General features: G+C 42.5%; 1 protein-coding gene and 1 long non-coding RNA gene across 2 annotated transcripts; one reads left to right on the top strand and one right to left on the bottom strand.

Annotated features, from left to right (window-relative positions):
• Window positions 1–23,365: 23,365 nt before the first annotated feature.
• Window positions 23,366–86,783, top strand: LOC310770359. Its single transcript, XR_014552108.1, has 3 exons — window positions 23,366–23,401; window positions 84,512–84,672; window positions 86,739–86,783. It is a non-coding gene; the product is annotated as an uncharacterized lncRNA (long non-coding RNA).
• MTNR1A (melatonin receptor 1A) lies at window positions 59,487–125,441 on the bottom strand. The gene is made up of 2 exons (XM_083630737.1): window positions 124,817–125,441; window positions 59,487–63,341 (listed from the first exon to the last, which is right to left on the bottom strand). Exons 1-2 carry the CDS (start codon window positions 124,998–125,000, stop codon window positions 62,473–62,475), a joined length of 1,053 nt encoding a protein of 350 aa, XP_083486863.1. The 5' UTR covers window positions 125,001–125,441; the 3' UTR covers window positions 59,487–62,472.
• Between the last annotated feature and the right edge of the window lie 18,738 nt (window positions 125,442–144,179).

The raw sequence follows: 144,179 nt of genomic DNA, 5'->3' as shown, positions 1-144,179 counted from the left end.
AGCTAATGGGGCCTCCTGCTGCCGCTGCTCAATTTCTGTTCTCATCCTGAAGCAAAGTTCTTAACCCAAGGTACTATTTCTGGGTTAGTGGAGTCTGTAACCTGAAGCGTCTGTAACCCGAGGTACCACTGTATAACCTTTGGTTCCATGCTAAAATATAGTCCACAGAAATGCAGCTCCCATTAGAACATGGCTGACGAAGCTGTAAAGGAGTGGACCTTGGCATCTCAAACCACAGTGGCATCCTGTGTGATGGCAAAATCCAACATGCACACCCCACCTTTCACCTTCCATTGCAGCACCTGCTGTGACACCCCAGAATCTCCATGCCCAGTGTGACTGAACTGGTCATTCTCCCCTAGATTCACCTTTGAAGTGTATCTGGGTAATATCACATCAGTTTGCCAGTGGGGAATCTTATAACAGAATGCTACCTCACAGAATAAAATCCCCTTGATAAAGAAAGCTAAATGTCAGGGAGAAGCAAGCTCATCTAGCTTTGCCTTCATTCTAGTTTTCTGCATGCAGGGATTTATTTTATTTTATGGTATGAATGATTCAGTTGCATGAGCCCACAGTTACAGCCCAAAGAGCCACAGCCTTAGGCTTCCTTTTTTTTTATTTTGGAGTAAATCTTTGAGACTGAAAAGAAGCAGAGATGAAAAGGCATAGGGTAGAGCCAAGAGTGAATAAACAGTTCGGTCTGAGGATGAAAGGGACAGGACAGGAAGCCTTCTAGTACCTTGTGCCCAAGGGCTCCCAGAAGCCTGGAGCCATCCCAGAGCCCAATGATATCCAGGGGCTACAGGCAGAAGCAGATTTAGAGAAGCACGACCAGGTTCAGTTGCACTGGGTGCCAAGCTTTGGGAGCGCCGCAGGGGATTCCACAACTATGATTTCGAATGGAGCATGAGAACTGGGTGTGTGCATGCTGAATTTTGGTATTGCACAGGGCACCACTGAAATTTGACACCCCAAGGTCCTCCTGGCATGAGAAGTAGAAGAGTGATAGAACATTTAGAACCTACAAATACTGAAAGCGCACAGAATTACCAAGGCTCAACAATGTATGCAACTGGGAGCATAAACTCCCTTATGATAATAATAATAATAATAATAATAATAATAATAATAATAATTTATTATTTATACCCCGCCCATCTGGCTGGGCCTCCCCAGCCACTCTGGGCGGCTTCCATAGAAACCAAAAATACAGTAAAATATCACACGTTAAAAACTTCCCTGAACAGGGCTGCCTTAAGATGTCTTCTGAATGTCAGGTAGTTGTTTATCGCTTTGACATCTGCTGGAAGGGCGTTCCACAGGGCGGGCGCCACTACCGAGAAGGCCCTCTGCCTGGTTCCCTGTAGCTTTGCTTCTCGCAATGAGGGAACCGCCAGAAGGCCCTCGGCGCTGGACCTCAGCGTCCGGGCAGAATGATGGGGGTGGAGACGCTCCTTCAGGTATACTGGACCGAGGCCGTTTAGGGCTTTAAAGGTCAGCACCAACACTTTGAATTGTGCTCGGAAACGTACTGGGAGCCAATGTAGGTCTTTCAAGACCGGTGTTATATGGTCTTGGCGGCCGCCCCCCAGTCACCAGCCTAGCTGCCGCATTCTGGATTAGTTGTAGTTTCCAAGTCACCTTCAAAGGTAGCCCCACGTAGAGTGCATTGCAGTAGTCCAAGCGGGAGATAACCAGAGCATGCACCACTCTGGCGAGACAGTCCGCGGGCAGATAGGGTCTCAGCCTACGTACCAGATGGAGCTGGTAAACAGCTGCCCTGGACACAGATTTGACCTGTGCCTCCATGGACAGCTGTGAGTCCAAAATGACTCCCAGGCTGCGCACCTGGTCCTTCAGGGGCACAGTTACCCCATTCAGGACCAGGGAATCCTCCACACCTGCCCGCCTCCTGTCCCCCCAAAACAGTACTTCTGTCTTGTCAAGATTCAACCTCAATCTGTTAGCCGCCATCCATCCTCCAACCATCTCCAGACACTCACACAGGACCTTCACCGCCTTCACTGGTTCTGATTTAAAAGAGAGGTAGAGCTGGGTATCATCCGCATACTGATGAACACCCAGCCCAAACCTCCTGATGATCTCTCCCAGCGGCTGCATGTAAATGTTGAAAAGCATGGGGGAGAGGACAGAACCCTGAGGCACCCCACAAGTGAGAGCCCAGGGGTCTGAACACTCATCCCCCACCACCACTTTCTGAACACGGCCCAGGAGGATGGAGCGGAACCACTGTATGACAGTGCCCCCAGCTCCCAGCCCCTCAAGACGGTCCAGAAGGATGTTATGGTTGATTGTATCAAAGGCCGCTGAGAGATCCAGCAGAACTAGGAAACAGCTCTCACCTTTGTCCCTAGCCCGCCGGAGATCATCAACCAGTGTGACCAAGGCAGTTTCAGTCCCATGATGAGGCCTGAATCCCGACTGGAAGGGATCCAAATGGTCCGCTTCTTCCAGGCGTGCCTGGAGTTGTTCGGCAACCGCTCGCTCAATCACCTTGCCCAAGAATGGAAGATTTGAGACTGGGCGATAGTTGGCCATCGTGGCCGCATCTAAAGATGGTTTTTTAAGAAACGGTTTAATAACCGCCTCTTTCAGCGGGTCTGGGAAGGCTCCCTCACGGAGGGAAGCATTCACCACCCCACGAAGCCCATCGCCAAGTCCTTCCCGGCTAGCTTTTATAAGCCAGGATGGGCAAGGATCCAGGAGACAGGTGGTTGGCTTCACTCGTCCAAGCAGCCTGTCCACATCCTCGGAGGTAACAGATTGAAACTGATCCCACTCAACTTGACTAGACAGAACTCTAGCACTCTCCCGCCCCGGCCCTGCTCCCACGGTGGAGTCTACTTCTTCCCGAATCTGAGCGATTTTATCTGCAAAAAACTTTGCAAAATCATTGCAGGAGAACATGTGGCCCGTACTGGGCCTTGATGTTGCAGGTGGTTCCACTAAATTGTGAACCACCTGAAAAAGTCTCCTGCTGCTGTTTTCTGCAGATGCAATAGAGGCGGCGAAGAAATTATTCTTCGCCGTCGCTATCGCCACTTGGTAGGCTCGACGTTGAGCTCTAACCTGTGTCCGGTCAGATTCGGAATGAGTTATCCGCCACCGGCGCTCTAGCCGTCTCAACGATTGTTTCATTGCCCTCAGATCCGTGGAAAACCATGGGGCTGTCCGGGCTCCATGCAATCGGAGAGGGCGCTTCGGAGCCAAACAGTCAATAGCCCTGGTTAACTCCACATTCCAGCGGGCCACCAGGGAATCAGCTGAAAGGCCATCAACATGGGATAAAGCATCCCCTACCACTCTCTGGAAACCATTTGGATCCATTAAGTGGCGGTGGCGGACCATCCGAATTGGTCCCACCTCCCTGCAGAGGGGATGGGTCGCAGAGAAGTCCAGTTGCACCAGGAAGTGATCTGACCATGGCACTTCTTTCATTTCGCTTTTACTTAGTGTCAGATCACCAACATCCATAGAGGTAAACACCAGGTCCAAGGCATAATAATAATAATAAATTTTATTTATATCCCGCCCTCCCCAGCCGAAGCTGGGCTCAGGGCGGCTAACAACAATCAAAATAATCCAACATTCTAAAAACATTCATTATAAAATTAATTAAAATCAAATTAAAATCAAATTTATGGCAACCATTAAGCAAAATTCTGTGCTGATTGCCAGAGGAGGGGGTCAGGCTGCGCCCTGACCAAAGGCCTGGTGGAACAGCTCTGTCTTGCAGGCCCTGCGGAAAGATGTCAGGTCCCGCAGGGCCCTAGTCTCTTGTGACAGAGCGTTCCACCAGATTGGAGCCGCGGCCGAGAAAGCCCTGGCTCTAGTTGAGGCCAGCCTAACCTCTCTGTGGCCTGGGATCTTCAGGATGTTTTTATTTGCAGACCATAAATTTCTCTGTGGGACATACCAGGAGAGGCGGTCCCGTAGGTACGAGGGTCCTAGGCCGTATAGGGCTTTAAAGGTTAAAACCAGCACCTTAAACCTGATCCTGTACTCCACCGGGAGCCAGTGCAGCTGGTATAGTACCGGATGAATATGATCTCGCAGCGAAGACCCCATAAGGAGTCTCGCCGCGGCATTCTGCACTCGCTGGAGTTTCTGGGTCAGTCTCAAGGGCAGCCCCACGTAGAGCGAGCTACAATAATCCAGTCTGGAGGTGACCGTCGCGTGGATCACAGTGGCTAGGTCAGGGCGAGAGAGATAAGGAGCCAACTGCTTAGCTTGGTGGAGATGAAAAAATGCCGCCTTTGTTATAGCTGTAATCTGCGCCTCCATAGAGAGGGAGGTATCGAAGATTACACCCAAACTCTTAATGGACGATGCTGGCACTAATTGCACCCCCGCAAGAGATGGGAGTTGCCCCCTCAATCCCATATCGCTCCGTCCCAGCCAGAGGACCTCTGTCTTCGAAGGATTTAACTTCAACCGGCTCCCATGTAACCATCCAGCCACAGCTTCCAGACATCTGGTCAGTGTGTCTGGGGCCGAGTCAGGATGGCCATCCATCAACAGATAGAGTTGGGTGTCATCGGCATACTGATGGCAACCCAGCCCAAAACTCCGGACAAGCTGGGCGAGGGGGCGCATAAAGATGTTAAAAAGCATCGGGGAGAGAATCGCACCCTAAGGCACTCCACACACCAAGGAGTGGCGCGATGACAATTCCCCCCCAAGCGCCACACTCTGTCCCCGACCAGAGAGAAACGAGCGCAGCCATTGGAGGACTGTGCCCTGGATCCCCACGTCGGCAAGGCGGTGGTCTAGGAGTTCGTGATCGACCATGTCGAAGGCTGCTGACAGGTCTAGAAGAATCAGCAGCCCCGACCCGCCTCGATCCAGCTGCCTGCGTAGATCATCTGTTAGGGCGACCAGAGCCGTCTTGGTCCCATGACCAGCGCGGAAGCTGGACTGGAATGGATCGAGAGCCGATGTTTCATCCAGAAACCTACCAAGCTGTTCAGCAACCGCTCTCTCAATCACCTTACCCAGGAATGGAAGATTCGAAACCAAGCGGTAATTGGATAGATCTAAAGGATCTAATGATGTTTTCTTTAAGAGCGGACACACCACTGCCTCCTTCAGTTCCCCTGGGAATATCCCGGTGCCAAGGAACAAATTGATGATATCACCCAGGGGGGCCCGCACCTCGTCTGGACACGCTCTAATCAGCCAAGACGGGCATGGGTCAAGAGGACAGGTGGTGGGCTTTCCAGCTCGGAGGAGTCTGTCCACATCGGCTGGGGATATCCAGTCAAAGTGGTCCAATACTGGACCCGAGCACAGTCAGGGGCCTCCAGTTCCTTTATTGTATCCAAATTGGCAGGGAGGTCATGGCGGAGCAACAGGACCTTCTCCGCAAAAAAGCTCGCAAATGCCTCACAGCTGTGTGTCAAATTGTTATTTAAATTTGGCTGTCCTTCAAGGGACGTTAAAGACCTAATTATACTAAATAATTGCGCCGGGCGAGAGCTAGCGGAGGCAATGGAGGCCGAGAAGTAGGACTTCTTAGCGGCCTTCACTGTCATCTCGTAGGTTTTCATAAAAACCCTATAAGATGTTCTTGAGGCTCCGTCACGGGCACCCTGCCATACTCGCTCTAGCCGTTTGAGGTCCCGCTTCATTTTCCGAAGCTCCTTGGTAAACCAGGGAGCCCGGTTTTTGCGGGGTCGCAGAGGGCGCCTAGGTGCGATCTCATTGATGGCTGCTAGGAGCTGGATATTCCAGCCCTCAACAAGCTCAGTCAATGAGTCGCCAGGGGGAGCAAGGTCCCGCAAGGCCTGATGGAATCTATCAGGGTCCATCAGCCTCTGCGGGCGAGCCCAAATTGGCTCGCCACCTAAGCAGGGTGGGGGTGGAAAATCAATCCTGGCTTTCAGAGCGTAGTGATCAGACCATTGCACCTTTATCGAAGGAGACATGATCACATCTATACCGGCGCCAAAGATCAAATCCAGCGTGTTGCCTGCTTGATGTGTGGGGACCGAAACAAACTGGGAGAGCCCTAGTGTCGCCATGGAAGACACCAGGTCCGCGGCTATGGCTTGGGCCAGACTTATTCAGGGACAGCCCCATGGAGGCCATGCTTTCCACGAAGTCCCGAGCGGCCCCTTGTAAGTTCGTGTCGGCATGGATGTTAAAATCCCCTAGGACGACCAAGCTAGGTGTCTCCAGGAGAACATCCGCCACGATCTGAAGCAGCTCGGGCAGGGAATCCTTGGTGCAGCGGGGAGGTCGGTACACCAAAAGGAATCCTGTACTGCCCCTATTGCCCAACTTCCAGAACATGCACTCGGAAAACTGGGTCTTCCCAATAGGACGCCTGGTACAAACTAATGACTTCCTAAAAATCACTGCAACCCCCCCTCCCTGCCCACATGACCTGGGTTGCTGTGCTTAAGAGAAACCTGGTGGACAAGCAGCGGCAAGGACAGGCCCATCTGCTTCATCCAACCAAGTCTCTGTTACACATGCCAGGTCAAGTCCTCCATCCATGATCAAGTCATGGATGGCAGTGGTCTTATGAATCATTGACCTGGCACTGCACAGCAGCACCTTCAGGTCATGTGGGTATCCCTTGCTGATTCTAGTATCCATCCGGTCAGGACCAGACTCGGAGGCAGGAATAGTCCTCAGACAACGACTAAACCTGCCCCCTCTGTAATGACATGGTCTAGTTTTAGCGTAACTCCTCCTCCTACCCGTGATCACTGAGATCGGTTGTCCCAGTGCATCCCCCCCTGTGGAACATGCCCCAGCCATTTTGTGGGCTGGGGCCCACTCCCCGGCAGCCCTAACCCCTCCCCCTAAGAACAAAATAACACCTTAAACAAACAAAACCAATAAAACAATACAAACAAAAAAATGTAAAAATTACAAAAACATCAAAATAAAAAAATAATTCCCCAAGCCCAACCAAACATCCATCCCACCCCCACCCCCCACATACAAAAAAATCCAAAAGAATTTTTTTAAAAACATTTTAAAAACACTCTGTGCCCCTCCGGCAGTAACAACTGTCCTAGTGAGGCCTGTCAGGCCCCGCCCTGGGCCAGGTGGTAAGTGGCAAGAGCAGGGCCCTCAGGCACTCACTCAGGGGAGTCCTCCCGGGCAGGAGGCAGCACGCAGTCCTTGTGAGGCTTCAGGCCCCGCCCCAGGCCAGATGGTAAGTGGCAAGAGCAGGGCCCTCAGGCACTCACTCAGGGGAGTCCTCCCGGGCAGCAGGCAGCACGCAGTCCTTGTGAGGCTTCAGGCCCCGCCCCAGGCCAGATGGTAAGTGGCAAGAGCAGGGCCCTCAGGCACTCACTCAGGGGAGTCCTCCCGGGCAGCAGGCAGCACGCAGTCCTTGTGAGGCTTCAGGCCCCGCCCCAGGCCAGATGGTAAGTGGCAAGAGCAGGGCCCTCAGGCACTCACTCAGGGGAGTCCTCCCGGGCAGCAGGCAGCACGCAGTCCTTGTGAGGCTTCAGGCCCCGCCCCAGGCCAGATGGTAAGTGGCAAGAGCAGGGCCCTCAGGCACTCACTCAGGGGAGTCTTCCTGGGCAGCAGGCAGCAAGCAGCACGCAGTCCTTGTGAGGCTTCAGGCCCCGCCCCAGGCTAGATGGTAAGTGGCAGGAAGGAGCAGGGCCCTCAGGCACTCACTCAGGGGAGTCCTCCCGGGCAGCAGGCAGCAAGCAGCACGCAGTCCTTGTGAGGCTTCAGGCCCTGCCCCAGGCCAGATGGTAAGTGGCAAGAGCAGGGCCCTCAAGCACTCACTCAGGGGAGTCTTCCAAATCTTAGGAGCCTTCTTCACCACATTTGCATTTATTTCCCTGAAAGAGTTTATTACCCTCTGAAGAACAAAAATGGAGGAAGCTCAATGGCTGAAAATGTAGGTATGTAATGTAAGAATAATGATATTATTTTCCCTTCCTTCAGTAGAAAGAAACTGATACATCACTAACAGTAATCTCTTAGTGCACATCATTTTAGTGATATGAGAAACCAACCAGATTTATTCTGCAAAAGACGTCTTTAAAGTTAATAGTTTTTCTTCCATATTACATTATGTTTCACAACACCTGCTAGCAGGATGAGAATAAAATGCTATCTGATTCAGCTTTTCCTTTTAAGTGTTTAAAGTCCTTTCTCCTGTAAATGCCATACCCCAAGCAACAATTTTGCCTTTTCTGTAAGCAAGCTGTAATGTCCAGTCACCTTGGAAACAGAAGTGAGAATAATTTGGTGTTTACTAGGGCTGTGAATGGACCTTCCAATCCACCTTGTGAACCTTGGTTCAGGGTGAGCCACTCTGTGCTGCCCGGGGGCCATAGTGTCCCAGATCTGTCCCCAAAACAATTTGGAGGTGACACTAAGGGGATGTTTTGGGGGTTCTGAACTATGAAAACCCCTTTTAAAAAGTTGGATGGTGCACAGCACTTCACAGGAACAGAGCCTCTCACTTAATAGCTGTTGAGGATTCAATCTTGTGTGGTGATAGCCTCTGCTCCTTCCTGAGCAGCTTCCCTGTCACGATTCTGTGCATTTAAGTGCTGTTGTTTTTAAAACAGAGCTTTACACCACAACAGGCATTATATCCCCAAAGTCACTATAGCCTTGCCAGGCAATCAGGCAACTGTGGCATCTTTGCTTTCTAAAGTAAGGGACATTAATGTAGAGTTAGCTTTGCCTAATTATTTGAATCAGAGGTCAAGCTGACACTGTGAAATGCATTGCTGGCATTTCATTTTCATTTGTTTCAGCTTTTTTGGCCTTTCAAGTAAAACCGCTGATTGCAAGGAGGATTAATTTAATCTCCATTATTAATAAACAAGTCAGACATGTCGTAAAGGCACCAAATGTGGTCCAATACAATGTCTGCCTTGTGTTCTGGTACAATAATTCAGAAAGAAGTACATGGGGGTGGAAGATGACCAGTGAGCAATTTTCTACAGTGCAGAGCCTTAATACCTTCTTGACATTAAAGAAACATCTATGGCTGTGGTATTGTAGGGAGAAAATAATAAAGGCGCTTTTTAAAGACACGTTTTCTGCATTTGACATTTGAAAATCCTTTTGAAATTCTGAGAGGTCCACAAGTGGGATGCTCATTTGAATCCCTGACTACAACAGGCATAAATGGCTTTGTTTTTGCCAGCTCTTGTGCTTTTCCCACTAAATCTTCATGACCAACAGTGAGGTAAATTCCTGTCTAGTGGTCAGTAAGAAATACAGTGGTCAGTGGGATTGTTTAACTTTCATAGGGTTTCTGAATTGGATGAATTGGGGGAAACAATTCATATTCAGAGGCTGAGCTCCTAAGTGGAGACAGTTGCTAGCTAATCCAAGCCCAAGCAGAGATAGTCAGAAGTGACAGATGTCAGATTCCAAAATGATCTCTCAGACCGTCTGTCTTGGCCGCTTGTCTCCTTCCAACAGGCAGAGAAGGGAGCGAGAAGATCTAATGGTTATAAACACTGTAGAATCAGCCAATTCCACCTCAAAAATAATAAGCTCTCACCAGCTGCTAAGCATGGTACTGTTTCTAAGATGTGCTTAAATTAGTTAATTAATTGCAAAAAGAATGCTCACTGCTCCACAGTGGAGTTTGATAGTTTTTCATATTATTTTAGAAGTTTTTGGAGTTCAAGTTAGTGGCACTCTCAAAAACAAAAGAAGTTGCCAATCTTCATGCGAGATTATAATGATGACTGGTCAGGGCAATCACTTGTGCTCTGGACCCTTTCCCTCTAGGCCAGGGGTCCCCAAACTAAGGCCCGTGGGCTGGATAAGGCCCGAGGGACTCATTTATCCGGCCTGCGGCAACCCCCACCGCCCACTGCCACCGCCCGCTCTTACCAGTGCTGTGCTGCACAGCTGCCCACTTCCAGGTTGGAGGAGCACCAGAAATAGCTTGTGCGCATGTGCAAGCGTTATTTGTGCATGTGCAAGTGTTATTTCCGGTGCACATCCAGGTTGGAGGAGGTCCATGCACATGTGCACAAACTATTTCCGGTGCTCCTCTGACCCGGAAGAGCACCAGAAATAGTGTGTGCGCATGGGCATGTACCCCCCTGCCCTCCAGCCCGCCACGCATTCAACGCTGGAGACACTGGCCCAAGGTGCGGTAAGTTTGCTGACCCCTGCTCTTGGCTGATAAAAATGAGCAGGGAGGGAATAGCTGGCTGGGCCAGGGAGGTGATTAATGTCTCTTTGTGAGAGGGGGTGGCCCCTGCCTGTTTGGAGGAGACACTCCTCAAAAAACTCCCCCTGTATTATTCAAAATATCTAAGTAATCACCTGCTAACTGGCAGTTTCCTCTGTTGAGTGGGTAGTTGTAAACCAGATGCAGAAGCTCTTAGAAGAAACTGATTTTCTAGATTCACTTCAGTCAGGATTTAGGCCCGATTTTGGCACAGAAACTACTCTGGCCACCCTGTATGATGACCTCTGTTGGGAGAGATAGGGGAAATGTGTCCTTGTTGATTCTCCTCAACTTCTCAGGAGCTTTGGGTACTATCAACCAGGGTATCCTTCTGGAGCAGCTGTCTCAGGGCTTTGCCACTCCTCCCTACTTGGAAGGTTGCTTCCAGAGGGTAATGCTTGGGGAGTGCTCTTCGGCCTCATGGAGCCTTCAGTGTGGGGTTCCACAGGATTCTGTTTTATGCCCTATGCTGTTTAACATCTACATGAAACTTCTGTGTGGGGTTATCCAGAGTTTTAGAGTATGTTGTCATCAATATGCTGCTGACACTCTACTTCTCCTTGATATCTGCAGGTGTGCAAGTGGATATACTGTATTGTCTTGCCTCAGTATTGGACTGGATGAGAGCCAACAAACTAAAGCTCAATCCAGGTAAGACTGGGGCACTATTAGTTGGTGGTTCCCTAGACTGCATGGAAGGGAGGTGGTTTGCTCTTGATGAGGTTACACTCCCTCTGAAGGAGTGCTTTAGAAGGAAAACAATCTGATTATTTCAAGGTCTGAAATATTGTACTGTTTCTTTCAGGATTGATAGGCTCACTCCATGGACCCAGTGCACCCACATACACCTAAGAAAAAGCTGGCTAGTAGTGTGCTGGACCAAACATTTTTGCAAGAATGTCAGAGGTAGGAAAATAGGTGGTCATTATGAATAGCATCCTAACACTACTAAGAAGGGGAAATGGGATAAATTGTAGTAAGGGATAAACTATTTCTCATCTGAGTTTTATATTATAATGTAATGGAGATTTGTTTTGTTCACTTGAGCATTCAAGGTGGGCAGTCAAACGATTCCTGTATCGTATAAAATCTTCCCTGCTTTGCTTCCATCTGAGTGTCAGATTAAAATGTCATTTTAATCTGTCTTGGGTTCATTTGTCCCTCCCTCTTTTTCTTTAATATATAAAAAGTCTGTGCAGTACCAAATAAAATGTCCCAATGCAACAATTTATTTAATTATGAAATTGATGATAAACTTCTCTCTTATCCTAATCAATGATCATCTTAGTTCGGCAAACCTATAAGCAGTATATTTTAGAAATTCTTCTGATGTGCTGGGAAAATGTGTGAAATAATAGAAGATAAGGAAAATGCTAAACTTTTAAGATGTCAAAAACAAAAGTAGAATGTAGCAAGTAGTTCTAACCATTTCAATCCTAAATCCTCTCCTAGAACTTAGAGCAAGGATAGTTAACATGGTCCCCCTCAGTTGTGGACTACAACTTCCATAAGCCTTAGCCAGTGTGATGTGAACTGTAGTGCACCTGATTAAAATTTCAGGTTCTTATATTTGTTGTTTTAATTCCTTATAATGCAGCACTAAATCCATATAGTCTCATGGAAAGGATACTGGCTTTAGGAATTCCATGTTCAATTCCAAGCCAGCTCATGGATTTTCCAGATCAGTAGTCTTCGTACAGTGGTTTTGCAACCTGCACTTGAGTTCTGATCTGACTTTGAGTCATCACAGATATCTTTTATTAAGCGGAGATGAAAAAAGCAGAAAGAGGGAAAGAGAAAGCTGAGCAAAGAAAAAGCAGACTGACAAAGAGAAAGAGTGGGAGAGAGGACGGGAGGGCATTCAAATAGGTCGAAACAATGTATATGGTAAACATTATAGGTTGGGAATGGAATTAAAGGTTGTTATGAAATCTGTACATGCTAAAGGCACCTGTATTTGAATGAATGAATGTAATCAAGCATGAATATCACATCAACATATGCTTCCTGGTGCCAATGGGGGCCATACATGTGGAGCCCACAAGGTTGCCCAGAAGAGAACATGGGTACTAAAAGGTTGCCTACCCCTACCCTATATAACCACAGGTTCAGCAGTACCATAGTTTTAAAGGAGAGAAGTGACATCATATTTGAAGGGCAGAAATGGGAATTGGGGCAGGAAAGTACCGTGGAGAAGAACTGAGTGAAATGAGATTTCTGGACTCATGGATAGGCTGCTAAATTCCCTATATCAAGCAGATGTGAAGTCATATGCATTATGACTGTTCCTTTGTCAGAGGACCCTAGCAGCATAAAGGAAGTGTGTGTGTGGAGGTGTAGACTAAGCTGTTGGACTATGCTTAAATGGCAAAACGGACTGGAAAGCTCAGGGACCAAGAAGACAAGAAATTCAAGAAAGATTGGGAAAACTTTACAATTTATTTAGGAGACCACTGTAAGCAGATGAAAACATTAGCAGGATTTTAATCTCACTTGTAATGTAACAAATACTATGGACAGATATAAAATATAGATTACAAAATAATATGCAGTTGAAACTGTTGACAATAGGACCCATGGAGGGGATGGTGGGGAAATATCAAGATTCAGAGTAATCTCTTTATATGGCTGCGCATTTGGTATGGTTATAAATTTATATTTGTAAAATCAAATAAAAATGATTTCAGAGAGAGAGAGAGAGAGAGAGAGAGAGAGAGAGAGAGAGAGAACCATCTTCTAGCGAACATGTCTTTGACTGAAGAAAGGTAGGCCAAGAAAATCCAAGTTACTCCCATTTGGTTATGAAAATATGCATATACGATGCAACACTTTAGGTTGGGGAAGAGTATATGTAAAGAAGGGTGGAGGCGTATTTTTCTATTTTGCAGTGACACATTCACAGCTGACAGGTTTTTCTCCCCACGGGCATCTACAGCTCGCATCTGTGTCTTCCACTCCCCAAGATATTTATGTAAAGCCATTAGAGAATAAACACAGTGTTGGTGTAGTGACATATGATGACTGTGGTATCCTTTAACTAACATGCTTCTGCTGGTTCCTGCATTTTGAAACTGGGATCTTAAGCCGGAGATGCACAAGTCCCTTGGAGTCAGGAGGCTCATTTATTCTTGATCTACCTTGATCCACAACTGAACTGCGGTGACCTCACCTCAAAATGGATATTGCAGTTTGGAAAGGTCTCAGAAAAGGGCAAGCGAAATTATCAAGGGGGTGGAGTGACGCCCTTATGAAAAGAAAGGTTGCAGTATTTGGGACGTCTTAGTTTACAGGGAAGACAAGTAAGAGGTGACACAATAGAAGTTTATAAAATTATGCATGGGGTGAAGAATGGGGATGGAGAACAGTTTCTCCTCCCTCTCTCATTACATTAGAACCTGTGGACATCCAATGTAGCTGAGTGTTGGAGGACTGAGGACAGATAAAATAAAGTCCTTCTTATGGAACTCACTCCCAGAAGATGCAGTATTTGCCACCAACTTGGATGGCCTTAAAAGAAAATTATGGAGGAGGAGGAGGAGGAGGAGGAGGAGGAGGAGGAGGAGGAGGAGGAGTTTGGATTTGATATCCCGCTTTATCACTACCTGAAGGAGTCTCAAAGCGGCTAATCTCCTTTCCCTTCCTCCCCCACAACAAACACTCTGTGAGGTGAGTGGGGCTGAGGGACTTCAGAGAAGTGTGACTAGCCCAAGGTCACCCAGCAGCTGCATGTGGAGGAGTGGAGATGCGAACCCAGTTCACCAGATTACAAGACAACCGCTCTTAACCACTACACCACACTGGCTCTCAGAAGGCCATTAGTGGCTACCCGCCATGATGGCTGTGCTCTGCCTCCACAGTTGGTGGCAGGAATGCTTCTGAATACCAGTTGCTGGACACCACAGGAGGGTGGGGGGGAGTTCTACTGTACCTGAATCCAATTTCTTACAGGCATCTGGTTGGCCATTGTGAGAACAGGATGATGGACTTGATGGGCCAGTGGCATGATGCAGAAGGCTCTTCTTATATTCTTACCTGCTGTGCATACTTCTGGCTGTGTGTGTGTGTGTGTGGCTGGATGTAGGTAAGATGTCTAGGACAGCATTCACTGTCAGGAGCTCATCCTACACTCGAGTAGGACCCTGGTAGAGACACATGCCTGACTGGCATGTTCTCTCCCTCCTGGTTGATCTTTCGGAAGCTTCAAAAGCTTTCTTCAGCCCAAACATCACAGTGACTGATGCCAACGGACATCGGCACACTTAGGGATCCGCAGAGTCTTTGCAGCTTGCGTAACAGACCTCAGCAACTCAGCATTTTGGCTAATCTACTTTATTTACATATAAACACACACGGAGCACTGCAACATGGCTCCCTCTCTCTCTAGCATCAGGCAGCAAAAAGAAAAAGGACAAAAGACAATAGTCCCACTTCACGGAACACAGTAGCACGAACATCCTGTCTCCGTCACTTCCCACTCTGTGGAGTCAAAACATACACCGTCATGTGATAGACAACAATCCTATGACTGCAATCACGGAGCAGGAATTCTAACATTCACATGGAACCATACTGCATCAAATCATTACAGTTTCCAAAGGGGCACAAGTTGTATGTTAAATGCAGCCTTTTGGCATTTTGGCATGCCACACTGAAAGTCAGAACGAAATGCGACACACAACTGCAGGTGACAAAACTGAGATAGCTGGTTTTGTAAAGGGGTGTGTGGAGTTCTTAAGAAAGAGGTTGCTTTGGAATGAGAAAACAATATTCTGAATTATTATTTTTGAAAATCAATAAAATTTAATTGGCAAAAATAAATAAATATGTGGAGTGCTGTTTAACCCTTTCACTCTCCAGCAACATTTCCACTTCAAAATGTGTATTTGTCTTTCAATGCTTCAGTCATTTAGCCCTACCTATGGGCAGTACAAGGGGAAAAAATGTCCAGAGTTTAAGCTTACCTGCCTAACAGGGCTGACAATTTATATGCACCCAAACAACTCAATTGCTTCTGCTGCATTTTCATGTACTATGGCCTAGCGCTGAATTATTAATATGCCATTATTTGTGAACTGCTCCTTTTCCAGTCTGTCGGTTACTGAAGCCCAGAAGCATCAACAAACAGCCAAAGGAATAGCAATCATAGGTGAAAGGTGGTGGCTGCAGAAAGAGATCTATGTCTGAAATTAAAGAAGGCCATAGGCTGTGCTTAGACTGGATTAGGATATCCAACAAGATAACTCCTAAATGGCACAGGCACCATGTGCATTATTACAAGATGCAAACTGATGGATTCAGAAGAATTTCCCCATACTAGTTTTGCATTCACAATCCCTAAAATGGATAAGATTCTCCATTTCATCCATAAACATGTATTAAAAATAAACTTGCTTATGAGTGTAGTTAAAGGACAAGAAGGGGTCATTAATCATTATTAAGTAGTAGTAAGAGTCATCGTTGTAGTCATTGTTGTCATAATAGTTCCTGTTTCTTGGTGTTCAAAGTGATTCATACAGTAGCCCTGTATGAGAGACCGGTATTAGCCTTGCATTATCAATATGGAGCTTGGGATCAGAAATATTAGCTTTGACTATTCAGTGCACTCATAGTCGAGCTGAGATCCGAAGCAAGGACTTTGCAGTGAGACTATCATGCAAGGAACATAAAAAGTTGCCATAGATATTCAGATGGATAAATAAGGATAGTGCTTTCTCAAAGAGTGTACCCCAATTTGTGCTCACACTAAATGCGATGGCATATTACATAGCATGCACACATACATACACTAGTTAGGAATGCTGGTGAATCCTAATGGAAACAGAAATTGTTGATCTTTGCTTATTTGTCCCGTGTCTGGAATGGAAATCAATCCAATAAATACGATCAGTTTTTGCTGTTGTTGCTGCATTTAGTCTGCAAATGATATGTAGTTGATTATGTCTCTCCTCCCACCCCATTTTATTGTGGTAGAATAATATAATGGCAACGTAAAATATGTAGATTATGGAATTTTACAATACTGGACAGTAAAGCAAGTTACATAGTTTTGTGCAGAAGGCAGGCTGCAGCAGAATGGGAACAGTGTTGCATATGAAGAATACTGGGTGAAAGGGGCATCAATGCATTCTTACAAACACATATGCACAGTGAACTTTTTTGATCTGCCCCTTGTTTCCCAGTGTTGGCTTGACTACTGACTTCTATAAAATCTAAGGAGTAGGTAGAACTTTCTCAAAGCCAAGATGATCTTAAATCTTCAGAGAAAAAATATGGGGTAACAGTTGCCTCTGTTTTTGTGCCCTTCAGGTAAGAAAAGTCCCATATATTTATTGTATTTCTTTAATCCGCCTTAATATCAGATTGCTCTACTTTTAAAACATCTCAATATGTTAATGTTTTGGACTACAATTCCCATGAGCCCCAAACAGAATATTCAATGGTCAGAGATTATAGGATTTGTCGTTTAAAAAATATGGAGAGTATCAGTTTGGGGAAGGTTGCTGCCCTACTTGAATCTTTAAGTACATCTGTTTCTTTATGTCTTTGTTTCTTTTAATTAGAAGAGTTGTATATACTGCTTTTTGCTTACAATAACAAAGAGACTTGTAAATGCTGAACTTGTATTATGAATTTTGCACTTCTGGGTTTTTGTTTTGTTTTTAGAGGAGGAAGAGGCTGCTACCACCAGGAATGATGAGCTGTGATCATTAGGAAGTGCTTTCATAAGCAGCTGTTAAATGTTCTAGAAAATGTGGCATGACACTTCGAAACTGGGTGGAGGTTTTTAAATGAAACTTCAGTGTTTATCGGAATAACGAAAGAGCTGCCAAAAAAGGTCTGAACTGAGAGAATAGTTTACTGACAGCTGATGTAATATCATGGGTGAGAGACTCTTATCTTTGTATAGTAGGTTGCTTTCTGCATAGACCCCTTTCTACCCTCCATCTAGGCAAGCAGATTTCAAGAACACATTGCTGCTGGGCAGAAGCATTCAAGGGAAGTACAAAGCAGGGCTACTGAGGATTGGCAATCTGAGGAGAGTAGGCATGACTGGGGGAGGTCCAAGGGCCAGGTAGAGAGACATAGAGGGACATTTGGCCATTGTTCCCCACCCATGCTTTAGATTGCTGTATAAATGCTAACTTATTCTACCTGTACCATGGGGCAAAACTGCACAGCTGTCCTTTCTTGTTTCCTCATGTAAAAGTGACTTTTAAAACCTTAGAATTAAAACTTAAGTTAATTCTTAGTTGGGTTTAGGCTCACCTTTTTCTTTTCTTTGAGAAAATGTAAAAATGTGAGTGGGGGGATTAGAATAGACATTTATGAAATATTCTGGGAGGAAAACATTAACTGATTAAGGCTGGAATTCTCCCCCTATATGTGTGTGTGTGTGTGTGTGTGTGTGTGTGTGTATGAGAAATCCCCAAGAAACACAATGAGACTATTTTCTGAGTAAAAAAGAATGAGATCCATCTGCCTGACAATTTTGTCTTCTCTTTTTATTTTCAGTGGCTGACTGTAAAGGCCAAATATCTGGCAGGCTTTCTCTGAAAAACCTCTAGATGAGTTTATGTAAGGCAGTTTTATCCCAGTGATTCACTCTGGCTGCCATGGGACATATCTGCAGTGTGTGCCAGACCTGCTAAAGCAACACAGATCAAGACAGCCTGTGTCTTTTGTCCTGAAAACCTAACTGAATGTGTGTGTGTGTGAGAGAGAGATGGGGGCAGGGACCAGCCCTATGAATGCATTATTTGCATGCAGAGCAATGGCAAGTTGTTGGGGAAGTGGCTGTAGGCTTTCAGCCCCACCCCAAATCACACATGCTTCCTTACTGCCTGTTGTCTGTAAGGAAACCTTCGCCTTCCTGCTCATGTGATAGGGCCTTCCTGCAGCTGTGACACTGATTGTCCCGATTGTGCTAAGTTCTTGCACAGAAGCAGGAGCTCAAATGCTGAGTTTTCCTTACAAACAACTGCATGCAACATACTGCTGTTCCAAGAAGCACATGTGATGTCAGGGATGAGGATAAAAGCATAACCCCACTCTATTCCCATGCCATTCTCATAGGTGCCAATGTTTAGGAGCTGAGGGTTCTTTGTCCCCCCCCATAAAATATTTGAGAGGGCTGCCCCCCCAAGTTGATGGGCATTGCCATTCAAATAGTGTGTGTACACCATGTCATGTGATTGATTATGTAGGGGGCTTATCTGCCCCCCAAGATTTTATTCAAGTTGGCACACTTGGCCATTCCCCTTGTACAGTGGTACCTCTAGTTATGAACTTAATTGGTTCCGTAGGTCCATCCTTAACCTGAAACTGTTTTTAACCTGAGGCACACTATTTCTGTTCTCATCCTGGGGCAAAGTTCTCAACTCGAGGTAACTCTTCCAGGTTATAACCTGAAGCGTTTGTAACCTGAAGCGTTTGTAACTCGAGGTACCACTGTATAGGAGAAATGCATGCATAGGAGTATCACTTGAAGACTGACAACTGAATCTGTGAGCTGCCTCTCCAATCCTGGCTTTGAGCAACGAGGTGAGACAACATGAAAACCTTTTCTGCACCAACTGTTGCACACGACAAGATTGTCACTTGAGGTTGGAGGCATCAAAGAATAAACGTGTATTTGAAAACTTACCCTTACACCCTGTTTGCATTCATTTATAGGCCTGCTGTGCTTTTATAATGAAGCATAATATCATGGCTGTCTTAGCACTGGCCGAGGCAATCTGAGAATGACTTGTTACCTGTGATGCAGCAGGGCTCAGAGCCAATTCAAAGCTAAAAGTGAAGGACCACTTATTAGAAAAGATCCCACAGCAGGGGCTTGTTAACAAGATAGATTTGGGGATGCTGAGGGGTTCAACATTAAGACTAACAACACCTCCACAGATGCTCTACTTGAGATGATCAATCAATTATTGCTTTGCTACATGAGAAAGCTGTTTCTATCCTTTTAATGAAATGCCAATGATAGCACTCAAAATACAATATCATAGGATCCATGTCAAGTTTCAAAAAGAAAATAGTGCTATCATGCTGGTTACAAAAAAGAGAAGAGCTGCTTAGCACAAAGAGAGAAGTTTATTCAAAAAGCAAAAATTGCCACCTAAACTTCTGTGCAACAAGTAAACTCTTTAAGCTTCGCATATGTGTTGTATGGAAGCGCCAGCACCATTGTTTGCTAGGGATTTGGAACAGTGAACAGGTGGCTAAATTCTATAAAGGGTTCCTAAATCCCAGCCATGATTGTAAGGGATAGGAAAAGCAGAGACCCATTGCATGACATTATTAGTTTTATATTGCTATAATCCACAATGGTATTTGGAGAGAGAAGAGAAGATGGAATATTCAGGTTGTATTTCATTGGGAACTTATGAGGCTTCCTGACTATTCAGAAGTAAGCCCACTGAGTTCAATGGGACTTACTCTGAGGTAGAGATGGGTGACTGTGTCATGCTTGGTTTCTCACTTTTCTAATCTTAAGTTCATTTCTCCACATTTCCACATCAGTTTGTGATTTGGTTTTAAAGCCCTCTTGACAATTCATCAGCATGTTAGAGTGAATTTCTCCTGATATACACATTCTTGCAGATTATTTCCCCCTTATATAATGCACTTTTATGGTATTTGTCTAATGTATGTCAAAAATATGGACACTTTAACCTACCACATGCATTTTCGTTCACATTACTTTGTTGAGAATTCCACTGCAAAATTCAGAGAATCGCAAATTTTGAAGAATGTCTATGTTTCAGCTCATGTATTGTTGCAGAAAGTGTGATTTATTTATTTTTGAATTAGATCGGTTTGCAAACTGAATTATATTTATTCTCCATCCCCACTCCTACATAACTGTGTATAGGCTATAACACACCTATTCAAGTTTAACTTCTATTGAACTGGATGGGGCTTACTTCCGAGTAGACTTGAAAATGATTGAACTGTAAATGGATAAGGAAGTTTGTCACCAGTGAGCAGACAGTTATCAGCCTGGCATTTTAAGGACTGAACCTATGTTTTCTCATCCTAAATCAGGCACCCCGAACCTTCGGCCCTCCCGATGTTTTAGACTACAATTCCCATCATCCCTGACCATTGGTCCTGTTAGCTAGGGATCATGGGAGTTGTAGGTGAAAACATCTGGAGGGCTGCAGGTTGGGCATGCCTGTCTTCAGATACTGAGGCAGCGATTAGAAAACTCTTTGTTGCATGGCTTTTTAAAATAAAATAAAAAACATAATTATACTCAGACCAGACCATTTCTGCTCCAAAACTAAGTACTTTCTCAATACAACATAAAATTATTTTGTTCCTTGAAAATAATAAGTAATCAAAAGAAGAAGAAAAACTCCTAGTTACTCATTAAATCCTCATTCTAATTATCACAAATAAAACAGATCTCTCTCATTATGTTTAAGATTGCATATTAGCCCAACCATCTGGTTCATGTGTTGTTAATCTGAAATCCTGTTGTTGTTCAGCAAGTTCCCAGGCATCACACAAAGAACCCACAAAACCACTGTAATATCATTCCACTCTGACCAAAATCTTCAAGGCTTTCTTGCAATGTAAACAGTCCATGACCTAACATGAACCCTGAGGCGGTTCCCACTAAAAATCCAAACGCTTCACAAACCCTGGAATACATGAAACCTTAATCCATATGGATATAATGCTTGCTATAATTCTGTAAACATCTAATTAAAATAATCCACTGTAACCAGGTTATCTGATCTGCTACCATGTTTAAGTATAGTGATTATTTGTGAGGGAAATTCAGATTCACATCTTCCCGCCTCCCTACTCAGTTGTCCATCACAGTAGGTAGACTTGGGCAAATGGAGGGGAGAACTTCATTTTCAATAAACTCAAATGATTTTCATTTTCAATAAACTCAAAAGAACAGGGATGAAGAACATATAACCCTTTGGATGTTGTTGGACCACAACTCCCATCATCCCTAACGACTGGATCTGGTGGCTAGTGCTATTAGGAGTGGATTCCAATAACCTCTGACGGGCTACATCTGTCCCTGCTGTAGAAGATTCATCCTAAATTTCATCTTACAGCTTTATTATTCTTCATTGTGAGGACACACACACACACTGGTTTGGGCTTGAACATCCAAACCCATAAGCCAAATGAGTCATATTGAAAGGGGTGTCTTCTGAAATGATCAGGACAGGTCATTTCAGAAGATAAAGCAGCATGAAAGATGCTGTTCACCAATTATTAAAAAAAACACACATTGAAATATTGTAATCCAATGTAGTGCTAAAACAAACATTCTCTCCACTTGTGTGACAGAATGACCGCTCCCCGTATTAACTGGAGGGCGGCTTTTGCATGGTCATGCACAGCAACCCCTTGGAGACTACTAGACCTCCAGCAAGGTAGCTGGCTTCACTGCCCCCCCCCCAAGCTGGATACCTGGAGGTTCCCACCTAGCCTCGTCAATTAGCCAATCCTGGCTGGGGGAGGGAGACATTGCCAAGGGAGTTGACCAGTGGAGGCGGATGGGGAGAGGAGAGGGTCCTGCTAGCAAAACTATGGAGTTGAATCTAGCCCACTGAGACCCCAAAAAAGAGAGTTATCTGGAAGCATTTTACCTTTGGCTGTTTAACCTATGAATAACATGTCACTTAATGATGAAAGGATCTGTTGATCACAGGGAAACCCCTTTGTATGGTGCTTTTATGATTAAATACTCTGCAAAACTCTTTGCATCCGATAAAATATTGTTCTCCCTGCTGCTCTGCCTTGTCAGTGATTATATATGACACAATATACTCATGATTCATTTAGCTGAGCATTCTCATTATTGTTGATGTATGTGTCATTCACTGACTTCCTTTCCCTAGATTACAACTGAGCCTTGCTTGAGTTTTTTTTTTTTTTTTTTTTGCCATATGGTGAGAGGAATGCATGGATTTCCTTCTCCCTGGTTCTTTTTCAAGGGAAACATCCACTAAATAATTTGGTTAGTCAGCACAAAAGCAAAAATGAGAAAGATGGGAGCAATCCATTAAGCACCTGCTGTTGGCCTCAAGGGTCAAGAAAGTACTTTGTGCCACATACAATGAGAAACCCCTGAGATATGTACAAGCTCCCTTCATCGGAAAGGACAGATAGCCATGTCTGTGTGGTATTTCAGATCATGGTTTTCTAAGCACAGCCACCGAAGTCCTGTGCAGTGCAATCTCAAACAGTTTTACTCGGGTAGGAAATCCCACTCCCTAGTATATGGGTTTAGAAATCCAGACTTTCAGTGTTGCTGCTGAACTTGTGTGGCTGCCACACAAGACTGTTTGCTGTATGTGAAGAATGGCCTCATGTGAAGAATGGCCTTCAATGTACCTTTGGAGCACCTGGCGTGGTCAGGTCACAGTCAGGATATTGGATTAGGTGTCACAGTCAGGATATTGGATTAGGTGAACTATTAGTCTAATTGGAAGAGCGGTTCATGTGAACTTTTTACAATAGCAACAATGGATTCCTAAAACATTTCCATTTGTCTGTCACAAAAACAGTCTCTATAAATAGGACTGACCTCACTGGAAAGTTAAAGACTGTAGGCCAAATGTTTTACTTGTGCTTATAGCCAACTGAGAATAGAACTAAATAGAATGAAGAACTGGAGCACTGTCATAAGATCAGGGATGAAATTAATGGAGAGAAAGGAATTTTGCGTTTTCATTGTTTAACATTATTGGTAATATGACTGTTCTTGTTGCAAATATTCTACTTTAGGGTTAGAATTTGTTCTAGGAAAATGATGGCTACCTACCATGGCAATTTTATTAAAAGCAAACGCTTGGTGTTCTTGATTAAATGAATAGATAGATGACTCTTTCGATAGATATAACAGTGCTATGGGGAAACCAATAAGGGTGTATGTAAGTAACTGTGATTATTATTATTTATTTAGTCAACTTACGGACTGCTTCCTGTTGCTGTTGTTGGCATTCATCTGTCTTGAGAGACAATGGAGTGTGCCTCTGGGAGGAAGTCAAAATGCTGTGTTAGCAGCACTGAAGTGACCCCTGCAGGGTGCAAGCTATATATAACAAATAACCAGCAGATAAAAGCACCAAAAATACTAAGAATAGTACAGAACAAACAGTAGTTCAGTCCAGCTGTGCAACCCAGCAATCAACAACCAGGAAATGCCTAGACAAAAAGGTACGTTTCCAGTATTTTAAACGCACTATAGATAGAGCCTCTCAAATTTGGGATGGGAGAAAACATTCCAGAGATCAGGTGCCACCATAGAAAAGGGTTTAAATTAATTTTTGAAGGCTTGTTTCAGCGCTGAAGTGCAATGTGTGCTGTGGGATAACAGTGTTATAAGAATTCTGTGCTGCTAATAGGGAGAACTGGAACAAGTGCTTCAGGCTGCAATCCCGTACACACTTTCGTAGCAGTATTTCCTATTGAACTGAATATGGCCTACGTCTCAAGAGACATGGATGAGATTGCACCCTCAGTGAGCTAAGAATAGGTGTAGTGTTTGTTGCTTTGTTACACACAGAGACGTGCAAAAGAAGTGAACTCAAGCAGCAATACCAATTGCAGCCATCTTGCGATCCTAACTGGTATTTAACTCCAAGAGCTTTCAAGGACACACAATATAAAGCCATTACTTGCAATAAATGTAAGACATCTCTCTCTTTTTAGTCAAGAGACCCACTGCAGAACAAGAAACTTGTGTTTGAACAGATGTGGTTTTAGATGTCTTTAGGCTGCAATTGACTATGTCTTTTATTTGTGTTAACAAAATCAAGCTTCAATTTACACCCTTGTTGCCATAAAGCACAGGTTGAAATTAGGGAGATGTTTGAGAGGTGAGAGTACCAGCAATGTTTCTTCAAAAGAAGATGGAGTTCTTAACTGTGGCGCAGTTAAGAACCACAGTTAAAAGCGGAACTAGGAGTGTTAAGTGGAATAAAGATTGAGAAAAAAATTAAATACTTTGGTGTATGGCTGATTGCTAAGAATCCCAATATATTCCAAGATAATTATGTCATAGTATGGAAAAAGGTTAGAAAGAACTTGAAAATATGGGGAAGGGTGAAATTATCACTACTGGGTAGAATGTCAGCCGTAAAGATGTGGCTTTCACCTATAGAAACAATTTCCCAGAAGAAATTGAACATGCAATAATATACAGAGACCTATTAGATTTTACAGAAAAATATGTAAAACTGAAAAAGTTTGATGATATTAGAAATTGGGTAACGAGCTGGTTGCATTACAACCACCTGAATGAAATGTTCACATGTGATAAAAAGTGTTGCTTTGATGAGCAAAGTTCTCAATTTGAAATCAAACTAATAAAAAATAGAGTAATAGTGATATCAAGGATGTATAAGTTATTGTTAGAATGGCAAACCAAAGATGAAATGGTTAAATCTACTGTGGTCCATTGGGCTAGGCATGTGGGACACAACATTAGAATCACTGGAAAAGTCGTGGAAATTCGGGTTGAAATTCACAGTATGTCATACCTTGAGGGGGAATTTTATGAAAATGATATATAGATGGTACCTAACACCAAGTAAGTTATCCAAACTGTATAAATCAACTTCAAATCTTTGTTGGAAATGTAAAGAAGTAGAAGACTCATGTTACAAATGAGTAACAAAGTAGCTAAGGACTTTTGGGAGTTGATTTATAATGAGTTGAAAAAGATATTTAAGGCAACTTTCCCAAAAAGACCAGAAGCATTTTTACTAGGGATAACTGAAGCAGAAATCCCCCCCAAACAGATGAATCTATTTCTTTACACAACCACGGCAGCACAAATATTATACGCACAAAAATGGTGTGTTGAGGTGGTACCTACCCAAGAAGAATGGCTGCTGAAATAGGATTTGAGTAAGAACATCAGGGTGGGTGATTTTTTGTATTTATTGTGAGATAAGGTAAAGGTATAGAATAGAGTAACTATAATATGCAACATAAATTGAAAATTTGAGGGAACAATGGAGGGGAGGGAGGAGAAGTTGTAGGTGGATTGATTGCTTGCTAAATTTGAAATGTTGTTGAACTGTTTATTTGTTGAAAAATTATAAATAAAATTATTTTTAAAATAAAAAAGAAGGTGGACTGTTACCCAGAACTGGCCCAAAATTATGTAGGACTGCAGCATACATGCTGTGTGCTCTCAAGCCACAAAGATGGTGGTCTGCATTGCAGGGGGTTAAACTAGATGACCCTGGTGGTCCCTCCCAACTTTACAATTTATGATTCTGTGATTCTAAGAGTGACCAGTTCTGTGGGCACTTGAGACTCATAGGGAAAACAGGCACTGTCCAGTCCCCAGTCTGAGTCAAGCAGAGAGAATACAGGACCTTGGACAGCTCCAAAGGGCTATGCAAAGGCAGCCACAACTTATCTTGTCTCTGTGGGCAGCTAGAGCTAACTGAAACCTTATGTAGGCTGGTCAGGACTGAAGTATGCTAGCCTCCCTGGAGAAGCTGGCTAGGTTCCTTGTTATTATTGTTATGAACTCACACCTCAGTTGAGGATATGAGTAATATAAGAATAGTATCTTCTTATAAATGTGAAGTAAGTCACCAATATACCAGCAGTGCTGGATCGATAGGAACTTCACAAGAAATGCAATCTTTGGTTGTAAATTATATTTCACTAAAATCGGGAAATGAAATAGATTTGAGTGTTCAATTATATGAAAATATTTATGAAAGCATGGGGTGAAGGGGAAGCACAGAACAGTGAGTCCTCCACCACATTTGAAGCCCAGCTCTTTCATAAGGTGGGTTTTCACTATAAATGCACACACACACACACACACACACACACACACACACAAACATACATATGTACGGCTGCACCCCTGCTCGCTCCACTAGCCAACTCCCCTGCCATCCCCAAATTAACCCTCTACAGCTTTCTCTTCCCACCCCATGCAACCACTAAACTCACTTTTCACCTTCCCAACCCCATTTTTGAAGCCACTTCTTTATTCTAATCTGCAGCCCCCTTTGCACCCATTTTTATCTTCATCCACATGCATCTTCCTTTTGTGCATCCCCTCTGCACACAAACAACCCCCATGGTAACCTCTTGCATCTTCCTACTCCCATACATTGTGTCTCCTCCATGCTGCTTTTTCTCTAATTTCTGCTGTTTTGCAACACCTCCGTTTTCTTATGTGTCCATCCCTGTTTTATTCAAACTTCTGCTGTCATTTAAAACTACACCTTTCCTCTGCTGTTGTGCAACCTGCCTTCTCTCTTGTTCCCCTCCCTCATCCTGACTTCATGCAAATCCAGGATTGCCATAAGGCACTATGACTTGATTGAATTGTATTAATTGTTTTGATTAATGTTGCTGTTTGCTTTATATGCTAATGTGGTTGATAGTATAGTGATTGCAATGTTTGTTGTTTTTTAAATGCTGTTCTGATTACTGTGAGCCACTCTGAGGTCAACATTTGTCATTGGAAAAGAAGGGTACAAATATTAAATCAACTCCAGTCCTCTAACTGGGGCTGCACTCTGACTTCATGCAAATCCAGGATTGTGATGTGCACTACTAATCCTCCAATAGAGGCTGCACAATGACGCCCTTACATTTTTATGTATATAAAGGTAAAATGTAGGTAAAGGGCCCCTGGATGGTTAAGTCCAGTCAAATTCAACTATGGGGTGCGGTGCTCATCTCTGCTTTCAGGCCGAGGGAGCTGATGTTTGTCCACAGACAGATTGGCAGGTTATGTGGCCAGCAGGACTAAACCGCTTCTGGCACAACGGAACACTGTGACGGAAGCCAGAATGCACGGAAACACCATTTACCTTCCCATCACAGCAGTACCTATTTATCTACTCACACTTGTATACTTTCGAACTGCTAGGTTGGCAGGAGCTGGGAAAAATCAGCGGGAGCTCACCCCATCGCGTGGATTCAAACCACCAACCTTATGATCTGCAGGCCCAATAGGTTTGGTGGTTTAGACCACAGTGCCACCTGGCAAGGTCTAGGCTGGTGTGGTAGCAGTCAGATATCAAAACGATCTAGCTATGTAGGGTCTTTAGGAGAAACTGAGGTATAGCACGGTGAGATAGTCCAAGAATGGATGAGGTCCAACAGTGTGTTGTGAGGCAAAGGCAAACACAGCATAATTGACTTTCTTCCATGTCTGTATTCATCTACACTTTTGAAGCCTGCTCAGTGCTGTAGTATGCTTGCTTTCTAATGTCTGCATGCTTGGCAATTCTTTGGTTTGTTGCATGGTTAGCAGTACTTGTCAGGACTTGCAGAGTCTGCGCAGAAGAGTACTGCAGCCCTGACTGTAATGCTGTTGCCATTGCGTTCAGAGAGAATACAAAAAGAAACATACAGCCTAAACTCAGCTGCTCTTGAAAGGAGATGTATTAAAAATAATCTTGCAGTTCTGCATTGTTGTTGTTGTTGTTGTTGTTGTTGTTTAGTCATTTAGTCATGTCCGACTCTTCATGACCCCATGGACCAGAGCACACCAGGCACTTCTGTCTTCCTCTGCCTCCCCAGTTTGGTCAAACTCATGCTGGTAGCTTTGTGAACACTATCCAACCATCTCGTCCTCTGTCGTCCCCTTCTCCTTCTGCCCTCCATCTTTCCCAACATCAGGGTCTTTTCCAGGGAGTCTTCTCTTCTCATGAGGTGGACAAAGTATTGGAGCCTGCATTGCCACTAGCAAAAAGGGACAGTAAGAAGCAGCTACAACTCCAAAAGCTTTTCAAGTATCACTAGGCATGTATTATGCCTTTCCTTTACTGCATGGCCTTTACTCAAGATCTCTCATCTTGGCGGTGGTGGGGAGGCATTCATAGTGAAGAGGTGCTACCTTCTGGAGTGTGTAATGATAGCTGCTGCATGCCCACCCCCACCAAATATTTTTCCTCCATTACCCATTATCCATATTAGTATGGAAGCAGAAGTTCACATTTCCGTTGATGAAAACCTTCATCATATCCCACACAAAAACACACATGCACCTGTTTTAGCTAAGGTATAATTAGACCTTAGGACAAGATTACATATCTTGAATCCTCTTCTCCCCAACGGCAAATTGCATTGCCAGAGAGTATGTGTTTGGCAATCTAATACGTTAGGTGATGTGGAGAGGCCCAATAAATTCTGTGGAGCAGATTAATTTGAATTAATTTTAGCTTGCAGCCAATATTGGATGTTTGAACAGAGGCCAGAATTTTCTGCCATTATTTAGTCTGGATGGTAATTTGTGCCTCGAGAATACTGCTTAGCCTGAGAGAATCAAGTGGGGGTTAGGAATTTTCTCACAATAACTTGCAATATACTGAAGCCAATGTTCGGTACTAACTAAATGCATTTACAGTGAGATGCAGCTATTGTGAAGTTATAGGAATAGCTTAAGTCTCCAGCTAAATGTGTGATTGAGCAGCAAAGATGGACAAATCTGTCAATTTAGATTTCTCTCAGTTTCAAGTCTTAAATTCTTCATGTTTCTACATCAGTTTGGGATTTATTAATTCTTTAAAGTCCTCTTGAAAATTCACTAGCATTTTAGTGCAAATTTCTCCTAATAGACACATTATTGTATGCTGTGGTTCCTAATACAGGATACACATTTTTGCAAGCAATTCCTCCTAATATAATGCATTTCACTAATAGTTGCATTTATATGCACACCATGCCATAATATATGCATACTGTTAAACACTATTTGTTTGGAGAGTTGCATCACAAAATTCAGAGCAGTGAGGATTTTGAAGAAGAGCTGTGTTTTGGTTCACATATTATTTTGGGAAAAGTGAAAGTTTGAACTTCAGATCCAAAATAAGTTTTTCCACATCCCCATGGAAGTGATCTGAAAATGATGGAAGGGGAAAGGATGGCAAGAACATCTTGGTTATTTTCTGGTGGGGAGGAGAATAGAAGTTCAAGCAAGATCTATCTGTAGTTTTAAGTCTAGGATTGTTCCAAACTGAGGGATTCTGTTCTAAGTTTAAAATATATTCATATCATCCAGCCACGTTATTATAATCTTGATTGGAGTATTGGTTAAATCCATCTTGGTGAAACTCCTCTCAATAACTCTAACTACAACTGTAATGGGGCCCTTAAGATAAGTGTAATTTCTGCAGGTGAGGGCAAAAGCAGCAAGAGAATCAAGAGGTATAAGAAAATGGTTTTTTCCCTAGTATAACCCAGCTCAGAAAAAGTATTTAATGTTGCCTTCAAATGAATATTCTTCCTCCCCTGTATCCACAGGACTTCTTAGTCAAAGAATGGGCAATATCAGAATGCTGGTACCTGCTCCTCTTTCCCAGCTTCTCGTCCCAGTCATAATCTCCAGCATCCCCTTGTTGCTGCAGAGGCTTCTTCCACCATGGGTTCCATTGTGTAAACTCAAAAAAGGAGGAGGAGGCTTTCTGCATGGCTTCACCCAGGCTATGGAACCTCCTGCCAGAAGCGGGCCATTTCTCTCTGGGCTTTTTGCCATGCCGTTAAGTCATTATTATTCTGGCAGGCGTTCAACATGCTTTTTCACCTGTTGCAGACCCAACTGGGCACTTTAGGGTTTTGTGTGTGTGTGTGTGTATGTGTGTGTGTGTGTGTGAGAGAGAGAGAGAGAGAGCTGCCCTGCACAGGACTGTTTTTCCAGCTGGAACTCCCCAAAGCATAGTTCCAGCACTTCTCAGGTGGCACCATTGCCATTCTAAAAGAACGAGGGAGGTGTTCATGGTGAGTTCCAGCACCTCTTTTCCTAGAAAAATAGCACTGGCCTTGCATATTGTTATGGCAAATGAAGGATGGGCGATTAATGTTTATAATAGCACAAATAATAAAGATGTATCCCTGCACCACGAGTGTGACACAATTCTGTTGCCATGGTTGTGGAATTCCCTCTCAGTGGAGATTTGCGTGTCTTCCTCATTGATATATTTCCATTACCAACTGGAGATTTTATTTGTTCTTCCTGGTCTTTGGTGGCTTATAATAGGACTAAATGGTTGCTGATGGTTGCGTGTTGGGCTGCTTGCACGCATTTTCACATTATTGTGGTTTCACAGTTTTATCATTGAAATTTTATTCTTGTATTAACAAAACCTGCACACCACTCTGTGAAGATCAGCTGAAGGACAGTCTAGAAATGTGTCAGCTAGATCTGATACTAAGACGCATTTCAACTTCCACAACTTTGACTGCATCAGGGACCCCTGTTGTCCATGCATGCCAGGACTACCTGTGACCCCAGTGGAGACACACCTCTCTGGCTGAATGCACATTCATTGCTGCAGGGATCTAAAATACGCTTCCCACCACCATCAGTGTGGTCACAGAGAACGCAGTCAGAATGTCAACATCCAGCGGAGGTTTCAATTTTTTTCTAAAAGGAGAGTTTTCTTCTTCCTTAAAGGAACAACACTAGCTGTGCTGCAGCCCATTTCAGGTTGAATTGCAACCTGCCTGTTGACAAGAGATACTTTCAGCATATTGCGATGAGACTGCAATCTTTACTGTGCTTGCTCCCCTGGGAGTAAATTCATCGAATGCAATGGGACTTTCTTACAAATAAACATGATTCCACTGCTGGTTGATTTCAGGGTCCCTTATGTGCAAGTCCAGAAATTTGTTTCAGTACCAGGCACAGTTTGAACAAAAATAAAATTTTGAGCTTGAGGAGACTGTATTTTCTTAAACTCTGGGGAGATGCCTTTTCCCCTAAATGTAAGAAGTGTGACAGCAGGGAAAATAGCAGGGTTCCCCACTGGGTTTGAGCTAATCAACTCTTTTTTAAAAAGAACAAAATTACACCAGTTTTAGTTTGCATTCTGAAGGTTTCCTTTTAATTCCTGAATAATGAAGATGGAAAAATTATCATATGCTGGAGGGCAGCAGCTTGCTTTAATATTTGCATTTGCATTTAATTAATATAATGTCTTTATCATTGGTATAGTTGTGGAGCATGCTGGTCCACAGCTAGTAAATTGTTGTGCTTTTTTTATTCAATATTATTCTAGGATACTTGCTTCCATATATGGAAAACCTTTGTGCTGGAAAGAAATATGCAGCCTAGGCACTACTATAAGGCACATTAAATTTGCACAAGGCCTATATTTCACAGACAGCACAGAAGCAAAACAGAATCTGCCACTGAATCTGGCTCCTATAAGAGATGCAATATGCAAAGGCATATTTCTTGCATACTGACAAATTAAGGATCAATTAATACATATATTGGATTTACATTTTATATAGGAAAAATGTGAGAACCAAAAACAATTTTGCAACAATGTGCTTCTCCAAAAACCGATCATTAAAATTTATTAGTAAATGTATACCTAATTTTGTGATTAGATTAGAAGTCTGAATTTCAGACACACACACACACACACACACACACACACACACACACACATATATATGAAATCACCACTTTTTTAAAAAAATAAACCCTTAATCTCTCAGTTACCATGTTTTAATATTTCCACAAGCCAGATAAAAGGGAGAAAAAACAAATTTTTTGTTGTTGTTGATTGCAGCAAAAATACTCAGAAAGGTAAGTCACTTATTTTGCCCACTGCCGAAGTCTTTGTTCCTAGCTACAATAATGAAGCCAGGCCACCATCTTTATAATAATCGCCTTCCCGTCAGCTCCCTTCCATATCTGTTGGCTATGAAGCCTACTCATTGCAGCTGCAAGCTTTCATTCTCATGCAGCTGGTTTCTTTTGACTGTCAGATGTGGCCCAGAATTCTTTTCTTACCCAGTGCCATGTCATGCCCTTTGATACATTGCTACTGTTGGCATCTGCATCCTTTGGCATATGTAGAAACCAAAGGTGACAGCTGCATTGTGCTGAGCAACAAATAGGGACACCGTTTCTGAACTGGTAGAAGCAAAAGTCACTTTCTGTGGAAGTGGGTGCATAGAAGGATATAAAGATTATTAGATTATTTCTAACCCAATTTGAGTTTGTAGAGCTTTTGCCACCATTTGAACTTTGAAAAGTGGGTGCTTAATTGTACTGAGAAGTCTGCATTGCATGACATCCACATCAAACGCTAATGGTTATACAAGGAGATATTTCTTTCTTGGGGAGTAGAAAGGCTGCAAGTGTGAGTTTGCTGGTACTAGTTAATTGTCACCTAATCAAAGGCGCTCAGAAGTTGTGCTGTTGTGTAAAATCAGTACATAAAAGGCAGTGAATATATGTTCAAACGGATGTGTTTTGAAATACGTAAACACATCAAGGAGAGCTTAACTTCACCTGTCTATTTACACCAGGTTTTTCCATTCATTATTCAGTGAATTGATGAAATCCCTTTAAGACACATGAGCTAGAAGTTCACAGGTATTTTGGTACATTTTTCTTTCCTTCTTTCTTTAAAATATGGAACATTCCATGAATTTGCAGGTCACCTTGGTACATTTTCTGAGCTGAGTACAGTAGAGTAAAATTTGGAGAAATACAAAATCTGAACGATAATTATGTTCCAGTCCATCTATTTGTCTGAGAGGTGCAAATTTGCTTACAGAGGTGGAATCAGTGACCCTCTCCTCCATTCCTGCTTCTGAGTCAGAGATTCCCCACACCAGACCTGCAGCCCACCTGAAAGAAGGCCCTTAGATTTCACTGGTGAACCTTATACTGTATTTTGTTGCTGTTCTTTCATGTCCCTAAAGCAATTGCCGTCTCATGGCAGATAACTCAATTACCTGTGACAGACCTACAAGTGTCAGTTTAAAACACTGCACAAGTAAATATATTTCCAAGCAGCATTCTTTGTTTGCCTCTCTAGTTTTGCATAATGTCGAGCTCACTGCATTTTGAACATTTTCATTTCCACAGTTATTGCTGAGGGCTTTGAAATCACTGCTATATACATTTTTGAATTTAAGATGAGGTATGGCCTCATTTCCCCCCTTCCATTGCCAAAAGCATTAGATTTCCAAACAAACATTATTTTCTTTTGTTTTTAAAATGGCATATTTGATTAAACTTATTAGGTTTAAGTGGTTGTTTTTAAAATGGCATATTTGATTAAACTTATTAGGTTTAAATGGTTCCTCATAATACATCAATACGAGCACAGTACAGCAGCTGATATTAATGAGTATGCCACAATGCTAAGGAACACAATCAATGGCTTAAGTGAATATTTTCTGCCTGAGGGAGAGAAATCAGCATTAAAATATATCAGAGCCTTCCTTTAATGCTTCCAGCTTGATAAACATGACCTCACTCTTTCTTTGAGGTATTAGTGCTGAACCAGGGCCTGGAATCAGCAAAGCAAGGGAATCTTTTAGGAATCCAAAATGTCATCATAGGGTGGGATCTCACAAGTGAGTTCTACATCAGGGCTGGATAACGTCAGGTGCAAGCTTTGAATGTGGACTTCCAGGTCTTTCTGTCTAACCCTCAAAACTCTTCCTGGACCACACCCATCACTGGTCCTCATTCATACCCCAGGTTCTTTCACTTGGCTGGGATGTATCCCTGGACTTTGATCACGCCTCTTGCTTGTCTGGTTGAAGGACAGAAAAGGGTGTGTGAAAAAAGCTAACCTACAGTGCAAAGATAAAATCTGCATTCATTGCTCCACCCACTTTCACCTCAGGTCCCACCCTCCATTGGCATGAGTGCCTGGAAGGTTGCCCAGAAAGGGACTAGAGCCTTCAAAAAGGTTCCCCATCTCTCTTCCAGAGTATCTCCAGGCTGTTAATGTAAAGTGGACATTGGAGGTCCTGATTCATGTTCTGTTGCTATCTTGATAATTCTAGATCTGTGGTTCCCAGTGGCGCCAGGTATATGGGACAAAGGGGGCTTCAGCTCTCCCAATATTTTTGGGCAAGGGCAACGGCCACCCTAATATTGAGGGGACTGCCACCCCCTCCTGCTGCTGGGCACCCTCTGCCGGCAGCCCAGGACCCAGGCAGCAGCTAGGACAAGTGAAGCAACGATCACCTGCGCTCGTCCCAGCTGAAGCCCAGCTCCAGGGCTGCCAGGTTGCTGAGCTGCGGCTGGGACGAGCAAGCATAGACATCACCCTCCACACATCCCAACCCAGGCAGCATCATTTGACACATCATGTGATGCATCAGGTGAGCGTACCCCCTCAGTGTGAGGGGCAAATCGCCCCCCCAGTGGTTCCCAAAGTTTCTGTGCCCACCACATTCTTGGTTCCATGAGCTCACCCCCAGTGTCCCTCACCCTGTAAAAACATTATTCAGAATAGCAATTTGCACAACCCATGATGGAAGATAACGACACAATAAAATTCAAAACAGTACCAATCAATTGCACATTTATTCACAATCCTGTTAAAAACATTTAGTTTAATTTTCAGATAGTCATTTACACCCCCAGTGCCCCCACTGCTGCCTCATTGCCTCTTAGCACCCCCAGGTAATCCTATCCCCACCCTCGGGTGTGGTAGTGCCTCCTTTGGGAACCACGGTTCTACATACGAAAGTCCATCAAATCCACAAATTTTCATGTGAAGTGCACAGAATAATCCCCACATTACCTGATGCATTTGTATTGCCTGTGCATTGTTTTTATGATATAGAGCGTGCAAGCTGACAGCATTTTGCTATTGGATAGCAATGTGGTTCAGTCTTCATCAATTGCCCCTATTATTTGAGCAATTGGTTTCACACCGAAAGCTAAACGATAGTTTCAAGGTTAACTTCTGGTTAAATAACAACCCGGGGTCAAATAAGAACTTTGAATCAGTGCTCAGATTTCAGGAGAGATGGTGAATGTTCCATGCCAGCCCTTCCTTTTTTCAGAAGCAGGCTCCCTGGCCAGTTCAGGGATGTTGCAAAGAGTATTGGAAGGCTCGTTGAGGCCTGTGGGGTTTGAACAGTTGGGAGAGAGGTAGGTGCACACTTCTCTGCACATGAATGGTCGAAGAAGCAGACAGCACAAAGGAAAGTCAAATCCAGGCACTGTGCATCAAAGCTGTTGATCCAAATTTTTTTGTCAGTTTCGAGCAGTCACACCCTGGGGTTTGGCTGGTTCTTTTCCTTTTCATCTACCATCACCCTCTTCTCCCAGGGTGTGCCCTCTCTGCACCTGTTCTTACATTAAAGCACACTTCGAAGACCTGGAATACATGATCATCACTTTAACTTCCCTTTCTCACTAACTCCCCCAAAAATGTTATGCCAGAATTTCTTTCCCCAGGCAAAGTTCCTTCCATCTGGTATTACTGGGCTTCATTAGTTCTCTGCAAAAATTAAGAAAGAAGTCAGCAGTATGGATCTCCTCTTCATGGAACGGTAGTTATAAACTCCCAGTATGTTTCCGAGCACAATTCAAAGTGTTGGTCCTGACCTTTAAAGCTCTAACAGCCTTGGCCCAGTATACCTGAAGAAGCGTCTTCACCCCATAGTTCAGCCTGGACACAGAGATCCAGTTCCAAGGGCCTTCTGGCAGTTCCCTCACTGCAAGAAGTGAGGTTACAGGGAACCAGGCAGAGGGCCTTTTCGGTAGTGGCGCCCGCCCTGTGGAACGCCCACCCATCAGATGTCAAGGAAATAAATAACTATCTGACCTTTAGAAGACATCTGAAGGTAGCCTTGTTTAGGGAAGTTTTTAATGTCTTATATTTATCGCCTTTTTATTATTATTATCATTAATTTTGTTGGGAGCCGCCCAGAGTGGCTGGGGAAACCCAGCCAGATGGGCAGGGTATAAATAAGAAATTATTATTAATTATTATTATGATTATCTAACATCTGCAGACCATCCTTTGTTTTCAGCAATGGATATTTCCCCTCCCCTTGTTGTTATTAAATCCGATGCCCGGTTTAGACCGGCATACCAAATATTGCACCTTTTCTAGAGATGTTGGAGCTAGCAACAGTGCGGCATGCTTTAGTTTGCATTGAGACTGGACTACTGAAATATGCTGTACATGGGAGCTGCTATCAAAGCTTTATTTATTTGCTTTGGGGAAAGATTTGATTGGTTCAAAACACAGCAGCTAGGATTCTCACGGGAATACGAGCACAATATGTGTGGTGTTGCACACATAAGAATTTGATTTTTTTTTAATATAGCTGATGAGTTTCTTTCTTTTTATCTAATTAACTGACCAATTACATTTAAATGAACCTTGATTATTTGTGTATAATCGAACTGGCATAAGAACAAGTATTGGGAGAATATTTTTTAAAATGAAAATAATGAGTAAAATATTAAAGTTCAGCATAATGCAGTTCACTGAAATTAAAATAGGCATAAATCTAAAATTATATTCTTTGGAAGGTCTTAACATTACAAGCTGAGAATATTACCATCCCAAAGTGTTTAGGATATATATTCATTATGGAGATTTATGTTACACCATTCTATCTAAACAAGAGCCAAGGCACCTGAGAATATATGTGCATCCTGTTATTCGTCCTTATTTGGTTAGGTACATTTCTTCACCACTGAGAAACTGTTAACTATATCCCAATGCCCTAATTTATCAGAGTTGTCTGCTCTGAAAGATCTCTTTCACGTACCCTCAATGGTGCCTCCCCTTTGAAAGTGTAAAAATTGGAGTCTAGACTTCTTATCAACCTCTTCTTTTATTAAGCACTGATAGTAAAATATGGCTAAAAGGTTTCACAATAGCTTTCCCCTTATCATGTCCGTTCAGATCAAACAGGCCTACTTCATAATGCTGGTGCTAATATTAAGCATTATACATTGTGCTCAGGAAATTCAGTGTGGGAGTCATGTCTACTAAGCTTTGATCCTGAGAGGCCTTTGACCTAGTTAAGATTGGGATTGTGTTTTAGATATTTCGTAGAGCTGACCTTGGCTCACGGCAAGAGACAAGAAATGCAGTTTTCCTTTCTCCCTAGTTTAAAGAGTGTTATATTCATTCTGGCCCAACCCAACACAGCAATGCATGGTGGTATCATGGGAGCAAGTGCAATAGCCAAAGTGTAGCGCACAGGTGGAAATTTTGTGGCCCTCTAGATGTTGCAGGACTACACCTCCCACCACCACTGCCCCCTGGTTCTGCTGGCTGGGGCTGGTGGAAGTTGTAATTCAGCAACAACTGTAGGGTCACCAGCTTAGCCAGTTTACCCAGTTTACCATACAGTGATTTATTTATTTATTTATTTATTGCATTTATTGCGTACAGTGATATATTTATTTATTGCATTTATTTATCTGGCCTTTCCTCTAAGAATCTCAAGGCAACATATGCTGCTCTCCATACTCCCATTATATCCTCACAACAACCTGTGATGTAGCTTTGGCTGAGTCACAGTGAACATAAATCTCCAGCACTCTGGCCAGATCCACTCCATACATTTAATGTCACTTTAACAGTCATGGCTTCCCCAAAAGAATCCTGGGAACTGTATATTGTTAAGGGTGCTGAGAATAGGTTCATGATCCTTACTCCCCTGATGCAGAACTACCATTTCCAGAATTCACTAATAAGAGAGGTTGATTGAGGCTGGCAGGGGGAAACTAGGGGGCATTTTTGCTGCATGAATGTATGGAACTCTAGGCATTAAAGCAGCCCAGTGTTTGTTGGCCTTTTGAAGCTTCAAGCATTGTTGACTTTGATTTTTTTCATCATTACTTCCTGTTGAATGTCGTGGCCCAAGAAGAAAGGAATATACACTGGCTGTGCAGGAAAGGTTTGGCTTCTTGGATCATGGTTGCCACTTCCTTGAGGAAAGACTTCTGGCAAGAGATGGATTGCACCTCACAGTGGTTGGCAAGAGTATGTTTGCTAAGAGTCTTGTGAACCTGTTCAGGAGAGTTTTATACTAAATCATGAGGGTGAGAGAGACAGTATTACAGAAGACAGGGAAACACCTGGTCCTGGGGATAATAGCTTCATTGCTGCACAGGAGGCAGCAATGTTAAAAGGCAGGAAGCTGCAAGAAGGAAGCAACTGGAAGGAATGACTCGTGGTTTCAGTTATCTCTATACGAATGCACAGAGTATGGGAAACAAACAAGACAAATTTGAACTCTTAATACAGGATGGCAAATATGATCTAACAGGCATTACTGAAACCTGGTAGGATGAGATTTATGACACAAATATAGAAATTGAGGGGTGTAACCTATTCAAAAGGAATAGACCAAACAGGAAAGGAGTAGTAGCAGCATTATAGGTAAAGGATATGTACATTTGTGAAGAGATTCATGGCGTGGAACATGGAAGGCAGATTGAGAGTATATGCGTAAAAATTGTAGGAGAGGGAAACAACAGTGACCTTACTATGGGTGTCTGCTAGAGACCTTCAAGCCAGACTGAAGACTTGGATAATGCCTTCCTACAGCAGATTACCAAACATTCAAAAAGGACAAATATTGTAGCCATGGGAGACTTCAGCTACCCTAATATCTGCTGTAACTCAAACTGCCAAGAATGTAAAGTCCAACAGATTCCTCAATTGCCTTGCTGACAAATTTCAGAAAAGCAACAAGGGGATCATCTATATTGGACTTGGTCCTCATCAACCGGGTGAGATCTCATGGTCAGAAATCCCCAAACAGAAGGTAGTTCAAAATGGATGGGAGATACTTAAAGGTGAAATGCACAAGACGCAAAGGCACACAATTCCAAAAAGCACGAAAAGTAGGAGGCTTGTAAGAGAGAGGGAGAAGACTTTTGTAACAAATGCATTTCGGTTAATATACAGAATGATCATATACATGACTTGGGAAAAAAGGCATTATTTTCTTCCACGCTGGATATTTAACAAAGCAAATATTTTTTGATTTACTACTGGAAAACATTTCAGTGCCCCCCCCCCGAAAATGATAAAGAGCAATTACAGAGAAATTAGATATGGAAAAGGGAAAAGATGAATGTAAACCCCAGTGAAAACATGATTATTATCTAAAACAGATGATGTTCATCAAAACCCAGATTAAAAAACAACCATCTATTTATCTTCCATTCCTGCATATAACACATCCATCACAGTCTACTGCACAAACTTTGCATGCAATAATAATTTAAAAAATGGTTCGGTACCTCATCTATATCTGCATAATTCCCCTATTATTGCCCATTTCTGCAGTAATGAACAAGTTGGCTGCAGTCATCTGTGGCCTTGTATTGATAGCATAATTATATCACAGCAGTAGATCTTCAAATGGCACAGAAGGATGTGGCAGAAGAGAGGTTTCTCGCTTTATATTATCAACCCAATCCAGCTGGGGAGCACAGACTGTACGGAAGGAAGATTCTGCATGATTATCTCCAGGTGGTTGAGAAACTGTGTGCCCCAACAGATCCTGTATGTGGTTCCCCTCTCCAATTGTTGGAGCTTTGCAAGCTAATATTTTGGCCTGCTGTTCATCATGAGATTATTGCCTTCTGGGAATAGGAGAGAATAGATATGAGTAGACTCACCTTGATCCTGGGCTTCCAATATATCAATCAAACCCTAAGTGGGAATCCCATTCAAAGGTGCCATGGGCTGTATCTAATCTAAGTCCTACTCAGAATACACCCATTAAAAATAACAGACATGACTTGGGTCCATTAATTTCAGTGGGTCTATTCTGAGTATAACTTTGCTGGATACAACCCCAATTTCTAACACACATAAGCCCAATTCACACATTGCATTGGCACATGGTTAGAGAGCTGAACTCACATTTTTCTTTCAGTAACAGCATGTTGTGCCTGAAGAAAACCTGACAGGTCTCCTGCACATGAGCTGGAGCGCCACATGAATAGGACCCGTGGTTCTTTGGGTGTTGTGACCCCACAGAGCTATTGCTCATGAGCAGGAATCCACACAATGGGCTTTCTTCTTGCACAGCTGTACATGACATGTAGTTACTGATAGGGGAAAAAATGCAATGTTGCTAGTGCTATTATTTTAAAGCTAATGGTAAACAGAACCAACTAATCCTGATTTTGCCCTTCTGCTCTTCCCTATTGAATTCGACAATGATAACACTGAGACTGTGGAAAGGGAAGCTAATAGCCAGAGCTGTCTCTTGGATTTGTTGTGAGAAGGCAGGTGGGTAGCAGCTGGCTGAGAGCCGACTGATGTTGTTAGGGCAGTGCCCCATTCACCTTAACAGACCTTTTAATTTAATCTTTTAATTATTTCAGATTCAGAAAGGCAGGTGCAGTCAGTCCCAGTGCTCAAATTAAAAAGATATGAGAGAACCCTAGCATTCTTACCTTTATATAGGGTCCACTGAGCTGATGTTTATAGACGTTTATGGGAGAGCAAGATCCGGCTAAAATTAAGGCAGATTAGGGAATGGAGTTTATCAATTTCTTACATAGCTCATCACTGCTCAATCTTTCTCCTTCTGCTTGCTCTTTGAATCAGATATTTAGAGAAGAGTCACTTAACATTTGCCTGAGAGAAGTTTGGAAAAGCTTGCTATCCTTCCAAACCTCTTTTTATTTTTATTTTTAAAATGGAGTAGCGATGGGTGCAAGCTGTGTTTGGACAGCAGCCAGTCTTTTTATATTTGCAACCAATGTTTTTATATTTAGAGATGTGAGTGAACAATGGCTTGCATGAATTGGGTTTAAAAGGAAAGCATATGTGCCTCTGAGTTAGTTTGCATGGAAGTGTGGTGTGAGTCATGGAAATTAAGTTGCCCGCCTTCACTTGGCCTGGATACTCTGGCTTGCTTTTGATTGGTTCTAAGTGCAGAAGTGGGAGCATATCATTGGCCGAAGACTTGCAGCCATAATACTTTTAGAGTAACCCATTTCTCCAAAGGGGTACTGAAGCAGGGATTAATGTTATAAGAGTCAGTTCTGCAATGGAATGATGGACTAGAATATACATATTGATGAGGACAGCTGGGCAGCAATATAGGATAAATTTCTGTTCAAATCTACACCAGTGTCTACAAAGGAACTCTCCTTGAAAAGATTGCAAAATTGGCACCTCTCATCTCTTTATCTTGCTCGCTCTGTTGGCGAAGATGTGGTGAGGATGTTGACAGCAGAAGTGGTAGCATTGTGTTAAGGTGTTGGGCTTTGGGGAGACAGAGTTTCTAGAGATACACAATATCACTGGTCAACAAGCCATTCAGCCCCTGCAGTAGCTTTATTAAATATATTTCAGGTTCATAATGTAGATATTTCATTTAAGTCTCTTGTTGGTTATTTATTGTTAGTAGTTAGGCTTGTTATAGCTGGGTTTTGGGAATGACTTGAAAGGGGCATTCTTATTGAATTGTTTTAATTCAATAAGAGTTTGGCATTTGGCCCTAACAGAGAAATCGACCAAAATATGACTAGCTAAAGGACAGAGATACAAAGACTTATTTACAACTGACTGGTACACTTTAGTGATTACATGAAGAATAAAATAATCTTCAGCTTTAGCAAATATCCAGAGATTTTGGTTGCTCTATTTTAAACCATATCATGTGCTGACTATGTGTTCTTATGCTACATTTTCACTGCATACCTTGGGATTTTGGGGTGGGGAAGGGGGAAAGTAACAAATTAGAACAGAACAGAAGGTTGGAAAGAGAGATGAATAGATGGATGGATGGATGGATGGATGGATGGATGGATGGATAAGTGGTAGTGGTAGTAGTGAGTGTGTCTAATGGCCACATATCTTTTGTTTTCCTGCATGGGAAATGCCAGTGTCCACCTTAATCATTCAGCATGAATGTGGGGCTCCTCTCTCCATGCCATGCCATACCTAAGATTCAACAAAAGGATAGAATTAAATGTCATATTTTCATTGCAGTTTAAGTATGTGTCAAAGGAAATAATTCATAAATCCTTCAGGAAAGCAACTGATGTTATTAAACAATAACAACATAAACCTCTTCAGGGTAGAGCAATAAAGTTAAAGCAAGCTATTTCCCTTTTCATTTTCTGGTTCATTAACATGAATGTAGCCAGGAAGTTAATAGCTAATGAACAATGGAAAAGAGAAAAACTGAATCGGGTGTCAGTATGCCAGCATAAATTACAAACAAGCACACTGGCAAGGTCAATAGATATTGTGTAAGAATCCTCGGGGGTTGCCAGATAGGTGAGAAAGCTGAGAGAGAGGTTTTCTGAACCTAGGCAGAGAAATGGAAATGTACTAAGGAGAGATCAGAGGAGCAGGTGGATGAATTTGTTGATCAGCCTGTTCCTATTGAAATGCTGGAAGAGGCAATAAGGCTGTGGTCAGCAAACTTTTTCAGCAGGGGCCCAATCCATTGTCCCTCAGACCTTGTGGGGGGCCAGACTATAAGCCATCCCCCCCATGACTCCCCTCCCTTCTCCACAACACCAGATGAACCCCAGTGGCTGCTTAGCTGTGTCTTGCCAGTGGCAGGGGCTGGCGGCAGAGGAGAGATGATGAGCAGTGCGCGAAAGGGCTCTGGAGAGGGGCTGCTTAAAATGGCGGCTGCTCAAGCGCTGCTGCTGCTGACACCAACAAAGCCCAGCCCCCTTCCTCTTCTAGGAAGGGCAGGGAGAAGCCAGGAGGAGGGAGGGAGGAGGCGCCATCGCCATGTGAGGGAGAGGGAAAGAATGTGTGCTGGCGATCCACGCAGCGATTCCCAGACTGTCCACAGGCCAGATCCAGGAGGCAAGTGGGCCCCTTAGTTTGCCAACCCATGCAATAAGGAATTCGATCTTCTTTTGGCTCAGCTACTGACTGATAAATAGCTTAGAACAGGGCAAACGGGTACTGGAGCCAGATCATCATGTTCTGCTGTTTCATGCTCGAGCAGACACTAGGTCAGCAGATATTCAGAGGAAACAGATCTAGGCTTGAGCCTTTGAGCAACATCAAAGGGCAGTGACCATTATGAGAGCAAAAGCTATTGGTGGGGAAGGGACAGTTGGCATGCTGTCTTTGAGCTTTCTCTTGAGTTTCTGCATTGGGGCACAGAAGAAGAAGGGAGATGAAGAATGATTTGGGTACCATGTCTCTTTCACAATATATCTCACATAGCTCCGGGGGGGGGGGGGGATAGCTGGCATTAGAAACCGAAGTTGAGTAGTCCGGCCCTTTACAATTAATTTACAATTAGTTACTCACCCTACACATACACTGCATTAAACATTTTGGCTATGGCCCAGATAACAAACAAGCGGCAAAACTATGTACAGGTAAGCTCAGTCACACCTGTACAACTTCTGGCCCATCAGGTAGAATTAAGCCCATCTGCTATGTACGGCAACTGGTCAGAACATTAACAACCTGTGGCAGCTCTAGAAGGAGAGATTTTTCCTTATTTCCATCCCCTCGCACACCTGGCAAGTATTCTACACCACACAAAAAAACTATGATAGACTACTACCAGTCAAGATGAACATATTGAGATTCCCCTGGCTGTACAGATTGCTTGAAAAGTTTCTGAGCCTGACTCAGCTCCAGCTCAGCTTGACTCTGGGGGGAAATAGAGAGGAGCTTCTGTTTTCTTCCCTCAAAACCCAGTGATCACAAAATCTTGTGAACTATTGTAAAAAATAATAATGGGCGGGGCAGGGGGAGAATGATAGCTTAACAACTGTGAAATTTAGCATGAGAAAACCATTTTTAAATTAAGAAAATCAAATGTGCAAGTTAAAAAAAGGATATGTTTATTTAAGAAAAAAGAAGAGGGAATGGGAACAGAAGAATCACACACAGATGAACAGTGAAATAAAAAAAGGCAAAAAGCTTGTTACATGTTACCTGCTTGAGTCTTGGGTTTCAGATCATGTACGGAGTTCCTTACAGAAAAGAGGTTCTGAGAGAGCACATATTTGGTCCTCTGGCCAGATGGCTCCAACAGACAAAGACTGAGAGTGAAGCATTGCATTTTTATGGGAATCTGAGGCCAACAGAAACTGGCTCCTCAGCTCAGTCAAATGATTGCTTGGCCCATTCATGAGATACACAGCACCTCTGATGTCAGTGGTCTTTGTGGCCAATTAGAAATTAAAGGACTGCAGCTAGAGTTAAGGTAAATAGCAAAACCAAGGTTCCTTAATTATAAACACAATTGCTTGTGTGTTTTTTTGAAAAGGTATCTGTTGGGCTAATAACCTAAAATGTGGTGCGCATGATCTATGTGATGTGGTCTATGGAAGTGCCAAGTTTCAAACAAATCCAATTAAAAATTCCACAAATACAGCAAGTTAAAAAGTGCTGGAAAACAACACTTTAATCTCTTTTTTCCAGTTAATTAAAAAAATCTCATTCTATATATTTATTTCCAGTTTGGGTGAAAGCAGATTTAAAAATGCAACATTGTACACATCCCATCCCACAGCAAACACTTCACACACTGACCAGCACTGAAGTCCCCTGCCTCACAAACACACGCTTCTTTAGAAAATATTTGAAGTATATTTTTTCCTGTAAAACCCCTTGGTCAAACCCATCATACTATAGAAATATTGTTATAGGTATTTTTTTTTTAGGGGGGGTAAACCCTAGAAGTTGGTAAGTGGTATAATTTTGATTGTTTGAAGTATTGAAGGGAAGATTTCAGCCCAGTGGAAAAATACAGGCAAAGCTTCTTTTCCAAGCCATGGCCTCACCTAGGATAGAACCATTAACATGACAAAAGGTGTTGATGGTTGGTCTAAGAGGAATCTTGAGGCTGCACAGACAGAAGTTGCCAAGAATGTCTTTAGCAAGGTGTGCTGGGAAGAAGAGGAGGAGAACCAAGAGAGAGCTGCATCTTGGGCAGGCTGGCTGAAGGCTGGCTGGGAGAGATGCCTTTGCCTCCAGTGCTGCACTGCTGTGGGGAACAAGCAATTCTTGAAATGACCACACCGTAAGATCTGGACTCCCTCCATGCAGACTGAAGGTGAATAAACCATATTTCTTAAAGCTATGACAGTCTGCCATGTCTTAAATTCTCCAAAGGAGCACAACCCCTGGGTGAGCGCCCGGAGCCCCCTGTCATCTTGCTACCGCTCAGCGGAGTGTGGGTGGCTTCCAACTTTTGAAACAACATTTTGGCAGTAGAAAAGAGAAACTATTTTTTCCCCCTTTCTTGGAAGAATCTGAATGTTCAGGTAGATCCAGGCAGTTCCCCTTGACTATTTCAAAGTTCAAATCTGAGGGGCGGGGGAAGAGACATGTTGAAAATGTGTAAGCTCAATTGTTGGCAGGTGGTATTTGTCTGTCTTGAAGTGGGCCAGGACTCATACTAGCAGCAGGGCTTTGGCAGCCCGACTCAATTGACCCTGCTTGAAAGATGGAGCTCAAAAACATGAACATCCTTAGCAGGGGATATTGATTTGCTGTCGCAAAGCAAGCTCATTTCAAAACTTGGAAGGCTAGCGAAAACTTTACCGAGATGTTTTTCACAACTCTTGTCAAACTCAGAAGTTAAAAAATATTACCTGCATCTTTGAACTTAGGGAAACTTACCCTGCCCTTTCTCTTACCATCTCTCCCCAGGTATCGTATATTAATTATGAATTCTGGTGGTGACTAATGTGAACGATGCAATCAAAATGAGACTACAGGGATGCAAGAGGAAGGTATCAGCACAAATGGGCGAAACCTAAATTTTGCATACGCATAAAAACATTTAGAGGGGGAAAGCTAAGGTCCTGTGCACACCATACATTTAAAGCACTCTTATACCACTTAACAGTTATGGCCTCCCCACCACCAAAAAATTTAAATTCTGGGAACTGGAATGAAACATCCTGAAAAAGGCATGGCTGGTTGACTGGCTAGAACCCTGAGCATGGCCACACTGTGTTGCAACATTTTGTTGTAGATCCCACTTGCCTACCACATATCATCCCTAATCTTGTTTATTTGGCCTCCTGATTCACCTGGAATTCCCTATCATGATCCTACCTAAACATGCCTGGCTTTGGAGAAACAGTAGAATGTAGATCCCAGACAACATGTTTATTTAGAATTCGTACTGAGCTGTATCTACAGTGTTGTAAGGAAGTTATATATCACCAACTGTTTACTGAGCATTCATTGTGATTTGCTCATGAGGAGGTGATACAACATCAATTGTCATCCTCCACTTTCCATTGCATTTCCCCATCACTTTCCGTACCACAAAAAGTCCAATTTAAGGGCAGTGTAAGTGGGTTTGTTGCAGAAGAGCACCAAATCCGCTTTACTTGTGCAACTTGAATTTGCTAGTACACATTGAACCCCACCCACAAAATAGGAAACAAGTCCTTCCAACAAGCCTCTGTTGATATCAGATACTTCTGTACACTTTCACAGCTGTTGAAGAGCACTTATCTTCTGAGAGGTGAAGGAGCCTTGCGTTAATGCTCTTCCACTTGAGGGATATGAATGCTGTGAAATCTCAACTTTCAAATGAAGCAGGAGTGGCGAATGCGGAATGTTTCCTGCAAGATGGGACATTTGTGGTATTAGTTGCTTTTGCTTGGTTCCATGGAAGTTGTTTATTGTGCGAAAGGAGACGATTTAGAAGTTAATCCCCTGCTTTGTAGGACTGGGTGCAACATATTCTGCATTAGGAAATGTGCATAATTTCTGTTCTTCCCTCATCAGCTTTTAGGCCCTTTCTTTGAGTGGTGTTGGGGGAAGGGGGCGGAAATCCTATTTAATTGCAATTAAAGATTCCATGCCGAGTGTTACAGATTTAATTAGTTTCTCTGGTTTCCTATAAGGATGACTAACCCTTCCCCACCCCCCAAACTTTTGACAGGCAGCGTTCAGCTAGAAACTTGAGAGGGAATGCTAGGTAGCTATTTTAAACCTCGGGTGTGGGGAAATAGGCTTAGCCACCCTCAAACAGATGTATCCGGACACGCTTTTGCACATTTATCATGCTAAGCTCTTCATTTTGAAAAAGGACCGGCAGTCTTGTTTCAATCTGTGCACACGCCTCACTCAGCTGCAACTCTAGAGAAGGTCTGTTTGCAGAAGGTTGACTCCATGAAATCACAGAGCTGAGATACAGTTGAAAGACAATGGATATAAAAGAAAGACACTGCACAGTTTTGTCAAGTTAACCTTCGGCTGTCCTTAATGTGCACATTCCTTATGTTCTTGGGGTTTGTTTTTTGAAGATACTAAAAATTTTGAGAGTGGGGAATCCCTGTTGTGATGAGAAAGAAAGTGTGCATTATGAGATACATGCACAGATTAGCTGCTAATGGAAATCTATAGAAACGCCTACAGAAGTGGATTGGGTAAATAGTGTGTTAAAAATAAATGTGTGGAAAGAACTCCTGTTTCCAAAACAGATTAAAGAGAAATTTAAGTGTATCATCAAACATAAAAAGTGTCAAAATCATACAGAAGGTTCATACATATAATGAAGGGAAACAGAAGGAAGCCGTACATATTCCAGAAAAATGTGGAAGCAAGTCAAGAAAAAGCAAAGTAGAACAAAGGTATTCTTTTTTAAAAAAATTGTAAGTCACTGTTCCTTTATTAAAGTATCTCAGAAGTTTAATGTTACATGTTTGCTACTCTGAAGTGTGCTGGGCTTTTTATACCTTACTTCTTCTTGATGAACACACATCTGTTCAGTTTTGTATACAAAAATCTATTGTATAATAAGATATTTTTTAAAAAAAGCAACAATAATGTGGGTTTGTCAGGAACAAATATGGAATAGAAAGCCCAGCACACTTCAGCATACCAAACTAATACCTGTAAAAATGTGAGACACTGCAATAAAAGAACAACAACAACATGGTGACAGCATGTTATGTAATGATTTGCCCCCTTTTCACACCTGGAGTGTCTCGCTCAGCAGTATTGACACTTTGGCACCAAACTGGTACCAATCTGATGGCACCTCCATCAGTCTTAGGTTTCTCACTATGTGTTCCCCCAGCTGTCAAATTCCTTGGGGCTTCTTCACAAACAGTTATCTGGTTCATCTGAAACAATCATTTCATAGTCAGCTAGACACAAGGATTCGGCCACTATATAATACAATTAATTTGTCACCTCCCTAAGGATCTAATTTCACCATCAAAATCAAGACAACGTAAACATTCCAGAGTCCCTGACCGTTTTCTTTACTTTTTTCCTTAGTGTTTTGCTAAGCAAAACAAACAACTCTCTTCAGTTTCGACTATGCAACTTGAAGTAGATTTTAATTTAATTCCACAGAATCATTTTGAAAATTACAGTGTTTGGGCTACTTTTTCCTTGATTTGTTTGCCTCAGAAGGGCATCTCAGATTGCTTTGCCGCTGCCGTTCCAATGCTGAGCTGTTCACAAAGGCAGATTTGACCACTTTGTAGATCCTTTCTGCAATAAAATGTCACCTTCAGACCCATGTGGGGCTTCAGACTCATTCTGAGTTCAGTCTCTCCTATTTTTATGCAAAGTTTTCCCTAATATATGCATTTTTTAAAAAATTGGCTTGGTTGGTGAAGTGCATCACAAAATTCAGAGAAGTGCGAATTTCAAAGGCTACCTTTGATTTTATTCACATATTGTTTCAGAAAGGGCTGACTTGACAGATTCAGCTTTAAACAAGACCTGAATCAAATTTCTCCCCCATCTCTACTCACACACACATAGGATTGCAGCTTTAAATTGTTTATAAGAATAGTACATAGAGGGCAGAATAAGTGAATTGGACAGAAATTGAGGCACCCGTGTGGTCTGAAGCCCATAGAGGGAGAGGCTGCTAGTACTCCCTCCCTCCTCTTAATGAATTAGGATATGTTGCACCTGAAAGGCAGGCATATTTAACCAGAGCTCCTGTGAAGAGCAGGAGTGGAGACTCCTTTTTACATTGAGGGCCACATTCCTCTGTGTGCAGCCTCCCTGGGGCCACATGCCAGTGTTGGGTGTGGTCAGAAGCCCAAAATGGGCACGGTAACAGGTGGGTCAAGTGATGGATGAGACTTTGACCTTTGTACAGTAGACTACCTTCCATCCTTGCAAAAGTCAGGTTTCTACACACACACACACACACACACACACACACACACACACACACACCATCCTATCAAGAAAAGGGGATTCTTGCAATCCAAGATCATTTCTAGCTAGCATTTGGCCCTGCACACCAAGGGCTACCTGAAACCTGTTAAGTATCTGAGCTCTGGAGAGGAATGCCCACAACAAGAACTCCAGCAAGTCAGATCCACTGGTAAGGGATCACATTTGGAAGGGAATGGCTTTCTGTAAACTCTGCACTTCAGACGAGATCTACCAAATGTCAACTTTTCCTGGAATACAGTAGTTACCATAGCTATGGATAGTAACCATAGCAACTGAAGAACATATTATTTCGCCAGTTGTTGGAAAGCTCTCCACTTATGATCCTGCATTTTGTATTCCCTGAAATAGTTTAGAGCCTGAGAAGATGGCAGGAATCTAAATGAGAACACATTTGCTTTACACTAAGTTGTAGGTGTAAATTAGTGATGGTGGCATCTTATGCATTTCCTATCATTCATAACACAAGCTTGTAACTGAAGTGCATGTCAAACGGAACAAGGAGCCTTATTCCAAACATATACTGTGTGTTTATTGGCAATGGTTTGAGTGTTGTGGTGTGGATGGGTTTGGTGGGGTTTTTTTTGGTTTTTTTACAGCATGGGAATTCTGAAAAACAGCCCTCTAACAGAAGGTGTTTAATTAAAAAGAAGATCTCTATTGTATTGAAGCTATGGAAAGGCTGGCAGTGAAACTGACTGGCTGACACAGTAGCCCTGTTTAGACATTATTCCCACAAATGTACACAGCATGGGGAAAAGTGCTCCAACATCCATGTCTTCAGGAAAAGATAAGGAACAGTCTTATGTGCATCTATGCACATGCATAGAATCTGGATGTGACATGGGCTAGTTGTGCAAGTTGTGAAGTGTGCTAAGCTGGCCACATAGTGGCTAGGCAGCTGGCACCCCTCCCCAGGCTTGTGCTCTGAGCTGGACTATTGGAGCAACAGTGTGGCCATGCCACAAACTTAAGTACCTTAGTCTGACGGCATGAGCCCAAGCACCTTGCAACTTCTCCTACACGGAAGTTGCTGCTGTGCTTGCCTCTGCTAACCCAACCTGGTGCTGGAGGACAGTGAGGATGGTGGGATGCTGCCCACTGTCTTGGGCAACCCCAGCCAATGAAGGTATATGTCTGATACTTAATTCTTAATGGAGAAATTAAAGCAACTTCCATGGTGCTCCAGATACACATGCACACAAACAATTCTAGCCTTTAGTTAGTTGTTCCCAGGACTGTGCCCTGCAGAGCAGTTGCAGCAACAGTGGGACCATGACCCTCTCACCAGTTTATGTACCCTCGTCTTGCGAGGCACTTGCACGCAACCTGAAGCATCTCCTACATGAAAGCAGCTGTTGCTTTTCCCTCTTCAACCCCTCCAGGTTCTAGGAGACAGCCAGGTAGGGAATGGCAGGGATTCAACTCGCTCATCCCTCACCTGAATAGTCTCTTCCTCTGCCTCCAACACAACCATCAAGGCTCCCTCCACCTCAAACTGTTCTGAACCTCCCTCTGCCCTGTCTTGTAGGTGGCACCAAGCCCCCCCCAATTGCTGGTTCCCTCTCCTTGACCAATCTCCTGGCCCCTTACCTCTGCCACACACTCATCAGAGCCCTGATGCCACCATCCTCCCTTCAGGCACCATCTCACCCTCAACCCCAGGCATGTCCTGTTCTTCCTCCAGCTTTGGCTCCTTCCCCATATCCTGCCCCTCCTCCCCTGTATCTGACTGTTCAGACCCCTCACCATCCTCCAACTCTGACTCCTGCTTCATGGGAGGAACGAAACCCCATAAATGGTTACCCCTTTCTCCTAGATCAGCCTCTGGCCCTCCGACCTCATCCACCCACTCCTCTGCCTGTCTCTGAAAGCCCACAGAAGGGAGAACACCAGCAGGCAATGTGGATGGAGAAGGATGCAGGAGCAGAGGGAAGGAACTAACCACTAGTGACCCTTACATGGGCAGGGAACCTACAGGCAAGGTTTGGTGGAGGAATAACATAGAGTAGACCAGGGGGTGGGGAACCTGTGGTTCTTCAGATATAGCAGGATGAAAATTCCCATAATTGTTGGCTGTGCTAGCTCAGGCTGATGGTTGTTGGAGTCACAAGAACATAAGAAGAGCATACAGCATAAGACCAGTGGGATCCATATAGTCCAGCATCCAGTTCTCACAGAAGCCAACCAGATGCCCCAATGGGAAGCCCAGAATTCTGATAACACCAGGGAAGTTGCAGGTTTCCCATGACTGGATTTGGCATTTAGCTGGGCTAGAGGAAATGGGGTGAAATGAAGGTGATAGAGAATTTTTTTTAGGGCAATGGCAAGGGAGACAGGGAACTGAGGCCACTGATATCAATGCATAAAGTTAGAAGGGAGTGTGTGATAGTTAGAAGGGAGTGTGGGTCTGGATATAAAAATATGATTGACGTTGCCAAGAGATGGCTGGTGGTGGTGCTAAACAAAGAGGGACAAAGCTGGCAATGAAATAAACAAAGTAAGAAATTTTAAATATCACTTTGAATACACTAGCCAATTCTTTCCCTGTGGGATGTAATTTCCGTTTTTCTGAATGAGAATTGTAAGTACCCTCAGCCGAGACAATGAGTTCCATTGGTTGTTGTGGCTAAAAACTAAGGCAAAGGAGAGAATGTGAGAGTGGAGTCACATGCCTGGAATCATTTTGACTGGGTGACGTGCTCAGTATATTCTTTCCGTTGCTATAGCAATGACTTCCAGGAAGCTGGGCGATTCATTAATTCTCCCTATGAGAGGCAGAATTACTAATCTGTAAACACTAAAGGGTGCTGGGTTTTTTGTTTTGTTTTTTGTTTTGTCATGTCATGGAGTAAGTGTAAGTCATTCAGGAAGCTTTTAAAGCTGGCTGAAGTAAACACCCAATCTAAATGAGGAAATATGACTAATCTCGTGACTTTCACATCACCTGTCCTGATGTGTCCCTCAGATCAAATATGTTTTAAGGACTAAACAGTGGACGCTCGGGTTGCGAACGTGATCCGTGCAGGATGCACGTTCACAACCTGCAGTGTTAGCAACCCGCAGCGGCGCGTCTGCACACGTGCATGTTGCAATTTGGCGCTTCTGTGCATGTGCAAAGCGCAATTTAGCGCTTATGCGCATGCACGATTGCCGAAACTCGGAAGTAACCCATTCTGGTACTTGCAGGTTTCGGTGGTCCGCAATCTGAAAAAACACAACCTGAAGCGTCTGTAACCCGAGGTATGACTGTATCTGATCGTACTCTATGATGGTCGAGTGACATGGAAACCTCAAGGTTACCTGGGAGGAAGCTCTGATGTTGATGTTCCCTGTGCCATTTATGCCTCTCTTAGGACCTGGGGTGACACTACATTAAGAATTGTCCAGCTCTGAGGGCCTTCTGGTGGTTCCCTTACTGTGAGAAGTTAAGTTACTGTGAGAAGTTAAGCAGAGGGCCTTTTTAGCATTGGCGCCATCCCTGTGGAATGCCTTCCCATCAGATGCCAAGGAGATAAACAACTACACAACTTTTAGAAGACATCTGAAGGCAACCTGCATCTGGAAGCTTTTATTATGTTTTATATGTGTTACCTAGAGTGGCTGGGACAACCTAGCCAGATGAGCAGGATATAAATAAAATAATAATAATAATAATAATAATAATAATAATAATAATAATAATAATAATTATTATTATTTAGATAGCCCTCTTAGAGGCCCAGCAGACTGATGGGCTTATTTGTGTGTGTTAACTGCAATGTGTCATTGCCATAATAATAGTGCATTAGTGGTGGATTGACACTGGACTGCCCACACATCATTCCAGTTTATTAGTTGTTCTGCAATGTTTCCCCAGTGTTGATCTACATTATTTCTGTGGGACGGGGCACTCTTGCACTATAATGCAGCAGAAGTGGGATTAAAACAGCAACGACTCAGAATGTTTGTGGTATAAAAGGTTACCACACTTCAGCAGGAAGTTAAGGGACATGCGCTTGTTGGAAATGAAAGGATGCATCTGCCCTGAAATTTTTGCAATTGCCAACAATATTAAAACTGCCCCAATACCATCACGAGCATAGATTACCATGAGTGCAAGATGAAAAGGATGTCTGAAGGCTGTCTTAGTCTGCTTCTGCATAACAATAAGGTATGAAGTACCTCAAAGGACTAAAGATGCAATCCTAACCTGGAAAGCAGGGAAGCTTAGCGAAATCGCACAGCTATTGCCACACTCACAGCACCACCACTTGCCCCCCCCCCAGGTCAAAGGAGACAAGATTGGGTTCCCCCTCCCTAACTTTCAGCTCACTGGGCTAATCCAGTATCTTTCACCACCACAGCTTCATCCCTTCCTGTCTCCCAAATGCCCCACTTCAGGGCTTTAGGCTACCTAACACCACCACCAGCTTTGCCCATTAGGGATTTCATTGGGCAGAATGGGGATTTCCACAGCAGCAGGCCCTCCATGCTAGCAGAGCCTTCCCACTAGAGAGCCCAATACAGCTTCACCTTCACTTCTTCCAAAATCCCCCCCCCCCCCGTGCAGTGAGTTGGGGTTTGGATCACTCTGTAACATGTACATTATAGCACAACCTTTTGTGGACTACAGTACCCTTCACTGGGAGTTTTAAATGTTATCCTTAGTTGGCAGGGATATGTTAACACACATGTGTGAGTTTGCAGTGGACGGCATCAGGGTGGAAGCAGTGAGTTCAGAGGAAATGAAATGTGAGCGTGCGCACACATCTAAACAGTGAAAATTGCATCCCAGCTTTGGTGTATGAATTATAATTACAGTGATCAGACCCCAAGCACTGTGGGTGGTAACAAAAAACTTTCTGGTATGGAAAAGCTAATTAATATTTGCCGTTTTCCCCAACTGGATATAGTATCATATTTCTGGAGTGGGATATAGGCCATTGTCCTCCAGCAAATACCCATCTGCATTTTACACAGAACAAACAGGTCAGTCACCAGCCAAGAGAATAAATGGGCACAATAATAATAATAATTTATTATTTATACCCCACCCATCTGGCTGAGTTTCCCCAGCCACTCTGGGTGGCTCCCAATTGAGTGCTAAAAACAATACAGCATTAAATATTAAAAACTTCCCTAAACAGGGCTGCCTTCAGATGTCTTTTAAAGATAGGATAGCTGCTTATTTTCTTCACATCTGAAGGTAGGGCATTCCACAGGGCGGGCGCCACTACCGAGAAGGCCCTCTGTCTGGTTCCCTGTAACCTCGCTTCACGCAATGAGGGAACCGCCAGAAGGCCCAAGTCTAACACCAGAAAGGACAATATTCAGGAACCATTCTAGAATATTTCCATCTTCTAGGAGTTTTTGGCCTTTGGCATAATACCCACATGAAGGACAAAAGTCTATAGAAAAGGAGTTTGGAAAATTCCAGAAGTTGAGGAAGGCTATGTGCATAGAGGTCAATGTGCAAAGGCTTCTTAGCATTAGATGTCCAAGGCTGGGTGGAGTCATGGGACACCAGAGATGGGGCCAGATATGCAGCTCCAGAAGCCCTTTGTACATTCTTTTCCCCTTCGTGCAAGTTAACTCATGAAGGAGGACCTAACTTCATGAGCAGACATGCACAAGATCCACTGCAAATCAATATCACACTGTTCTCCAGCAGGTGTAAATGGACTGCATTGTAAAACCATCCCATAAATGTAATGTTACTGATTGTGTATTGTTTGCATCATCTCAGAATTAGAGTGAGAGAACACATTCCACAAAATCCAATCTGAAGTTTTATTTCCTTAAACAAAGAGCTCATGGGGCCATATTAATCTTGGGTCTCTGGAATCCTGAGGCAAATAGAAGCCATTAGTTGTTAAACTGACAATGTCAGCATTTTCTCTTCCCTGAAAGCAAGATTTCAGAGTAGTTAAGAGAGCATCACTTATCTATCACAGTGGATTTCTTCAATGTAAGTGGGTATAGGATTGAAGCCCATCAGTATACAGGTGCAGATGTAGAGAGGGAGGGGCATATAGAGAGAGGCATGACAAAATTGTCCATTAACACACTGCTATTACATTCCAGCATTGTTTTGAATGTCTAAGAATTATATGTCCTGAATCTAAGCAAGGCATCTAAAACAAGCGTAGCACTCTGTTTCATGGGTGTAAATGTGCAAGAACAGTTTTTCGCAATGTGCTATATTCATTTTTGTAGAGATCCTATTTAGCCCTTGTGCTCGCATAACTCAGTGCAATTTACACAGCAGGCAACTGATTTGTCTGACAAATTTCTGATTTGTTCACTCTGCTGGGGCCCACAATAAATTGTTTGAAAATGCTAAGTAAAAAAAGGAAGGAGTAACAGATGCTGTGCTAAACACGGAGATGATTGATGAACACTACATAGTTGAATGTTTTGAAGTTAGACTTCTTTTTTTTGCATCCTGAGAGTGTCTGGGTGGAGACGCAAATCTTCCTGCTTCATATTCTTGGCTCATGTTGCTCTCCTTGTTGTCTTGAAATTTATCACCTCTTCTGACTTGCCAGTATTTATCTCGTTACTGAATTTCTAGTTTCATGGTGGTGTTGAGTAGCTAAGTGGTAAGCTCTCACAATAAACTAATGGTGTAATTCAGACTCATTACACTCCTCAGATGACTAATTACCCTCATGTGACTCTTTTGGCTTAGAAAGGGGAGTGTTTCACTAGTTCATAAATTTTGCTGAACTCTAGGCTGAAAATAAATCCTCAGCGCCAAGTTCCTAACAGAGATGCTTGAGAAATTCAACTTCTGTAAATTCCAATGCAAATGCCATTGATCCTTATCTCCCAGACAAATATGTGGCTCAGAAAGAAATTATCCTTCAAATGTCTCAGTTCTCTGAATCTCATGATCTGCTTCTTGGCTCAAAGTATGAACTAAAAGGCACTCAAGATTGATACTTGGGGATAAAATTCATTAATGCTGCAATGGTATGGTTCCTCAGAGGCCATCTCAGAGGCTATAGGATAGCTCTTCTGTTCCACTCTGATGTTGGAGAGGGAGATCCGATATTGCACTCTCCTACTCCACTGCTGCCAAAGCTCCAGTGCTGGTATGGTGAAAAAGAGGTTGTTTCAGGGCAGATAAGGGACAGGGCAGGCAAGGAATATTTAGAGACATTCAGGAGTGTGGCTAAACCTTTCCATCTCCTTTTCTCTCCTTAGAAACACTGGGAGGGAAAACATTTAAAAACTTGGGCAAAACTTAGAGTCACGCCTGGCTCCTTCATTATACAGTTTCTGGTGAATGTTGAAGACACATCTATGTACCCTGGCTTTTGACACTTGTGGTGTAGAGTTTCAGGACCCTCCTTCTGTTGTGCTTGTAATTTGCTTTAAACTGCTTTTAATGCTATGTTTTAATTGTTGCAACCCACCCTTGGGGTGAAGTGTGGGCAATTAATAATAGTAATAATGCATAGATGAGGCTACTTTCAAACATGTTACAGACGTTCCGGGCAGCATTTGAGCGTTGCTGTGATGAGTCCTTGTTGCTATTTGTTCTTTATATATTAAAATATGCACTCCCTTAAAAGGAGCCATCATGGAACATCTCACATGCCAAAATGAAAAGCAGCAACCCTCACAATTACCTCCTGCTGTAGGGCATCTTGAATCAGCAAGCTATGACTTCACCACGCTGAATATCATGACAAAGTCAAAGGTGGTTTCCTGGACGCCCTGACCCATTATAATAGCGCCAGCTCAATGCCTGCTGTGCTCAGCTAACGAGCGAGGAAACCTGATAAGAGCATACTGAGTGCAAACGGAGGAAATGGGAGCGGAATGCGTTTGGAGTCATTCAGAATGCTCCAGTGCTCTTTGGAAGCTTTTCTGATCTGGAGTTCATTTCATGTGGGTGTAACTTTGGTACAGTGTGCCATCCATGCAAAAGTAGAGACATTTTACACACACATACACACCCAAACAGACACATCAACAAAGCTGTGAACTGAAACTAGATATTCATAGCATCTCAAATATGTGTTTGAACTACCAGCAGTGAGTACTTGGACTAGCGCAAGACCCCTTGGGGTTCACACATGTCAGGTGTAGGCTGTCCTGGCTCTTAATAAAAGCCCTGGATCTTGAAACCCCCTAAGACATGTCAACTTCGGTCACTCAGAACCAATTAATACATATAGGAGAAACACCTTCCTAGGAGGAGTGTATCGGTTCAGGTAGCAGGTGAGCCATGCAATGTTTTCATGCATGCCCATCTCAGATACTCCCTGCAAGTGCAATGCTGATACAGGAGGTCGGGTGCTTTAAGAACACAGCATGGAGTGCTCCAATATGTAGTCAACCCTGCAGCCAGAAGAGGGAAAGTCCTAGGGGAACCATACCATGTGCTTTTCTTGAACAGTGTGTGCTGGTGTCAGGGATGAGTTCTCCCCCCATCCCAAAACGCCTTCCTTTCCCAGTGGCATGTGCTGTATTTATGGTTAAATGCAATTGTGCAGAACAGGAAGCATATGGACACACCTTGCAAGAAGAAGAAAGAAGCATTTTTAGCGGGTTTGTTGGAGCTTCATAACACTTGTGTTTCTAATTGTCCTAAACAGGCTCAGAATACTTCACCAATCCAAGGTTAACTACAAGACATAAGCTCATCATTTCAAACTCTCTCGTTTGCAAAGTTAGGCACATCAACCACCACCACTCATGTTTCCATGTTATTAAGAAAGGTCACCTATGGGTAGGATAACTTTTGATCCTACAGAATTTAAAACAGTGTCCCAGAGGAAATGCCATAAATGTGTCTGGCTTATTGCCAAATAAGTTGGCTTTGGGTGCTAGTGTTTGGTGCGGTTTGTAAAATGCAATCTGACACGGGCATTTGAATTCAAAAGGGTAGGAATTAATTAACATTTCTTTTCATGTCTTACCACTGAAAAGGGAGTTATTGCATTGGTCTGCAGGAGCTGTGTGTGTTTCGAAAGTTTTATATTATTCCAAAGCTGCTGTCTATTTGTACAAATAGCTGGGATAAAGAACCATGATGAGGAATGAAATGGGGGCAGGGAATCAGGAGATATGAGCAAAGGTTTGGAAGTCATCCCCTCTTGTTTCACTATCAGTGATGACACAAGGGTATAACGCCATGGTAGAAATGCATTACAGTATATTAACGTTCTACTAAATGTTAGAAGAGTTGTGGAGAGAGAGGAATGTGTTTACCTCCATAGTGGCCATGCTCGAAAGTAATCAGATATTGGGGTAGATCTTGAGTTTAATCCTGTACAAGTGTATTCATTAAGTTCAATGGGACTTACACCCAAGTGTTATTAGATTGCAGCTTGAGCATCCAGTCATAGCACCACCTACCTGGGAGTAGGCCCCAGTTAATTCAGTGGCACCTACTTTTGAGTAGACATGGTTAGGATTGTATTGTTTGTTGCAAAGTTCAATAATGGGTATACAATCCTCTTGAACCCATTTGTGGATTTGTTGGGTTACTTGGAGAAAGAGAAGTTTCAAGTGCACCAAAGGAAACAGTAGACCTTCAGGGGAAGGGGCAGAACACATGCTTTCATGCAGACGATACCAGGTTCAAACCCTGACAACTCCAGCCAGGATAGGGAATATACTCCCTATCTGAAACCCCAGAGAACTGCTGCCAGTCAGTGTAGCCAAATGATTTGTGCCATTTAGAGTTCATTTGTACTCAGATTTAAGTGTGAGTTCTTGGTTCCTGTTATGTACTAAAGTTCTCACCCTGGGCCAGCAGGGGGATACTGTAGATAGTTATGCAAATAAGGGATCGAAAGTGACGTTCAGTGATTGGATAGTTTTAGAAAGTTGTTACAGTTACGTGGTACTGGAGCTCTATATAAGCAGGCTGACTGAACCCTTCAGTTCAGTTCTGTTCTGGCCTGTGAATAAACAAGAGCTGTTTGAAGAATCGCTGTGTCGTCTGATATGTTCACCCACAACTTAACAGTTCCCATTTCAAGTATATGTTGAACTCAGGAAGGGGGATGTGTTAAAGGCCTGGTAGATTCCTTCCTGTGTTTACAATGACACTCACAAAAAACATAAGCCAAGTTTAAAACATGTTCAGAAAGCCAACACATAATTTGTAATATATTGTGTACAACACTTGCAATAAGTTTCATCTCTGGTCACTCAGTAAAAATAATATGTATGAGAAGAATTGTGGTGAAATGAATGGTTAATGAAGTGTTCATTAATGTATTGCTTTTTTTTAATGAAAAAATAAACCTTCAAATGGGAAAGTAGTTTAAAAGAAGTTAGGAAAAACATTTTTAAAGATTCCATTCAGCAGGTCATATGCATTAATTTGGAGGCATTTTTAAACACACAACCAAGCAAAGAAAACAGAATATGTCTTTAAAATTATTGCTATATTTAGCAGGTTGTTAACATCACCAACATGCATATTTTCTGTGAATTCATATTTAATACAAATATTTTAAAATACCAGATTTAAAATGCTAACCATTTTAATAACTGACCTTTCCCCCAAAATATAGTCCTTTGGCATAGCAAACAATATTTTCAGAATTATAATAAATACATATTTTAGGCTGCCATTCTATACTTCTTTATCTGGGAGCAAGTTCCATTGAACTCAATGGGACTTACTTCTGGGTAGACATTAATAATAATTTGTTTCTTATACCTCGCCCATCTGACTGGATTACCTCAACCACTCTGTGTGGCTTCCGACAAAATATAAAGGGACAAAACAAAACTGTTAATTCCTCCAATAACCTACACTGATTACTCCTAGCAATTATTTTAGGGCATGTACATTTTCATTTTCAATTTGAACTACCAGTTTGTACAGGGGAAATGAAAAAGAAACCAGCTCTTCAGAAAAGAGCTAAATACTTAATACTAACTAGGCTACTGAAACTACATTTATGCTACTTTGTCAGATGCATCATAAAACATTACTATATTATTAATCATAATATTGTTTAAGTAAGGCAAGAGTTTTGAAAGAATTTAAATAGTGTATTTGTCTTATATGATTAAAATCAGATGGTCTGGCCACCTTATTGTTCTGATATCACTACATACAAAGCAATGTCAATACACAACAAAACATCCTCTAAGGATGGAATCACACTGGAGGAAGCTGTGATCTAGAATTTACTTGGTCAATCATACCACATGATGTCACAATAGGAGAGCACTGACTATTTACACAGTGGTTTGATTGGCAAGAATGGTTTGAGTGTAAACAATGGTGAGTCAAGTGCCTTGAGAAAAGCATTGACCAGCTTGTTCTTACCTAGAAAAGTTGCTGTTAATTCTTGTTGCAGACTTAAAGTGAGCTAAGAACAACACACAAGGCTCTTGTTTTTAAGATAAAAACACCTATTTTGTTGCACGTGGCAGTTTCAAGTATGTACGAACGTATATTCATTTGCCGCATGAGCTACATTAAATTGCACAGTAATATTATGCCTCAGGAAATAGATATTTTTTTGATCGTATGCCTAGATCTTACCGAGCTCTATAGAGTACGATGAATATTTAGTGCTTGAAAAGGCATTGTATCTAGTGATGGAAACAAAATATTTGAGAATATAGTATATAGAAGTGATTTGATAAATCCGTTTAGCTATACTTTACAATTATAACTTACAATTAAAAAAAATCAAACTATTCCCCCACCCCTCTTGACTTAAGAGATGGTTTGAACTTCTATGCAGCATCATGGACCATGCTTGAAGATACAGGTTAGTGGGTGACGAAGGGACAAATTGCATGTAACCTGAACCGCACAGTTCTGCCCTGAATGCAGCTCCCCCAAACAAATACACCACTTGTCAGCATGGAGGCCCCAATCTAGACCGTAGCATGGGATTTAACCCTTTCTCACCTACTGCTGTCTGTATCTGGATCAAGGTCCTTCTGCCTGCAGTTTGCATTGCAAGAAAAGCTCCCACTAGTTTCTTAGGAGTCATTTTTGTTTGGTTATTTTGCCATGCAAATTACAAATGATGATGATCACAGGTTTATGCTTTCCCAGAAATTTCTGTTTCCCTCCAGGCTGATATCGACAGGTGCTATATGGAACATCGAGGTACGCTAACAGATTATTGCCAGTTTCTGGCACTTTGATAAAAGAGAGGTTCATTGATGAAAGGAAGAGGCAAGTCTTAAGAACACAAGAAAAGCCCTGCTGGATCTGAACCAAAGACCCATTTAGCCCAGCATCCTGTATTCACAGTGGCCAACCAGATTCCTCTGTGACACCTGCAACCAGGACGCAAGGGCAACAGCACTCTCTTTCATATTCTACCCCTTCTGTTAGGAGTATTTTTAGGTTTGGAAATATTGCAAGATGCTAAATTGAAAACATTAGGTTTTTCATCCATGTACGCTCATTTAGTCTTTTGATTGTCCTCTAGGTTTTATAGCACAGGAATGCAATTTAGTATGCATCTCTCTAATCTCAATACTTCAAAAGATCATTTGAACAGGCACCAGCCATATTATGACCGAGAAGATGCTCCTCAGTTTCTTCTTTGAAGTGAGACTCAGTGACCCGCCTGCCTCACCATCATTCCTTATCAGCAGCGGGGGTGGGGGCTGAAAGGCCTTTCATCCTTGGTGCTCATTGTCCGGATTATACACACATACACACACCTGAGTAGTTCTGGAGGCTTTGTTCCTCCATCAAATTAAGTTTCCCTGTCATACAGAACTCTTTTCAACAACTTGTCATCCTGTAGTTTAGCGATGTATATACTCTGATAATTTACCAGCAGTTCCTTGTATCTTTTAAAAAATTATTATTTCTAGTTACATGTACTTATGCTTATGCTTTGCAGCATTAGATTATAGTTTACGAAGATTGGGGTGGTGCTTGGTTTGTTTGTTTGTTTTTTAAAAATCCAAGTAACATATCTTTGTTAGTTCCAATCCATCTCTAGTGCTTAGTTAAATTAAACAAAAGATTTACAATGATTTGCTCTTTAATTCCATAATAGCCTACAGTTGTGTATCAGCGAATCACTAGGAATTACTCAACTGAAGGAAAAGAATACATGAGCCCCAATAATTTCAGATATTAATTGCATGCTTAACTATCCCTCTGGCATTGATGGGTCTGAGGTGCTTAACTTTGGCTGGATCATGTCCATTGTATTGAAACATAGCATGTAGTGCAATAGGAGGAACTTTACCTTAAAAACTGTTACTTTGGCTCAAAAATACTATACATATAATCTCATCTGAGTGCAATTGTACATTAGAGGACCAGTGTCTCATTGCAGAGCTTGAACCATGAGGCTAACAGATTTGACATTTGAGTACATCAGAGTGTCTATAAATTGTCAGTTAACAAGGTTTCTCTTTTCACACCGAGTCAACCTTGACTAAATTGTTGTTTGTGATCAGTGGCGAGGGCTTGCTTTTCATCCTGTCGACTGCATCATTTGAGCTGTCCTGGAAGAAAACTCTTGCTGTACAAATTGTCACAATAATTCGTTTGTATTCTCGTCTAAAATTCTGGTTCAAAAGTCCATAGATGATAGCATTAAGGCAGCTGTTGAAGTATGCCATGTAGTAACTGGAAACAAACAACCACTCTGGAATTCGGGGAATTATTGTTTCTGGGTTGACAGCCACTGCAAGGCCTATAAAATTCAAAGGAGCCCAGCAGACGGCAAAGAGTACAAACACCACAAACATGGTGACAAAGTTCCTAAAGTCATGTGGCTTTAGTTTGGGTTTGTTGTCGGGTTTAACTCTCCTCCGTACCTGAATGACCAGGATCCATATCCTCAAGTAGCAAAATGTAACTATGGCTATTGGGAGCATGAAATGGAAAAACACAACAGCTATTGTGTACGCTGAGCTCACCGACTGGGAGAAGGTGCATGAGAAGATCCTGGCATCATACTGAAGCGACCCAACAAAAAGATTGGGCACAATGGCAACAAATGTTAGGACCCAAATAAGGATGACGTAGCACAAAGAGTTCTTGTCGCTGTACAGCTTGTCATACTTGAGGCTGTGGCAGATGTAGCAATATCGGTTAATTGCAATTCCAGTAATGTTGAATATGGATCCAATAACACTCAGGCCCATAAGAAATCCACTGATCTGGCAGTGGATGTATCCCAGGTTCCATCCATTGTGAAAGATAGATGTCAGGACCAGAGGGTATGGGTAGATTGCCACAACCAGGTCAGCAATGGCTAGGCTGACAACGAAGACATTGCCTGAAAATGAAGCATACAGAAATAGATAAATTAACAACAGTAGGGTTTGTTTTAACCAAAGCACATTCCAGTTGACCTCCCAACTTCATACATCTATCTAACAGCTTTTGCACACGACAGAAACAACACATTGCCTACATACATAGCTAAGCGAGATGTTAAAATCTGAAAGGGATACAGTGGGCTGTTCCACTTTGGACTGCAGGTGAGAGGGTGGGGTATCATTCTGAATGTTCCCATATATTATAAACTCACCGGGGGGGGGGGGGGAATAGTTCGCTTCTTGCTGTGCTAGTTTGCTATTTGCAAGGAATTGGGTGTTTCTTCCTTTTACTTTTTGGATGTGGTTGTTTTTACAAAGAAGTACATTAAAAAAATCCTCACCACCACCTTTGCTGCAGTCTGAAGCCACCATGACCATACCACATTCCCCACCACTTTGCCCCCTCCCTCTTGGTAACTGGCAACCAATGTCAGGTTAGCTATGGCACACTGTCTGCTCTGCCCTGCCAACAACTACAGGTCTGAAGTCATAAAATATTTGTACCACCCTGTTCTGATATATGTGTAGATCCAGCCTGAGATGTTCAATTTCTAAGAATAGAAGAAGTTTATAGAACCAGAGAATCATATTGCTAGAAGCAGTCTTGTAGGCCATCTAGCCAACCCCACTGCTCAATGCAAGGAATCCAGTTCTAGAGCTTCTGCACCAACTTCAGCTTGAAAACACCCAAGCAAGGGAGAACCCACACCATCCCTCTAAGTAACTAGTCCCATTACTGAACTATGCTGACAACCAACAAGACTCTTCAACCTTATTTAAGCTCATTAGATCTAGCCCTGCACTTTGATGCAGTAGGAAACAAGTTCTTGTCCTCTTCTATTGACAGCCCTTCAGGTATGTGAAGGGTGCTATCATGTCTTCCTTACTCCTCCAGGCTAAACATATCCAATACCTTTGACCTTTCCTCACAGGATGTGTTTTCTATGCTGGTGTCTAAATCCACAGTAGTAGGATGAGGAAGAAAAATCACAGGGAAGTGAGGGGGAGGGTCTCTTGTACAGGCAACTCCCACCACTCTTCATCAACCAGCCAGTCTCTATCACACACCAAAATTCATCTCTAGCTGCAAGTAGCTATTCCTAACTAGTTGTGCATAGTTGTGCATAGCTAGTTATATCAGAATGCAATCTAAACCCGGGAGTAGGCTCCACTGAACATAATGGGCTTTACTTCTGAGCAAGCATGCAAAGGACTGCCCTCTCAGGTGTGCATCCAATGAAAAGCAATGCAATGCAGAGAGATGTCAGCAATTGCAAGGCCCCCAGTATCCACATTGCCAGCCAGCCTCTGGCTCAGCTGGTTGCACACAGCTCTGCATGACTGGAGCTTGGTCAGGGCACCAGCTCACCCTCTGAAATGGCACTCCAGCCATGAAGAGATAAGGAAACACTGTATGAACTCCACACCTACTCTAGGGAAGTTTTATTCATTTTACAGTTGATATCCTCTCCCTCAGATGTGGAATGCCTATTTTAGAATCCAGGTTCTATATATAAACCTGACTTGTATCAAAAATTCCATGTGCATATTAAATTTTAATTATGTGACAGGGGCCTGTGGGATTGACTTCTGATTAACAAATTAAATCTGGTGCTGCAGGTGGCCTTGCAAGAGAATGTGAATGGCTTCAAACTCAAGCATTCAAGCACGTGTCTTCCAACATATCTCCCCATCTAAAAATAGGTCTTACATGTTACATTATTTAGCAATTTTCACAAGGCTCTATTTTTGTTGCTCAGCTGGGAGAGTTGTACAGCAGTCACGTTAGTGGGCAGCAGAGTGACTGCTTGGCAGACGGTACAAGTGGAACTTGCCAGTCATGTAGGAAGGGACCCAGATAGCCTTGAGGGCAGACTGCTCCAGACAAAAGCCTTCTAACAAGACTTGACTAGCTGCTAAAGCCTGACCATCAAGCTAAAAATGAGGTCAGATGGGCTGCTCATGAGATACCCCAACATTCAAGATCCCTAGAATCCTAAGAGTCCTCCCCACACACCCCATTGCACACACCCCAACCCAGCCCACCCTTATATACTGGTACACATTGAAGATATTCCCTTCCTTCTCTTTTTGAAACGTTAGACTGGGATTGTGAACAGATTACAGGGAGTGCCATTTGATAAAAGACCAGTCTTGAGCAAAGCATGATCCCCTTGAGTCCCCTTGAGTAAAAAGGGATTAGATGCTGCACAATCATGCAGGTGTTGGGTTTTAGAGACTTTGCTGAGGATTTATTTAGTGTGCTGTTGGGAGTAAATATTAGGGTTGGAAAGGAAGTTGATTATGCAAGTCTAATTATGGGAAAACTTTATAAACATGAGTTAAATCAAAGCCACACGTCTGATCGTTTTCCTACAAAGACTCTTGTAATTTTGCAAAGTGTTGACCACCATTCTTCCTAGGGAAAAATATATTGCATCTTAAGTTGAATAAGGTCCAGAATGTTAGGTTTGGAAGAAACTATGGGCTAAAATGCATTTTGAATTCTCTGGTGCCTTGTGAAGGCTTCAGATGCCAGGAACTGCTGGCAATATATTACCACTCATTTCAATATCTTCAATAATCACTGACGAACAGCACAATGTAATTGCAGTCTGGCAGATATTTGAAGTACTGTGTGCTGTGTAAACTTTAATCTGTTATGATATTTAAGATGAATAGTTTCTTGTCTTTCTCAGTTTATCTCAGCTAATCATTTTGGAAGTGTGTTGAGAATTTCACAGCTGTGTAGATTTTCATTTTTGTCACCAATATGGTGACAAATCTAATGCTAAGAAGTCAACATTGTGTTTGTTCTCAGTACGGCTTAAAACATGTGATGTTCACACACACACACACACACACACACACACACCCCATCCTCATACCTATATTGCTCAGGAATTCTAAAAACCAAAGAAATCAGTGAAGTTGTGAAAGGTTCAGTCTGCCTTCTTACATCCAACCATAGAGGACAACTTGCTCCTTGTTCTCAAGATCCACCATGAAAAATGTGGTTATGATATCTTAAGGTACCCAAATGCAAGGCAAACAGACAACTTTCTAAAATATGTGGTAGATAATACACACCATACTTTAAGATCACAGTTAGGCTGAGTAAGAAGAGTACATTATAGCTTTATTTTTCTGCCATTTGTCCAACAAAAACACTCCCTCAGGTGTTTCCCCACTCACAGCAAAAGATAAAGATAGATAGTAGATATTCTGTAATAGACAAGTTTACAAAACATGGCATGCTTTGGAATCCCTGGAAAAGTATGCACTTGCAATTCTGTTCTCGCCTACATGCATTCAACAGTGCTTGTGAATAAATCTTGTGCACTACTAAATGTATGCACAGAGGTTCTCCATGCCCAGCTTGGGAACTGGAAAAAGCTGAGAGCCTTGCTTTATTCCATAGAAACTTCTCCTACTTTGTGAATACTTCTTTATAGGAAAGCCTAAAGAACTCTCAAAAGGTTGCTGTTTCAGTGTACAATTGTTCCAGTACTCAAGAGCAGTATATTTCCATTTCCCATTGGACAAATCTGATATTATTCTAAGTCAAGGTGAACATATTGTTCTAAGTCAAGGTGCACAAGGTACGTTTCCTCACATTCACATTATTATCTTCAGCATTCCTCCCTCGCTCTCTTCCTCAGTGACAGTTTTAGTTTGTAACCCCTCAAGGGGTAAGGCCAGTGCTTGTTTGCATAACTGAATAATGCATTCTGTACATTTGATGATACTGCATAAATATCAAAAAATCTTATAACTGATGTATCTGTTGGAAGTGGAACTTCAGGGATCATTCAGTTTGCAGCTTAAGGGTTAATCTGGTTGTCAGTGAGCAAACTGGTCAAAAGGAGGTGGGGTGGAGGTGTTTCTTAGCAACCAAGGAGGTAGCATGATTCTTAGTGAGGTAGCTGTGAGTGCTTGTGTATGTGTCTGGGAGCTTTACTCTGAATATTTAGTTGATTCTAACCCAGTTCTCAACAAGGCCTGCCCCTAAAAGACTAAACCCCTCTGTTTCTTTCTCTTCAAGTCAAATACTGCTTTGTTTAGTTTGCTCTGTGAAATGTTGCCAGAATTCCTCTCTGGGGTCCATTTGCTTTAATTAAGTGATTCTGCTAACTGTATCATCATTCCTATTAAACACAACTCAAACAAAGCCATAATCCACACACAATATAACAAGGCAATTCTCTATACAGTGGAGAGGAAAGACTTGAGAGATCAGGTAAGCACTGGAACAATCCCCTTGTGTAAGCATTGGAACTACCCAGACAAAAACCACTACCACCATTCCTAGCCATGAAAAAATGGTTTCCATCAGCTAAATCATGGCATTGGTTTTGCCTCAGTGATGTTACTAGGCTATCCTAGACTCACTGCTTCTGTAACTTGGAGAAAAATAGCCTGCATTGCAGGTGGAGCTGTGGGTTAAACCACAGAGCCTAGGACTTGCCGATCAGAAGGTAGGCAGTTCAAATCCCTGCGACAGGGTGAGCTCCCGTTGCTCGGTCCCTGCTCCTGCCAACTTAGCAGTTCGAAAGCACGTCAAAGTGCAAGTAGATAAATAGGTACCGCTCCAGCGGGAAGGTAAATGGCGTTTCCATGCACTGCTCTGGTTTGCCAGAAGCGGCTTAGTCATGCTGGCCACATGACCCGAAAGCTGTACACCGGCTCCCTTGGCCAATAAAGTGAGATGAGTGCTGCAACCCCACAGTCGGTCACGATTGGACCTAATGGTCAGGGGTCCCTTTACCTTTACTATTGTTCAGCAAGGCGAGATTTGCTTGCCAAGCACCCCTCTTTCCAGCCCCCTACCAGGAATAGACAGACCCATTCCCAGTCAATCACAGTTCTGCATCAGAATTTGACTAATTCTATCCTGACAGATTTTCATGTGGATTTTGTGAAGTAGAGTACTACTATCATTATGCATGATAGTAGTCAACCGTGCCTGTGCGAATGCCTATATTAATTGTTCTTGTGATTGTTATTAATAACAACAATAGTTGCTAGCATGATCTGTACACCTCTCTAGTTTCTTGTATTAGAAACTGCTGTCCGTAGTGCTCTGAAAATGCTTTCTATATACGGTGGTCAGTGGTATGGAAAATTTGTCTTACCAAAAAACGTTGATGGAACTGGATATGCATAGCCTGGATACGAGTTAACTGAAGGGACATGTGCAAGGGCTGTCACATCCAAGAGGGCAAAGATTTATTCTCTGCAACCATGAAAAGCAAGATTAAATCTAAAGGGTTAAAGTTACATGGGGGTGAATTCTGGCTAAACTTTAGGAGAAACCTATTGATGGTAAGTGCAGTACGACAATGGAGTCAATGACTATAGAAGTCAACCGAACTCTGAGCTGGTGGTGGCCACAAAATACACTGTGCACCTTTAGTTAAGGCTGTGTGCAGCAAACCATGAATTTCATTGCCCCTGCTTCAATAAGCAAAGCAGGATCAGCCAGTTTGTCTCTCAAAATAAATACAAGTAGAAAAATGCAAGGGGGAGAATGCCTTTGAACATAAACCAAAAGGCTATATATAGACAGCTAAAGATAGTTTCATTTTAAATATTCAGTAAGAACACAGTTGTTCTCCCTCTGAACCTTCGCTTTAAGTTCACCATCCTTTTTTTAGATACACATGTAGAGTCTCCAGACCTGCTTTATTATTTAAGAAGATCTAACAAAGCAGAAAAACAACAAGGAAATTCTCCACTTAAGGAGCTAAAAATAGAAAGAACGCACCAACAGGAAAAAATATGGGATAATTAACTCTGTGTATAAATTGAAGACAATCTAGGTCTGAACTTTTTATGTAATTGAAATCTGTAAGTAATTGTGACATGTGGGACAATAGTTCCAAAGTTCCACCTGCTACTATCGACTGGCAATGCATTTTGTTATGTTTTGTTTGAAATACACATCATTTGAACATAACTCATCACACCATCTAAGCCCAAGGGCAGTGTGGCCAGGTACAACTTGCTTCCTAAAGGCTGCATTCATATCTTCCGAGCTGTTTGAAATTAGTTATAAATGTAGGAGCTGCTTCTCTATTAAAAACAACAACTGCACAATAGATATTCTAAAGTGCTTCACAACCTCTCTCTACACAGAGAAAGAGACAGTCACAGGCCTCCCTCTCTGCCACTGTCACAACTGCAGCAATGCTCCCTCGATGTGCATGAGTTGGATACACACTGAGAAGAATTGTGCATACCAATGTATGAGCATACAGCTGCTCTGTATGACAACAGACCCTGACTGGGCCAGGGTCAAGTGGAGGAACTCTATATGCACATATAACTCCTCATGTATATTAAATGTGCAGAACTTATGAAAGCATAGCATCAGAACACAGCCGAGGACTGGGCTAAACACATGTCCACACAGCCACATAGCCCTCTCCACAGGTCCCTTCTATGCATGGAAGAGGTTGTGTGAACTTCCATGCTGTTGCTGTGCTAGTTGAGATGCGGGTGCTTCGCATGTGCACCAGTAGATTCCTCACAAGCTAAACATGTGAACTGACTCAGTTGAAAGGTTTGGTATGCGAAGTGATAACACAACTTGTGTCTATACTGTTCGCTTCTGTTTTTTTCATTCATCATTAGTTATATTCCAAATTTTCACACGTTATTTTAACTTCCAAAAGTTTCCCTTCTTGCCTCCGCCAACCAAAGATGCTGCCTCCCTTTAATAATAAATAATTAAATAAACCAAAATAGAATAAAATATAGCAAAGACTCTCCTCCCTGGAAGAGAGGGGAGTGGTTGTGGGCGGGAACCCGAGCTCCGCCCCTAGCAGGGGGCGTTAGCCACCTGCCTCCTCCTCTCACCTGGCTGGCGCCCACGCCCCTCGGCAGGCACCCAACCAGGGCCTTTACAGCAGCCTTTTGCTGCGGCGCCAGCTCCTCCTCGGCCTCATTCTTCTCTCCGTCGTCTCGTCGCGAGTCACCCACCCTCCACTCCCTTTGAGCTCAGGGTCTTAGTTCATTGGCCTTGCTATGGACCTTAGGTTGGTCGCCCTGGTTGTCCAGGGGGCCTGGTAGGAATTTTTCCATTTGGCATTAGGCTTTTTGGTTTTTTCGCCTACCTCGTAGCAATCGTCACAACTTTTGTGGTATTGGTGGGTAGGTTAGGCATTGGAATAATGTGTTGTGGTGTGTCGAAGGGCTAGGTGTGGCCATCGCCTATGCCTTCAATTTTTGGGTATTCCGTTAAAGGAATCTGGCAGTCGTGTACTCTGTCCGATGCCTGCTTGGCGGGAGGCCATGGCACGACCCTCGGTGACATCAGGGGAGAGCCTTTGGTGGATTAGCATCAACAGGCTCCACCTACTGGTGAATAAACCCCCTTGTTTTAGACATCCAATGTCTAAGCCAATACCTTTTCACTGCTGTAATCAATAAAGTTGTGGCCTTTTCTTGCCCATTAACCTTATATCACGTGTCCTTGCATATTCATTTCACATTGCGGGGGTCGGGTCCTCGAACCACAATGCACATACAGAGTATGAAAATAGCTGAAATACAACAAAGAAACAGTCACCGAGAAAATAATGATATCACATTCAGGGTGATGAATTGAGCAGTGGGTATGATTCCTCAAACAGTTCTTTTCTAGATTTTCTGAAATTTATTTTCCCTTTGCGGTGTGTTAAATAGGGTCTGTTAGTGAGCTGCCAAATATAGGAGTTCTTGTATCCATCCCTTAATGTCTGGTGTGTTTCTGTGAGATTTACAGTATTGCTGTCAGCTTAGCTCTATCGAACCAACTCCCCATTATGGCTTGCTTTGTTTAATAGCTCATTTGCACATACAAGACACCTGATAATGGATATGAATCAGTGAACTGGCTGGTGTTCTACGGGGTGATGTGCCTACAATCAAGCAAGAACAGCTCACTGACAGAAGAACATTTTAAAATGGGATAGCAAAATGTCAGAGAGGTTCATAAACAAGGAAGCAAGTAAAATACATCTCAGAGACATTATATCCGCAACATGTCACTTACAATCTCATTTTTAATTTTCCTGAGGCTGTAATGACACATATCTAGGGGGAAGCCCTGTTGAACTCAATGGAACTTACTTCTGAGTAGATATGCCTAGAGTTTCGCTGTGAAGTTTTAACTATGAATTCTATAAGTGTTGGAATCAATGTTCAATTATGGAATTGGATTTTTTAAAATGTAGGCTAATGATCCAATTGTCTCTGCTGAGGCAACAGGTCTATAAGACTGAGCACTAGGATCCAGGTCCAGCCCTATCATGAGGCAGAGTGAAGCAGTTGCCTCAAGTGGCAGCTGCTGAGGTGGGGAAAGTAGCTAGGCCAGAGCTGTGAGTTTTTTCTGGGTGAGTCTGAGGCAGAAAAAACTCCAGAATTAGAGGCAGAAGCTGAAGCAGGAGAGTGGGAGGAGGGGGCCAAGAGACAGAGATGAGTAAGTAAAGAGTCATGAATGTCTCCTCCTTCTGTTGTGACATGCTCCCTTTCCCCCCCATCTCCCAGAACCAGAAGAGGGCTGAAATGTGTGGAGCAGCGACAGACTTCACCAGGTGTAGTCTCCAATTGCTTGGGAAAAGCCCTGGAGAGGAGGGGACTTAGATGGCTGTGGGGCGGTGAGGACTTTTAACATCAGCAACTCATTCATGGGAAAAGGCCTACCATGGATGAGCTGCTGTGCTCATTAGACCTGACAGTCAAGTGTGCTAATAAAAGAGTTAACTCCAAATTTGAATGGTGTGATTCACTGCTGGCCTGCTCTCTGGCACATGGCTATGGAGGTTGTCATGACAAGCAAGAGCATTTTAAAATATACCACTGCATTTATAGCTAATTTCAAGGACACAGGATGTGGTTGTTTTTTCTCCAGGCCCTTTTTGTGGCATCCATCAAGGCCATTGGACTCCACAAACATACATATACACCCTCCAATTTCCTTCAGCACAGAATCCGTTGCTGAGGGTTTTCTCTTTTGGAGCCCTAGTGCTCTCAATTTTCTCTTCAAACAACACAGGTCATAAGATATCAAATGGAAAACAACTGGATAAGATAATGCTCCCTGCGAGTTTCACCTCAGTGAGTGCATTATTCTGACATTTAGCCACTTTAAATGTGCTGGAGGTAACCCAAGGGCACATAATAACAACAATGTGGCATCAAATATTATTTGATAAATGCATTTCTTGTTGGCATCTATCTGATATGATGGTAATGGGGAGAAGATTTATGGACAGCTAGTCTCCTAGGTACTTTTATTTTTCTTCAGTTCAACAAACACTCTTTGACTCCTCCACAGTAATAGCCTCAGGGCTGCAAGAATATTTTATCTTTAAACATCTTTATAACAGCAGAGGGGCAATGAGATTCTTCCTCGATAAAGATTCAGGAAAAGGAAACCATCCAGAATTTTATCAGACATTTCTCCAGCAGCAGCTTGAGTGGCCTTCTAGGTTAGGAAGACAGTCTCCTCCATGTAAATCAGGGTTGTGGAATCTGTGGCACTTTATATGTTGCTGGGGAACAACTCCCATCATCTCTGGTCCTTGGCCATGTTGACTTGGGCGGATGAAAGTTGGAATTCAACAAGAAGGGCCATGCATTTCCCAGCCCTGATGTAAGTGGACAATGTTTTTCCCCATATATATCTTTGTGTAAAACACCAGCTTCTTAACAGTGCACATGTTAGGCCATCATACGGACGCTTAGTGTGCCACCACCGAATTTTTCAGGCTATACACGCCATGTACCACATAGAGTCTTAAAAATTATGTGGTGGCGTAGAGGAAATTGCCTCAACTGCATATTGAGCCACCACAATGGAGTCTCATCATCACGTGATAATAGTTGTGGAGCACTTTAATGTAGATTCGACACAGTTGCCATAATATGCAGTGGTTCTCTGCTTTTTAAAATTATTTTAATGATAATTCACCATGTCTTTGCTATTTGATAGTTTGTTGCTTTTAAAGAACATGGAGAATGTTGCAGTAGCTTATTCTAGTCATCTATTTCTATTTGGAAGACAAAAGCAATTTGTCTGAGGCAGGAACTTTCAATGCTCTTTTTATGCTGGTTCTCCTTTGTTTGCATTGTTGGTAAATATGTTTGTTACCAGTGAAGATTTAATACTTATTTCAAAGAGCAATCCCTAAGGATATGCAAATCTAAAACAGGTTCCACATAGTAGTTGGCAGCATTTCCAGGAACAATGCATGAAGGCCAGTCCATTCAATAGGTCTTAGGAGCAGGAACTGGACTGGTTCTATGACTGTGACATAAAAAATAAAACCTAAAAGATATAAAGTTGCTGCTTTTGCAGGCTGTGCTGCCAAGAACTGCAACAGGTTTGGGTTATAGTGATTGCAATGTTTTGTTTGGATTTTTTAATGCTATTGAGCTCAATATTTGTTGTTGGAAAAGTTGGATTCAAATATTAAATCAACTCAATTCAGCTAGCTGATTCAGAATAAGGGCTCAAAATTACCAGCTTTTTCTTCACAAAAGATTAGGCTATAGAGAACCTAAACAGGTTAAGCAGAGGATAGAAACAGCACTTGGATGTGTAGAGTTGGATAATTGCAAGTATTGGTCTCTGGAAGGGACAAATCACATGGATCTCAAAGCTTCATCTGGGATGCCCAAGTGTCCTACTTTACAGAGGATAGTTCACTATGAGAAGGGTTGTCAGTCTTCAGTCCTCCTTTTGAGGAGCTATCAAGGTCAGTTTGAAGATGAAAACCTTAAGAAGGGTGAACAAGGTACAGTCGTACCTTGGTTTTCAAACACCCTAGTTATCGAACATTTTGGTTCCTGAACGATCGAAACCTGGAAGTGACTGTTCCTGTTTTCGAACGTTATTTTGGAAGCTGAACGTCCAACAGGGCTTCCACGGCTTCCAACATAGAATTATGCCAATTTGATTTAGATACACACTTTCATAGACTCATAGAATTGAAGAGTTGGAAGGGACCACGAGGATCACCTAATCTTTCACCCAACATGTGGCTCAAACGCCCAACCCTGAGATTAAAAGTCTCTTGCTTTACTGACTGAGCTAGCCCTCAGCTTCCGTATCGTCCTCCTTTTTCTTTTTCTTTTTTTTTCCTTTTGTTATACTTAAGTGACAAGCCTAGCTTAGACTGAAAACACTTAAGGAAAAAAACACTGGTGAATACTCATGTTGCAGGTATTTGTTTGCTTATATACATTTTAGGCTGATTCTCCACCCGGAGACCTTCAAAGTGAAACGCAAGATAAAAACAGATGAAGTCTAAAATCTGAACAAAGCAAAATAGGTGTAAAATATAGCAAAGAATCAGGAAAACAGCCTCCAACAACAAATACAACAATAAGGCAGAGCAGCAACAAATCATTCAAAACCAAAGGTCTTTAAGAGCATTAGAAGGCCCATAGCATGGAGTTCACAAAGAAAGGAGGTTCCACAACCTAGATGCTACTGCCAAGAAAGTGCTGTCCTGTGTCACTGTCCACATCTCTGATGGAAGCGAAACATTAAAGCTGAAGATCTTTACAAGGAGGCTCATATGGGTGAAGAAGGAAAGGATGTTGCTCGGTGGTAGATGTCAGGTTCAGTCCCTGACATCTCCACATAGGTCTGGGAAAAGACTCTGGTCTGAAATCTCAGCACGCTGCCACAAGTCACTGTCAACAATGCTGAGCTAGATGAACCAACGGGCTGCTTTGATATTAGGCATCATCCAATGTTTCTATATAAGTGAGTCCTTTTAGGGAGTTTGCTCTATGGACCTGGCTAAGGTTAGCACTGAGAAGATCATCGTACACTGTGCATCAGAGATATTTGAGCTGTAATATGAGAAATAAAACCGTTCACATTTTGGGTGGGAACAGAATGCAAATGAGCATCCGGAAGAAGAGGAGGAGGAGGAGTTTGGATTTGATCTCCCACTTTATCACTACCCTAGGGCATTTCAAAGCAGCTAACAATCTCCTTTCCCTTCCTCCCCCACAACAAACACTCTGTGAGGTGAGTGGGGCTGAGAGACTTCAAAGAAGTGTGACTAGCCCAAAGTCATTCAGCAGCTGCATGTGGAGGAGCGGGGACGCAAACTCGGTTCACCAGATTACGAGTCTATCGCTCTTAACCACTACACCACACTGGATCTTAAGAATCAGAATTAATGGCGGTGTGTAAGAGAAATAACAAACTTCACATGGTACAGGCTACCTCCTGCCCAGGTGTATATTGAGGAGGGAATACTATAGTGATTTGTTGGCTTTTTCCGCTCTGGACATGAAACCATTGCATGAATCACTATCTCAACTTCTCAAAACAATATGCCAGGTTTCCTTTTTAAAACAGGCTAAACAATAGATTGCAGAGATTCGCTCCAATATAACATTAAGGCATAAGCAGCTGTTAAGGCATACTGAAGTGACAAAAATATTCTTTAACTGAATGGGACAGAGGCTCTCATACAACCCACTTCCTTTTGCATTGCTTGTTAGAACAAACTGGCTAATTGCAGTCATCTTCCAAATTGCAAGTATGTGTGTGGGTGTAGAGAGTAGTATTACACCAAGAAACATTTTGCACTCTGTTTTTCCAGAAAATAAAAAAACACATCTTAATTAACCACGAACCAAACCACATGAACAAAGAAGGCAAAAATGTTTATAAAATATGATGTGATGTAATAAGTAATAATTTAAGAAACTATACATATATACTAATCCAAAATATCAATATACAATAAATAGCACTGATGGCCTCAACAACATTACAGTGTGGTGCATATATATGAGAAAGTGAGGCTGTGCTGTTAGAAGTCCTGAGCATGTTTATCTCAAAGGTTCTTCTTCAGAGGATTTTTTTTGTTTTTCTTCCCACTTTTGACATCTAATCCAAATGGTAGATAGAACAACGACACTCAAGTGACTTTATTGACTGTACCTCACCAGCAGACAGTTTTCCCTGTGGTGGGAAATGGGACATGGAACTCCTGCTTTCTGAAAACTGCCAAATACTATGCATACTTGATACTTGCTAGAATATTATGCTTTAGAGAAAGATCTGCCAACTCTCTCCTTTTGTTTCCTGCGGTGGATGGACCTTGATTACTCAGCCTTCCCTTCCTATTAATATTGCTGCTCTTATTTGTACTTAAGGTGGAGTTGTATTGAGTATGTTACTAGAATATGTTTTGTTTAAGGTGTTTAAGCATGCAATAAATTTTATTTGTTTTGTGTTTCTCTGATACTAGAAAACCAACTCAGACTTCATTACTAATGAATTATAGACTTCATTACTAATGAAACACATATATGAGTTATATGTGTTTAAGTTTGCATGTGTAATTTTAAAGATTTATTTATGCATGTGATAAAATCTATATGATTTAGATTGCTATTCTGGGATATCAATCCATGTCACAACAACAACAACAACCAGTTGGGAATGTTTGAGGCACTATGGGTCATTCATAGGTTACTGTGATTCTTTACAGAACTACACATTCTGCTAATACGGGTAAAGATGATGCACTGACTAGTTATCCCATCATGAAGGAAAGGTGAACCAGAAGCAAGAATCTCATCTCTTTAAGCTCAGCACAATACTTGGAATATTAAGTGCACACACGTACCAAGGGTTTAAGTCCTGCAGCTGTCACGCATTGTGAAAGCTCAAAGAGGCAATGTCATTTCTTTGGGAAATGTTGTCAGAGATTAGGCAAGTGGGATGATATGGGTGCAACAAAAAAGTTGATGGAGTAAAACAGATTTTCAAAGTTTGCAAGAAGTAGCTGATGCCTCAGCTGTGACTTTCTGTGCTCTCCATTGCCTTCCCAGTATTATCCCTCCGACATTCGTTGCTAGTGCTTCTTCCAATGTCTTCTGCACAGAAAAAATGTCAGACACTTTGCTTTTCTGTCCCTGGTTTGCTTCCAGCCACATACTGGTTACACTAAATTATGTTTGACAGTTCTTGCACTTGGGCTTTTGCTCCTTATCAGCATAATTGCAACTGCTCCATTGGCAATGGGAATAGGCAGCTTTGATTTGGCACTGTACCCTTGCAACAGAAAACGGGGCGCGGTACAAGAAGCCTCTTTAAAAGGAACGATGCCCTTCAGGGTTATAAGACAGAATTAAAGGACACAAAGGCAGACTCCTACTGCAGTTACTGCCTGTATGCATGTTTTTAATAGTCCTGCTATTACTGTAAAAGTAATGTACAGTGTGTTGCATCTATAATCACAAAATAGTACCAAGAGGAATAGAAATGCAGGCTGTTGTGAAGCTTATATCACTTTTAAAACATTTATTCTTCCTTTTTCTTCTCACACATAATCAAATTGTGAATTTCTTAGCTCTGGCAGGGGATGAGAAAACTTGCAATTTTGTATATTTTCCTGATTCCCTTTTTAATCTGTTCCTTTTCAGTACCAAAGCAGTCAGGCTGAACTCTGATCCTCTCATTAAAACAGAATGTCTGGAAGCAAACTGAATTAAAATGATACCATTTTGTTCCAGTATATCATTCATCTTCTTGAGGGCTATTTGAAATGTATTTATGGACAGTAGCTCTGGGTTATTTTCTCCTCGCCAACTTTTAAAACTCAAAATACAGAGAAAACTATATCCCTTTTAGTTCATTTGGAACGAAGCTGGAACTGTTATCATTTTAAAGTGGCATAGTTGCCGAGCTGCAATAAATGGTACAGCTACCAATAAGATGAATAAATAATTATAGAAACCAGTGATATGCCCATTCCATAGGTTTGTCTAGGCACATAGAATCCTCATGGATATCAGGGATGAAACCAGTGGGGCAGGCAGCATGGGTGTCTGTGAACAGCCCCTGCGCAGGTGTGCCAAGTGGTGGGGGCTGAGGGGTCTTCAGCTCCCACCCCATTTTTACCTCCTCCCTGCCAATGTCACGTGGGGAGGAGGAGGCAGAGCGTGGACCCCGGCAGCCCCACTTTGCCTCCCTGATGATGTTGCACTAGGTGTGGGCGGGATGTGTCACATGACATGTAACGTGATGCATCACGTGATGTGCCCCAACAATGTGTGGGGCAAGTCGGCACCCTTGCCCCTGTCTGGTTCCTTTGTTGGGCCTTGGAGGAAGTCAGGGAGTAGTCTACTAGCATAGGATATATCTTCCTGTGCGAAAAATATGGGAGGAGAAAAGGTGTAATAAGTCAACTTCCTTATGTGGGCTAGTCATCTGATGACTAGAACTCCGCCGGCCACTACACAGTAATGGTCAACAGAAGCCATTATGTTCTTCTGATGAAGATAGAAGATGCAGAGTATTAACACAAATGGATATGAGGTGGGGACTTTTACAAATGTGTATAGGCAAAGCATATCATGGAAATCAGAAGCTAGTTATTGTTGCTTTTACATGGCATCTCCCTGGCTATTACTTTTACCAGAATCGTCATGTCCAGCTTCTATTATGAAAACTGACACAAGATGCTCAGAGGAAAGATTAATACCAACAACTGGAGTGGGATGTCTGTGGAGCTAACACACAGGACAGTTGGTCATCAATCCCATGCGAAACAAAATGATGGAACAGCCCATGAGAGCTGAGAATTCCCTGGGGAAAAGCAGAATACAGATTGTATCATACTTTACAATCACCTTCAAGGATGTTACTCACATTTAAAAATTTGTGATAAAGTGCATGTCCACTGTCACACTTATGTACATGTCTCCGATTCCTAGCACTCATATGCATGGCAAAACAGATACAAGTGCACTCCTCATACATACTGTCGTACATGTGCTCTGTATATAGATGTCCTATATGTAAGTGACACCCATAGTTTCCAGATATGTGAAAGGACTATCCAGATCATGTGACCCTCCCAGACTCTGAAATGTAGACTGGACATGCCACACCTGGGCCCAATCAATGTGTGATTGGCAGCAATCTGAGGGGGCCTACATGAGCACAGATGTAGGTCTCCTTACATGTCAACATAAATCCTGATCAATCAATATGATTGTCTCTGTTGAGGGAGCCCTACATATATTTCTATATTCCCCTTCAGGCTGATGCCAATCACAGATTGTCTGAAGGGCATGGCTGGTCTGCACATATCTCATATATTCTTGATGACACTTTCTTGCATTTGATGCTCACAGGTATAAAACTGAACAGGGCTATAGTAGAGCACATTGCAACAATATTAAGATGCAGGGTAAGTTGCAGTATATTATGCAGGAGAAAGAGTGAAAGAATGGGAGAATTTGACAAGATTGCCATTTTTCTTATAACATCTACTTCCACCCATAAATGTTATTTGTTCTAGATATCCCAACAAAAGTGAGAACTTATCAGTTCATTTTCATGTGCTTTGCTCCTTAAAACTCTTGCTTAAAATTCAGATTTGGTTTGATACTTTTAGGTCAGTTTGCTATGAAGATAATACAAATCTTGAGCTAGCAGCTATAAGTACAGTCTCATAATACCACAAACCATTAGTGTGCTTCCAACTATTTATATTAATTCATTTCCCACAAAGAACCAACTTGCAGAAGATGTGAATTCCAACACAGGGTAACAACCACTCAGGATAGCAGAGGCGCCAGCTTCTCCAGAGGATTGAGGAAGCACAATGTGACATAGTGCAAAGTCCTGGTGTCATGCGCATGATGCCGCGAGGAACCAGGGGCAGAGCTGAACAGCCTCTGAAAACTGAGGGGGCCCAAAACTCTCAAAAAATACATTGGGGGAGGCTGGAACTGCCTTGGCCCCTAGGAGTTGGAATCTATGCAGGATAGAGTCAGACAACTGGCAGCCACATTGCTGTAAAGGGGTGGGTGGAAAAACAGGGCTTAATCCTGAGGCGAAAGGCCAGAGGCACGTTCCTCCACATAAGGACCACACAGTAAGCTTTAAGACACCATGTGTCTCCCAGGCAGCTAACCATTCTATTCATGACACTCAGTGGATGAAAAAGATACTTTTCCCTCCTGTCTGCAAGCTAACACAGACAAAAGTGCTCTAAAGATCCCCATGTGGTGGCTATAGTACAGTAGTTAACTAGCAGTGGGGTCTTTCATGTGTTAAACCCCTGTGGATGGCCCAGTTCTACAAAGATCTCATTCTGAAGTAGTTGCAAATGCAGCAGAGAAGGAAAGTAATCACTTGAATATAAGAGCTTTTGGACAACTGAATACAGAGATGGTGATACAACCTAGAATAACTTGTTCTTAGGGCTGATTAGTACTGTAATTCAAAATCATTGACTTCCTTTCCTTTTTGGTATGCTGGACAAATGCAATTCTATACATGTCTACTCAGCCCAAAAGGAACATAGGGTGCAACTTTACACTGAGTTGGACTTTTGCTCCAACTGGTTCAGAATTGTCTATGCTACAAGTAGCCAATGTGGTAGCCTCCAGATGTTGGACTACAGCACCCATAATGCATGACATTGATCATGCTGCAGTGTATGAAAACCCCACAATATAATCCACTGTTGTTATCCAGCCTCTTGGTGTGGTGGTGCGTGTGCATTTTTTTGGGGGGGGGGGATGCAGTTAAGCTGTGAAAAGTACACACACAACCATCTGAAATACCACATCTGGTTTTGCATCAAGAACTAAAATTGGTTGATGAAAGACCTACGGTAACATATCTGGTTTACAGCTGCAAGTTCTTTGCATGGTTTAGGATTGGCTTTGGGGAAAGCAGGGGTCTTGTGACTAACAGCTTTGTGGCAGGCAGAAATTGAACATCAAGCTTGCCTAGTATGTAAATACTATTATGTTGAAAGCTTAACCAGTTGGCATTCTGTCTGTCGGACATCTTATTATTTATGTGGGGCCACTGATTTATTTTTGGACCCTCCATCCCACCTGCAATTTTTTTTAGCTACAAAGCACCAGCAAATTTGTTTCCTCTTTCATAAGCGCACTGCAGTGCACTGGGTCCAAAAAAAAATCCCACCAGTTGTGTGGGAGAATGTAATTTTAATGATCATTGCAAATGCTGTTTGGTACTGGTTGGTTTGTTTTGATGATCAAATAGTTTAAAACAATCAGATTCTATTCTGCAGCAGTGAGTTAAAATGTTGAAGTCACATTTGGAGAAATTAATTTGCACATCTGAAGGTAGAATTTGCATGGGAAATGTGTGAAACTCCGAATTGCTTTGGAAAAGGTTCTTCCCACAACCAACCACTGCTACTGTTAGGAATAGATACAGTGTCTACTGCTAGGAATAGATACAGTTACTTCAGCAGTCATTAATTCAGTGAATAACTTTCTCCGAAACAGATTCTGACTGCTTCATGAAGTTTTAATTTACATCTGTAATATATATTTTTTAATCCTAAACAGCTTTGAGCCAGGAGTTAAAAGCCAAGGCAGACTGTTCTTCCAGGCACTTATTTCTTCATGCAATAAATTACACGCAATATTTACGTACCTGCCAAGACATGCATTTGAAGTGAGACTAATAGCTGGCACGCTCTCAAAATTTAAAGCAGTACTGACACACTTTTTAAACAACCCCCTCCCAAATAGAAAATAGCTTTGTATTTAGATTTCAGTATAACCTTTGTTCTAAAGCATAGCTCAACAGGTTCATCCATTTAATAACACTCACTCTATGCATGGCAACAATAACCTGTTTCACCAAGTGACCTGAACATTTTTTAGCTGTGCTAACCTCTTGTTATATGCTTTTATTGAATTCACCTTCCGTGTGGTATCATTGACAAAGAAGCCACTCAAATTCTCAGATAAATACAAAGGTGGTGTCAATAAACTATGGGAAATCACTGAGAAGCAGTCAGAGCCACTCATACACTAAAAATTTCTTTGCTTTGCTTTCTCAGTGGCTTGGCCTTGGACCAAAACATTATGTTGTGGAAGCAGAAGTACTTTCTGCTCCTGCTGCCCTTAACACACACACACACTGCAAAAATAAAATAAAATAAAATAAAGAAAGCTTCTCTAGAGACTAGACAGTATCCTGATTCCCTGGAGACAATGTTTAGGGCACAGGGCTGCAGATGGGTGGGGGGTTAATAACGTCACACATACACTATTCATAAGCAGAGGTGGGATTTTTTTGTATCCAATGAAAACTAAACTTCCTCAGTACGGAGGATCCAACAGCCTGCAATGCAGGAATCTTTCACCCAACGTGGGGCTCAAACCCATGACTCTGAGATTAAGAGTCTCATACTCTACCAACTAGGGACACGGGTGGCACTGTGGGTTAAACCACAGAGCCTAGGACTTGCCGATCAGAAGGTCAGTGGTTCGAATCTCCGCGACAGGGTGAGCTCCTGTTGCTCAGTCCCAGCTCCTGCCAACCTACCAGTTCGAAAGCATGTCACAGTGCAAGTAGATAAATAGGTACTGCTCTGGCGGGAAGGTAAACGGTGCTCTGGTTCGCCAAAAGCGGCTTAGTCATGCTGGCCACATGACCCGGAAGCTATACGCTGGCTCCCTCGGCCAGTAAAGCGAGATGAGCGCCGCAACCCCAGAGTCGTCCATGACTGGACCTAATGGTCAAGGGTCCCTTTACCTTTACTCTACCAACTGAAAGAAGAAGGGAAAGATGCTCCAGGGGATTGGAGGAACCCTCCAAAATAATATTGGAAGTGGTACAGGGATGTGGGGGGCTCTGACTGTGACTGACTTCTGAAAAGTCACTTTTGGCTCATTTTTCTAGTGCACAAGCTGCCCACAAAGAAATAGGTCTTTACATTGGGTGTGGATTTGAATATATGGTACATAGATTTTTCTGGGCAATAAAAAATGAGACTGCTTTGAATAAATTAACTTCCAGTGAAACTGATGAATATATCAACCACCTAATTACAGGAACACATTTCCAGTTGTAGCAATACAAATAAAACATAATCATCTTAGCCATAGGAACAAATTAAAGTCTGCACAGTAGGGAAGGAGTTTAAACACAGTCATTTCAAAGCTAGCACTGCCATGCATGAAAAAGTATATATCATAATTTGGCTAACTGCAGTTTTTAATTGCTACAAGCAATAATGTGGCTAAATTAGGTTGCTGGATATGTTCCACAGGTACGAAGTCAAGGGACAGGTGCCAAAATTTGGAAGAGATAGAGATGTTCTTCTAGTCAGCCCAAAGTTTGGTAAACTGCTATTTGAAAGCAACAATATAACTTAAATCAGATTATCCATTTTTACCCAGACCTATCCAGATTTACTCTTAAGCTCCATTGAATTCAATGGGCTTCAGTTCCAAGCAAGTCTATTTAAAATTGCAGTCTAAGTGGCTTTGCTTATCTTTTTCCAAGTGTTCTTTGGAGTTCAATTATTATTACAATTATGTATTAAATTTTATACCACCCTTCATACAAAGATCACAGGGCAGTTTACAATATATTAGGCTGTCTTAGATTTAGCCACATCAGGGCTTACCAGTTGCCATAGTAACGATCTGAAGTGTGGCATTGATATCTCATGCTTTCCCCCAAGAAGCTCAGCATGGCATAAATCACTCTCCGCACCACTCTGCAATCGTCATCTGAAGTATGGTGGGCAGAGGTACATGAGAGGATTTTCTCAATTGTTGTATTAAAGTCTCTTTAATTATGGCTTTCAAAGAAAATTATTGGGTTGAACTTGAAGGTTGTTTCAGTTAAGTTGTTGGCTACTTTAATTCATCCTCATTTGTCAGCTGCATTCTTTTTATTTATTTTTTTATTGTTATTAGCAATAATTATAGTCAACTGGCAAAAGACAAGGTATAAAGATATAGATATATAGATATATAACACAGAACTTCAAAGCCATTCAAGGTTACGTCTACGATCCTTCTTCCAAATAAGCAATAACCTACTCCTTTAATAGCTTGGGTTCATGACCGAAAAGGGGAAGGAAGGGGGGGGGGAGGAAAGATGGCTAGGCTATAAAACTATTAGTTGAATGGTTACAAGTATTCTCTTTAATGATGTAAACCTGGTGTTAGTGGGACAGAAAGGAATATGTCCCACTAACACAAGGAATGAAATGAGAGTAATAGACCGGTCTACCTTTTCTCTGCTGAGAAAATAAAACAGAACCCAGAAGTGACAAAATGTTCTTCTCTGTCTTATTCCCCACAGGCAGAAGCTATAACAAAAAGTGCTAATGAAAAAGAACCAAAACAAATAATTAAGATGGGCTCAGGTGGACAACTGGTACCCAGTTCATCTGGACCAACACATTCTCTCAATGATGGCTAGTGAGCCTTGGAGAAACTCAGTACAGGAAGAATCAACATCAGGTAGGAGAGTCACAGGATTGCACTACCATGCTATGCAACAAGTTTTGATAGGACAAGGTTTGTATGATATGTTTATTCCTTCTCTCTGGCAAGATAATCCTTTGAATGTATCAGCTGTTCAATAGTGGAACAGACTGTCTCCGAAGATGGTGGTCTCACCTTTGCAGAAGTTAAGCAGTGGTCAGATGATCATCTGCCAGATTTACTGTAGTTGTATCTGGCACTGTAAGTCCTGCTCTGAGCAGGAGGCTGAACCAGGTGACTCCAAGGACTCTTCCAACTCTAAGATTATATAAATCAATGCGCTAGCAACTGTTCAGGATAGAGCTCAATAGCTGTCCTGCCTCTACATGCAATGACCAAAGGAATTTGTTGGCATTCTACGAGCTTTGACACTAATGCCACAGGATAGTTTTCTAATAATATACAAGGAAGGAGTCTTAATTGGACATTGTGGAGAAAAAGTCTGAGCAGGAAGATTGAGGAGGTGATGTGAGGACAGATTGAATTAGCATTAGGACAAAACGTTGAGATCTGTAGTAAGCCAGATACAGATTATAGGCTTTCCACCACGCTGAATGCTTTGAGATGTCATAATTATGTTCTTAATATTCATCAGAAACTGGAAATAGTTATAACTCAGGGCTAGTCAATATTTTTGGGCCTGAGGACTGCATTTACCCTTGGCCAGTCAAGAGTGGGTGTAGCCACCCCACACTCCCTTGCTCATACAGTGGGATCTTGGGTTACAGACGCTTCAGGTTACAGACTCCGCTAACCCAGAAATAGTACCTCAGGTTAAGAACTTTGCTTCAGGATGAGAACAGAAATCGTGCGGCGGTGGCAGTGAGAGGCCCCATTAGCTAAAATGGTGCTTCAGGTTAAGAACAGTTTCAGGTTAAGAACAGACCTCCAGAACAAAATAAGTTCTTAACCCGAGGTACCAATGTATGTCAAAACTGGAGGTGGTAAATAGAGAGCCAGAAGCAAGTTGTGCATGCAGTAAGGTAAGAAAAATCAGGGTCAAGATAACAGTTGACCAGATTTTAACAAATCCATTTTATTGATCCTCATTGACTATACAAGCTGGAATATATGATCCCAGACAGGCTTTTGTTGTTATTTAAATCAGTGTTGGGGAACTCCCAGTTCATGGACCTGCCAGATTCCTTCAAGCAGTCCATAAGGCTATTTCTAGCAAATTCCACCCATCCACCAATCATAACTGATCATTTTTATCATTCCAACACTTTCCACACTTCCTTAGGCTTTTATGTATTTTATGGGCATTTAACATATTTTACAGACAATTCTCATTAAGACTAAGGGAGCAGTCAATATAAAACACATAAAATGTATGGAAAATACATAAAATTACATAAAATACCTTAGAATACGAAAAATTATCCCACCTACTTTTGCCTTGCCTCTTGTCTCTGGCCCCACCCATCATCAGAATGTGACCTTGGAAGATTTGCCAGGCTAAAAGAGGTTCCCTACTCCTGATTTAAATCAAAGATGCTTGCGGTTTTCAGACTGAATTTGAGAATAATTGGTAAACAACATATTAAACTGTGATTTATTTATTTTTTAAAAAAATCTTCCATAGCTGAAAGCAACTACCATCTCTTGAAAGGCTACAGAAATTGAAAAGCACAAAGAATCTCACAGATAGTTGGCTGTTTGTCAAAAAGCTCAGGCGGTATTTTTGGATTGAGTGAGGAGCAGAATATCATACTGCAAGTGTTCTTAAGATGTTGGCAGATACAAAGATAGACAGTAGCTGAATGGATAGGAAACTACATATTTTTTCCCATTGCCTTCATATATCCACATTCATTCTAGACCATTTATTTCCTGGCCTGTTAGACACTAGAGATTTGATGCTTGATAATTTGATACTTGTCTTTAGAATAAATCTGAAGTCTGGGATGAATTTGGGGTGAATATAACGGCTACTTAGGTCAAAGTCCTACTGGCTCCTTATAGTAGGGGAGGGCTGTGATATTCCTCTGGGTAGTTCTTAGCATAACATCAAAGGATCTAATGGGGGTCTCATTTTGCAGGCAAAAAGATACAGGTTCCCTGAACGCAGTCTATCAGCTTTGCATCCACCTCCTGCTGTAATCTGCATTTGTCCAGCTACACCAGCAAAGCAGTTCAGGAGTAGAAACCAGGCAGACTTGCAGAAATGTGATATATTATTATAGAAGAAATAAGAAGTTATAATGAAAAGTACACAACTCCTTTTTAAAGAACTGTGTTGGATTAGCTAGGTCATAGTGGGCTAATTGGATTTGGAAGCTACTTCTGGGTGCTGTTAAAATGGGTTTTCAATCTGTGATGTGGCCTCAGCAATTTTGTACAAAGGCTATTTCTCAGCTGTGTGTGTGTGTGTGTGGAGAGAGAGAGAGAGAGAGAGAGAGAGAGAGAGAGAGAGAGAGAGAGAGTCTTCTGGAACAGTATAACGTTTCTGATGTATTTTTGGTAGGTGCTGCTTATATAATTGATCATCTTAATTTACTAATGTTGTTATCCAAAAATGATATGAAAAACATTAAACTAGTGAGGATGTGCAATAGGCAGTGTGTGGAACACCCAAAAAGGGCAGCGGCAGGGGGGAACATATAATATTTTCAGATAAATGGCCTTCACGTAATAGGGCTTTGCTGAAATCTCAGAAACTAGAGGACATTTAGAACTACAGATAGCTGCAGTCCAATCTTTCATCAGAAGCAAGTCCCTTTAAGTCAAATAAGACTTATCCATGGTTAAGTGTACATAGGATTGCATCTTTATAGCATCATCCTATGCACGTGTATTCAGAACTAAGGCCCATGAAGTTGCATCACAGTGCAATCCTACATAAGCATAGCCAGACATTGGTTCTTAGTGGGTCCCATGGATCATACTCCAGGGGCAACAGCTATAGAGAGCAGAAGTGGCTTCAGCCCTCTCAATATTTTGAGGCAGGGGTCTAAGCCCCCTCAGTATTGAGGGGGCCACCATCCCACCCCCTGGGTGAGTGCCACCATGCTGGGTGGAAGGCTCGGAGGGTGATTTTCTCCCCCTGCTGCAATCACCAGAGTGCCAGCCCACCAGGAGGGAGGCTTGGAGGGCAATTTTCACCCTCTGTACCCCCCGCTGCGATCGCCAGAGTATCCCGGCAGGCACCAGCACGTCCCGGCAGGTGTGGCCTGATGGAGAGTGGGGCATTGTGAATGTGATGCCATGCACACACAACAGCCCCCCTCCCACTGTTGGGCCCAACTCAGCACACCTGTCATACCCCAGGTTCACAGGATATATTGGTATATATTGGTATCTGAAGAAGTGTGCATGCACATGAAAGCTTATACCAAGAACAAACTTAGTTGGTCTCTAAGGTGCTACTGGACAATATATATATATATATCTCAACTGCGTCAGACCAACACAGCTACTTACCTGAATCTAGGATATATTGGTGATTATTGAGACTACAATTCTATGCACACTGACCTGGAAGTAAATCCCATTTAACCCAACAAGACTTACTTCTGAATAAACATAGGTAGGGTTGCACTGCACTTTCCTTATAGTAGTCTATATAATGAAAAGTCATACCAATAGTTTGCAGGTCTAAATGCTAGAGTAGAAAAGAAGGAAGGAAGAAGCTTTGGTCAGGGATTGTCAACATGGTGCTCTGCAGATGTTTTGCAGTACAACACGTTTCAGTCCCAGCCATCATGGCTAATGGTAGAGAATGATGGGTATCACATAGGGTACCACATTGGCTCCCAACGACCTACACTTTTTTCTTACTTCCTTTCTATAACAGCATTTGCACCTATAAACCATGCTCCCCATTCATACACAATCACATTGAATGGGAAACTGCCTGTAAAGGGTTTGCTCTCCTCCATGTTCTCAAGCTGCAATTGAGGATCTCTGCCATGGGTGAGTAGGTGAGAATCTCAGCCATGGATACTGGGGATCCCCAATGGTGTTTTCAATCATCACTGTGTCCTGAATTGGTGTGTGTGTTGTAAAAGAACCCGTAGCTTTCACTGAGGTCACAGTCTATTTTGGGCTGGGCAATTAATTGAAGATTTCTGTTCAAGATCTAGCAGCTCATATCACCCAAAAAGGGGGGAGGCTGAGTATTAATTTGTGAATTAAGAAAAATTAGAATTAAAGTGAAGATTTTTGCAAATAGTGTTATATTCATTTTTTCTATAAAAGCAAATTCTCTAGTTCTTTTAATGACATTTTTGCTGATTGAGGATTACTTTCAATGCTATAAAACTGCTAGCTCAACACCGCATACTGAAGAGTTCAATTTTGTGGGATGCGGGTTAATCCATTTTAAATTGCCCTTAATCTTTATTACTAGATTAACAAAATGTATGTTCCCAGTTTCTTACAGATTACATGGACATAATTTGCTGGAATAGAATAGAGCTCCTTAACAAAATCTCCTAATGTGTGCTCTGAACAAAAACCACTAACTGCTACAGGAAGTCTTTGAGTGGGATGAACCCATTTTTGAACACCACTATTTCTATGCTTAACAATAAACTAAGTGCACACCACAACCAGCAACAATACAGAAACTGTACCACGCATTGCTCTAGCATTATACCATAAAGATAGCTAAGATTTTTCATAAGAAAAGTGGCCCTTTTGCAAAGAAGCAAAAAATACGTCAGTAACTAACGGCTGATAATGCCCACATGGTAATATTGGCCACAGAAGGGTAATATCTAGCACTGGACAGTGATCCTATTGGCACAAGACACCTCAAAAAGTGAGATTAAAAAAAAGGAAGGACCAGTAAAGGGGATCATTCCAACCATGATAATGGAATTTGGTATAAAAAGAAATCTTTCCTAGCTATTGAGAAAACAACCTTGATGCATAGCATTTTAATGCCTTCTAGTTCACCAGCTTTTTAAACCATGTACATGGACGTGAATGATTCATTGCTTCATATGGGGGCAAATCAGCCATGGAATAGAGCAAACCATACCATTCAATACAAACTGGGATGCCATCTTCCAGGGCCACACACATACACAGGTCACATGACCCACATGAGATCGCTGCCCCCAAAAGCATTTTCTTGGGGCCAAGAGTCAGGGCCAAAATTGTGTGAGTTCACAGCGGCCATTTTTGCCACCATCCTCTCGAGAAAAAAATGGGATGTCCCGTTTTTTCAAGAACAGTTGGTGGGTATGGGAAAACCCATCTGATAGCACCGAGTAAGAGTCAGCCTATATCTTGTGCCCAGCCAATCCTGTTGTCTTTCATCAACATTTAGTTTTTGAAAGAACATGTCTTCTGGAAGCTGCTAGGCCAAGATAATGGAATATGATCTTACCCACACAGAAGTCAAAACACTGAAATGCATTGGACACACAAAACTGGAGCATCGGGAGGTTTTGGAGGGTGATGTCCTTTTGATGCTGTTCCATTTCACACCCCACCTTTTACTGAACCAAATGCCGTTGGTTCAAACTTAGGCTACACAAGCTTTGAGGCAGAAATTGATGAGCGCTCATTCACAGCATATACAAAGAGGCTGAAATGACAGTTCATTTTGCATTCATGAATGGCCTCACTGCCTGCTCCTCCTTCTCTCTCGTATGTATTCCTCTCTCCTTTCCTTTGTTGGCTTTTGCTATAGTTTCATGTCTGCACTGCAATAATAAAGTTCACCATGGTTCCCATGTTGTTGCTGTTTTTTTAAAAAGTTTGAAACTAGGGTTTGAAGCAAGCTGGCAAACCATATTTAAGAGTGTATCTGCTTAGTGTTAACCATGGTCAGCACTGGGGCAGACTTAATATTATAGTAAAGCCAATAAGAGAAGTGGGGGATTTGTAGTGGAGCAGGGAAAGACTACAAGAACCCCACAGCCCACTTCCCATTGCTTAACTACACAAAATCTCACTGCACCAACATGGCTTCATTTTCAGTGGTCAGAGGTTTGCATCGTGCTGTTTAAAGCATTTAAACAATCACTTGACATCCTTGTCTCAAAACATTTGCAAGTCCTATTTAAAATACTTAGTTTGCTATTCATAGAAATAGTGGGGAAGGTGGAAAGAACTGTATTAGCATTGTTCTTCATTCCAAAACTGTGGACCATTTTCCCCTCTAGTGACTGATACTGTAAATTACAGCTGCTTGAATGCATTTCTAAGCAATTATTTTAATGATTTTCTAAAGACTGAAATTTTGTGAAAAGGTCAGAAGGCAGATTTAACTACAAGCTAAGCCCCAACTATCTTCTTCCTGAGGGCTCCAAATGTATAGCCACTGGCCTCAAAGAAACCAAGATTTTAAAAATATCTATTGTGGCTTAAAGCAGGGGTCGCCAAACCTTATGGACCAGTGAGCACCTTTCAAATTTTGAGAGAGTGCTGGGGGTACTGGTCAGAAAACAGCTACTATGAGGAGGGTGTGGGGGCTATGGGTAAAGGATCCCTGGATGGTTATGGAGAGCGTGGGGATCCCCAAAAGCCTATATGAACCTAAACATCTGTTTGCTGTTGCAGCCTGACAAATGGGTCAGATTACTTTTTTGCTGTTTCAGAGAGTCTATGTCATTTTTTCTCACACACTATATTGCTAAGATCACTAAAGTGTGTATTCCCTCCAGGCTTTTCGCAAGTGAATGCTTGTGTATGTTTTGATCCTTTCCCCCCTTGGATGTTCAGTTGAGGGCATAATATACATGGAAATACCTAATTAAACAACACATCATTGCAAAGTTCAGATAAGCCTCTAATGTTCTGAGGTGATTGAGGCAACAACATCCACTCATGTGGAAAGTAAACCATTAATATACCAGCACTCGAAGAATACAAACAATAATTAGCCGGATGCTTTTGAACAACTTCAGATCCATGCTATTCTTGTTGACCCTCACCTGCTACTCCGAAACTGTTTGAGAGCTAAAGTGTTGTGTTGATCATTATAATACTGGGAATTCAGTTCAGTCATATCTCACTCATTAATCTTCAAAACCCATCAAACAACAAGAAAAGCAAAATGTAGGAAACATTTACTGGATCAGAGCCTAATATATGACAATCCTATAATAGTTATTCATCAAATTTTCTCAAATTATTTCCAGAATTTTATTTCTTTCAATGATCCCTACAGTCGTAGATCAATGAACAATATCAAACATGTGATGTGTCTAAATAAGTACTATATAGTGAACTATATTTTTAGCTCACCCTTTCTGCCAGTGAAGACTTGCATTTTTTCAACAGGAATCTGGGAACATCAGTGAGAGATAATTGTCCTAAAATTATTATTTAGAACTGTTCCAGTTATATTCCTGCTAATATTAATGTTCTTGGAAAAGTTTAATTCTGAGTATTTCATTTCGTTTTACAGCAGACAGATGCACATACCCTTTTGGAAAGTTTTTATTGAAAATACAAAGATATTGATAAGTATTTAGTGTCAAGTAAGCATTTCTGTGTGCTGCTCTGGTTCGCCAGAAGCGGCTTTGTCATGCTGGCCACATGACCCTGGAAGCTGTACGCTGGCTCCCTCGGCCAATAAAGCGAGATGAGCGCCGCAACCCCAGAGTCGGCCACGACTGGACCTAATGGTCAGGGGTCCCTTTACCTTTACCCACTTATTAAACTATTAAAAAGCAAAATATAAATGCACAATCCACACAAACCGGAGTGCTATTTATTTCAGTGGCAGAATTAGGTTGCAATCCTATTTAGCTTGGGGTGATTGTGTATTCAACTTTATTAGAGTCATCTGCCTGGAAGCATACTCTGTTTGAAGAGTTGTCCAATCCAAATTCAGTTAAAAAAAATCAGAGGAAACAACAGCAGGGGCTTTGAACTTGCCCTTCAATAGCCAGCAGGTGGACAGCAGACTAAGCAGATACAGTACACAGATCAGCTGGTTACAGTCTTCTTTGCTAGGGGGAGAGGTATTATTGTATTGTATTATTTCTATTTAAATTATAGTTGTTATATCTAAATTTACATCCATACATATATCTTAGCATTTGTACATTCGCTACAAATTTGTGTCCACACATATATCCCTAGCAGGATGAGGGCTCATCACATCCTGGATGCTGTGTGCACAGAGTTCAGCCAAGTCCAAGAAACCTCCTGGTCATCTATCACTTTAAAAGAAGCAAACTACAATCAGCTGTTTGGTAGGGATTGCAGAAGCGCTGGACATCATTCACTCCCCACTTCTGTTTCCCTGCCCAGCAGCTGATTGGTGGGATTTCAATTTAAAAACAACAAGAACTTGGGAACTAGTCAGAACTCTGAGGAACAATATGAAACTAATGGATTCTGTGCCACAAACAATTTCTGGTATTCAACTTTCCATTACAGAATCAAATTGCTATCTGTTATCATTGTTTTCAGTATACTTTGTAGAAGACAGCTGTGACGGATATAATGAAAAATAAAGCTTAAAAAAAGTCAAACAACGCCCTATTTAATATAAATGTATTTGGATTCTATGTGACAATCCAAAATAATACACTCTGTATGAATCACTTCTGGGTCTGACACACAATTTTCAAACAAAAAGTTAACTGTGTCGCATTACATCAAGAACAATTTTCAGAAGATGAGTACTCTAGGAGGACAAAGAGGACTTCTGTGGAGTATCTTGCAGAATATCATAAGCAAGCACAAATTCTAACATGGTATCCTCCACTCCAAATGACCATAAACAGATTCCCCCACACCCCAGTTTAAGATTTTGAAAATAATCTCACAATGCTCTTGTGAGCAAGTGCAAACATCTGACGCTTGCTGAACTTTGGCTAAGTGCTGCCAAAGGATGTATAAATCAAATACTTTGCCTAAAATTGCTTTTTAGGGAACTCCCTTAGAGTTTGCTGTAGATGAATTAACAAGCAATTGGTTGTAGAGGGAGTTCTCTGTAGACAGTAAGCTAATGAAATCTGACAGGTTGAATGGTGCAAAAATAATGGCCTCAGCTGTCCAGTGACTGTAAAACAGAAGCTGTATCAAGTGGTTTTTATTTTATTATTTTATTTTTTGCAATGTAAAGAAATGTGCTTCTATATGGGCATACCAGTTCAGAGAACTGCAAGTACAGGACAAGGCTTCAGTTGCTGGGCTTATGGAACTCAACCAGAAAATAAAATAAGAAGATAAAAACACACATCATATCGAGAGTGTGCTCTGCTTACAGAGCCAGGGTCTCCCTAACCCTTCTGTCTTTAGCCAGGTACCTACAGTTGCTTGTAGCCTGCCTACTAGGTTGGCAAACCACACGCCCTGCTACAGTTTTCTGAAACCCAGTAAAATCCACATTCTGGACACAGGTGATTCCCTTTACAGTGGTACCTCAGGTTACAAACACTTCAGGTTACAAACACTTCGGGTTACAAACTCCACTAACCTGGAAGTAGTACCTCGGGTTGAGAACTTTGGCCCAGGATCAGAACGGAAATTGCATGCCAGCAGCGCAACGGCAGCAGGAGGTCCCATTAGTAAACAGTTAAGAACGGTTTCAGGTTAAGAACGGACCTCCGGAACGAATTAAGTTTGTAACCCGAGGTACCACTGTATATCATATCGGATCAATGGTGCAACTACACCAGTCTCCCTCAGTGTTGTGCCCACTAAATGATTTAGACTAGATGGCACTTCAGTCCCTTCCAACTCTAAAATCTACTATTCTGTATTCCCGTCAGCCCTGTCAGCATTGCTAATGGTCAGGAATGATGGGAAATGTAAGCCATCAACATCTAAAAGGCAAATGGTTGAGCAGGGCTGATCTGCACTGACTGATGGAAGCTTCCTTGGGTCTTCCCCAGTCCTACCTGGAGCTGCTGGGGATTAAACCTAGGATGTTTTGCCTGAAAAATGTGTGCTCTATGATGGAGCTGTGGCCAGCAGGTTTCACGACTTGCCATATGCATCCCTTCATTGACCTGACTACATTTGATAGCTTGCCTAGACTTTGCATCTAGCCCAACCCAGGAAGTCAATATTTTTTAAAACCAAAGGTCAGCAGCAACACTGCCCGATTAAATCCACCCACATGGGTCTCTCCCTTTACAAAGGGAGATCAGATGTCAAAGAGATAAACAACTACCTGACATTCAGAAGACATATTAAGGCAGCCCTGTTCAGGGAAGTTTTTAATGTGTGACATCTTAGTGTATTTTTGGTCTTTGTGGAAGCCGCCCAGAGTGGCTGGGGAAACCCAGCCAGATGGGCAGGTTACAAATAATAAATTATTATTATCATTATGGGTGAACCCTCACCAATAAATAGGGCCACGACACTTCTAAACACACAAACCCCAATCTAAAGCCAGATCTGAATAGAGAGTATGACGAAACATTCAACAGAAGAGCTCACCTCCAACGCACTGCACCATTATTTCTTGAATACCCATTATTACACAGTTAACTGAGACAAATCTATCATTTAAATGAAGAAAAATTGAAAAGACTCAAGGAGAGTTTTGGCAGGCTGTTGTTAATTTCAATCATATAGATTCTTTTTTTTAAGGAAAAAGGAAAAGGCACCAAAGAAGAACAACAGATTGAGGCGCTTGGTGGGGATCCCTTCAAAATCCTGTCTGAAGATAAATATACCAGCAGGACTGCACATATTGAGAATGTGTTCAGTAGAAAAATCCATAATTAAAGTGTGCATGTGTTAATTAAATATCACATGTCTATTTTGGGAAGGTTTGCTTCAATAACAATAAACACTTTTCTGAAAACCTCCTGCTATGCAGCTCTGCCATCTCCCAACCATAACTGAAACACAGTATAGCTAAGACCTACAGATTTGTAAATACAAGCCTGAAATAGTAGACTATCACAAAGATCAGCTTTCTTTTCATGTAAAATGTAACCCAGTTTCTTGCACGTGTGACATTGATACGGTTATGTCCGTTTCTGATCAAACTGGCTCATGGCAACCACAGACTAGTGGCTCTTTTGACTCATGGGTACATTTGGATTTTTGAATGAGTGCTGTGGGTGCCATTTATTCTGGTAACTTCATTCCACACTCCCCTGGATTATTTTTCCCCACCCACAACACAGAACACATGTGAACACACACAGACACTTAGCTTTTCAAAGGGATCTGCATAAAATGTCTGATACTGTAGAATCAGTCTGAACCTTGATAAAAACATATTATTTATTAAATTTGTATACTGCCCTATACCCACAGGTCTCAGGGCAACATAAAACCACAAAATTATACCCACAGTCACCACACTGGCAACCCCTGGATTAGGAGAAAGAGCATTTCAACTCTATTTTTGTGTGTGCATGCACTGTCTAGAAACATATAAATGTGAAAATGTGTTTTCTGGGTTGAAGGACAAAGTCAACATTGCTAACATTTGTTGTGATGGAATACCTCCAGTCTCTTTAGAAAGGGTTTGCAGATTTGACTAGCACTTTTTCAGCCCTGCAAGCCTCTTGTTTATCAAACATAAAACAAACCTTGTTGTTTTCTTTTTGTACAATTTTGGAATGAATTTAGCTGAAGGGTATGCAAATCATTTAAACCAGTGGAAAATCATGAAAGTTTGTTGTTGTTTTTTCCTGGTGCTACTGATGTGCAAATATAGCACACTCCATATTAATGCAAATTAGTATGTATATAAGTGGGAAAAATGAGTCTTTATGAAGAAAGATACAAGGGGAAAAAAGTTAACTGCAGCTTTGACCAAATCAGCCTTTAGAAACTTGGAGTGCAACGCTGAACTGTACCATGATGTTGTCAAGGTAACCCCACCTTGAACAACATAAGAGACTCCCCTTGGGTTTAAATCGACAAAGAATGAAGACATACAAGGGAGAAACAGAGTTCGCATCAAAAGCTCAAGCTTCAAATCACAATGGTAATAACAGACACACAAAGCGGTGAATCAAAGCGCTGACTCAGCCACCTGCTTGTGCCCACTATGCTTCAGGAGGACTGCCTTCCTTTTCCAGTCTTAAAAGTGGCATGTGAATGTTCATTCATTCTTTTTGCCTGCTTGTTGTTGGGTTGCCTTTTATTAAAGGAAACTTGTTTTTTTTTTAAAAGGAAATACAAGAACAGAGAAGAAGGTTTCTTGGTGGTATCACACAGGCTGATCCATCAGAAACAAGCTGAAATTTGCAGAACTGGGTTGTGTTAATTTTCTCAGAGCTCAGCCTATAGGCTGGAGTGGAATAGGCTTTCTCATGGAAAAGTGGGGTATAACACACACACACACACACACACATGAAATAATCATGTTTCTTTTTGGGTGGTTCGATTATGCTTGGCATGTGTAAGTAGAATGAGAATTAGAGCGGCATTATCTTACATGGCAGAATCAGAGCATTCCCTGAATCCCTGGCATAGTTTGCTTGCCATGAGCAAGATTTTCACATACCAGACTGAGGGCAGTGCATGACTGTCAGCTGGAACTGTACTATTCCCATAGCGACCTCACCATGTTTTTTTAAACAATGTTCATTTAAAAAAGAAGAAGCCATAAACACATACTGCTCAGAGAGGTACGGAAGAAATACTTTAACTTTTTAAGCCACTGGACCTTTACACAATAGACATTCAACTGAAGATGTAGAGATAACTGGCTTAGTGCCATGTACATCTATCTTAAAAGACCCAGTTAATGACTATTGTGGGTAGTTTGACAAACTTGCTTATGGGCAGAACATTCTTATGACAATGGAGAAATAGATCCTTTCTACTTGTGTCAAATTCAGGCTGGAGCAGGCTGTGACCCAAAAGGTATCCAAGAACAACTCAGGCCTTCTTTTGTAAATGAACAATACTAAAACGTTTTCCTTATTTCTACTAATGTGCCAATGACTTCGTTCAATTCACATTTCCTTTTCCAGTGAAAAGTATTATTTCCCATGACAGTGGGGAAAGCCGCATTCTGAGTTCTTGTTTACAGGGCAATGCATTAAAGCTTAATATTCATAAGTTTTGGGATGAGGTATTCAGAGTAATTTTTGATATTTTACATTTCAAATTTGAACTGGATCTGGCTATATTATCTCTCGTTGGGGGCAGGACAAATATATGTATTCTCTGTAAATCACTAATCACCCATCTCCTCATAGCTCTGTGAATGGAGATAATAGCATTTCTATGGAAAAGTGGATGACAAGTTAACCTCCAAAGGTTCTGACAGCAGGATCTGCATGTACATGTTGGTTTATACATTTGTAGTTTTAGTGTAATATTTTTTAACTAAAATTAAAATATATAAACACTACAGCTTGGGAAATGGTTTTTTTTTAAAAGCCCTATAGTCAGAAATAAAATGGCAACCTTAAAGGTAAAGGGTAAAGGGACCCCTGACCATTAGGTCCAGTTGCGGATGACTCTGGGGTTGTGGCGCTCATCTTGCTTTATTGGCCGAGGGAGCTGGCGTACAGCTTCTGGGTCATGTGGCCAGCATGATTAAGCCGCTTCTGGTGAACCAGAGCAGCACACAGAAATGCTGTTTACCTTCCCGCCGGAGTGGTACCTATTAATCCACTTGCACTTTGATGTGCTTTCGAACTGCTAGGTTGGCAGAAGCTGGGACAGAGCAACTGGAGCTCACCCCATCTTGGGGATTCGAACCGATTACAGCTCAAAACTTGTTCATTTTTCAAAGCTATACTACACCAAGTATAAAAAGGAGCATGTCAACTTCCTTTTCTTCAACTTCAATGTAATCACACAGAATTATAATCATGTTGATGACTAGTGGAAGGTTCTGAAAGATGTCTTTTCCACATTCCCTAGATTTCATTTTCTTTGTATTCCTCCTCTTCCCCCATCATCTCTTTGATGCACAAAGGAACATTTTTTATTTGTGCTTGGAGAAGCTCCATAATTGTCAGCTGAAGACAGTGGTGCTATCAAAAGCTATTGTTCTAGATGTGAAACCAGTGATTAAGAATTCACAACAGCTAAGAAATAAAAAGGGATTGGGGGGGGAGTCATATCTGCTTTGCCCTTTTAGCCACACAGATAGAGATTTTACTGAGTGCTAAAGCAGTGTTCACTTGGACCTAGCAGGAGTTTATAATATCTCAACTTCTTGCAATAAATTGGCCAAGGAAGAGGGCTAAATAGATGATCTATGCTCTATTTTTTCCTTTCCCCAAATATTACAGTTCATTGCAGCTTGAGTGCTGGGGGAAATGTGATTTCCCTCCAACAAATGCATTAGTCAAGGGAAAGGCATTATCTCTCACAACAACTGACTCACAACTATGTATTCATTGCATCATAAAATGATGATCTAGAAAGGACCTGAGTTCATGTAAATAAAACATCACTCTGATTGACTGATAGATTTAGAGTTCTGCTGCATTTAATATTTCAGTCTGAAGCACTCCATCTGGGCTCTTGAATCCTTTCAGGCTTCATCTATCTCAAGAGACAGTATAAATATTCCTTACAGACTGCGGAAATATAACAGACACAGCATGTTTGGAAGTATTTTTTTATTATGCCACTATATCTCTTACTATTGTGCTAAATGCATCCTATATATAGCAGACTAGTGATGAATATTTGTAGACTTCATACTTCCAACATTTCTCTGATGAAAATAGGGACGTCCTATTCCATCATCATCATCATCATCATCATCATCATACCCCACCTATCTGACCGGGTCGCCCCAGCTACTCAAATCAGAAGCATAACACTCAAAATGGAGCATGTTCAGCTTCCAGAAAAAGTTCGCAGACTGGAACACTTACTTCCAAGTTTGCAGTGTTTGGGTTCCAAGTTGTTTGAGTACCAAGCTGTTTGAGAACCAAGGTACCGCTGTAAAGAGAATTCTGAAATTCCCTGCCAATATGAGCAATGAAACAACATTCAGCTGGGGTTACAAATCCTAAAAGCAGCTGAAAACTCTTCAGTAACACGTCAGGAATGAAAGCACTATTGAGAGTCGGGAGATGATTACAAATGGTCAGCAAACCAGCTTAAATACCTTCCACAGTCCTGATCTCTCCTATACATTAACGGCACTTGTGTCAAGGCTCTAGGGCAAATTATATTTGCCTTTATGATACCATGTAGCCCTGCTTGCAGAAGTGGAAGATGGGAGGAGAGGAACCAATTGGTAGGTTGGACCTTTCTAGTTGTCCAGCAGCCCCACTATCACAACTGATGGTCCTCTAGCTGACAACTTTTCTTCTTTTTTGGCCTTTTAAAACTTTATTAGTCATTAAAAGTGTTTATGGAAAGTGCCTTTCCATTTTTAAAAATAATGTTGAAGGCAGGTTGCTGCAACATACCATAATTAAAAAACAGCAACTACAAAATAATATAACTACAGATCAAAAGTCTGGAGCACAGAAAAGAAATATAAAATTAATGGGACCTACCTGTTTTTCTTCTTTATGATAAAATACCAGTGACATTTTGACAGATAATAGTTTCATGCCCACACGTGGCTTTCTGTCAAGCTTTGGTATAGGAAAAATCCCAACACGTCAGATCATGGAATATCATTATGCATATTGCCATCACTCTGTCACTATTAAATAAAAAGGAATTGGCACAGCACCAAGGCTGGTACTATATTTCACTGTCAGCTGAATTGGTTATTTTAAAATAAATATTTCACCTTCCCACTCTGACCCTTTTCCAGAGACAAGGGAAGTCTTAAAGCAAAATTAACAGAACAACCCTATACTTGCTTACTCAGAATAAAGTCCTCATTTAATTCAATGGTACTTACTCTCAGGGAAATGCAGTAAATCACATTAAACACAATGAGATTTATTTATTTCCTGTATCCAAAGAGCTTAGCTATAGCAGATTTCCCCTCTCACTGAAAGAAAGCAATAAGCACTTTTATTAAGGTCCTGTCATAATAACACTATATTGCAGGTAAATTGAATTTGTTTCTATGTTTATGGCAAGAAACACTTTTTCTCTGACAACATTTTGTTCAGGCAAAATTCTACCCCTGCTTTATTTCTTTTACAGTCATTTGTTTAATTCTTAAGGGTAACACTTATTAGAAATATTACCACTGAAGAGACTGAGGGAAACAGTTAATCATTGCTAGGGTTTATGTTTTGACCTACACAATTTGATATAGCAATTTGACACATAAGCCATTTGGGGGAAATATATGTTAAGCTTACAGATGCAATTTTGAAAGACAACACCCCCCCCCCCGACTCCAGTCACAGTTAATAATGTGTAATTCTGTGTCCTTTGCAGAGAAATAATTGCCTCAGGAATGCAAAGGAGAGAAATGCCAATGATTTGTTACTGCCCAGCCCCCACAAGCACTGACATCAAATCACAATGTCTGAGAAGCCCTCTTAACCATAAATCAGGTTCCTTTTCCTCACAAAGCACAAAATTCAATCCAAATGGTATCATTCAATTCAAAAATTACACAACAGTCTTCTAAAGCATTTTTCTTACGGTTTGTGTAAAAACAATGTGACTGAAAGAATGAAAACCAAAGCAACGGAAAACATTCAGGGCGCTATCTAAGGTCCTTTAGCCAGCAATCCTTAGACCCAAACAACATGTGACAGCAGCAGGTCTATGCCTTTACCCCAGGGATGAGACACATTGTTGGACTCCCAGCTACCATCAGCCCCTAGCCCCATGGTTCCCACAGGGGGGCAATTTGATTTTTAAGGGGGGCAATTTGGAAGCATGTTTAGACCAAGTTAATGGTCTTTTAGGCTTCCTCCACATGAATAGGAGTTCATTTTTAGAGTAATAAGTATTATATGTCGGGGGGGGGGGTCAGGATTTTAGAGATGCTTAGGTGGGGCATGGCCAAAAAAAAGTTGGGAACCTCTGCCCTAGCCACAATAGCTGGGGGTCTGGGATGGGGAAAACTGTAGTCCAAGAGGGGAATTTCCCCTTGCCTGCCTTCTCCTGTGCTTCTGCCTCTTGTAGGCCCATTGCAACAATTTAAAGGGGCAATGGGGTGCACTGGCAAACCACACCCCCATACAATGCCATTCACATGGAAGTCTACCCCTCCAGGCAGTTTCTTTTCAGCTGAAGTGAACTTGGATTGAAGAAAAGCAACTGCAAGAGATGGGGACAAGAAGCACCCACATGTCCATTTGGCCCGTTTCCCACATGTGAACAGCGCAGACCCACATTTACATGGGAGGATTTGTCATGCCATGGAGAGGTTGGCCCAAGCTTCACTTGCACTATTATGGTGCTTCCCTGGGTGTCGATCTGGAATGTTCAAGTATTCAATTTTAGTTTCAGCTACTGCCGGTGACAGAGAAAGATGGGATTTACAGTGGTACCTCGAGTGAAGAACTTAATTCATTCTGGAGGTCCATTCTTACCCTGAAACTGTTCTTAACCTGAAGTACCACTTTAGCTAATGGGGCCTCCTGCTGCTGCCGCACCACCGGAGCACGATTTCTGTTCTCATCCTGAAGCGTCTATAACCTGAAGCATCTGTAACTCAAGGTACCACTGCACTGTATTTTCCCATGTATAAGACGCCCCCATGTATAAGATGCCCCCTATTTTGAGGGACTCCAAATTAAGAAAACACCCCTCAGCACTACCCGTGTATAAGGCGAGCCCCAGTTTTAAACCTATTTTTTTGGTTTTTTAAAAAACTAGTCTTATACACGGAAAAATACAGTAGGTCCACATTTCAGCACAACTTTAGATGTGCTGTCCTTGAAGTTCACTATTGACCTGCCATCCACCATGATGACGCCTTATCCTATCTGAGATGGGAAAGCAAAGGAATGCTAGACACCCCAACACTAAGGTCAAGCTAAATATGACATCATTCACACAATTGTCACTAAGCCAAAAGTGAGAGACAAATGAACAAGCAGGTTGCAATTATTATATATTATTCACAGATCTAGAAGGGTGAAAATAAATTGCTTGAGACGGGAGGGGGCACGTCAGGTGCCAATGGGTCGCTAGTAATCTCTCACCATCGTTAAGAGATTGGTGGGGGTTCAGATTCACTGGCTCCATCTCTTCTGATTCAATTTTTTTTCCCCTTTCTTGGCATACTTGAATCATAATTTGGAACAGGGATCACCAACCTTTTTGGGTGAATGGGTACATCTGGTAATTTTAAGAAAGTGCCCTGAGCACCAGTCACAAAATGGCTGCCAAGCAAGCATGGCATATCACAAAATGGCTGCTGTATTTCAAAAGTTGTCCCAAACACTGGTTAAGGAAAGATCTCTTACATCAATATTTTTTAGGTTAATACTAGTGAAGATGCAATGCTAAACTATGGTTTAAACCAACAAGAAAGATGTTTGTTCAGAGAGAAGAGAAGAGAAGAGAAGAGAAGAGAAGAGAAGAGAGGATAGAGCCTGTGGCCTTCTTTTAACATCTTAACAAACATTATGTCTGCATTGTAAAAACACAGTACTACTTAGCAAAGTAACTGGGGTATATAAATTCTTGAAGTGAGGGCAGTAGGTGTGGGAGAAGGGAAAAGGATAAAACAGGATTGAGAGAAGAATCTAAACATGTGCTAAGGAAAGCATATTAAAGAACTTCCACTCCCGCCCTTGTAGACTTAATTTATTATGATTCAAGCAAAGCTCTTATAAGACTAATTTTGCTTGCAGTCAAAGTATTCAGATTTGATAATCTTAAAAGTCAGCCAGAGCCATTCATTTTTAAAGAAGCAGATTAATGAAAATCTCATACTCAAAAACAGAATACTATTAAAACATTTTATTTAATTATTTTTGTGCATAAATATGTTTAGGTGCCAATAACAGAAAGGATGGCATAGTTAGAATTGGCACACAAAAAATTCCTTGGAGGTGTGCTGCTACAAAATCACTACCCGTGTGGTCTTTGTATTCATCAGTACCAACAATTTGGAAATGTAATCACATTATGAGTGGGTAGCTTGCAGCAATTATCTGAAACGCCTTATTGTTAACCATTACATTCCTAAAATGATCAACTTTTCTGTATCAGATTAATAGAATTGTAGGATTCCAAGAGTGTAACAGATATAATTCCAATGAAAATACTCCGGAGACGTTTTCTCTATAAAGATGTCAAGTGATTCAGAATGCACAATGGAATATACAATTACAGAAATAAAAAAATATATTAAACTTTGAGAGGAGACACACATAACACAACCTTGAAACAAAAAATGGATTTCCTGCCTGAATTAAGCTATTTGATCTTTGCAATTATCATCTATTTAATTTCTTTAAAACGTAAGCAAGAAGCCACGCTGCTCAATACTGATACCAGTGGGATGGAAACAGTAATAATAACCATTAATGGAACAAAAAGCAAGTTTCTACAACAGGCATAGGCAAACTCCGGCCCTCCAGATGTTTTGGAACTACAATTCCCATCATCCCTAGCTAACAGGACCAGTGGTCAGGGTGGGATGATGGGAATTGTAGTCTCAAAACATCTGGAGGGCCGGAGTTTGCCTATGCCTGTTCTAAAAGTATCAAGAAACAAAGCAAAGCTAAAACTAGTCACTCATCAGAAAATCTGAAGTATCTAAGTGAACAAGTACATAGTCACTTGGCACTGAAATGACAGCAAAGTTGGTATCTGACATCCCTGTGGGGAGCATAGACTGAATCTATAGTTGGAGTCTATCTGTCTCAGTCAATTGAGTCAAGCAAGGAAAGGAAACTCTCTGGACCGCTTCTGGTTCTGGGAGACAGGGGGGAAGGGGAGCCTGTTGCAGCAGGAGGGGGAGACATTGTGACTCTTCACCAGCATGTCTCATCTCTGCCTCTTGGCCTCCCTCCTTCCACTCTCCTGCTTCAGCTTCTGCATCTGATTCTGGAATCTCTGCCACCAACTCTCCCAACACAACAAGCCCTGTTATCTCTTCAGCTTCCAACACCTCCTCTTTCCAGTCTTCTTCCTCTTCTCTCTCTGACCACTCATTGTTGTCCCACCACCACTCCCCTGGTCCTGAGCCTTCTTTCCCTGGTGATTTCCCAGCTGATTCCTCCCAGCATTCCTCTGCTTCCAAACTGTCTCTGACAGGAGGCCACCATATTGCATCCTTGGCCCCTGGCTTTCTTTCTCAAGAGCAAAACTGCTTTGCTGCCATCTCAATGCAGCAAATACTTAAGCATTATGAAGTGATCTGCAATATTTAAAGTTACTTTCAACAGTCCTTGCTGGCATGGCAGCAAAACAGCAGTGGTGTTGGCACTCTCCTGGGGGCAACGTCTACCACAAAGGACTCAGTCAGATACAACCTTTCAACATAAAGACCGAGCTTTGTGGAGGTCTTGTTTTCGATGGCACATTTGATTTCCAAATGGGTTATTTATAGAGCTGGTGAGAAGAAAACTAGCTGGCCAGGCTGGAGCTGCTGAAAGCTATGTGTTTGATGACGTGACTTCTTTCTTAAGAAATCTCTTTCTCATCTTGAACAGCATTGTTTAATGATGTGTGTCACAACTCCATCACTCAAATAAACATACTGTGAGAAAAATTCCGCTCACAGGATTCTATCATAACTGTACATATTTGTGCACGTTACTTAATCCAGAATAACTGCCTCTATTTTCCCACTCAATCATCAAACACAGACTCGTTTCACCCATAATTATGCATTATTCCCTTCTTAACTCTTTAATCCCTCTATGAGTACAACAGAGTCCTTAAAGATGTTATTAGTTAAATGCTCAGCATTAAGGGATTTTGAGACTCATGCTTTACATCTGGCTTTGGTTTATTCATTCAGGGCCTGATCTATTCAGGTAAACCTGTAAGAGATGTTGATGGCTTTGCCATTTTTTTCATGCAGTATGAGGAGAATAAACCAGCTTTTTCTTAACCAAAACTGGTAGAAACACCCTCGGCCATAATTTCGTAAGCGAGCAGACGCAGACATTGTGTGTGTGTCTCTTTCAAATATACAGAGATATTTCTCTTGACTAGCAAGAAGCCCAGAGATGGATACTCTGATTCTTTCCTTTTGTTTTGCCTGGATTAGTAAAATTTGCAGGAGCTAATAGCTGGTTCCCTGTGTCAGGTGTGAGGGACCTTATCCCTCCAAATGTTACTGAATTACAACCCCGGAGGGCATGACCCATAGCCAGGAATGATGGGAGTTCTAGTTCAGCAGCATCTGGAGGGCAAAAAGTTCCCCATCCCTGCCCTATGCAAGTGTTATCCCAAGCAAGGTTTAACATCTCTTAAATCCAGCCACTGTCCTACCAACCCTTCCCTCCTGGCACAGAACATGATTTGGGAAATGTCTTGTATCCACCCTTGTTTTCCCACAGGGACTCTGTCCTCTCCCACTCATTGAATCCAGGCTTAGCCTGCAAAAATACCCTGCTATATAAGGTGAAACAGCTACTTTAGGCTTTCTGTTAAGCAAGAATTTTTGTGCTTTTTCCCCCTTTTAAAATCAAGGTCTTATTTCTGCATCTTTCTGGCACAAGTCTTAAAAAAATATACCTTAGCTGCAGCTGTGAGAAGATCCTGGAGCACTGAACACAGATTCTGTCCAACTCACTCGCCAAACTTCTGTTAAAGGTAAAGGTAAAGGTAAAGGTAAAGGGACCCCTGACTGTTAGGTCCAGTCGTGGCCAACTCTGGGGTTGCGGCGCTCATCTCGCTTTATTGGCCGAGGGAGCTGGCATACAGCTTCCGGGTCATGTGGTCAGCATGAACCACAGCAGCGCATGGAAACGGCATTTACCTTCCCGCCGGAGCAGTACCTATTTGTCTACTTGCACTTTGACGTGCTTTCGAACTGCTAGGTTGGCAGGAGCAGGGACCGAGCAATGGGAGCTCACCCTGTTGCGGGGATTGAACCACTGACCTTCTGATCGGCAAGTCCTAGGCTCTGTGGTTTAACCCACAGCACCACCTGCGTCCCACAAACTTCTGTTACCTCTCCTTAAAAGAATTATAATGTATTTGTGAAGCTCAGGATTAAATCTACCTGGAAATGGCTAGCAGACTTAAGGAATTGACTTCCTTATTCATCTGCAGTGGTCCAGTTGAGAGCTAGCGAATAACTGAGCCTAGTGCCTGCCACTCCTGTGACAAGATGCCTCTTGGTTGGTTATTCAGTCAGGAAACAGGTTGGATACATGCTTGATCAGTCACAGCCAACTTTACCTGCAAAAATGCCCATGAAAATAAAAGGACCAATAAACTAGTGAAATCTCGCCATTGGCAATTATAATGAGGAATCAGCAACTTCGACTGATTTCAAGAACTAGGAATATTCAGTCAGACAATTTCATCATTGCATCATTAAAACAGCAACACAGTGCTGAGGAAAACCCCCAGGCATGCGATCCTATGCTAACTGTACAAATAAATACCTGCTCATTGGTGACCTTATAACCCTTGATAGCTTCACCCTTGTCTTTTTAATATTCCAGTTACTTGAAACTGTGATGCCAATAAAGGTATTTGATTGATTGGATTGACTGGTTGATCGATAGATACCTGCTCATTTCACAGAGTTTTGTATCGTGACACTCTAACCCAGGTGTGAGGAAACTTTGTTCCTCCACAAACACAGACCATGGCCAGGGAAAATGGGAGTGCTGGTTCAGCAAGATCTGGGGGCCTAAAAATTTCCCATGCCTACTCTAATAGAGCTAACATTCGAATGCAGCTGACATGTCTTGCTAACAAAAAGGATGGTGTTGATCAGCTAAACTGAACATCAGTGAGCAAGGGGGAAAAAATCTGTGCCAAGTCCTGAGGATGGCTGATTTATTTGGCAGTTATTCATTCTGAAATTAAAATAACAACTAAGTCTGCGAGAAACAGAGGAGATTCCACACAATATATGTACCATTCCTACGCCTCTTCATAGCATACATTCTTCCATTCCTCATGTGGAAGGAGTCTTCCCTCTGATAAAAGGTCTCATTCTCTTAGCATGACGACTCCTATCAATGGAAGACTCTTTCCATTGAAGAAAACCTCTTCCATTAGAGGAAGAAAACCTTCAGATCCAACCCATAGACTCCCTTTTATTATCTTATTCATAGAAACCTTTCTGTTATTTTTCAGTGTCTAGGTACATGGTTCCTTAATTAAGAGACTCAGCTATGATTTGGGGAACCCTCGGTTCATATTTCAACTCTGCTGTGAACCTACGAGGGGGCCTTAAGCTATTCTGCTTCTCATTTGTAATATAGTGAAAATTATACTGACACGTTGGGCTGCTGTAAGGATTATGCCAATCTAATGAATGTTAAGCATGCTTCACATAGTACAGGCTCATTTATTATTATTATTATTATTATTATTATTATTATTATTATTACTACTACTACTACTGCTGCTACTACTACTACTATTATTTAGTAGCAGCAACAGCAGCAACAGCAGAGAAGACATACAGACAGTGATTTGCCATTTGTAAGAATTAGATGAATTTTGTGTTCCCAAATTCCATTGTGCAGTGATAATGAGAAACTCTGAAGCTTTAATCACACCCTTCATTTTTCATACGGCATAGGAGCAATAGGATTTATCCAAAAGTTTCTAACAGCTCATTAACTTATTAAATGCATCTCCTCATTCTAAGAGTGTATGAATAAATTAACTATAATACTGTACCTAAACAAATCAGAATTAAAGCATGGCTTGTTATATAACCATGTACTCCAGACAGAATACAGCGGTACCTCTAGTTACGAACTTAATTCGTTCTGCAGGTCCGTTCTTAACCTGAAACTGTTCTTAACTAGAGGTGTGCTTTTGCTAATGAGGCCTCTTGCTTCCGCTGCACTTCCGGCACACAATTTCCATTCTCATCCTGTGGCAAAGTTCTCAGCTCGAGGTAACTCTTCCAGGTTAGTGGAGATTGTAACCTGAAGCGTTTGTAACCTGAGGAATTTGTAACTCGAGGTACCACTGTAGTTCTCAAAGTGCATAGATCAATCTACCTCAAGCAAGCCCCAAAGGCAGATAGGGAAGACGGGAGCACCTGCCTCAAATTCCCTATCCCCTTTAATGTACATTCCCACGCTGCTTCCTTTTCCAGTCATTGCAATATGATTGAGCACCTGTGTCACCGGCATGATCACCCCCTTTTGAGTTGGTTGGTTTGGATGCCATGTTGAAAAATGCGGACCACAACTGTCCATCATAAACTTTGGCAATCTCCAAGCCTTAAAGAATGTGTTAAACTTAGATTGCCCTTCTTTATTCCTTTGTCTTCATCTTTTGACAGGACCGAGCATGTTCTTGGGATGAAAGTTTACGTATCCTTCATTGCCACAAAAAACGACTGTGACCACTCCTAGCCATAGCTGTCAACCTTCCCTTTTTTTGCGGGGAATTCCCTTATTCCAGCGCCATTTCCCGCTGCTTCCCACTGCTATCCCGGATTGTTAGATATCCCGTAGACTGTCCCCGGGACAGGTGAGGCTGCTGATCCCTTATTTTTGAGGCTGCTGATCCCTTATTTTCAAATCTGAAAGTTGACAGCTATGCTCCTAGCAATGTGATTTTTTTTGGCAGTATTTTATCCTGTTGGGTTTTGTACTTTACTTACTTGTCTTATATGTGAAGAGCCTATGGCCCAAGCATTAATAAACTACATCTACATATATCTTTTCCATAATGTGGAACTATATCCATGGATTTACTTCATCACATACACACTCTCATGCCGATGCCATCAGGACCACTGATAGCAACATGGGAAGTTCTCACACAATTTGTTTACCAAGGTAAAATACCTACACCACAAATACATTCTGTAAAATGGGCCACAGTGACTGTGGAGACAGGAGATGGAGACAGATGTACATTTTAGCACATAGCTGCACCTGATGTGTGGTAAAATCCCCCCTGTCCCTTGACAGAAGACTACAAAAGAACAAGTTGCCCCAAGCTGGGCTCATCAAAGACCCTTTGGCCAACTTTTATGAGCTCATCATTAAGTGTCTTCTTGACTTAGAGATTTATCATAACAAACTGCACATGCAGAGCAATTACCTCACGAGAGACACACAATTCAAGACACTATGAGCACAGCTAGAGTGGGAAAATCCATTTCAAAGTAACTTTGCTTCTAGTTAAACGAGGACGGGTCAAAGAGAAAGAGTCATGTCACAATGATTTCTACCTTTGAAAAGATTGTCTTTAATGTCTGATGTTGCATCAGTTGCATCTGTAATACATTTCATACATATACAGAAGCGCTTCAAACAAAATTTTATGCCCAAGATAAACTTCTGGACTCTGAGTTGTTAAAAATGATTTCAAGCATTTGAAAACAAGTTAAGTGGATACTACTCTGGAATGGGAAAAACCACCGCCACCAACTGAGAGATAAGAGAGTTAAAGGAACTTTGCTAATCAAATTTTGAAACCCCTTATTGATGCTAATGTCATTCAGGGCCTGGAAATATACACAACATTTCTTTAATGAGAAGGTCATATGAGCTGCAACATTTTTAAAAAAGTTTACAATGGTGTGAAGGATACAAATATTTTGAACTGAAGGGTGAAGAATTCAAAAAGTGTATTACTCAACTAGGTGAGCTCCAGTAGCAGATGGTAGGATAGGGTGGCAGGGCTTACTTGACCTCCCGACAGCTGAATCACTGCTACATGGTGGGAGGGTGAGGCAGCAAGGAGGTTGGTATGGGGCAAACACACTGGTGGAGTCAAGCTGGCACTCCTGCCAATATGATTGCACTGCACTGATCTCCCCACCACCTTGTCATCTCCCTCTTGATAAACGGCAGTCACTCAGCTTCTAGAAGGTCAGGTAAGTGTTGCCACCCCACCATGTCACCCACTGGTGGTGAGCACTCTGTTTGAACTGTTGCTAGCAGAAGAGAGGCAGCCGCAAGCTACTCTGAGCAAGTTCCCACCTTGAATCTGTTCACGACCCAAATACAAAATAAAATGTGTTTCACCCTTGCCCCCTGAGTCGTTTAGTAGGTTGGGAAATAGTAAACAAAGAGATTGCTGTTCTTCTACAAGGCTTAAAGACCACTTACTAGCATATGGCACAGTGGGGCTACAAAAACAGGGACTGATAAAATAAATGAATGAGTGAATGAATGAATGAATGAATGAATAAAATAATTTATTACTTATACTCTGCCCATCTGGCTGGGTCTCCCCAGCCACTCTGGGCGGCTTCCAACAGAATATTAAAAACACGTGAAAACATCAAACATTAAAAACTTCCCTAAACAACAAAACAAGGAAAAGAAAAGCAGAAAGGGCCACCTGTGAGGGTAACATAAATGCAGATATAAAGTAGGAAAGAGATCAAGGGCATGATTCACTGCAGGCTAATTGTGACTAACTCCTATTGAAAGCAAGGGAGTGAAACATCATTCCTACTAAGGTCTATTGATTGCAACAGACTCAAATGACAACTAGACTTGGTTGATTGTACTCACTTGTGCAAAGTGTAACTCTCAAAAGTTTTTTTAAAAGGTTAACACACTAACATTAAAAAACATGTTAACCTTAAAAAATGAAAATGTTTACAAATGTTTACATTCATAGAGGGAAGCATCACAATATAGGCATTAAAATGTCCCCCCACAAATCCAAATGCATATCTCACTTTATTGCCAAATGGCCTCGATGTGACTTACAGTGAAGCTTAAACAAACCCTGACAAAAATACAAAGAAAAAAACCATAGGATAGAATACATCTAATAAAAATGATAGAATCAGCACATATAGATCCCAATTAAATGACAGCTGAACAGCAGAAAGCTCATGAAAAGGGCGCCCCATACTGTTTAAATGTATTACAAAGATAGAATATAACAGGACTGATTTTGCCTGGTGCCTCAAAGACAGCACCAAAGGAAACACCTGCCCAGGGAGGAAGCTCTATAGCTGGTGCCACCAAGAAAAAGACCCTGTCTCTGGAAGCCACCCTGAAGGTGGTTAGGGTGGCCATGTGTCCTACTTTACAGACAACGGTCCTTTATTTGAAGAGCTATCAAAGGACTATCTTCTACTGGCTCTTCAAATAGAGAACTATTCTCTATTTGGGACATAAGAACACTCTACTGTCTTCAGAGAGTCCTCTACTGTCTAGTTTAAAGATGAAGAACCTTGAAACTGACCATCAATCCTCTGGGCAGCAGGCACATAGGTTATACGATTGCAGCCCATGATTGTGAAATTTATTGCATTCTGATGTATATGCACATTTTATGCAATTCTGTATTTTTTCATCCACTTTTGTGGAGATACATTTCTTCTGTTTCTGGTGATGCATCTACAGCTACTTTATACACAGAGACACTCAGAGGGAGGCCTCTGTTGTACTTGGAGGATTAATATATCAGATAGCATGCGTTGAGCCCCCCAGTGATGCATTCCCCAAAGCTGTTTTGCTAACATCCCCCTCCAGGAGACTTTGAAAGGTTTCCAGAAACTTTAAAGAGGAAGTTCTTCATTTCCATGTGGCTCAAGTGACCAAAAACACAAGCCTAACTATGTCTACTCAGAAGGAAGTCCCAATGAGTTCAATAGGGTGTGTTCCCAGCTAAGTGAGCATAGGATTGAGGCCAGTGGGTCATGTTCATTCATTTCAATGGGTGTACTTAGTTGAAAACCACCCAAAGGTTGCAATCGTATACACACTTACTTTTACAGACTGCAAGCAGAAGGACAGAATGTTAATGACAAATGCATACATAGGAACAAGAGGCTGCTTTTTTAAAAGATCAGAAAAATATATCACTAGCTTGTGTGTGTGAAATAACACAGAGGGAGTAAAATATTAAACTTGATACGTCAGTCAGTACCAACATTGAATTGAAACCATTAAGGGGAAGGATGAGCAACCCTGCCAAAAACAAAAATTATTGGGTTTTTTACAAGTGGAAAATTGCATTCTAGCAGTACACAATGTGCAGTTGGGGAGTTGCAACAAAACACTGCACTATATCCTTGTTGCGCATGTACATTATTTGGGCCTGTAGCTGACAGCAAGGGCAGTCGGGAAGAGAGAGGGACACTGGATTCCCTGCTCCAGCTTGAGCCTTGCAATTCTTTTTTAAAAAAAGTTTATTCAATTAATTAATCAATCAAATTTATACCCCACCCCTCCAAAAATATTTTTGAACATTTTAAAAGAGTGAAACTCATCTGAAATAGTTTCAGTGATTGGGCTTCAGAAAAGGTCTGCAAAAAAAGTTTAAGTAGTCCTCTTGTTTGAAATATTCACAGATGACTACATTGTGAGGACTACCTATAAGCTGTCCTCTTTTAGCCCAACCTGAAATGTAGCAGATGAGAGCAATGGATAACATGGCAGCATTGTTGGTATTCGGTCTGCTTTCAATTGAACCCCAAACCTATAATACCTCTAGGAAGCACTGCAGGGTTGCAAAATGCCTACAGCAGTAATGGAGAAACTTGAGGTTCTGCAGATGTTGCTGGACTCCTAACTCCCTTTAGCTCCAGTCCAGCTAGCATGGCCAAAGAAGAAGAAGAGTTTGGATTTGATATCCCGCCTTTCACTCCCTTTAAGGAGTCTCAAAGCGGCTAACATTCTCCTTTCCCTTCCTCCCCCACAACAAACACTCTGTGGGGTGAGTGGGGCTGAGAGACTTCAAAGAAGTGTGACTGGCCCAAGGTCACCCAGCAGCTGCATGTGGAGGGATCAGGGATGATGGGAGCTGTAATCCAAAAACATCAGAAAGACCACAGGTTCCCCACCCCTGACTTAGTCTGCTACTGTAGGGCTGTCAAAAGCAACTATTTTCCAGGAGCATTTCCTTCCATCCTGCAGTTGAGGGACAATGAAGTACATCTACCTTGGATTTTACCTGAGCAGTAACTACCTGTCCCCCTGTCCTCAGTCTCTCAACATTCCATGCTACTAAGCAATTTAATTCACTTTGGGGGTTTCCTCCACTTAGGGCTTGTTTTTCGCCACTGTGGATTTTTTTATTAGTTTTGAGCATACCATGGGATTAATGATCCTCCTCTGTGTGGCTGGCGCAGTTCTGGCTGAACAGGTGTAAGCATATGAAGATTTGAATTGGTACTAGAAGAAATGATGCTTGCATAAAACAAAATCTAATAAAAGCCAAAGAACTGCCCAACAAACATATGTGTATTACTGTCATCCTTCCACTGGCAGGCTAAGACCTTCTTATTCAGACAGGTCTTCAAAAATTTAGGTTCAGGGGATGCTAATCACATGGCTGCTGTCTGGGAAAATTACTGGTCTTAAAGGTGTTCTGATATATTTTAATTCTTGTTTTTATTACTGTGCATTTCATAATGTTGTTTTCAAATGTTGTAAGCTCCCTTGAATCCCAGCTTGGGAGAAAGGCGGGAATGGAATATTTCAAGTAAATAAACAAAATGCCATGGTTACTATTGGCCAATAGGTGAAGGATTTGGAAAGAGAAATGGATAATAGTAAAGAGCTAAAGGATTTCGGAAGCACTGAGCATCAAAGAAAGAGATCATGCAGTGACAGCTGGGGAAGGAAGGAAGAATGGTTGGCTCCCTTTGATGGCAACAATTTCATCTAACCTTTGGTTCAGAAACAAAGAAACTGCTAGACGTAAGGAAGTGCAGCCTAATTTCATGCACATCTTATGCTACATTTAACCGCTTGTGCGTTGGGAGCTTTTTATAGAATACAAGACTTTGAGTTTCAGAATTGAATAGTAGGCACACTTTATAAATTATATCTTATATATAATAATTATATTTTTTATGTATGCGCCTCCCTGCACGTTCCAATCATCATCTGGGGCCATGCTGAAAATCTGCCAATCTTGTCAAAGGGTACAGCCTTTTCTGTTGTGGGATGCCATGCCAAGTAGTGCAACCGACCCACAAATATGGAGGTGTGAAGCAGGTACCTCAGGCAGCAGAAACGCAAGAGGTGGCATCCCTACCTCCCCTGTCCAACATTTCCACCACCAGTGGAGAAGCTATACTTTGCCGCTGCTCTCCTGCCATCCCTGGGGTGGAGAGAGGCTGGCAACAAAGCTCTGCAGAATGTCTCCCCTCTTGCAGAGTCAGCAAGAGAAGAGGTGTTCCACCACCCAGCTTTACAAGGGTTTTGCCTTGAGAGGAAGTCCTTGTGGTGCGTCATGATGCCCCCATCAAGGGGGTGGCAGCAGGGCATTTCATATCAGGTGGAAACATGTCTCAGGCCACCCTTGCCAAGAAAGGTCCATCAGGCCTCATAATTCTAATGCTTCTGGTGGTTGTTGGAATTCCTCGACTCTTCAGTTCTGTCATTTTTGTGCTACTGAAGCTTGTCAAACAGGTTTCAATTTCAAACATATGCATGGGTTAGTGGGATTACAATTGATCTGTTTTTATTACTATTTGTTAGCCACATTGAGTCTTTTTTGGAAAAACAGGTAGAATGGAAACTTGTAAAAATAAATAAAATAAATAAAAAAATATTATTCTCCGTTTTGTCTACCTGCAGACAAAATTCAACCTCTCAGAGCATCAACCCACCCCCTTGGAAACATACACAATGTTCTTACCATTTATGCTACTGGGTGGTAGGCAAGTTTGAAACACAAATGTTCATTGCCATCCACTGTTCATTTGCTTCTCTTCAGACCCTGAGTCCGTGTGTTAGGAGTTGGTGCTCTACAGGTAAAATGGTGTTTCTGATGATCCGGGTGTTTCTTGAATCCTCCATTTTTGTTGAGGATCTCCAGAAGCAGTTCAAAAGGCACCTGTAAAGACAAGGATGCACTTACTCCAAAATGCAAGACAATAGCAAAAAATAATAAATAAATCTGTTTCTTATGAAAAATAAGACATATTATATATAAGACTAAAAACAGAATTCAATTTGTACTCAGAGACCATCAAGAACAATGTGGTTGAGAGTGGCAGTTTGTGGTTTTTCCTTTCAATAGCATTTCAACTCTGCACCTGGCATTGGTCTTTCAACAAATACCTATGCAAAGGAATTATGCTGATATTCAAAATATCACACATATTTTAGAAAGAGAGAGAGAGAAAGAAACCCAGGTCCAATTCTACAAGCCCAGAAAATCAAGAGGCTTTTCTTCAATTTTAAAATCAGGATATTAATGTAGACTTGCACGTACTTAGAATCATAGAATTGGAAGGAACCACAGGGGTCATCTGGCTCAACCCCCTGCAATGCAGAAATCTTTTGCCCAATGTGGGGCTCAGACCCATGACCCTGAAATTAAGGCTTTCATGCTCTATAATGGGCTTCTTATTACATCTTTAAACAGTTCATTAGAATAAACTGAAAGCCAAGCTCCACAATCAACAGAATCACATAGTGCAGCTCTTAAGACTATCCTTCTGTTGGAGATGGAAGATTGGAGACTCAAATGCCCTCCCATGTTAACGAAAAAGGAGATAAAAGTATATTAGATAGGAGAACATTCAATTATGCAATCTCCTTCCTGCAAAATGTCCAGGAAAGTTGTCTTGCAGGGATGAAGAATCTGTGGTCCTCCCAGGGTTGGACTCTCAACTTACATCGGCCCCAAACAGCATGGCCAATGGTCATTGAAGGTGAGAGCTGTAGTCCAGCAATATCTGGAAGTCTCCAGAGTCCCCAGCCCTGCTGTATTACATGATCCTGCTGTTCTTATAGTTTGGGTACACCTTGCCTGTTTCTGTTGTAAACAAAGGCCCAAAGGCAAGCCAAGCAAACTGAGGTAGGCCTTCAGAATTTCTTCCACTTTCTGGCATGAATTTATCCCATTCCTCTGTCAGCCTTAACTACGTTTAGCACTGCATCTAATGCTGCCCTTAGAAATCACAGCCAAGAAATCATAGCCAATCCTCAAAAGAAGAAAGAAGGAACAGTGGCGTAGCGTGGGTTGTCAGCACCCGGGGCAAGGCAAGTAATTTGTGCCCCTTAACCCGTGGATTTGCGCCCCCTAACCCTAACCCCCAGATATTGCGCCCGGTGCAGCTGGCCCCCCTGCACCCCCCATGCTACGCCACTGGGAAGGAACCCTGGTTTGAATTACCCCTGGTTAGTAATGATGCAGATACAATGCTAAACCATGGTTAAGGTGGTTGAGGGAAGTGAAGATGGGGGGGGGGGGACTTGCACAGAGAGGTTAATCAGCCATATACTTACAAGGGAACCTTAAAGTGATGCCCATTCAAAAGAACATGGAGTCATAGGCTACAAAGTTGGGCCAATTGACATTCCAAATGACAATAGTTAAGGAGAAGGTTTAAAGCAATCAACATTGTGTAACTGGGCTGCTGTGTCTCAGTCAAAAGGTACAAGGGAACTGGGAACTGAGAGTGGGACAAACCTACCTTGAACGCACAGAATGCATCTTGTTTTAGAGGGGGAGAACAAGGGAAAAAAAGTCTCCCCCTCTTTGCGCAACGCCCCTTCAGCGAAGCAGCAGGAGAAATGGAAGGGGCTCCATTTCTCCTACCGCTTTGCTGAAGGGACGCTGAGCAGAGAGGGGGAGAATTTTTTCCCCCTGTTCTCCCCCTCCTATTGTCCAGTGCATCCTATGGTCCGGTGCATCCTATAGAGCGAAAAATACGGTATTTTGGGTTGCTTTGTGCTTTATATCAAGAATGTGCAAAAATAATGAGCTCAGTCCCTCCAAACTAGAAAAACAACAACCCAACAACCCTACATTAAATTAACATTTCAAATAAATCTTTTTTCTTTTTTCTGATTGAGCCTGGAATAAACCTTTTTGCTGTATGTCAAAGCTTTTCTGTGAATGGGTTTAAAGCATGTGTTCTCATTACAGAAGGATTCTAGTGTGACAAAAATTAATCTGGATATTATATAAAAAGAGGGATTTCCCCAATCTTGTGTGTACTGTGGGTGAGTGTTTGTTTTAGTATTTAGCAACAGTAGATTACAGCAGCCCAGTGCCTGTGCCAAATGGGAGCAACAGGAAAAAGACACAAGATATTGCAAAAGGGGGCATTGTGACTGAAAGCAGCAAGTCCATTCACTGTAATAAAATGCCAAATGACTGAACCCTGTTCACCCAAACTAGGGTATTTTGGGTGTGCAAGGTGTGCAGGTCTAGTCACTAATAGTTCAAATATTTTTAAAAATAATAATAATAATTGAATAATCATTCTATAGAATGTGGTGTACATTTGCTCCATTCCTTTGTTCTTGAGGTTTTGTTTACTTTGCATGAATAACAATGAAGGCATAAGGATATTGATATTCAGAGGAGAATATGAACAGTGTTTAAGCATATCTGACATCATTCCTGTTTTCTGGAACCTGCAGTCCTATACAGACTTACCTGGGAGCAAAAGTCACAGAACACAGTGAGACTTACTTCCAAGTAGGCCTGCATAGGAGTGCACTGACAGACTTCTAACATGCAGGTACAGGGGTTAATACTCCTAAATGTGCATATAACACATGACCCGCCAGGGTGAACACATCTTCACAGGCCATAGTAGAGCCCACTTTCCCTCCACAGCCTGAAAGTGAGACTCCTCCCTCAATTCTTCAATTCCAGGCTGTTAGCAAAGACTTCTTAGCCCTCAACTGAGATTGCTCAGTCAGTAGAGCATGAGACACTTAATCTCAGGGTTGCGGGTTTGAGCCCCATGTTGGGCTAAATTTTCCTGCATTGCTGGGGTTAGATCAGGCTTAGACTTAGATCAGGCTTCCTCAAACTCAGCCGTCCAGATGTTTTGAGACTACAATTCCCATCATCCCTGACCACTGCTCCTGATAGCTAGGGATCTTGGGAGTTGTAGGCCAAAAACATCTGGAGGGCTGAGTTTGAGGAAGCCTGACTTAGATGATCCTTGTGGTCCTTTCCAAATACAATTCTATGATTCAGGCCATTGTTAAGCCAGCTCTTAAGGTTGATGTGCCACAAGTTGTGCACACTTGCCCTAGCTCTTTTTCATTTGCTCTTTTCTTTTTCTCAACTCCAGGGATCTAATTTTAACCTATCAGCCTGATATCTGCATAGTAGTGAATCTCCGTAATAGAGTGAATGCCAAATCAAAAGAAGCAAAGATGAAGCTAGCATATGCTGAATTGTGGTTTCTTCCCTCCGACTGGCAGACAATCTGAAAGTCATTCCCATTGTCCCCTTTTCTGGCAGGGAAGAAAGGAGGGACTATCACATGCACAGGATTACGTTACTGCTAATTAGAAACATTGGAAGTTCCTTATACCACTGGACCATCTCACTCAGTATTGCCTGCACCACTGGTCTTCAGCCACCATAGAAATGTATGGTAAAAATAGAGAATTTGGGTCCCCAAATGCATATTTGAGACAAAGGTGGATCCCAGGTCAGAAAGGCTTAAAGATACTGGATCTACACTGACTGGCAGTAGCTCTCCAAGGTTTCAGGCAGGGCATGTTTTCCCCATAATAGAGTTACTAGGGATTGAACAAGAGGCATTCTGCAAGCAAAGCAGAGTCTCTACTGAGCTACACAGACCACCCTATTGTTTTTTAACTGTGACCTGGATCTGCCCAAGCAAACAGTTCCCAGATGCATTCTGGGAGGAAGCAGCCATGTCTGGGTGTCACGTCTGTCCTGATTCTAAGGAAAAGCTCATGGAGCTGCAGAAAGGCCAATATGGTAGTCCAACACTTGCAGATCACTCCGATCTGAAGATGGTGGCCCATGTAGGACATAAGTACATTCTGCAGTGCAACCAATCCCTTTCATGGGCAGTAAGGCTGTATAATAAAAAGACTGGGCATCAATTAACTGTGAGAACTTCACACAGTACAAGTGTCAGGATACACCCAGAACTCTATACATGGAACTCCAAGAGTGGAATTTCTCTCTCTCTCTCTCTCTCTCTCTCTCTCTCTCTCTCTCTCACACACACACACACACACACACACACACACTTGAAAAAAAATAAATTTTTCACTTTCTTATTACTGATTATAATTTCACATGGCTGGCCAGGCCTCAGATTGTTTCATGAGATAGCCAACCCTGGTTTGGGGTATGAAGTAACTGCAGGTTCTCTCTCTGCTGTTGGGCTAAGGAGTAGAGAAAAAATGGAAAGACACTTTCAAGAACACTAATATGGTTTTGCCCTTCCCTCCTTTCCTTCAACCAGCATTGCCCAAATGATTAACAGTAATTGTGAAACAAAAATTAGCCATTGAATTCAAAAGAAATGTTCCATTCTGGCATAACAGGAAAGTGTTGTGTTATGCCATTTTGCAAATATGCCCGATAAAGAGACAACTAACCACAGATACCCATGGATCAATAATGGTAAATCAATTGAAGACCTCTAGGCTCAGTTTTGTTCATACATCAAAATCCTTATGCCTTCTATGTATCCTCTGCAAGTTGTAGAAAAGTTACAATCCAGCAGATATGGAGGGGGGAAATGAGTTCTTCAACCTGGTAAATCAGATCAAATTGGAAGCCCATGTACCCACAAAACCCTTCCTATCCCATACATGTAAATGGAGGCAGCAGATCTTGTGTGTGCGCACGCAAATCTGCTTGTCCCCATTTGAAATTAAGGGGGCAACCCATACATGCAAGACCTCATTGAACACATCAATAACAGGGTTCTGGTGTAAGCAACTACAGCATGGAGAGCACTTGCAAGCAAAAGGGACTGGACTTTTCTCCTGGGTTCTGTTAAATCCAAAAAGAGATCAGATGAAACTTATTGACAGTCAAGTATATTAAATAAAAGAGGATCCTACCAGTAGCATCATCATCTCCTTTGTCTAGAAGAGCATCTACTGAAGCCATGCCTGTGACTATGAAGGAGCTCTTTGTATCAAGAGGCGCCTCGTTTGCTGGGACATAGCTTCTTAGGAATACTGACTCCTCTGTTTTGAGCACATTTTGGCTCTTACTAATGTTCTGACTGCCGGGCAGGAGAGACCAATTCTTGTCAAGGTGTTTTTACGGCCTTTCTACTGTGCTTAGTCCTGTCTGTCTCTGTTTTATTAATCCAAAGTCAATAAAAGAAGTCCAGATATCCACTGTGATGTTTTCTTCAACCATTTTGCAATGAGATAGAAACAAAGACACAAAAGGATCCCCCACTGACCACTACCATTTCCAAGTTGTCTTAATCTGTGTTTCCTTGGCAGAGGAGCAAAAGCAATCTTCACTGAGTTACATTTTCTTCAAGAGGCATCTTCTGTTCCTCCCTCACCTGATCCATGTGGGCCAGGCCAGTCAATGTCCAGTTTTTCACAACGGTAATGCCAGGTTAATATACAAAGTTCCATTTTGACTCTGCAAATAGTTGCATTTTCCTTGTTGTTAGCAAATAAAAATAAAAGGATAGATGTATGTTGTATATAATAAAATTATGATTATTCAAAGCATTAAGTAGCACCAACAGAACCAAATGAAAATCCTTGCTCATACACCCACAAAATGATAATATACTCTTCAGCTGGTGTGCAATTTCACTAACATTGGTAATCCTAACTTGCTTTGCTGTTAATAGTGTGTATTATCTTTTAATAGTGTGTAAAGTTGCACAGATATGCACATGTGACTGAAGACTTCAAAATCACAGAATTTATAACAGTTACAGCCTAATACTATATTTCAGAATGTGACAGCAAATCTCCCACATGATAAGAATAGCTTATTTATTTAACAGAATGTATATACCACTTGATTGTTAACAAAAGCTCTAAGCCGTTTGGTGGATATTTGCTTTTAAATACTTCCCTCTTTTCAATAATCTACAAACCAAAAGTGTCTTAATAAAAGGGAACATCTTTATTCTTTCAGAAAGCTTAGTTAATTGAAAGCCTTTTAAATGTCATTTTACTGGAACTTACATAAAAAGTTAAAATTGCTATATTAGAGCAGAGGAAGACAGACCTGTTCTGCTTATTAAGTTAATTATGGTTGTCACTTTCCCAAGACCTACTAAACTGTGGTTGAAGATCCCAAGAATTTTGTATCTCACAGTTGTGTACTATTACACTTTTAGTAGTTTGCAATATTGCAAAAGAAAAGAAAAAAGAAACACGATGCTATTGAGCAAGTAGACATGTGTGTGATAGTCACTGGTGAGAGCAACATGTCTCTTAAAATGAGGGGGGGGCTGTTCCTTGAACAGTGGTAGCTTTTTCTAGGAAAGCCTGAAGTCCAATTGACCATCTCCCAGCCATGACACACCACTCCTGACCCCACAGGTTCCAGCATTTAATTAGAACAAATATATATGGGTATTTTCACACAAGACACTCAAGAGCACTCAAGTTTCCCTTGTAATCTCTGTGTCACACAAGGATGCTAGTTCACACATTAGACAGAGTGGCCTTGCCCACTGGGTCAAAGGCAAAAGATTGATACGATCTGCTGGCTAAAAGCAGTTAACAGAGCAGCAGTCCATCACATTTCCCAGACAAGAGTTTCCCAAAGGGTACACATGCCTGTGTTAGATGTAGATATAAATCATCTTAATTTGAAAAGCATAATGTGTGAAGTGGCCCTGACTTGTACATGAGGGAGAGAATACTATTGCACATTCTAGGCCTTGCAACTTTTGCAATTGCATTACAGGAAGCAGCAGCAATTAACCTCTTGGGTCAAACCAGCCTGTGTCCAGATGAGCTCTCTATAAGTTGAGGCAAACTTCCTTGCCACAACATAATCAAGACTATTTCAGTTCTAGGAAAGAACACCCAAGGAACCATGATACCTAAATACCGTTCTATAAACTGAGCCATGCCATTGGTCCATCTAGCCCACTATGATATTCTATTGAATCACAATCAGGGGAGGTCATCCCTCAGATAATTTGACTAGCTCCACCACTCATTTATGGCCCTCCCACTTAGGAGAAGCTTGATTTGGTGAGTTCTAGAGAAAAACTCAACAAGACATTAGAAGCAGCAAATGATTCAACCCTGTGCTCTATTTGTGTATGTGCCCATCGATTTCATACAAGAGTATTTCATATGTCACCTGCCTTAGAATAAAAGAACATTCATATAGGAAGTAATGTGCAAGATATACATAAACTGCCATGCATAATGATCCCATAGGTTTAATGTTTCCCATATTCATATATGGTTTGCATGCCCTGAGAAGCTGCAGCCAACCATGGTTTCTTGATATGCATATACACACTTAGTGTGGAATGCACAGACTGCATTGTCCCACATAAGAATCCATACATGGTTCATGTGTTATTTGCAACATGGAAGTGTTTTCCATGTAGAAAATAATGAAATGTATGCAGCAAGCCCAATGAAATCTAAAATAAATGTTCAAACGCTGAGAAAAGCAAACACTTTTGTTGTTCTTATTTCATATATGTAATACAATACAATGTTTATCATCCTTCATATACATCAACTTCCAAGTGCAGAAATCCTTCTAACTTTAATGAACAGCTCCAGCAGATCTCAAAGGGACAACACTTTTAATGCTATGGGTTACTATATCCAAACTTAGTTATGATTAGAATAGACTCACAGAAATCTATGCATGATCACGTCTGAATCCAACTTTATATATTCTCCTTTATTCAACCAACAAAATTCTGGCTATGTCATAATTAAAAGAACATACATGTGCAGGGGGGATTATAAATAAAACCCTTTATTATTTCCACGGCAAAAAGTGCCCACAAACTCATTCAGTAACCATTTAAGTTAGAATTATTCTAGAATACAAGAGAGTCCTGAAATTAGCCCTATGACCATCACAAAAACTTCAGGCAAATAGGAGAGCTTTGCAGAGTTGTCCTCAGGATCTAATTATCTTGTCTTACCAGATTTCAAAAACAGCACAAGCACTCCCAAACGAAGGTCTCCGGGTACTACCGTCCAACAAAATCCTGCCATTCCATTAAGACTACAAACCAGTGCTTTGCAATATTGGAAAGGGCGGGTGAAGAAATGTGGAAGCAAATTTTCTGCCCGGTCTGCTGACGCAAATCCTTGCACGTGTTTCGCCTCTCTGTGGGTTGTTCCCCCCCCCCAATGAAAGTTTAAAAGCGGGCTAGAGTGCACAAATTTAGTATATGTGCACACCAGCTGGTCTGACATGATAAAGCAGAATGACTCTGAAGGAGAATTTCCCTGTCTGTCCAACCAATAATCCATAAAGTAAGGCAGATTTGTTCAAGAGACCATCACTGATCTTCTCCTGCCGCCCCCCCCCCCCCGCCTAGAATCTGTGCAGCTATCAGATGGTTTCAGTCGTTAAACGGAGTAAATAACAAGTGGCTAGAGGGCAAAATGAGCTTATCAACACTGAGTTTACCTCAGCACCAGCCTTACGTTCCTCGAGTTTGCAGAGTTATCTCACAACCATCACGCCTTCATTCTGCACAAATATTTTCAATACAGATCTATTAAAAAGCATCTACCAAAGAAAAACAATAACGTAGACTCAATCACTCCGGACAACATAAGTATTCCCCCACCCCACCTCGGACATCGTTGGGGGGGGGAACAATTCTTGTCTTGCCCTATGCTAGATCATATATTGAGCCGGAACTTTAAATAGCAGCTGGGGTTGTGGTGTGTTGTTTTTTGTGTGGCTGTCGCTAAAAATACACGCTGCCTCTTGATCACTGATCTGAGGTGAAACCATCACATGCACCGCTTTCGGCATCTGTCACAAGCTGGAATTGTTGCCTTGCAGTGCACCGGGGAGCAGCAGGGATCACTCTTTCAGGGATGCAAAGCCGCGTCAAAGTTCTAGGGAGGAGCCGGGAGGATGGGCAAAAGAGGTAAGGCAATATCGTTTCCCCCCCACAACATTCGCGCGCCCATTCTGATATAATCTCCCGGCAAGGATAGCTTGGTGCGCTCGCTCGCTCTCTGCCTTTGCCCGACAGCGCTGCTTTCCCAGAATGCCCCTCGCCGCCTGCCCCGCACTATTCGATTGAGCCTGGCAAGCAAAGCGCGCGCACGGCTCCTCCTGGCGCGCCGGAGAAACTCGCCATTCCAATCACAGCAAACGAAGGAAGGGGGGGGGGGTCGTGCATCAACGCCCCCCCCCAAGCATACACCAAGAAAGGAGGGCTTTGCCATTCTTGCCCGCTTTGCCCCCTCCCCTTTCCGCTCCAGCACAGCCCCCTCCCCAACTGCTGCTCGTAGGCACGTCCGAGGCGATTCTCCTGGTCTTCCTTCCCTCTTTTTTCCTGGCTTCTGTCCTCCTCCTGGCCACCCCGCCTTCGCCTCCCGATTCTCACCCGCGTTCCTCAGTTTCTTGTTCCTGTACACGGACAGGATCACCAGCAAATTGCCCAGGATATCTACCACGATGGTGAAGATGAGGATGGCGGCCAAGGTGGAAGCCACCCAGGGGGGCCTGTCCAAGGTGAGCCCGTCCCGCGGCGGGGAAGAGCCGTTCAGCGCGCTCCCATTGCCTCGCATGCTGCCCGGAGGGAGCCGCACGTCCCAGGGGCTGCGAAGTTTGGGGAGGGAAGGTGTGATGCGGGGCAGGACGGGGCGCCCGCCGCCAGCTGGCAGGGAGCGTCACCTTGGCTGTGCCCTAGCCGGCATCAGAGAGGGGCTGCTTGGAGGGGGGCACAGGGGAGACAGCAGGATGCTAAAGCGCCTCCTTCCCCCCCTCGGGCTCCGCCGCGATGCCAAGCGGCCAGCCCGCCGCCGCCGCCGATCCTCTCCTCTCCCGAGCTCCTGCCATCGCCTCTTTGCCCGGACGGGGAAGTTTCGCCCAAGTGTGCATGTGCCACGGCGAGTTACTTTTATAGCATCCCCCGCTTCCTCCTCCTCCTCCTCCACCTCCTCCTCCTTTACTCTCCGCGCGGATCGCCCGCCCCGTCGCCGCTGCTGCAGCTGCAGCCGCCATCCACATAGCCAGCCCCCCTCCCCAAACAGCGGCAGCCCCCCCCCCTCCGCGCCGCCACCACTGTTGCCTCCAGGTGACATCTAGCGTTGGCGCCTGGCCTCCCCCTCCCCGGACACGTGCGCTGCGAGGGGATTCCAGCTGCCGCCGAAGCGGGCGACGTAGCCACAGCTCCTCCAGCAGGCGCTCGCCGGAACTGGCGCCTCCATTCATGGCAGAGTTGTAAAGCCGGAACGTTGGGGAGGAGGGAGGGTGAGCGCGCGCGTGTGCCTCCAGCGCAGCCCCATTCATTCTTTTCCCGCTTTCCCCATTCATTCATTCGCGCGTCCGCTCATTCATTCTTTCGCTCATTCAGAAAGCCAGCCAGGTTCATTCACGGATTTGGAGGTTGCAGGTCGCTGAGGGACTGTTGCCACCTGAAGCTACGACGGTGCTTTATAACCTTTTTAACGACTTTTTGTGCACGGGACTGGGAGGGGTGGCGTCAAGAAGACGAAGGAAGGAAGAAGTTTGCCTGGCTGCTTTTTTCCTTTTTTTAAAAAAAATAATAATACTTTGGATAAATATCAGTTTAATTAAACACTTTCCGGATTGGTTCTCGACGGCTGGAAGCTTTACAGAACGAAGCACGGGCTGCCTGGAAGCGAGGAGAACGGCAGTCAGTTCTGATCAGGCTGTGCTATTAAAAGCTCCTCGTACAGTTATTTGCTCAGCATGGGGGGTGGGAGGGAGGTACCTCGGGACCCGAATCCCCCAGAGCAGCACGTGCATTCGCCTCACAGAGGAGGGGAGGGAGGAGAGGAGGAAAACAGCAGGGGGAGGACAAGAAAAGACTGCCTCGTTCTCCATCTCCCCCTCCCCTTCGGACTCGAAAATATATGAGAAAGGCGGACTTTTTCTCTATCCTCCTTTTGGAAAGCAACCTCATCTACTTCCCAAAGTCGGGGATAATATTGGGGGCATTTCCTCTCTAATATCAGTTTCCCCCAGATTTCCGAAGGCAAATAGGATTCCATTGCTGAAACTTAGAAAAGAGGCTACCCCTCCCGCTTTCTGACCACCACCCAGAATAGCAACGGGACAGAGCGCGGGGGGGGGGTAGTAATGTAAAATAGGGGTTCTTACATAGTAGACAAGATGGGCGCACTTCGTGTATTGCTAAGTGGGAGTTATAAAAAAGACTGGTTGACATTAAAACGTCGTGGAAATACGGTTTTTCCCTACTCAAGGAGAATGCCAGCTGTGTTTGCCAGAGGTGTGTGTTGTTAAATACTGCAGTAATTCATATTCTCCCCCTCCTCACGTTATTCATACAGCCCTAACAACTGATAGCCAATTAGCAAGGAGTCGATTCTCTTTTCTCTCCTGTTTCAAGTCTGTTTGAGAAAACGTAGAGGAAAGTCTTATACAGAGCACGGCATACAGTGTTTAACAGAGCACTGTTTTAAATAGCAACATTTTAGCCAATTAAGGACACCCTTGCCATTTATTAAATGGCATAAAATCTTCTGGGTTGAACAATGTGATCCTTACCGTTTTGTTATTACAATGGCATTTTGAAACCTATTATGAACAGTAAAGGAAGAATAAAGAAGGGGAATCAGATAATTATGAACCAGAGAGCTGCTTAACAAGCTGAATAACAATAAAAAAAAATGTTGGGAGTGATTGGCATTAAAATAAGCAGGATCTAAGAAGATGCAGTAGCATTCTATTTGCCATAGTGTTGGCACACCACTCGTTCAAAAAAGAAGAAGCAGCAGCTATGCTAAAAATAGCAGCCAGTGCTCTAACATGTGCCCTATGCTAGAAGGAAAGTTTTCTATTATTTGTATTCATCACATAGTCATAGGAATGCATGATGAGAAGGAAACTGAAGGGCTTCTAAGTATATCACTGCACTGAGACGGAATTACCCATCCTCAGACAGTCTAGCGCTGGGAGAAAACAAAGCTATTTTAAACCAACCTTTGAAAAATTAAAACAGAGAAAGAACCTAGCAGCTTTCCTAAGTTCCACATTGATTCAAGCTTGATTTCAAATACCTATTCTTCTGGATTGATTTATCTAAATGGTTTCACCAGAAAGCTTCCTCAAAACTGTGATATTCTCGAGAATCACAGTTTTCTGCTTTTTTAAAAAAGAAAGTATCTAGTCCTTATGATGGCAAAAACGCAAGCATGTATCTCTCATCTAAGCATTTCTCCAGCAGAACCTCAGGAAGAGCATGAAGAGTTACACTACAGCTGCTTTAAATGATGCTTCAAATAGGAATAAGATGGTTAGAGTGTGGTTAACACCAAGGTTGAAGGTTCAAGCCCCTTATGGGACAACTGCATATTCCTGCATTGTAGGGGGCTGGACTAGATGATCCTTAAGGTCCTTTCCAAATCTATGATTCCATGAGCAAAACAATATGCAGTGGTACCTCGGGTTACAGACGCTTCAGGTTGCAGACTCCGCTAACCCAGAAATAGTACCTCGGGTTAAGAACTTTGCTTCAGAATGAGAACAGAAATCGTGTGGTGGCAGCGGGAGGCCCCATTAGCTAAAGTGGTACCTCAGGTTAAGAACAGATTCAGGTTAAGAATGGACCTCCAGAACGAATTAAGTTCTTAACCTGAGGTACCGCTGTAGCTGGTTTTGGTCAGTCTGAAAGATGTCCCAGGGGATTTTGAGTTTCGCAGAAATCTTTCTCAGGCTGGATGTTCCAGAAAAGTAACCTAATGAATTTCTGTATGGAACTCAGGAGCTATCATCCATAAATAAGGGATTGGCTGCTGGGTAACAAGGACAAGAAAAGGGAAATTATAAAGGTAATTAAAAAGGATGGCATCCTTTATGGCAGGAATGGGGGGGGGGCTTTTCAGCCCAAAGATCACATTCAGCCCACCACTACTTTCTTTGTGTCTCCCATGCACCCAACTGTGGCTTCCTGTCTGATGGAAACATAACAAAATAGACATATGTCAGCCACAACCCTTGACAATCTCTGTGCCGCTTGTCAGCCATTTCCTACCAGGAGGTGTTCCCCCTTGAAAATTTCTCTCTCTTTGAATTATTTCTCTCCAGGTGCCAATTTTCACCTTCTGCAGGAACCCATCAAGAACTTGTGATAGCTCTCAACCAAGAATCACCATGCACACAAATATGGAACAAAGAAGACATGAAATTAATCTAAGATAGCTGAAGTGAGCATCTGGAGCCACATGCTTTGTAGATCAAACCCTGCCACCCCTAAGGGAAAGGATTTTCAATAGGAATGCTGGGCAAAGATCCTGCCTGGGACCTTGGAAAGCTGAGGCCAGTTAGAATGGACAAAAGTCTAATTTAGGGGTGGTTCAGTAGTCCCATTGATCATAAGGCAGCTCCAGTCATTCATATCTTCAAGCTACCCATGCTGTGTACTGCAGAGGAAGATGAAAAGCTTGCACAGTTTCTTAAGAAAAATGTTCTTACTTTCCATCCATTTGCAGTCAAGACCCATTAATAAAATGTACAGTGTTGAAGGAGGCGGGTTGTGCTCTGCATTTTAGCACAGCTTCAGCAAAGATTTAGAGCAGTGCTCTTTCCATTTGTTTGTATTGTGTTTGAGAGCCAGTGTGGTGAAGTGGTTAAGAGTGGTTAAGAGCAGTAGATTCGTAATCTGGTGAACAGGGTTCGCTTCCCCGCTCCTCCACATGCAGCTGCTGGGTGACCTTGGGCTAGTTGCACTTCTTTGAAGTCTCTTAGCCCTACTCACCTCACAGAGTGTTTCTTGTGGGGGAGGAAGGGAAAGGAGAATGTTAGCCACTTTGAGACTCCTGAAGGGGAGTGAAAGGCACGATAAGGTAGTGATAAAGTGGGATATCAGATCCAAACTATTTTTCTTCTTCTTTGCTCTTTGCAGTTCACCACACGGTCTTGCTTCACAGCCAGGGTGGTATCCTGCAGGCCAAATCCAGCCTGACAAACTGCTGGTTGTGGCCTGCGAACACCCATAGCTCTATCTCCTGATCTGATTTAGTGATAAAGCTCTCTGTTCCATAGAGTGTGATCTCTAAAGGGCAGCCAGAGGGATCAGGTAAAACACACAAGTCTTCTTTTTTTAGAGAGGATCTGCTCTCAATACACCACAGCACTGAGATGGAGATAAAAGGCAGCATCTTCTCTCACCTTCCCTCCAATGAATGAATGGTTGTTGTTGTTTAAAAGAACAGGCAGAGGGCTTATCTCTGGTCTCAGCACTGTGGTGCTTAGCAGTGTGAATGGACATGAGAGATCTTTCTGACTACTCTTCAGACATCCTTTCTAAAGAGCAGCTAAATGGGTCTTTTATGTCCTGATGGGAGTTATCTCAGCGCTGTGGTACTCAGTGCTGAGATAAAAGATCCCTCTGGCTGCTGTCTGAAAGACAGCTAGAAGGATATTTTATCTCTGATGTTAGCACTAAGCACCACAGCGCTGAGATAAGAGAGATAGAGTGGGGGTGGGCTTTAAGAGCATAAGGCAGCATCCACCCCCCCATCTCACATCAGCACTGAAGTGGGGTAGATGGAGTGGAAACCACATTTTTAACTTTGCACAAATCCTTTGCACAAAGAGCGATGTTTCCAGCTAACCCTACCAACGTAATGGGGTGGAGAGGACTGGAAATGCTGGTTTTGTCTGGGTATGACATCGTATGAGTGTTTAGCAGTATTATGAGACTGCTTGTGTATGCATATGTCTGGGTACAGATATGTGTGGTGAATGTGCATCTATAGTGAGAATACCTTGTGTGTCTGTGCACATATGTTGGTCACGCCCTTCATTGGTATGTGACAGTTGAAGAGCTGCCTGATTATCAATGCAGCCCTTGGCCCATAAAAGACTCCCCCCCCCATGTGACAGGAAATAAATTTGCAATAATTTTGAATAAGTACAGATTGGATCATTGTCCCAGCAGGGTTTCTTTAACATTTGTGGTCCAAGCAAGTGTACTACTGAAGAGACAAGATGCTCTTCATTTGACATTAAACTGGAAATGGTGCTGCCTCTTCAGCGTGTGATGGAAATGTCAATGAAAGCTCTGATTCTTCAGCACTTTCCTTCATTATTATAATGATGATCCATGGAACTCCTGGAAAGTCTCTAGACTAAAGCTTAAAAGCCACTTAAAGACTAATCATGTCTTACAGAGCACTAGACATTTACCAACAGTAAAATAGATGTAATTTGGGGCATCTGTAATTGGGTCACCTAACTCTCCCATCCCCATTTTAAAGCAGCCACAGACTTTGATTGGAGTAGCAGTGCCCAAAGAGAGCATTTTTAGAAGAATGCTATAGGAGTGCAAAGGGATGTGGGTGGTGCCCCATACAGCACCCCACAGGAGCTCCTCCTGCCTGCTGCCACCACCACCAGGTGTGGAGAAGCACCACCGCCATCACCATCGATTTAGGGAAAGATTGCGTCCATTTTGTTTGAAATCTCACCCCAAATCAGCACAATCTAGCCTGAAATCAGGGACGCGGGTGGCACCGTGGGTTAAACCACAGAGCCTAGGACTTGCTGATCGGAAGGTTGGCAGTTCGAATCCCCGTGACGGACTGAGCTCCCGTTGCTCGGTCCCTGCTCCTGCCAACCTAGCAGTTCGAAAGCAGGTCAAAGTGCAAGAAGATAAATAGGTACCGCTCCGGCGGGAAGGTAAACGGCGTTTCTGTGTGCTGCTCTGGTTCGCCAGAAGCAGCTTAGTCATGCTGGCCACATGACCCAGAAGCTGTACGCAGGCTCCCTCGGCCAGTAAAGCAAGATGAGCACTGCAACCCCAGAGTCGTCCACGACTGGACATAATGGTCAGGGATCCCTTTACCTTTACCTTTATAGGAGTGCAAGGGAAAGATTAAATATGTCCTTCTGCAGTGCCACTGTTCCAGTAAAAAAATGCAGTCTGATCCAGTTGCTTACAAGTGAGATTGAAAAGGTCACCAAAGTACAGTGGTACCTTGGTGTTATGTACTGAGTTGAATAGGATCCAAACTGCAGCAGTCTGATTGGTCCCAGAACAATAGGATTCAGAATGCAGCAGTCTGATTGGTCCTAGGACAATGCAGCAGTATGATTGGTTGGCAGGAACCACCCAATCATGCTCCAGATAGAAGTGAATCCACAACTGATTGGCTTACAGTAGAATTCCGGAATTAGCCAATCATGTGCAGCCCATTGTGTAAATAATGTATATAAAGCAGATACCTTGAGGGGACTTTCATTCATTCTTCTTCACCACTATGAGCTGAATAAAGAGCATGAAATCACTTTGCGACTCTGAGTATATTTCACTTGGGTTACATATGCTTCAGGTTACAGACGCTTCAGGTTACAGACTCCGCTAACCCAGAAATAGTACCTCGGGTTAAGAACTTTGCTTCAGGATAAGTACAGAAATTGCACGGCATCAGCGGGAGGCCCTATTAGCTGAAGTGGTGCTTCAGGTTAAGAACAGTTTCAGGTTAAGAACAGACCTCCAGAACGAATTAAGTTCTTAACCCGAGGTACTACTGTATGTGATACCTCACTCTTGTTTCTTAGTGGCTCTCTCTTGGCTCCAATCCTGTTGGCACTCAGCCACTCAGGTTGATGTGAGAATAACTATGTGTTGCTTTTAGAAAGCCATGGGGAAATGCCTACCTGTGGGCAGAGGATAGTGCTGGAGACGAAGGAAAACTTCATCCTGTTCTCAGATTCTCAAGTGGATGGAAGCACAGTCCTCCTTAGCTGGTGTCCTCTTGCAAGGAAAGAAAGGTAGTAGATGGGATAAAGTAATCCTAGTGGGTCCTTTTCTATTCTGTCTTCGGCCACCATCTGTTGCATGCAGGCTAAGAAATGTCAGAGTGGATTGTCACAGTCAGCAGAATCTGGCCCTGTGTCCCATTATCTGTTCTCCCCAAGTAAGGGCAAACGTTGGAAGTCAGAACTGGGCTAGAATCCATCATTTTATCATATGCTATTGATATGACATAGGAAGCTGCCGCTCCTGAGTCACACCATTGGTCCATTAGTATTGCCTGCAATGACTGGAAGTAGCTCTCCAGAGATTCTCACAGGGAGACTCAGCCCTACCGGAAGGTTCCAGCAGTGCTTTTTTTTCTAGAAAAATAAAGGGACGCGTGTGGCGCTGTGGATTAGACCACAGAGCCTAGGACTTGCCAATCAGAAGGTCGGCGGTTTGAATCCCCATGACGGGGTGAGCTCCCGTTGCTCGGTCCCAGCTCCTGCCAACCTAGCAGTTCAAAAGCACATCGAAGTGCAAGTAGATAAATAGGTACCGCTCCAGTGGGAAGGTAAATGGCGTTTCCGTGCACTGTTCTGGTTCGCCAGAAGTGGCTTAGTCATGCTGGCCACATGACCCAGAAGCTGTACGCCAGCTCCCTTGGCCAATAAAGCGAGATGAGCGCCGCAACCCAAGAGTCGATCACAACTGGACCTAATGGTCAGGGGTCCCTTTACCTTTACTCACCATGAAGTTACATTAAGTGCCACACTTTTTAACAGAAAAAAGAAGTGCCAGTACTGTGTACCCTTGAGTACCCCCTGAAAAAACATTGGGCACCAGGGAATGAACCTGGGATCTTCTTTTAGGCATGAGCTACAGCCCTCTCACTACCTTTGTGCCATAGCAACATGCTTCAAAAAGATTATTAAATAACTTGGCAGTGCCAGTGGCATTCTATAATTGGCTAGTAGCATCTTGTTCACTAACACAATCTTGATTCTCATGAGGAAAACCCTCAACTCTCATTTCTCTTGATGCACAAGAAGTCCTAAGGCTATTGCCGCCTCAACTCCTTGCTCTCAACCCTGACTATCAGTGTTCATTAGTCATTGCTTCGCCCTTGTTGTGTTCACCTGATACTGCAGCATTGCTTGTGCGCTGTTATCTCTGCATGGCTGATCTTGTTTGGTCATGTAAACCCCAAAGCAAGCAACTTAATGAAGATGTTAGCAGATAGAAGGGTGGAGAACACACACAAAATAAAACTTCATGAGCTATGTACAACTTATGTTACCTTTTTAACAAAGAGTGTGCAAATCCATGTGACAAAATGTGAATGGGTAGCATATGCACACTTGCCTTCAGTATCAGCATTGCCTTCTGTTCTATCTATCTATCTGCTATTAAGTGCATCACATCGAGACACAGTGCTTGCAGAGGGGGGGGGGGACCATCTGTGGCAGCACAGCAACTATAGAATAGATTGGAGTTCTTAAATCTTTGGGATTCAGATGGTTGTAATGCTGACAAGATGCTGAGAACCAGAGGCAATGTTGTTCAATCAGATCTTCTAGAACTCCCAGAATGAAAACCACAAGGCCAACACAGCTTTAAAAATGATAAGCAGCTGATCGGATATGTGATTCCTCATTAATGACAGTGACATGCTAAGAGGACTGAGAAGAAGAGGAGCTCTCGGGTGCTTAATGGTTGCATAATAAACAAGAACATACAGTTTGAATTTACATTGAAAGAGACCCCTTGTGGGCACCCATCCACTGGAATAAGCTATTCCCGTTGCTCCATTCTTCTTACACCTTCACAGCTCCAAAAACATCTATAACACTTGTCAGAATCTGAAAATACATCAACCCAGTTGCGGATTTTCAGAGCCAATCCACTGGAGATTTTCCATGTCACTTCCCACTGTGGGATTCCTCTTTTTCTCAATGTCCCATAGCACCACCTACAGTTGTCATGAGGGCTACCCCAAAGTACATTCACAATGTTATACTGACACCTGCAGTCATAACAGATTCTAGAAAATAATAAAAAATTAGGTTTTCCATCTGGTTAGACTGGAAAAAAAATCCCTTTTTTCAAGTGATCTGGGATGGGAAACTTGTGACTGCCCAGATGTTGCTGGACTAAAGCATCTCCCAGACCATTCCATTAGCCATGCTTTTTCCCAGAATGCCTCTGGGCTGTGGGTGAAGAGGGTGGGTGGGTAGCGCCCCAGCCAGGGCATCACTTTGCCTTGTAAAAAAAAAAAAAAAGGTGAAAGATAAAATGGACCTCATCCTGCCTGTTCAGCTGCTGGGAGGGGAGGAGGGAGGGGAGGTGAGCAACCTGGGGGAGGGGAGAGCAGAGTGACCAGGTCATGGCAGGAAAGAGAAAGTGGAGAGGCCAGGGCACTGTGCGGGTGGAGAGAGGCATGTGTGGAATGGTGGCCACCCCATTCACAAAATGCTGCCAGGATGAGGTCATGACCTTTTGATCCTGCTGTAGTGGCTTCTCTCTTTTTTTAATGAGCCTGTGCTGCCTCGTGCTCAAATATCAGGCAAAACCAAGCCACAGCTGGGCTCAAGCCAGATCAGCTACATGCAGTCAGTTGCAACAGCTCCAAAATGCTGTCAGGAGAGTTGTGTGTGTCCCCGCGTGTGTCAAGGACTAGGAGACAAAGCAGGCTATTCAGATTGTGGGAGAGGTGGCCCCTCCCCCCTCTTATTACACTGCAACTTATTTTCACTTTTTGTCTGGTTTCTAATGTTTTGCTGGCAGCTCCTAACCACCATTCAAGTAGTTTGCTTAAGGTCATACATGCAACATCGTCCTCCTTTGCTTAGAATAAATCAGAGGATCTTTCATGTTGTCACATCATGCTCTGAGTGTAAGCAACCTGACTGCTAGGTAACCACAGCCAGTCTGCACAGATCTGCTCTGAATGATGCTTCTCGCCCAAGTGGCCAGTGACTCTCTCTCTCTCTGGTCATCCTGAGTCATAAGATTCCCCTTTAAGATGTTAACTGCTGCTTCACATTCAGTTTGCCTGAGCCTTCTGAAAGCAAATGAAAGCAACCACAAAAGTGGTCTCTCCAACTCTTATCAGGCCAGGTGGTGTACGATTGTGAACAATCCCCCAACTTTTATCCTAGGAGAACAGAAAATCTGTGGGAACAGATGGTGTCTAGGATATCCAAGTAGGTCACTCTCTGCTGAGTTAATGTTCATGCTAACACAGTACTTTCCCCGCAAGCATTCGCTCTGCTCTGTTTTCGGTCAACTGTTTGTGGCGTTTTTGATAACTTTTGGTCTATTGGAGTAGCTCAATGCATTTGATTTGATTTTTCTAATTACTTTTCAGCTGAAGCTCATAGAGATGCTTTAAAAAATCAGGTTTAAATGCTCTTTGGGATATTATGCCGGCTGGCTTCTCCTCCGTCTGGTGCTTCCCGTTACTGCTGTCTGGGGGTCTTTCTTCCTACCCAAAAGTGCACCTGATGTCATTAACAATAACATTGTGCAGTAAGTTTGCAAGTTTGTGTTTTGCAAGAAACACATTCTACCATTGCTTCCCTATAAGTTTATGTAGGAGAAGATTATTTAGAGTGTTTTGCTTTTATTTATTTGCAGTGCAACCTGTGTGAATTCTCAATTGGACTCTGGGGTTTGACTGCTTACTTTAATCACCCAAGGAAACTCAATGCTAGATCACTTGGCTATTCCGGATACAGGCTTCATATTCAGATAATGGAGGAATGCCAAGTTATTTGCACACTTCTGTGGCTGAATATTAAACATGAGCCTAGGGCGCCAGATTGCTCAATAGTGAAGTGCTTCTATTCCTATGGCTCAGCTTTTTCCCAGTGATGAGGGAGCCCTCATGGCAGCCTCTCTCTTTTACCCTTTGTCCTAGTGGCAACTACTGAGCATCTCACATTTGTGACAATGCTTTCTGGTTAATGCTTTCAGCGTTACCCTGCACACTTTATGTGCATGACCATTCCAGAGCTTGGCCTTCCCATTTAGCAGTTTGAGGCCACCTCTGCCGCTTCTCATGCTTGAAAAGCATACCTCTGGGATGAGCAGAGGTGGCAGCCGGCATTCCTCAGCAAAACTCACCATTCCTACCATGTTGATTTGGGGTTAGGGAGAACTAAAAGGTACCGTATTTTTCGCTCTATAAGACGCACCAGACCACAAGACGCACCTAGTTTTTGGAGGAGGAAAACAATAAAAAAATATATTCTGAATCTCAGAAGCCAGAACAGCAAGAGGGATCACTGTGCAGTGGAAGCAGCAATCCCTCTTGCTGTTCTGGCTTCTGTGATAGCTGCGCAGCCTGCATTCACTCCATAAAGTGCACACACATTTCCCCTTACTTTTTAGGAGGGAAAAAGTGAGTCTTATAGAGCAAAAAATACGGTATTTCCTTTTGTGCTCTGAAGCACTGGGATTGCAGTGTTCCAGCACAATCATTCCCTCTGATTATAAGCTTGCCCTCTCCTCACGCTGGTGTTCCCTCTACCTTCCCCCTCATCCTCCACCCTGATATTTTCCTTCCATGGCAAGGTCAGAGAGAGGGAGATCAGTTTCACTTCTAGTAGACACTTGTCCATGGCACTTTTTTGGTGTCCAAGTCAAAGAGGTGCCAAGAGGCACTTTGGGGGAATCACCACTTCAGCTCTGGGTACCATGTACAGATTGTGCTTTACCTGCCAAAAACACATCATATGCCTGCAGGACAGCAGCAATACTTCCCCCGGAGCTCTTAAGCCTTCATGTGGAAGAAGGCAGTTTTCCAGACCATCTGATCCCAAGTCAATGTGGCCAGCCCCATGCACAGGGTACTGCAGTAGTCCAGGTGAGCTGTAACTAGCACATGTTGCCAGCACCAGAACAGATGAGTAGATAATACAGATGGGGAAAGAAAAGAAGTAAACGGGGCCAATTGATTTCTGTGTCAGAATGCAAACTGTGACTCTCAGGGACATCCCTGAGCTGGGACCAAAGCCTAGCCCATCCCAATAGACATCATAGACAAGGGGCAGATTTTGCTTCCTTGTGGATGGTGTGATTAAGATCCTTGGTGTACACTGCCATTCAAGTACATGGTAGCCATTCACTGCCCTCCATTTGGCTACAGACAAAGTTTCCTCACCCCATTATCCTTACTTTGGGATCAGGGGCCATGTTTGCTGCCTGGTCCGTCCCCAGATGAATTTCCTCTTATTTGAGGTCATTTCACTGTCATTGACTCTTCATGGGAAAAGTAGCAGCAAACCCTACAGAAAGCAGCCTGGGTTCTGCTGGCAGGGAGCAACAGGGAGCCAGGAGTCCCTGCAGTAGAACTGACCTCTCTCTGCCCTTTCTCCCATCACAGTGAAGGCTATTACTCTCATGGTTGTTCTAAAATCATTGCTGTTTTTGGCTTTCTTGTAATGACAGCAGTACCTACCATATTCACTTGAGTCTAATGTTCCATCGAATCTAATGCACACCTTAATTTTCGCAACATAATTTGGCCAAAAACGGTGAGCATTAGATTCGAGTAAATACAGTAATTACACACACTCACATCCTAGTTCCAGCAGCTGGGAACGTACAGTTAGCAGCTGTGGAATACAGACAGTCTCAATATTTTGTCACATTTTAGTTGTCTCATCATTGCAGCCAGTCATTTAGAGTAGACCTTCTTTCACAGGGATCTTTGAAATGACAAGTCTTCTAATATCGTGAGTAATCATAGTGTGATTTTGCAAAGGCTGACAATCTCTATTCAGCCTCCTTTTTAGCATTTTGCCTCTTTCCATTTCCATTATTGCTTTGCAAACTGTGGCATGGTGTATTTAATTTTAAAATGCTAATAAAGAGCTATTTGACATTATCCAGGATCTTAGGAGAGTCCAGTGGTGTGATCAGGCTTCAATGGAAACATGACTGTACAGACATTGTAGACCTACTGGCAGGGATGCTTTCCTGGGTCTGGTACTGTGTATTTGGACTGAAGCCTCTGCATGCACATGCATCTAAATCTGTTGGCAAGAACTCATGGCACAGCAACTGGATACAAATGGGAAGATGCTTCCAGCAACTGTTATTCAGAGGCAGAACATAGCTAATTGTCATGAACTGGCAGGGCGACAGGAAGGAGTCCTGGCAATTGGTGCAGCCCAGCCATGAATGGGGCACACCGGGGCAAGCTAGGGATGGGGATGGAAGTACTCAAAGGGTGATGGGGGATGGCAAGGGGATCAGTGCCAAGAAACCAGAGCAGCAGGACTCATCACCAGAGTCATGTCTATAAACATGGTGGGCTCTGAGGTATAGTGAGCAGCGGAAGGGGCGCTCCAGGAGGCTGAGACAGCCATGGGTCCACAGCTCTCTAGTTCTGAGAGGAGAGGTGTGAGTCCTCAGCTGGAGAAGGCTGGGAACTGGTGAGCGGCACATGACTCATCAAGCCCAGATGCTGCAATCAGCATGCAAAGTATAAGACCTCTGGGTATAGGGCAGTATATAAATTCAATTAATAAATAATAAAAGTAAAAGTACAAAAGGGCAGCAGAGCTGAGGTTCTGTGCCTGCTCAACTGCTCATCTTGATGAACCTTGGGCTGGGATGCTACAGGAGTTTGGACTTACCTCTGACCGTGTTTCTTACCTGTTAAACTTGGGACTTGACTTACTGACTTGCTGCCAGGTAGAGCAGGACACCAATTAGCTAATAGCTATTGTTAACCTCTATGAATTCTCTTATCATCTTTTGACGCCATCCAGCTTGGTGGCCATCACAACTTGTGGAGCGCATTCCACAACTTATGCGTTGTGTGACAAATTACCTTCTTTGGCCCTGAATCCATGCCATCGGTATAACAAAAGGAGAGACAAATAACATGAACCAGGCATGTTCAAGGTTAGTTAAAGGTTAATCATGGCACCCCATGGAACTGCGGGCTTTTCGAAAGTCAACTGAAAATTGCTAGCAAATCTCCGTGACGCAGAAGACTTTGAACTTTTGAGCCACTGAAGTTTCTTAGGAGATGCAAGGAGCCTTGAAATCCTATTAGGAATTGACTCAGCCCTTCATGGCAAAAACAGTACCTTTAAATGATTGAGATCAGTGCCAGTGAAGTCCCCCTGCTGGCATTGCCCTTGTCTCCGAGGTGTCACTGGGGCTGTGTATTTATGCACAGTGTGAACTGCTTAAATCGTTACCTACTGCGTAAATATCCCAATCAAATGTTTAGCTGAAAGACTGATAAAACTCCGGAGAGCTGAGAATTTCTCTCCGCTTGTCACTTCATTGCCAACAGGGAGGCATGCCACCTCGCCTGTCCCGACAATCAATACGTGAAACATTCAGAAGATATTTCTTTAAATGTGCTAAACTGTGCAATAATTGGCCTGGAAAACAACAGCTGTGGTGCCATCGTTTTGCCCAAGAAACATTTGGCTGCCAGGATGAGGCACTCACAGCAGATTAGATTATTAGTTTGACTTGCTTGTCTGCTTCACCTGTGACTTTGTGAAAATGGATCATCTCTGTACATGCGTATAGACAACTCTATCAGCATACATCTATGGAAAAAGATATACATTTACAGATATGGGTCTGTCTATATGGGTGTATATGTATAAAGATAGAGTGAGCACAGATGTGCATCATACATTTAAAGCACATTCAATGGACATTTAAAGTTCATGGCTCCCCCCCAAAGAATGATGGAAACTGTAGTTTCCCACCACAGCTGCAATTCACAGCATCCTTAACAAGCTGCAGTTCCCAGGATTCTTTGGGAGAAGCAGTCTGCTTTAACTGGACAACAAATTTGTTTTAAATATATGGTGTAAATTGGCCCACAGAAAGAGATAAAGGGCTTCTCCAGATGACTTTTTATGGAGCACCTATCCTGAGTTGCTCACACAAAGCTTATGCAGAGGTTAGACTATGGTCTTTATTGAGCATTTATTCTGATGTGTTTGAAGGGCTGTTATGTGACATTGTGTATTCATCCTGAGCGGTGTACCTTCCCATTAATCATCTGTTCATTTGGACTTTTTGCGTGAAAAGCAAATTGTATTGGAGACATTTGGGTCTGAAGATTGTGGAATTATTGCTTAACAGAAAGCAGAATAATTTCTTTTATGTAAATGACAGACAGAAAATTGAAAGTCCTTTTAATTTTTTCTTCTCCGCCCCTTTATTTTCTGTGTTTTCTTTTTTCTTTTTCTTTCTCTGTTTTTGTTTTTATTTATATTAGTTTCTTTTATCTTATTGTATTATGAAAAAGCTTTAATAAAATAACATTATTATTAATCAATATGCTAAGCCGTAGCAGACATCACTGGTGAGCATCCAGTAGGTAGGTAGCTGCCTGATGATACTAAATTGTCATGCCAAGCCTGTGTGAAGCTACAGGAGCCTCTTCTTAATCCTTTAACCATGGTTAGGAGATAGGGAACATTGAATCTCTTACATGTAGCTTACATCCAGCACCCAAACTCATCCCTTCTCCCAGTTTGCAGCACTGACTGACCAGCTGCAAAAGAGAACCGGCTTCCTTCCTATCCTTTCAATAGTTGTGTGCTATTGGGCTTCTGGGTCATCTTACCCCAAGCACAAATGACTGTGACGTCAAAGAAAGCTCTGTGTGTTGCTTGCATGTGTCTGGACAAGATGACAAACATGAGCCCTTTTTGTTCTGCAAGAAAATGGCCCTTTTATCCGTTCCAGTTCTCATCACTCCCACACGGCATAAGGAGAGGTGGAGGGTGAAAGTCATTTCCTGACACTTTTCCACCAGGTTGTTATCATATGTCTTGCAGAGTATCTGTCACTTTGATGGGCTGTGTTAGGATAAGTGATATCAGGCCACTGATGCAGAGCAAACAAGAGGCAGGTGGAACTTAGATAGTGGAAGAGGCCCTGCCAGGATGGAAGTTCCTACAAATTCTTCTTCTGCTGCAATACTGCTTCAATGTACCCCAAAGCACTTTTGTCCACACCATCAGATGAAAAAAAGATAGATTTGCTCAGTTCTTTTATTTGCTAAACCTGCAATGCTGCTGGAGAAAACAAGGCTAAGTCTCCATGAGTAACAAGAAAAAGAGTGATGTATTTTTCAATGTAGTGAAAACTGAGGTCCTGGCATTTCCGATGCTGTGAAATCCCCCTTCCCGGTGATTTTTTTCTACAAAAAAAATAAAATGTGTAGGGGTACTCTCATTTTGACTCAAGAAAATCACCGTTTTATAGTTCAAATCAGGGAAAATAAATACAGTAAATGGACAAAAGTACAAAGAACATGCATTACACTGGGAAAGGAAATGAAGCCACCATTGGAGGTGGTAACAAGGAAAGTGACCAATCACCATGCTAGATTCCAACTCCTACTTCACATATTAAACGCTCGCTTCCGCCTGAGACTCAGGAAACACTGTGACAGGAAATGAGGCTGCCATCGGGGGTAGCAACGGAACTGACAATTCACCGTGCTAGAGAAGAAACTAATTTAGAAAAAAAAATTTAGTTTCTTCTCGTGTTAGAATCACAAAATATTTAGGGGTATGCATCCCCCCAGAAAAAAGCACCGTCCCTCCCAAAGGATCTACTTCCCTCCCCACCAACCATTCTGATGCTTTTAAATGGGCCTTAAATTCCTTTGTGTTGGAATTTTCTTTTCATTGCAGAAGCTGGTCTGGAGTTTTAAAATGGCTGTTACTCTCTGTTTTATTATTACTGTCAGTCTGGATTGGGATGCTTTTATGCTGCTATCTTATTTGTGTTCCAATGCTATGATCCTTGGGAAGGTCACTGGCAGCATCAAATCTCTGTCTCCAAGGGCAGAAAGAGAGATCTACCCTTAGAGAGGGATGTTGGACATCCACTCCCTATCTGTGAAAACATCTGCAGCCCTTGCCCTACCAAAGTTGGATTTCTGGTGTCAGCAGAACTCCAAAGGGAATCTGCCATGGCTGGAGTGGGGAAGACATGGATGCAAGGAAAGCAGAGCCTTTCAAACACGGGAGAATAATATGCTAATGGCAAGGGTGTGATGGACAGACCTTTGGTCATTCTCCTGGAGACCCACTAGCCAATCCTGGCAGGATGGAGTAATCAAGATGGCATAACAACCACCTTTCAGGAGGGAGTGGAGCGTGAAAAGGTAGAATCTGACGATTTAATTGACAAATAGGGCCTGGCTAGGGAAGTAGATGGATGATTAAGGGATTGTTAGGAAGGACAAACTGGTTTAATTTCCATAGGGAAATGAAGAAATCCCAGAAAGGGGCTAGAGACGTTTTACTGTCAGGGTAAACTTGATAGCCATTCTAGGAGAAATAGGATTTAATAAAAACAGTCTTCTAGAGGAAAGTTTTAAGTAGAGTTCTTAGCTGAATCTGTAATAGTGTTTTGACTAAAAATAAGTATTCTGCCTTTTCTAGTGTAACTATTAAGCTTTATCCCTCAAAGAGTGCTTGTTAATAAAATTCCAGTTTTGTTTCCATCATGCCTCATCTTTAATTTATTCCTTTTTCAAGGAATAAGTGGCCACATGAATCCCACTACAATAGAAAGTGCCCTTGCTTCTGAATATAATTAACCATTTACATAAAATCCCTGAATTCACAGTTGTTTCTGACAGGGAGTGACAAGGTTTAAATCACCCAGAGCTGGTCATGCTACCTCGGGAGTTTATCGCAGAGGGAAAATGTAAAACGGAAAAGAGGGGAGGAAAATAAACAGAAAAGGACAGAGGAGTGCAAGAGTGCTGATTTACCTTAACTAGCATGTGTTAGATGAGATGAGTTCAACCATATTCAGTTCTCCCCACTGCTGCCTTCAGGATTGGTGTTTTATGCTGCAATCCTAGCTCCTGGCTGACAGCAGCAGGGCTTGATGGAATGGTGTAGCTGGAACCAAATCTACAGCTCCACCAATCATGCCAGCAAAGAAAAAAATCTCTTTCACCCAAAACTAAGAATTTGTCAAGAATGTATAACTTGCTGTTGAAATGGAATACTCAGGATGAAACGGTGAAATCTGCTATGATTAAATGGGCACAAGATGTTGGACACAACATTATGATGGCTGACTGGGAACAGTTATGGACCACAGGTATGAAGTTTATGGCATGCAATGCCTTAAGAGAGAATATAATGAAAATGATATACAGGTGGTACATGACACCAGTCAAGCTTGCAAAAATATATCATTTGCCCGATAATAAATGTTGGAAATGTAAAGAAACTGAAGGTACATTCTTTCACCTTTGGTGGACGTGCCCAAGAATTAAGGCTTTCTGGGAAATGATCTATAATGAAATGAAAAAGGTATTTAAATATACCTTCCTGAAGAAACCAGAGGCCTTTCTCCTGGGCATGGTCGGCCAATTGGTGCCAAAGAAGGATAGAACTTTCTTTATGTATGCTACAACAGCAGCAAGAATACTTATTGCAAAGTATTGGAAGACACAAGATCTACCCACCCTGGAAGAATGGCAGATGAAGGTGATGAACTATATGGAATTGGCGGAAATGACTGGCAGAATCCAAGACCAGGGAGAAGAGTCGGTGGAAGAAGACTGGAAGAAATTTAAAGACTATTTACAGAAACACTGCAAAATTAATGAATGTTAGAATGATGTTGGAATGAATTTATGTGACTTTAGCAGAAATGTTATGAAGGTTTAGGAAAAAACAGACTGTTAACTGGTGAAAGGAGGGAAAGTAAATTTATATTAATATCAAGATAAATTTACAGGACAAAAATTTGAAAGGAGGGAAAGGATTTGCTGAAATGGAAAAGTGACCAAGAATACAAAAAAGGGAGGTGTGAGGAGGTCAAGGAAACAGGCTAATGAAAGAAAACAAATGGGAAGAGTTGCTGTATTTTTTTTTCTTGACTTTTCTTTTTGTCTAATGGATGTTAATTCTCTGTTCTTTTTCTTTGTGATTTTTCTTTTTTTTTTGGTATTTCATGTTGTCTTGTTTAAAAGGATGTTTTTTTTGAT

Source organism: Podarcis filfolensis (assembly GCF_964270895.1).
Source record: "Podarcis filfolensis genome assembly, chromosome: 9".
NCBI lineage: Eukaryota > Metazoa > Chordata > Lepidosauria > Squamata > Lacertidae > Podarcis > Podarcis filfolensis.
Note: the sequence above shows the minus strand (reverse complement) of the source record. Positions and strands in the feature narration are given on the sequence as shown.

What these genes read in the sequence shown, in the direction of transcription:
- MTNR1A (XM_083630737.1), bottom strand. Translation starts at nt 125,000, where the DNA reads ATGCGAGGCAATGGGAGCGCGCTGAACGGCTCTTCCCCGCCGCGGGAC. An exon ending in CAAGAAACTGAGGAACGCGG is followed by an intron (nt 63,342 to 124,816) that starts GTGAGAATCGGG and finishes CTTCATTTTCAG; the next exon opens with GCAATGTCTTCGTTGTCAGC.